The 124,256-nt window shown below is 35.2% G+C and overlaps 4 protein-coding genes and 1 pseudogene across 5 annotated transcripts; 1 reads left to right on the top strand and 4 right to left on the bottom strand.

Moving 5' to 3' along the window:
* Positions 1–2,727: 2,727 nt before the first annotated feature.
* Positions 2,728–17,097, bottom strand: LOC149410878 (protein CDV3 homolog). The gene is made up of 5 exons (XM_089647906.1): positions 16,818–17,097; positions 13,574–13,753; positions 11,333–11,506; positions 7,741–7,947; positions 2,728–5,627 (listed from the first exon to the last, which is right to left on the bottom strand). Exons 1-4 carry the CDS (start codon positions 17,001–17,003, stop codon positions 7,747–7,749), a joined length of 741 nt encoding a protein of 246 aa, XP_089504032.1. The 5' UTR covers positions 17,004–17,097; the 3' UTR covers positions 2,728–5,627; positions 7,741–7,746.
* Positions 17,098–18,082: 985 nt separating this feature from the next.
* On the top strand, positions 18,083–21,371 carry LOC149410879 (cytochrome c oxidase subunit 7C, mitochondrial-like). The gene is made up of 3 exons (XM_089647818.1): positions 18,083–18,276; positions 20,847–20,982; positions 21,197–21,371. Exons 1-2 carry the CDS (start codon positions 18,181–18,183, stop codon positions 20,958–20,960), a joined length of 210 nt encoding a protein of 69 aa, XP_089503944.1. The 5' UTR covers positions 18,083–18,180; the 3' UTR covers positions 20,961–20,982; positions 21,197–21,371.
* Positions 21,372–25,166: 3,795 nt separating this feature from the next.
* On the bottom strand, positions 25,167–51,847 carry Mgat1 (alpha-1,3-mannosyl-glycoprotein 2-beta-N-acetylglucosaminyltransferase). The gene is made up of 9 exons (XM_089648427.1): positions 51,188–51,847; positions 43,356–43,483; positions 39,210–39,423; positions 36,813–36,891; positions 34,389–34,538; positions 34,140–34,230; positions 33,071–33,175; positions 32,498–32,677; positions 25,167–31,066 (listed from the first exon to the last, which is right to left on the bottom strand). Exons 1-9 carry the CDS (start codon positions 51,477–51,479, stop codon positions 30,953–30,955), a joined length of 1,353 nt encoding a protein of 450 aa, XP_089504553.1. The 5' UTR covers positions 51,480–51,847; the 3' UTR covers positions 25,167–30,952.
* A 1,864-nt stretch (positions 51,848–53,711) lies between these two features.
* Positions 53,712–57,660, bottom strand: LOC149410881 (putative 3-hydroxyisobutyrate dehydrogenase, mitochondrial). 2 transcript variants are annotated; one of them, XM_089648388.1, is made up of 9 exons: positions 57,619–57,660; positions 57,085–57,190; positions 56,304–56,506; positions 55,905–56,090; positions 55,666–55,783; positions 55,125–55,335; positions 54,523–54,611; positions 54,149–54,216; positions 53,712–53,974 (listed from the first exon to the last, which is right to left on the bottom strand). In XM_089648388.1, exons 3-9 carry the CDS (start codon positions 56,475–56,477, stop codon positions 53,822–53,824), a joined length of 999 nt encoding a protein of 332 aa, XP_089504514.1. In that variant the 5' UTR covers positions 56,478–56,506; positions 57,085–57,190; positions 57,619–57,660; the 3' UTR covers positions 53,712–53,821. The 2 variants fall into 2 exon arrangements, with proteins under 2 accessions (XP_089504514.1, XP_089504515.1); XM_089648389.1 differs by lacking the exon at positions 57,619–57,660 and adding an exon at positions 57,299–57,425.
* Positions 57,661–89,291: 31,631 nt separating this feature from the next.
* On the bottom strand, positions 89,292–90,906 carry LOC149410882 (uncharacterized; annotated as a pseudogene).
* Between the last annotated feature and the right edge of the window lie 33,350 nt (positions 90,907–124,256).

Below are 124,256 nucleotides of genomic sequence, written 5' to 3' on the forward strand. Positions count from 1 at the left end.
TTAGTTAACCTTGACCGGGTGAACTACGGCGGTTTTCTGTTTTATAGAATTATTTAAAATTATGCAGAAGCGTCTATTTTAAACATTTAAATGCTAAGAGAAAGCTTGGTGTTCTCTCTTTCTAAATCTGTTCATGTATTATGTCTTACCGTAATAGAAATAGAATGAATTTTATGAGGATCTGTCATTTGGTGACAGATCTAGCACTGCTAGTTTTCGATGCTTTGTGAGAAATAAAGCACTAAGTGACCCCAATGGTTAATAATGATTGATTTCATTAAATCATTTATGTTGCTACAACCCTTGACTCTCCTGGCTGTATTTAGCAAAAACTTCCATTCCTGCTGATCTTCTGCTGTCTCCTTCCAATTCCTTATGTCCAAGGATATGGTTTTGGTCTGTTCACTGTCAATATTATGATCAATGATCCCTCTGATGTGTGCGGCCGCACATTTCTTAAAAATTGTCCGCACACATGTTTGCATCTTCCGCACACATATTGAAGAAAAGAATGTATCTTGTTTGAAGGTATTTTTTTATTTTTGTTTTAATTATTTAGCTTTTTTATACATATACGTAATTTATTTTGTGGTATGTTAACTTTATTATACTTAATTTTATCTACGCATGAATGTGCATATATTTGTGCAATTGCCTCTTTCGTTCTTCAATATCTTTCACAGATAAGTTGATGTGCTGCGCACACAGAGTAAAGATTAGAGGGAATGTTGATTAAGACATCCACAATTGGGGATGTTGTGAAATTGAAGGGAATGGGGAGGGAAAGAAGGAAGGGAAGTACCCGACTATTCAGATAGGGTCAATAAACATGGCTGAAGCCATTTCAAGCAATGTTTCGATTGTGAATTGTTCCCTCACCGGGGCAATCGTAAATATTGTATGCGAATCTGTGTGTAATCAATATCTGACAACTATTGGGCAGCTGTGGTTAGTGGGGTGACAGGATAACTCACCAAAATGACAATTCAACGCACCTTTAGAAAGTGATATATAGTTATAAAAAGTGATGAAACAAAAACTAGATTAAATAGGTAAGTTTGTATGTTAGTTTTTTTTCATCGCTAGTAATGACTTTATATAGATGTTAAAAAAAAAAAATTTACATGTCGATGTGATTTATACAGACTTCGAAAAAGCATTTGATAAAGTCGACCATGATATTTTACTAATAAAATTGAGTGACATCGGATTCTCTCAGGATTTTCTCGCTTTCGTAGCTAGCTACTTACACAATCGTCGCCAGTATGTCAGTTACGGACACCAGTTCTCTCACGAATACAAAACTAACTCCGGGATTCCCCAGGGATCGAATCTAGGACCCCCTCCTCTTTCTTTTATTCGATATAGGCAAGACCATTAACCGCTCAAAATATCTCCTCTTTGCTGACGATATCAAACTTTTCAGAGCTATCAAAAGTTGTATCGATTCCATTCTTCTGCAGAATGATCTTGATTCTCTTGTCAAATGGTCGGAATTAAATAAATTACCCTTCAGCATCCAGAAATGCAGTGTAGTTACATTTACAAGATCCAAAGATACATTTCTATTCCCATATCACATTAATAAAAATATATTAACACGCAAAAACGAGATTCGTGACCTTGGGGTGATCTTCGAAGCAAATCTCTCTTTCAAATCCCACATATATGACATTGTCTCCCGCGCCAACAAAATGCTTGGATTTGTTCTTCGTAATGCGAGATCATTTACTAATGGAATTGCAATACGGAGAACATATGAAGCACTTGTCCGCAGCATCCTGGAATACAGCTCCATTATTTGGGCCCCTTCTGAACAAAACCATATCTTAGAAATAAAAGTACAAAAAAGGTTTATGCGTTACCTGTATATGAGGGAATATACATACTATCCATTCCTGTATCCATCCTTGTTCTTAACAGGAATGCTCGATTTCAATACATTAGAAGCCCGCAGAAAAATATTTTTAGGCAAACACTTTTTTAAGTTAATCTCTGGTACAATACATAATCCGCCTATGTTGAAAGAGGTTAACTTTTATGTCCCTAACAATTATACTCGAGGGAGATCCCATGCACTCTTATATGCTCCGAAAGCGAGGACTTCTGCCTATCAGAACGCGCCAATAAACAGAGCGACTCAACTGCTTAACCTGTTAACCGGGCGGGACGTATATATACGTCAAACGTAAACAGTATCAGGTACGGGTAGGACGTATAAATACGTCCTTGAAATATATGTTGCGCCCTGGAACGAGCGGGACGTATATTTCCGAACATATCACACGGAAATTGAGTTTTTAATTTTTACATATTTTAATTTTTTAAAGTCAATGTTTCTCTTTTATCTGTGTGCTTTTATTTATCGATCTGTAATTACATATAACCTTTTTTTGATGCATAAATAAAAAATAAATTAAAATAAAATTAACGTCCACCGGGCGTGACGTATTGATACGTCCTAGTGAAGGAGTTCGCGCCTGTTATATGCTGCGTAACTCAAAACTGAACTCCCCGGTTAACAGGTTAACGATTCTGCATTAGCCATCGACATTTTCAATGTCACCTACAGACAATTCAGTAACTATCTTATAACACATGTCACAAAATAGTAAAACTGCCTCTGTAAACTTTTTAATTTGTAATCTTCTCCATGATATATTGGTGTATAACCGTTTTATGGAGAACATGAAAAAATAAATAAATGTGTCGAGTTATCATGGAACTGGTTAACAGTTAAAATTGGAAAGGGATTCTGACTTACCCCTGGTCTCTTCGATCAATATCGAGGAACACTACTGGTTATCAATGCACAAGCTTCTGTAATAGCCTCGAATTAAACGCACTGAGAGAACACTGCTCAGGTTTTCACAACAGACTGGTAATGTATAATAAATTCTTGCAATGTCACTCATGTAGGTATGCACTGAGGGAACACTTAATGAGCACACTGCACAGGTTTTCATAACAGACCGGTAATGTATAATAAATTGTTGCAATGTCACTCATGTAGGTATTCCACACTGTCAGGTAATTTAGTGGAAGAATGCAGGACCATGCGTTAAAGGGGGAGTAACCCAGGTTAATGGAAATCATATCACAAAATTCCCTTAAATGTGATATGAAGTTAGGAAAGGATAGAATGACAAATAATAATAATTACATTTAGGGATAACTCGCAAAAAAAAAAGTCTCTTGTAAATAATCAATGTTTGTACAAAAACAAAGTTACATTTTATTCTTTAACGATAGTAAAAAAAAAACAAAATTTACTCAGTAAATAGAGCGCATGGAATTCATAGCAATGAGAAAAAGTAATACACTGATATTTAACAATTGATTCCTACACCAACTTTCAAAGCATTTTTTTTCATTTACCAGAATGAAATAATAATACACATCTTTTTTTTAACATAACAATAGTGAAATAATATACAATGGCGTATATGTTTAGTCACAATCTGCTACAAAAAAAAAGATAAATGTTAAAACCTCCGCTGACAAATTCACAAAACTAGTTAAATGCTCAATCCGTGTTACTCAGAATAGATAATACAGAGGAATAGTAACAGCTTAGCAAAAAAACGTTACACATAATCATGCGTACTGAGTATACCGGCCGTAATACCGCAGTATTAGTGGCTGACAGATGTTTAAACCGCCCAACCCCCAGGATAGGGACGTATTGTGGACTTTGTTAACAATCTGGTTGATATGAAAATGTAAAAAGCAGTAATACCCTTTTGCAGCACTAACAGAGGAATATTTTAAATCGATTTACCGAAGCAAATACAGAACGCATAATCAAATTGGCCAAATTTCGAAGCAGACCAGGTCAATGATATCGCAAATGTCATCTGAAGAAACGTGAAGTTAGCAACTAAATGCGAAATGCAAAAATGACCGTGTTTTTGAGTTTGCCAATCTAAAAAATCTTGCATGAATATTATTATGAGTAAAGATTTAAACCTGAGTATACGGCCCTCTTCCTCATATAGCTATACCATCGCTGCAGCGGCGTATTAGGGAATCTTTATAAGTAAGTCTGAACATGTATATATATTGGCTATAGCGGGTGTATAGGTTGACTTAATAGCTCAGTAATTTAGAGCAGTCGCCTGGTTATATGAAACTCAAATCCCATTCAGTCATGGTAAAAACTTAATGCGCACCTACTAAGTAATTTCTGAATAATTATGAAGTAAAAGATTTTTTTTTGGAAAATGCCAAATTGAGGTTTTAACAGTCGAGTGATGAAACAAACCAAACATTTCGATAAATTATTTTTGTACAAAACAAATATACATCAAATCAAAATACAAAATTTCCTTTAAATATTTATCATACACCACAGAACAAAAAATATATAGAGGCGCCATTAGCAAAAAATTATGTCAATTTTTAGAAAATTTCAGATGCGACAAATTGGTGACACTTCTGTGAACTTTGTGTTCTGTGGTGCTTCATTTTTTGATCAATTAACTAAAAAATTAATTTTGATGAAATCAGCTTATTATAAAAAGATATACTCTAACCACCGCAAGTGTGCCGGTGATAGGAGTATAGCCATGTTTTCGCACACGCCTGCAGATACAAAAACAAGTTCAAAAACAAAAAAATATATTGAATAAGAGAAAAAGAGGCCCGTTTAAAATATAACTCTACAAGAGAGTAAGAAAAATACATGATTCGGGTGTGTTAGGAAACAGCAATCATGGCACGATCAAGTAAACCAAATATTTGAGGTTGGCCATGTAAGAGAATATCATAATAATCTAAATCAAGGGGTGTGATAGATCCTTCGATCCGGCCAATGAGGCCGATGTGTGATGTAAATTTTTTTTCATCACATTAATGTTGAAAACCAATGTATTATTATAATTTCCTTGTAAAATACATTATTTTATTACAATGCGTATTAAATGGTTTGAAATACAATAAGAATGATAAAACATAATTAGTATGAAAACTGACTCAATTTAATACTTATCAAACATAAGAAATGTCTTAAAATTCACTTGAATTGTATCATATATTGACGTTATTTTACACTTTACAAACATTGAGATACGTACAAATTATCTTAAATTCAATTGAACATGCGTCAAAGTCTATAGAAGCCGCTAGCACGCACAGAAGTCACATTTAGACTAGAGTTAAAAGTCGGATGGTTTAAATTGCTTTTTACTCCCGATCTGAACGCAGCGACAAACATTGTAAATGTGTAAAAATGCTTTGAAAGTAACGTGGATGGCTTGTCCTCGAGGTGATTCCAATCATTAAAATATTATCATTATAAAATGAAATCATAACATGTAAAAAGAAACTGATGCCGCTTTGCTATTTCTCCAACTTCAATGTTACGTGAAACTGTCCAAAGACACGAAATGTCTGTTTCCTGCGTGCGCACTTACGACTGCTGCAAGATTGACGATGATTGTTTTGTTGATTTGAGGAGATGTACGCACGCGGAAATTTGTAGTTGGTGGTGAGATATAAATATATATTTGTTGTATGTTTGTTTAGTTATATTTCGGTGTTGCACAGTGTGTAGTTTGAAGACCATTCGCGGTCAGACCGCACAGCGTGGCAGGTTAGGGTCGCACCGTTTTGCGACCGATGGATGCCTGAAACAAATATATTATTAGTATATGTACAAGTGGAGGCTGGCTCTTTGGCTCATATGGACATTGTCCCATGAAAATCATAACATTAAGAAGACAATAGTATACAGGATGTATCGGCACGTACCCGACAAACTTTAACCAGCTATTCCTTAGCACATTTGGAGTAAAAAATGTCATGGGCACTTTGCTGTGCGCTAACATTTTTTTTTAATAAAAAAATTACCATTCATATTTTCACCACATGTCACCAATGTTTTATCCTTTGTCAAAGTTTGAAACAATATTTTATTCAAGTTTCGTTGAATAATGTACGTACGTACCTATATTGGCGCGCTTTTACAATCACAACGAAATGGCATGCCACCATTCGTCTCATTTTTAACTATTATTATTTAGTGTGTATGAAAGAGCGAGGACGCTTTTTGACACACTTGCTAATAACAGCTGTTGAACACGAGAAACAATGCTAATGACAGTGACGGAGTGTGGATTTATTTATTTATTTTTTGTTTTTAATTGAAAAAAATGTTACCGAACAGCAAAGTGCCCATAACATTTTTTACTCCAAATGTGCTAAGGAATAGCTGGTTAAAGTTTGTCGGGTATGTGCCGATACACCCTGTATAATTGCATTACTGTTTATTATCAATACCAGACATTCTTGCTAAAATAGGATTCTATGACCAGGATTGAACAACAGTACAACAGAACTTTCTATGATAACTTGTATTGTACGTGCGTATATGGTTCATACTCGGTTTATTATGTTATGTACTATACACTTACTTGTACTCCTGAACATCTTACTCATAAAGATCAGAATAACTTTGTTATTCAACGGCGACCGTTTCACCATTGTTTCCGAGCTTCCGGATAGATAACACTCGAAATAGTCTGGCAACATCGCAAAATGTTTGCAGTTACTCCATCTACTGCCACGCCTGTCATGCGTCACAGTCCGCACACCGCAAAGTGTGCATTTTTTTGGTTATGTTATGTTGATTATCAGGTCATTTTAGATAGATTCGTGTCGAATTAATACATTGTTTCTTATTTTGAACACAATCAAATAATTCAGGATGGATCATACAAGCATTCAAATTCATTCAACAAAATTCGACTCACTTCTCCGCTGTCAAACTCGGAATGTTTTGACGCCATCTTTGATTCGATGAATAGCGCCTAACGTGAGGTTCGAGCACTGATTAGTCAAATCGAACTTTAACCCGAGCGTTAGCGTTATTCAGATATAGTGAAAACGAAAAAATGACTAATCCGCGGATTAGTGCTTAGTCAGAACATAATCAGAGATAGTGAAATACCCCCTTACTAGGTTAATTAAGGGCCTCGCAAGAAATGTGGATATTTTCCAAATGTAGTATTTTTTATCCTTTTAGCTATGTGTACTATGCGAAACCTTTTTTGTCCTAAGTGTTATATATATATTAAACCAAATCATTTTTTTGCAATGTATTTGTTATGTAGGGTAAATTATAGGAAGTTTACATCTCCCGAAAATAATAACAACATTACTTTTACCTACATTCATGTGAGACTGGTATCACTGTAAGACTGCGCGCGAGGTATTGAGCGGGAAATATTTCATTCTCTCTCCAGTGGTCTAGCCGCCGGTTTAGCCCTAAATCTCCTCTAAAGCACGCAATCTGTTTTGTTCATAAAATTATTGTAATGTGAGTTTTGTTAAAATAAAAACTACATTGAAAATAATCAAATTCTCATTATTACACACCGAGAGTAATCACGCAACCTTGGATTCTGCGGATTGGAGAACCACAGAATCATTCAGTCAACAACCCATTTAAATTGGCGGGCCGGTTTGAGACTGTTTGAGGGAGATCTTTTGACCTCCAGCAGAAGTCTCTCAAGCCATCGGCTTGCACCGCAGTGGGAAGGATGGATTCATAGGTCCCGTCACTCCTGGACACACTAACCCCCAGATTCCTACCCACTCCTCATGCCTTATTCCTGAACTTCCTCTAATCCTTAAAAAGACCATCCAAAGATGACATAGGCCCCGAGCGAAATTATTTTCCTCTGGGTCTTCCTAGGGAAGTGATGGTAACGACTGATTAGATAACATGGTGATTGGTACCTGCGGCTAGCTGTCGTTGGTGAGCGAGGTGAAGCGGTTGCCCAGCGAGAGGGGCTGGTTGGTGCGGCTGCCCGCGTTCGTCTTGGTCGGCCCGCCGCCCGCAGCTTCGGTCCAGGCGCCGCTGCCCTTAGATGCGCCCCCCGGCTTCTCAGCCCCGCCCAGAGTTGGGAAGTATTCTTCACTGTGGATATCGGGCAAGTGCATTTTCTGCAAAATGACAACATATTCATTAGTAAAACTACCTAGACACATAAGAGACTCGTATCATATCCAATGACTTAGCATCTGAATTTACCTTACACCAAAAATATGTACTAGAGAAAGTAGAACAACTACAAAAAACTTCAGCGTTTTATGCTGATTCTAGCAAGGTATAACTCATTGGCGCAGTTACTAATAAATAACTTTTATTTTTAATATGAAGATCTTAAAAGGGTTTGAAGTTTAATTTCATTTTACTAGAACTTTTCAAGTTTTGTAGTTTCTTACACGTGTGTGCGAGGTGTTAAACATTTTTACAATTAAAAGGGAAGGTTACATTTAATTTTAAAATGACCAAATATGTTCTGGACCAATTCTTAACCCTTTCAATGACAAATCATTTTTGAATACATCTATTTGAATTTCACTTTTGATTTTGGTAATGAATGAATGCAAATCTTTGAAGCCGAAAATTAACCCACTTTCCGTCATTTGATCGAGCTGAAACTCAGCAGATAGACACGTTGTCAATGACAATGCATTCTACCAACTTTTGGTGATAATCACGCACAAACATGAGGATATATACGCATTTCTCTGAAATCCGATGAAATTACAACAGTTAATATAGGAAATAAATATCGGTTCTGCCGACTGATCGGCATTTGGCAGGATTCTTAGAGTTGTCGACTCTAGTTCCTGGGTAAGAAGGTTCAATCCTCAATAATCAAATAATTTTTTTAAATTTTAAAAGACATTTGAAAATAAATGTATTACAGTAAATATTTTTTTTGTAAATACAAATGTATTTACATAACGATGAGCTAGAATAATATTAAGATACATTATTTTCTTATCTGCTACGAGTATTTAAGGTTGAAAGTATCATAAAATTAAGGCAAGTGCGGTGAGTGCGGATTCGCAGACACACAGCGGGTACAGACGTCACAAATCCACACTGGAGGTTAAAGGTTAACAAATGAACAATTGATTAATTAAGTACAATAACAAAAATTAAACCAAATGACAATTATCGTAAGAAAAACTGGCTGTACCCATTGATGTGTCTCAGACTGTCCATGCAGATAGAGAAACAATAGCGTATGTAGCTTTTACGTCCAACAGATGGCGCTGTTTTAAATAAAAGCATGTTTGTCCAACAGTCAGCGCTGTTGTAAAAAAAGCATGTTTTTACCTGTCACAGGTGACATCTATATAACATGGTTATATAAAAACACATGTGTATTCTAATGCAATGTTGTGTCAAAATTTCAAAGCAATCGGTGAACAATTTTCGGAGACTTAACATTTTCATTTTTAATTATATAGATAGATAATGTAGGATTAACCTCTCAGAAAAGGACTTTTATTTACTTTGTGTTCCTTTGCGAACTGTCAAAACGCGAAAATTTTTGTGTTATTCACGAGTTTTGTTAAAAGCTTCATAACTCACGTTTTGGGAAACGTAGCCTCATTCTAAAAAATGTTTTGGAAAGATTATGAAATTCACTATCGTATTGTTTTGTTATACGTAAATATTTGCGTGTCTAAATATACATTTTCTGAAAACGTCAAAAATATGTAAAAATCGCTGACCATTATTTCAAAGCTGTGAAAAATGTACTTTTTTCTGAGTATCATAAAGAAATAACACTTTATATATTGAAGAAATATAATTAAAAACTATTAGTCACCTCAAAATATTAACCGTCCAAACTAAAATATTTTTAATAAATTATTTAAAAACGCAATAAATTATGAACGAACAAGATGACAGATTCAATCGACTCAGATAATTCACCTCTACATTCCATAGATATTCTTGAATGCAGACGCGTAGCGTTATTAATTATCGATACTCTGTTTTTTAAATCATGGCAATCCGTATACTAGTGATGGAAATAAATCGATTTTTGTAAAATCTCGCGCGTTTACGTGAAAAGACGTACTAATGTCTTGACCGCTATTATCATATTTACGTCTTTTGACGTTCTAATGTTCCGAGTGGTTAAAGACATATTTTAATTGGGATTAATTAATGCGAAATTTACCTATTTGAAATCAGTCGTAACAATTTCTGCAAGAAAAATCAATAAAAATACAAAAATAGAAACATCTGTTAAATACATACATATTATAATGTGGTTCTCAAATACTATAAAAGGTTATGTATTTAGAAATAAGCATCAAGGAAATCTATTTTTAATAATGCCTATTCCAATGTTAATATATTAAGTAAAATCATTTGAAAATAAAGAGGTTTACAAATAAGAGGTAAAAAAAGATCAAAGTAATGTTCTCTCCCCCTCGGAAGACATAAAGCGCATCCTGTACAGTCACAATAGGCGTGCGTATATGATGCACAAATGGGGTCTAAAAGATTCAGAATGGAGTTTCAAACAAAGTTCAAACGGAACTCCTAGAGGAATGTCACCTGCGCTTAACCAAGTGACTTCCCACGACGTCAGCTGACTAAATAACCCCAGCATCCCACTTTGACTTGCACCAACTCTCCGTCACCATACAAAGAAGAATAATGACTGTAAATTATAATACATTTGGTTTCGTCACTAATAAAACATACTACTTTCATAATCCCCAGTACACCGTTACAGGTGTAAATAGGCAATCAAATCTGTTTGTAATTCCGGTTCAATAAACCCTAGAACTTGAATTTTCTTCAATTGGAACGGATAGTGGGAACAACTCAGACAAGCGATAAGGTACCAAAATTATTTTAATTAATTAACCTGTTAACCGGGCGGGACGTATAAATACATCAAACGTAAACAGTATCGGGTACGGGTAGGACTTAAGAATACTTCCTTGAAATATATGTTGCGCCCTGGAACTTGCACACGGAAATTGAGTTTTGAATTTATACATATTTTATTTTTTTAACTCAATGTTTCTATTTTATTTGTGTGCTTTTGTTTATTGTTCTGTAATTATTAATTTTTTTATATTTTTTGGAATCTTTATAATTGTTTGTAAAATTTCTAATTTTTTAATTCGATGTTTCCATTTTTATAATGCATAAATAAAAATAAAAAGAATAGGAAATTACGTCCTCGTAATAAATAAAGAGTTCGCGCCCATTATGTGTGCATAATTCAAAACGGAATGCCCCGGTTAACAGGTTAATAATTGTATATTATATCTAGAGAATGAGAATTGGTCATTGCTCCATTGCATCCCATTTGTTTAAAATCCGGGTCCTAGATAGTCCACTCTGCCAGTGCGGCATGGAAAATGAGACTCTTGATCATGTTTTCTTTAATTGTAAAAATCATTCATCTTTCAAAGGCATTTATCGTTTACTTACACAAATTTTACACAAATATATTTTTCAGTTTCACAAATCCCACAGTCTGCGCTAGTTATCACATACCACATTCCTCTGCCCGGGTCGGGCCCCTCCGTCAGAACCCATGGGACCCTGCGATGGGCGGTTCCGTAGCGAGGGGGGCACGTAGCCCCCAGGCGCGTGCGGGGCCGGGGGTGCCACAGGCGGGGGCAGGCTGCTCTGTACAGGGGGCGGCCGCTCCGACTCTCCGCCCTCTTCCTGCAAACACAACACAACAGGATGTTAGCATTATTTACTGCTGATTAGAAATACAAACATGTTATTGATACAGGTTTCGCATGTCCATATTCATGGAATTGTCGCAAGCAAACCCTCGCATCTTTATTTAGAAGAGGATCTAATGTTTACTCTTAACAGACTTCCCGGAAAAGCGTAGTTCTACTTGAAGGCATTGCTGTCCGATAATTCTATATAAATATTGTATGCCAATCTTTTTGTGCGGGTTCCAACTATAAATATGTAATACAATTATAATATGTTCATTTTGTTAACTTCTTGTCTCTTGTGTGGAAGCATATTTAATTAAAATGAAACTATACTAAAACTGTAGAATAATAATCTCACTATCTGTGAGGTAATAAGCTCACTTATGGGGATGTGGAAAATCTAATTTTTTGTAATGTAATAAAATACATTCATTTTTACGCATAAAACATCACTAAGGGGGTATTTCTCTATGTCGGGCTAAATATCTGACTAGCTATCCGTTGGCTGGCTTTAAAGATCAGAATAACTTCGTTATTAAACGGCGACCGTTTCACCATTGTTGCCGAGCTTCCGGATAGATAACACTCGAAATAGTCTGGCAACATCGCAAAATGTTTGCAGTTACTCCATCTACTGCCACGCCTGTCATGCGTCACAGTCCGCACACCGCAAAGTGTGCATTTTTTTGGTTATGTTATGTTGATTATCAGGTCATTTTTAGATAGATTCGTGTCGAATTAATACATTGTTTCTTATTTTGAACACAATCAAATAATTCAGGATGGATCATACAAGCATTCAAATTCATTCAACAAAATTCGACTCACTTCTCCGCTGTCAAACTCGGAATGTTTTGACGCCATCTTTGATTCGATGAATAGCGCCTAACGTGAGGTTCGAGCACTGATTAGTCAAATCGAACTTTAACCCGAGCGTTAGCGTTATTCAGATATAGTGAAAACGAAAAAATGACTAATCCGCGGATTAGTGCTTAGTCAGAACATAATCAGAGATAGTGAAATACCCCCTAAATGGCTCAAAACCAACTTTAGTTTATGGAGTTCTATTAGAAAGTAGGCTTTAATTTCAGACAGTAATTTTATAGTTGGGGAGTGGTGACTATGTAAAAAAAATAAATTCATTTAAATGTATGTCTTATTTTCGAAGACAACATAGCGATTTAAAGAAAAATCCATTTTATCGAATGGGACCCTATTTTCACCCACTTGAAGTGTGTTAATATCAATAAAACTAAATAAATGTCTCATAAATCAACAATAAGTTAATTTGCAATTTGTGGAACACATACATACTGACTTTGACTGCACTGGATGTGGCTAAGGTATCAGTCTTCCGAAGGAGAGAGAATCCTTAATCAAATATTAGAGCCAGGTCGTGTCAAAAGTAAAATTAGCAGAACATTTATGTATGAAAAGATGAAAACTTGTGAAAGTTGTGCGACAGTAGTGGGGAACCCTCCCCACTCGCTTTTCAGATCTGGTTACCAAACACGGCTAAAGATATTTCAGGCAATGTTTCGATTTTGAATTGTAGTGTGTGATGTATGGTAATAAGTTGAATATTTAAGCGTTAGATGGCGCTTGTCATAAAGCTTACTCCAGAGTCCCGCAGATGTCGCTAGAATGTAACAATTTCCTGTGAGATGTTATTGACAAGCAACAAGCTTCTCGAACCAGAGAATTACCAACCCTCGGGTAATGAACAGTGTAGCTAAATCCAGACCTATTTATTGTAACGTAAATAAGCATAATCATAAGTAGAACCTTTTACTTTTTAACAGTTCCCAATCCTTAAATCTGCTAAGTAAGAAAGATATAACATAGTGTTTCACCAGGACGATACTGAGAGATTCAACGGATCTGATAACAAAAAGATTAAGTAAAGGATGCTTGATGATTTGGTAATGTACAAGGATGAACGTTACAGGAAGACATGGCAGGAATGAGGTATTTAAATATTAGAGCCAGGTGAAGGAACGTATCGATTTTAAATGGTGATCTTTCACCAAAGTATCTCTCACAGTCTGGTTATACTTACATTGCTCTTGTTCCAGGGCCCCTTCTGTCCTAAGCCCTGCTGCTGCCCAGCTCCAGTCCCGCCCTCTCCGTCCTGGCCCCCGCCGCCACCCTCACGCTGCTCCTGCCCCGTCAATGGCTGGATCTTCAGCCCCGTGTAGTCCTTCTTGGCCACCTCATACTCCCGCCACTCGTCCTCATCCTGGAATTCAAAGAAAACAGTTACTATCGGAGACCGAGCGAAAGACACATGCTTCCCACTGGGTCCGGCCTGAAACCAAAAAAGAAAAACTAAATCACATTCGGGTCACCGTTGTTATGTAATGTGTGAATGAAAGTTTGTTCTGTACTCTTTATGCAACCAGCATGAATAGATCCTTCCGTTAGAAAAAAAAATTATGTACAGCGGAAACTTCTCTGGTTAATTAATGCAACTCTTGTTTTTTCAAACAAGAAAGTGCAATAAGAGGAGACAATAGACTAGAAAGGCAATAAAAGCCATCAATAAGCAAGAAAAGACTAAAAGAGCAAGAAGAGGTAAGAAAAGCCACAATGAGCCACAATAAGAAAATGCAAGATAAAAGAGCTAAGAGGCAAGAAGAGCAAAGAAAAAGCCAGACGAAACCATAAAAACCACAAAGAGCCGAGAAAAAGCAAGATAAACCAAGAAGTAAGAATAAAGAGCTAAGAGGTAAGAAGAGCAAAAATAAAACAAGAAGAGACCAGAAAAACCACAAAGAGACTAAAAGCCAAGAAGAGGCAAGATGAATCAAGAAGAAAGAAAATGGAATAAGAGGCAAGAAGAGACCGGAAGAAACACAAAGAGGAAAGAAAAAGCAAGAAGAGACCAGAATTACCACAAAGATACTAAAAGAGACAAGAAAATCCACAATGAGTTAAGAAAAGTCAAGATAAACCAAGAAAAAAGAAAATGCAATAAGAGCAAAGGAGAAGCAAGAAGAGACAAGCTATTATTAGTATATTTTACAGGAATTTCAATGGAGTTTGCTCAAAGAGCTATCATCATTGATCCCCTGTGCACCGATGCTTGTATGTGAAAATAGACGGACACAAGTGGAACATCCGTTCACAGTTGATGTTGGCTTCATGAGAACGGGTCGTTTCGTTCTTCAACTCGTTTTGGTATAAGTCAGCTCGCATGAGGAATAAGCTACCGGCATCTGTTTTTCCTCCATTATATAATCCCTTCGAACAACCTCTACCATAATCCGCCTCACAACGCTGCCCAACCGGGTGGCGATACAGTTCCTCTGTCTTTACACTGTGCCGACAGGGGCGCTTGTGTGAGGTGTCATAAAAAAAAGACCTGAAGAACCACAAAAATACTAAATTTCTCCACAGGGGTGACCAGGGAGAATGGAACGCCATACACTCCTTGCTTCATTCACACACACCCCTCCGCTGTACTGACTCTTGACATGACCCGACTCAAGTGTTTGATTCGCTCAATCCTGCCTCAGACATCGCTCAATATCTCCCTCAGACATCCCTGACTTCTTCAATCATCTACTTTCGCATCATATATTCTCCCGACACACCCCTAGTATTTTATCTACCTCAAAATACCAGTCAAACTCACAATTTACGAATTCAAATACGTCGACCACTTTACAGAAACTGTCAAATATATTATTTACATTTTAGAAAATATTTATAACACACAAAATCATTTTTTCAACACGATACAAAATATATAAGGCGATTTTGTGTAATCTGTGTTTCAAGAAATACACTTCTGTTTAAATGACTCACTGATATTAATTTAGCAAAAGATAAATAAATGCAATCAATAATTTATAACTGTATATATATTATGTACTAGCTGACATGTACCCAGCATTGTTCGGGGTTATAAATGGTTTGAAGTAAAGTTTTGAGGTGCAAATAATATTATGCTAAGAATTGGCATTTTTTTCTTTTTTTTTTAAAGACAAACATTCCTAGTTACGAATAACCTGACAATATTTGAAAATCTCCTACTACCACCACAGTTGCATTCAGAAAATGTGTTTGCTTGTGTTGTGATGGAGGACTTAGTCAGCCGAGGAATTGAACACACAACGCCTGGGCGGGACCCAAATGCGATGTCAACTCAGCCACGAGATCATGCCATGTCTTCCTAGGGTGTACCCCACTTCCACCATTCACAACTATATATCGTATTGTTACTGTTAAAAAAATTACAGTGTATTGTTTATAATTTGGCCACGTAACTCATTCGAATGCAGAAACAATGCGTTATGACTTCCTTCATAAAAAAATTACACTATATCGTCTTCGTATCTCATCCCAGTGAAGAGAAAAAGTAAGTTTCCTCGGGCGTCATCGACTTATTCTACCATTCAAACCTCTCTAAACAGTCCTGACACCAAAAGGAACAATCTTTGAAATTTTCAACGAAATCAGTCCAGTAATTTTCAGGTATGTAGGGTACAAACAAAGAAACATTAATTTTTATATAACGATAATAGTCAGTAAAAGTTGGTAAATTAGAACATATTGTAGTAATAACAATTTATTCCAAATTTTATTTAAATATTTGAAAAAGGGATCAAACACAGCAGTCTGGGCCTGACTGGGTTAAAAGAAATTGCCACTAGGCAATAAGCGTATCTTTATAAAACCAACAATATGCAAGTGTAAAGTGCTAAATAAATAAAGTACATGTTTAGTAATGCAGTCATAATAGTGTATCAGCACGGGTAAAGCACTCAGTGAGACAACATTATCAAATTGTTGGTATTGAAACATACAAAACCTAAAGTTTTGAATACAAAATTTAGATAATTGCAAGCATTGAATGCATGAAAATAACATTTAAGGCCGGACATCACGATTGAATACGAATTTCATTGAAATATACACATGAATGAGGGCTTCAATTAAGTTGACAAAGAAATGTTATCATATTTATTAAATTAACCTTAAAAAAGGCGAAAAATGGTTTCCCCCATCCTTATCAAGAGAAATGTCAAACGCGTCACAACTGCAAGCGAAATAAATAATTATAAATGTTTTGTAAATTTGCATTTGAATGCGTCGAGTTACAAAAATGCTAATTCATCTTGTTCCTTTGGATAATAAATTCAAATGACGTCTAAAGAAAAGAATCGTTTTTTCGTAAATATGGTCACCGCAATACGTGGTCCTGACATTACGAAATGCTTGAATTGAAGATGACTTTTGAACGGACCTGTCGACGTTATTAATGGAGAAATGTTTATATTTAAAAGGTGTGTAATTACCCCTGGCATTGCTGGCGCATCTTCACCTTCTGGAATACCGGGCTGTCGGTCCTTCTTCACTTTTATGTCGTTTTTCACCTTAGTGTCTTCGATTTTCTTCACGATCTCCTCGGCCGTGGAGAACTTTTTGACGGTTTTTCCCTTTTTGCGATCCTTTTTCGCGAAGAAGTCGTCTAAATCCGCCATAACGTATCGACACGGAGAGTTTGACGAGCGGAGAAGTGACAAATACAACACTTGATAAGAAAAATCTTGGAAAGTCGGCCGCTGAGTACTACATGCGACTACATGTGTCTCGGACGGTCCCCACAAAGCCAATCAATCAACTGAAACTTTAAATTTTACACCTGAACAAAAGTGTTACGATACGATTCACCGACTTTTTCCCTTTGACCGAAATATCTATGACAATTTGAGTAGGTGCCTTTATACTCCCATAAAAACTAGTTTGACGTTGCCGGGTCTTTGGCGGGGAGTGCGGTGCGAGTCTAGCGCCACGGATACGAAATAACATATGATTTTGTCTATGGAATCGCAAGTCAAAACCCATAAAAATATTGTTGTAGCAAAAACCGAGGTGCGATGCTATGCGACGCGTAAATATAATTTTATGAACTTAATATTATAATCAATAAACCCGTCATTACACAAATATTGCCTTTACTCTCTTTAACTAGATTCCAGATTTTTTAAGAAAGAATCAGATACTCGAGTCGGGCCATGTCAAGAGTCAGAATAATAGAAGAGTATGTATGAATGTGAATGAGGCAAGAAGTGTGTGCTAAGACCGAGTTGTTTGGCGATCCGTCCTCTCTGCCTACCCCTGCGGGGAAACGGCGTGATGGTTAGTTAGTCTATCTCTTCGATAATGCAAATCTTAATCTTGATAAAATGTCAAAAGTTAATCACGAGAGCACTGCGTTGATTAACTATTCCATTGCATTGATGACGGCTTTTCCTAAGAATTACGCAATAAAAAAATTAACAGAAACTTTTTTTAAAAATAATATTGTTTGTATTGCGATGCAAAGTGAAATAGTGAGGAAATACCTATAAGAATATTTCTGGTTGGAGGACGGTTTTAGGAATTACTAAAGCACTCTTTGTTTATTGACAATATGATAATATATTATTTAATAATATTATACATTACAATGTAACGCCATTGTAAATAATTTGATTTGGTATGAAACTAAGAAAGTACTTGAGAACTCAATAGAAAAGCCATAGATTTCAATCTAGTTTCTGGTATATCCGGAATTCCGTGACATTAGACTTGACTTTTTTTTCATACACAGTATTTGTCAAAGACGGGATACTGTTCGATTGTTTCCGATATTCCGAATTTTAATAATTTTCCAAGATGTTTGCTGTCGTAGCACGCAACGCTAATGCCCTCGCCAAGAAGGTGGGCCCATCAATGATCACCCGCGGCTATCAGGGAGGAGTTCCCGGATCGGTATGCAATATTAAAAAAATAATTACATAACGCAAAATGTCATCTCCGTCCATATAATTGTGAAATGATAAACGTTATAATCTTTGATCGTGAACTGCCTTTAACTTAGTTTATGATTTTTAATGTAAAATATCATTCTATGAATGCGTTTCTATAAGCCGATATTTATTTTTTTACTAAAATAATATCTGCTCAAGACGGAATTGAAAGCGGTTGGATAGGATGAAAAAAGATAACCAAAAAGGATTTAGTGTGGTGTGAAAAAGTTCTCCGTAAGTAAATAACGAGGATTGCACTGAACTGGAGAAGTTTAAGATTCACTGGCAGCTTAGTTCGTGAATTTTAGGTAATTGCCAAATCTTGACGCCAATAAATCGTAGTGTAAAGCAGGTATCAGACGGTTCACTCGGGTGAACGTTCATTTTTATCTCATACGTTCTACACCACATACAAAATGAGCGCCCTTGAGGTTATTTTGCACAAAAACATATACAAATCATCCAAATATTATTATAGAAATGAACATTCATCTATCCTTTCCCACTATGATGCCGTCGAACGAAGTTGTTTGCCTTGGAATTCGTTTGATTGGTGACCATTTGATCAAAGAATTTTACTAAAAAGAAGCAAAGAAAACGTCGACGGTGGTGGGTACGACCATGGATTTTTAGGAAAACTGTGTTGGGATCTTCAAATGCACTATTGACAGAATTAGCGGAAAAAGATCCTGAATCATACTTTAATCATCTTTAAATGGATAAAAGTAAATTTGGAGAACTGCTTCTGCTTGTTGCTCCGTCAATCATGAAAGAAGATACAGTAAAGTTGTCGAATTCCACTTAATACGAAGGCTCAAAAAAAAAAAACTTGATTCCAACATATCTAATGGAGACAACTATTTATGTCGGGGGTTTAAGTAAAAACGCACAAAATAGGTTTTTAGGTTGTTAGTTAGTAACTTTGATTGGAAAAAATTGAACTTTTGCATCTTTTACCATCTCCCCCCACATAAATAGTTGTTTCTTGTAGTAAGTAATTGAAACCAAGTTCTATCTATAATTTTTTTGCATAAGCGTGAAGCGGAATTCAACAAGATATTTTGATGAGAGAGCTTTTGTGAATACCTGCACAAATAAAATTGCAAATTTTACTGAGAGAAATGAAAGAGTGTTCGGACGTTTAATTTTTCTTTCATTCCGAGCGCGAGTGAAAGATGCTGAATGCCGAAATCCAACATTGAAGAATCGATTCGTGAATTCATTCGGCACTTTTCTTTTATTTTGTGTTCAGATGTTTCACTTTGAGTGAAAGAGGCAAAACGAAAGACAGAAACAAACGAAAACTGAACCGTCTGACTCCTCCTTAATTCTTAATCGAACATCTCACTGTGTGCGAGAGGTCACCGTATACTTGTCCGTATCTGATAATGTGACTGTATTATCAATGACTTTGGGTTATCGATAAGTTACGGATTAGATCCTGTATTTTTTAGGTATTCAATTATTTTCAGCTCGTGAAGTATTTCCATTGTGAGTTATGCATTGAAGGTCTAAGTACACACCATGTCAAAAATATGCTGTGTAGATGGTATCAGTTGGAGCAAAGGAGTAGTAGGTACTGGATGCTGACTACAATTGGAAAAAACAATAACTCCACTATCGTTGGCGGTCGACAATAATAATACAACAGTTGGAAAACTGTCGACATTGATGCAAATACTAACAAAAATAATATATATCGATCCTAATGTGTTCTAACTATTGGGTCGTTAAGAATGCTATAATAGCAATATTTGACGAAGTGCTACCTTTCAGAGAGGAATTTTTCACTCAATGCCTGCTAACTTTGCTTCACCATTTGCATTAGGCACCATGTCTAACCACATAGGTAACAACTGGTCTGTTTGAATTAACCTTTACATACCTGAAGGTAAAAATCACATATCATCCGACAGGGGTCACTAGGTCATATATCGCGGAGCGGTCGTGTCTCTTAGTAAACTTTTTGCCCTTTACAGTAACATTCAGATATTGGTTACTATACCTACCGTTTTAACCGTACATCATCCATCTTCGCCCAATATTCAATTATTAGATGATGCAAAATGGTAAAAGAGATAGTTCAAAATCTAGCGTAACTCATATGAATATTATTGCAGCTCTTTCTCGTAAAATACCCACACGTCCACACTGGCGGCTTGTTGGCAATAAGGATTTTTTTTCAAATTAAAATTAACGGGTATTAACGGGTATCAGAAGGAATTAAGAAAGGATAATTTTGTTGGAATCGGAGACATTATTTAATGTATTAAAAATAGTAATGGGATAATTTATTTTAATGCAGATTGATTACTGAAATTTTTTACTGGAATGTGATGTAAAAAAACAACTTAGATATCACACAAAACCCTCATTTGGGGGATGTGTATCACCCCTCTCTGGTGTGGGAGGGTTAGTGAGAAGTTTTGTTCTTTTGCTAAGTATTTTCATCCCCAGTGGTCCCTTGTAGATATGATAGCATCTGCTTCCAGCAACACTCGCCCCTACTAACCTGATGATGTAATATTCCAGAACTTGCCATTCGACATCACCAACCGCTACAAGCTGACGGCCTATTTCTGCGTTTTCATCGGCTCCGGTCTGGGCGCCCCCTTCCTCATCGTCCGCCATCAGCTCCTCAAGTAAACAGCCTTGAGCACCAATCAAGGTAAGACCTAACCTAATATTTAAATACGCATAAGGAGTGTTATTGTTTTTGAAATTCATCTGCTTGTCTCCCCAAATTGTATCACATTGTTTTGGTTGTTTTTTTTAGTTTCGTTTCTATATTGAAATGTGTCGAAAATGTTTAGATTAGCTTTTTTTCTTTGAAAATTAATTATTTTACTGTTTAAGCTAATTTGAATGCATTTATTTTCTAGGTGCTGCTTGAACACCATCTTCAGGCCCGAAGCTCACAGCTGTATAGACAAGTTAATAACTATATTTATTAGAATTTATTCACCATCTGCTATAATATTATGTTGTGCATAATGTTGTAATTTGTAACGTTTCTGTTGTAAATAAAAAACATGCTCTGATGTAGAGCAAAAAATATTCCTTTTATTATTTCACACAATATCCCTTCAGGGCACAGCAGTCGGAATGAATTTACCAACTTGGGCACGGGGGCTCCAGGGTTAGTTAGCCCCTCAGAAGCTGGGCGTAGCAACTGCTGACCCTGTACAAATTGGAAGTGTGCCCCACTGTTGAATTTGGCCGCCACCTCTAGTCTGGAGCCCCAAAATACCTAAAAGAAAGCTTTATCATAGATGCAGAAATGTACAGTCCGTTTGATAGATTCTCCTTTCTTAACAAACATATTGCAGTCTTAGAAGCATAGGTGCACCGGTGCTTTCCTCATAGCATCCCCAAAGATGACAAGAGGGTTGGGACCAAAGATATTAGAAGAACGAGATATGCTATGTTGGCAGCCGGAGTACTACCTAATTAGGGTACTTTGAACGGTATCGGGACGTGTACGCACAGAAATCTGTTCTATGTATTAGTGCGGATACCTTAGCGCAAGCGAAGGTGTGCAGTAGTATTGGTGAACAAAACCGGCGACATTCGGCAAAACAATTCCACTCAGTACGAACTGCTGAGTACATCTCGTTCTTCTAATATCTTTGGTTGGGACTATCAATTCATGACTATCTCTATCCTGAAACTAAAATTTCATTAAATAAAAATGCGTTTTTAATAATGGAGAAAATAAATATAATCAAAAATCTTTAATATTTTTACAGTTAATATTTACATTATAAAACAGTGTTAACACATTTGTTTGCTGAATTATATCAACAAATCCATTACAAAATACTAATTAATTTATATTATTAATTATATAAAATTTCTACTGCATAATTTTAAAGTTTTACATTTTTATCCATAACTTGTGTCCCTGTAGAAAAAATAAGAAATTTAAACAATAAAAAAACTGTCAAACAGTGAAAAATGTTTTTAGATAATAAACATATTTTTTCTGTGGGATTCAAACACTTTGAATCCCACAGTGAAAACTGACAACCTTCCCGGAACAAGTGGAGGGAATGGTCTGTATTTGCTAAAGGATTTATACACTGAACAGAAAATTCCAAGTATGATCTACAGGGTGTTCGGGGGTAAAGTGCACAAACTTTGGGAGGTGATTATTTATACATGTCATGAAGTAAAAATGAAATAATTTTTTTCGAAATTTCCTTGTTTTTTATTCCCTACAAAAATATTTCTCCATACAAACAGTTCAATTTTTGTACCTGATAACTACTTTTTGTTTTTTTCAAATAATTCTGGCTTTCACCCTTCAAAGGTGTTCTAGGCCATTATTTCAAATTATGGAGAGAGGGAAGGTGAAATTATGTATTAATTTTGTTTAAATGGACAAATTTCAAAATTATATGGAAGATTGGAGTAAAATTCAAACATAGAAGAGATAAGATGTTTGTTGAATGGCGGGGAGGAAATTTTAGATACGGCTTGATAGAAGAGAGAATATTTGTTTAGAGAGGGACAACCAAAAAATATGTGGTATAAAGTTCCCGCTTCTAGATCACAAAGTGTACAATCTGAGGAGTCAAGCACGTGAATTTCAAAAAGGAGAGAAGGAACGGAACAATGTCCAATCTTCATTTGAATAAGTGAGGAAATTTCTTTTTTGGAGAAATGGGGGAATTGTTGAAACCATGGATTTGATGGGATAGTCCTTTGTATGTGCAATGTGCCAATACTCCGACTAAACATTGCGGGATCTATATTTGAGGACGGAAAAAATGTCAGAAATGTGGAAAGCTACCTCAAAATGTTGAAATTACGAAAAAAGTCATTCATCTCGTCGAATCACATCCCGAAGTTTGTGCACTTTACCCCCGGACACCATGTATACCACGGATTTGAAAGGAAATGGAGAATTTGATTATCTGTCCATAAAGAATTTGTTTGTTGGAAATGTTTCTATAATAGGCGCACCAACACGCTCAGTGTTTCGGTGAATTCAAACCAAAATATTAATCATCACATTAAAAACAGTTTTTTAACTCGGGACCAAAATAAACTTTATCTATTTTTTTGTACATAAAAATAAGGAAAAAATAACAATAATAATAATAAATATTTTAACCTGCCCAATGTAAAGTCTGCAAATATATTTCTTTAGATAGGAAAACATAGAACATTTTTTTTTAGTTACATCCATAGAATAAAGATGAACACCACTGATTTGATTTGAATGGAAACCAATGTCACCACTGAATTATTACCTTTTGGTTCTAGCCCATTTAGCGCACAAGAGACCCAACTGTCTAGAGCCAGTGATACTATGGCATCCACAATTGGGGTAAGTTGCGAGGCTAAAGGTAGTATGAATGAATAGAATGGTGGTCTTACACCAGGGTGTTACTGAGAGTATCTTCCACTCTGGAAAGTGCCGCAAATATACCTTATATTATTTTAAATGATTTAATCGTGAAATAACACAAATTCATCAAATTAAATTTGCTTACGCACGTCAGGATTTGAACCTGCGACTTCCGGATTGCTAGTCGAGAGCCTTACCCTTCGACCACAGAGGCAGTTGGCTCTGTCTCTCTTACACTCGCCTGATGTTGTAAATCACCATCCCGTTTGAATTTCATAACGATGATGAAACAATGCTTTGCATATTAACCGTTTGAGTGCCAAAAAATTCATACATTTGCTTGTAAAATGCCACCAAAAAAACATTATTTTTTATGAAACTAGGTATATATTTTTTTAAAACCCCATAAATTCTTTGAATTTTCAAGGATTTCGATAAATCAAAATATGATATTGGTTTAGAATCACGCGGAGGAGGATCCCGAAGTCCAGGCGTTTCGAAAAAATGAGAATTTTCGGTAGAAAAATTGGTTGCGGGAGGTACATTTGAAAATGAGTAATTTCCGGTGTTACTCTCCATTTCTTGGTCACGATCCGAAGAATTACTGGAAATTTGCATCCTGCGGTTGGGAAACACAGGTATGACATCACTCTCATCAGAGCTACTCTTACTCGAACTTGAATTAGAGGAGTGGAAATCGTCGCTCCCGCTGTCAGACATTTCAGAGGACGCCCTCGACGTTATATTTTTTCAATAAACTAAAATAAAAAATAAAAATAAATGAATCTGAAATTTAAACGGTTTACTACGATCTTACAACTATTAAGATAATATTAGAATAATATTTCCCAACGCCGCAGCACCACACCCGACGTACGCGCGAATCAGAACACGACTGACGCAATCGACGGAAATCGACGATCGGCAATCTTCGTTAAAACACGAATCGACGAAAGTTGACGATTGGCAATCAAACTGTTAAATTTAAGCAAAGAATGGACAGAGTTTTGGATCAAGCAATACGCCCACGTGGCATTTTCTTTATTCTATGGTTACATCATAAATAATTATCAATTTATTTTTAAACAAACATTCCCGGGTTATAAATAACCTGACAAAACGTATTTTTATTTTCACCACTTAAAGTAAATTGTTGCAGTAATTTTTTTTAACCTCAAAACAAAAAAATTATTCATAAAGAAACAGTTTTGGAGAGAGAATATATATACATTGGGCATGTCGATTTATAAATCAATTGGACCTTCACCCAAATAAAACACTTGCATAAAACAAAAACAAATTAAAGTGTAAATAAACAAAACAATAATCTAACCATCCGTAGAGAATGGTATCACTCGAAATGGGCTTTTGCGTTACAAAAATAACACAACATAAAATAATAAAAGCATTAAAAAAACACACGCACACACATAATGTAGAAAGAAAACAATATTGAATTAAAAATTAAAAAATGACTTTTATTTTGTAAATTGTATAACCTTGGAGCAGATAATACAAAGACGTTTGAGCTATAATACCGATTTGAAAGATGAATGAAGTTGCCAAATTGAATACAACCTTTTAACTCCTAGGCAACGTTCCCTCTAAGGTGTGCAGGTGTGCGGCCGCACATCTGTTAAAAATTGTCCGCACACATATTTGCATCTTCCGCACAAATCTCAAAATCAAAAATCTGTGGCACCAGATTGTTATTTCGCGCAAGTATACACAAAAATGCAAAACAGACCGAATGCTGTAAAATGAGATCCCTTAGGCTGTGTGTGTGGTAAAACCATGTATGATCGTGTGAGGAATGTGGAGATAGAACGAATGGTGAAAGAAGTCGGGGACACCTGAGAAAGACATGGCACCATCAAGTTAATCAGATACTTGAGTCGGGCCATGTCGAGAGTCAGAATTATAGAAGAGTATGTATGAGACGATGTATGAATGTGAATGAGACCGAGTTGTTTGGCGGTCCGTCCTCTCTGCCTACCCCTGCGAGGAAACGGCATGATGGTTAGTTACACAAAAATAATTTATATTTTATGATAGGTTCTCAGGGTTCCCACCATGTTACGTATGTTGAACAAACCTTTATGAATGATCTCTTGTTTGAAGGTTTTTGTGTTATTTTCATTGTTTTGCTTGTGTAGAAGTTAAAACAAAGGTAGGCACTATTTTTACTGTGACTATTTCATTGTTGCATACTAATGTAATAACGCATATCCTTCCGCGGCGATACATAATTTAAAAGAAAATCGTCAGCCTTTAGTTTGTTAGCCTTCCCCGCAACCCTTAAGGGCTGGTAAAGAATCGACATAAACCGGAATAAATAAATCAAATATTATTTAAGTTAAATAGAATAAAAGAATCACCAATTATTAAACATATTGATAGGTGGGTCAAATCTCAGCACTGCAAAGAATGGGAGAGGGCACCTGGAATGAGACAATCCAAAGTACTCATAAAAGGACCAGACCCTAGACGAACCAAGAAACTACTCGATATGGACAGAAACTCGTTGAGGGAACTGGTAGGACTACTAACGGGACACTGCCATCTCAAGAGACACATGCAGATATTGGGAGTGGAAAACACCAATAGATGTAGGAAATGTGAAGAGGATGAAGAGACACCAATTCACCTATGGTGCCAATGTCCTGCCCTGGTGGGAACTAGACTCAGATACCTGGGGAGACATACAGTAGAACCAGAAGACATAGCCACATACCCAATGACAACCCTGGTGAACTTTATTAAAGGGACTGGGTTGTTGTTAAAGGATTGAGGTAAAATGGGAGATGGCACAATGGGCCTATGGCCTAAGTGCTCACAGGAACTACGTGTAAACGTCTCCGCCCTTTTTTTTTAAAAAACAATTAATTATTGAATTTCGGATGAATGAACATTTTCATGTAAGAAAATAGTTTTATTTAATAACCTACGTATTTAAAACATGTAATTTATTATTCTGTGGTAAATTAACTTGATTACTTATGTGCGTATTTGCGCACTAGCTTCCTTTAATATCTTTCATAGATAAGTTGATGGGCTGCACACACAATGAACAAAATTAGAGGGAATGTAAATGTTTCATATATTTCAGCGGATGTAAGGATATTTGAGCCTACTTCTAGCACACCGACACGCCCACAACACACTTCAGTTGTCCTTCCATTTAACCTGTTGTAAGCAGACATCACAGAAGTCGCTTTGCAAGAGACTGTGCCCCCTGCAAACACGATTCAATTAAAAAATTCCGCGTACAGGGGCACCCAGCATCGAGCATGGGTGCCGAACATCAAAACGTGACGCATATAAAGAATTAAGGAATGTTTCCTTTATGAAAATAAGAGAAATTATTTTTACAAACAAAAAAAACTTTAATAATTATTATAACATACCAACTTATTTCTTAAAAATATATAAATTCATTGGAAGAAATTAAAGATTAAAAATAAAATAATAAACTAAAAAATTTTCAATATGAAAAGTTCTTGTACACATATACTGTATGTTACATTCATATAAATACACAGCGTTTAGAAATTCATAGACAAAACTGAAGATAAGTGTAAAAAATTGGTTGGTATAATGTTTTACTATACACCAAAAAAGTAATTTAGTGATTTACTTCTGACTATGAATTTCTGAAAACCATGAAAAGGTGGTTTAGTTCAGTTTAGATACTAATATAAGTAGTGGATATATTGAATCTTTCAGAAAGTTCATTCTGGAATGAAATAAACATTATTTAAAAACTACTTATAGTACACACAGACAATATTATTATTGTCAATCAATTACCAATTATCAATAAATCAAGCGATGTTACTTTTTTTTGAAACACTGCTTTTTTTATATCTGCCGACCGGTTTCGGAACAACCGTTTCTTCCTCAGGGCAAAATATACTAACATTACAAAACAGTGGGTGAAGTGAACATAATGTATTAGGAAGTGTTGAAGTGGGGGTGGGGACATGACTAGGGATTAGTGAAGAGTGGGGGGAGATGGAACGGACGGTGTGAAAGGGAACACGTTGAAATTTTTTATTTAAAAAGTATGATGATTTGCAAAAAATGAAGGGATAAATATTTCTCACATCTTATCTATCTCTGAATAGCATAAGATAAAGTCGCTATCCACTGTCTGTTTGTGCGCTTAGTTCTTCTAAACTACGAAACGGATTTTGATAGTGTTTTCACTAACATTTAGAGAATTTCTTCTGGAAGGTTTACATATATAATACATGCATATTATTTTTATAGAAAGTAGAAAAAAGTCAATGTTTTATAATCAAGTCGTGACAATATGTTTTTGGTTCACCGTCCGTTCTATCTCTTCCCCACTCTCCATAATCCCTATCACGCCTCCACCCCCCTTCAACACTTAGTAATATATTATGTTCACCACTGTTTTGTAATGTTAAATTGTTATATTTTGCCCTGAGGAAGGAACGGTTGTTCCGAAACCGGTAGACCTATGTAAAACAGTGGTTAAAAAAAAGTAACATTGTTCAATTTATTTACAATGGATAACCACCAAGTTATAGCTACATTCAAAATTAATTAAATTATCACTTGAACATTTGAAGGAATTTGCTAAAGTATTGGGAAAAAGCAAGTCTATTGTCTCAAAGTAAACCCTTATAAAATTAATAATAACAACGCATTTAAATATTTTTTTAGCTAAACATAAAACGATTAGAAGTTCTTTACAACAATTTTTTTCATAATATAGAATCACAAATTCTTTTTGATTACATAATATTTAGGTGGATAACGTTTGATGACCATCAAATCAGAGAATAGCGCCATTTTTATTATTTGAAATTCCCTGTTTCTCGGCCCGCTTCAGCCATTGATCAAATTGTGTCAAGCATAACTGTCATGTTGTTTTCCTTGACAGGGGCCCGAGTATCGGGGACGTTATAATGTAAAAAATTTTAAATGGCACTGGACGTCGATTCGATGGTCATCAAAGTGAAAGAGTTTGAAATAACTCAAGCTAAATAAAGAAATTTCATGAACTGCAGTCAGTTAGTTACATTATGTACCAATAAATTTATTTACAATTAATAATAATCAACTTACAAATTCTTAGAGCATTAGTAGTGTTGTTTTTAAGTTTATTTTACATTAGAGCCATGCTAGGAAAATGCAATAATAAATTAAGTATAGGTTTTCCGTCAGATATTCGCAGACTTGCAAAAAGCAAATGAAAAAAAAATTAAGTGCAAACTACATTGAAAATAAATTCGTCAATTTCAGTGAAGTAAGGAAAAATTGAGCCTACTTTGAACAAACGGATATCCACACAACACTTTTCTATCGGTTTATACCTTCAGTGCTTACTTCAAAAAGATTGTTTTTAACCCATTGGCTGCTATGCATGAATTATCCATCGCTCAAATGTTACGCATATTTAAGCGAGCCCATTATTATAAGACAGTGTTAAGGTTATATTAAATCAGTATACAATATTGTTTAAATGGTTAAGGGGAAAATGATCATAAACAAAATGATCGTAATCAAATGATCGTAATCGAATGATCGTAATCAAATGATCATAATCAAATGATGTAATCAAATGATCGTAAGCAAAATGATGGAAGGCAAATAATAAGAAAACGTTAATTTACGAACATTTAGTCAAATGCGCTTACGATCCTTTGCATGCGATCTTTAGATTACGATCAAAACTTCAATTACCTTTTTAAATTAGGCTTTAGGTAGGTAGGTACCTAACAATAAAAAAAAAAAAAAAAATGGACTTAGCAAAGAATATTTGTCATGATTTTGTGAAAACGATAATAATTCTGTTATCATTAATTAAGTGACTTCTAAATGATAAATTTAACCTAAACCACTCGAGTGAAATAGAATCAGTGCAAGCGAGATAGAATGCTTGCAGATATTATATAAAGGTACGAATGCTTGTCTCATCCTCTGCTCAAATCTACCTTCATTTCAATACTTTACATATATCGATACAAATATATTATTCACGGTAAGTAGTTATCAATAAGCGATTTTTATGATTGAACCATATGGATACGGCAGCACTCGAGTGAATAAAATATATATGGATTTGTTGGCGATAAGAAATTTACATGTTAATATTAAGGGGCATGATTTTTGGAATGAGCATGGCGAATCTCTATCGCTAGAGACTTTTTTTTTAAATACGCTATTGCTCGAATTGTTAAGTAATAAATCTGATGAAAACTGGATAAGGAAGATAGATATTATCGAACCTAAATGATACTTAAAAAAAAATAATAATAATCACTCGAACTATACTAAGTATGTATGTATATATCTACAAATATATATTTTTAAAAGGATTAATTTTGGTCTTAAAATTAACTTAACCAATTAATCCTGTTATGTAGTTACTGTAGGGAATTCACTAATTTAAAACAATAACGCATGACTAATTTGTATAGACAAGAGTGGAAAGATGTTTGAAAATACATATTATATTTTATCTAACCAATTTTTTTTCAGCGTTTTGTTTTATTGGCACCGCTGTCATCGACATATATTGCAATTTTGCAACTAAACTGCCACGTCAAAAATCGGGTGTTTTAAATTAAGTACTACATTTGGTAGTATGTACCCTTATAGGTTATCCAGAGTTGACTCAAACACAGTACATACACACATGCATTGCTTGTATACAGCCAAACGTTGTTATTCAGAAAAAAACTTTTCAAATACATGTTCAAAATGTAACAAATTAATTTCGCTAAAAACAATAAGCAGGCGTAAGGAAGACAAGGTTGTTACTCTGAGGTTTTTTGCAAGAACATCACTAACTGTATATGCACCAACACAGACAATCCTCAGTATGTGTTGTTTGTGTCAACTCTAATTGCGTGATCTATAAGAGTTTTTACTACAGATAGCAGAAACAAGGGAGATGGGTCATAAACCGCGTGCGTAATGTGTGTCGCAATATCCTTCATCCATACTGCTGCAATTCGTGCACCTGTGCACAGCGGTGCCACGCCTTTGTTTTTACCCACACAAAATCGCATATTGTTGCATAGTGTGTGCAGTTTGGCCGTAGCTCGGCGACAGTCGGCACGCGTCCATGACATATCTCCCTCTGTTTCCACCGTCTATGGTTTTTACAGTTTCACTGTATTGAAATATGTGATTAAATAAATTGTTTATTATAATACATTGTCGTGTGGGTCGTTTCGATAACGAATTAGACCATGTGAACTGTTTGTTTAGCACGTGTGTCTATTTTGAGTGGGAGCTTGTAATATTAGCTCCAGGCGGGGTCGTATTTCTCAAAGGGGGGCTCGGGCGCGATATACGTCCTGCGGCCTCGGAAGAAACAGGTGACAACCCCCTTGTAAGCCGTCCTGCCGACTCCACTCTGCAACAGAAAAAAGAACAGTCAATTCCATTCAATTTTAGTCATAATATTATCTAATCCTTCAGGCCAATTGGTTCACTTTTGGGAACAAATCACATGTCTCATAGAAATCGTTGTATCTCCCTTGCTGTCTGTCATGGTGAAAAATATGATCTAAACGGTGTTAGAAAGAGAAAACACCACGCTTTGTAGTCAAATCAAAAAAAGTAACCACAGAAGAATTAAAATGTGCACCTTTATTAAACCAAAGGTTCTGAAACCAATATGAATAAAAAAAATTATGAAACTTTGTGTTTTTATTAATTATTTTTATATGAAATTACAAAAGAGTAATAAAATATGTGTGTTTTTATATCAGTAATTTTAGTTACAAAAAACGTAAGGTGAGCCATTTTTTTAATAATAAATTTTTATTTATAATAATAAAATTTGAAAGCGTATTTATCACCTTTCAAAAGCAGTTTTTATTTTCGGATAAATTCAGAAATATTCATTAAATTAAATTTATTTTGGATTTTATTGCAAAGCGGAAATACCCTATGTCAAAATATGTTTGAGGCCTCTGAGGAGTTAACAAAATTAACTAATTTCTTTGTGAAATTGTAAAATCACAGAAAAAATTGTGTATGATCAACTTTTCAACTTATTTAAAAATGATATGTTGAATCGACCATAGAACAGATCACCGATTATGTTCCTAACTCTATGGAGAGTGGAAGCAGGTTGATTTCATTTACACCGATTTATTCTAGACCGGACGGTGGCTGAGTTAACAACGCGTTTGGGTCCCACCCAGGCGTAGTGTGTTCAATTCCTCTGCTGGCTAAGTCCTCCATCATAACACAAGCAATATTTTCCACTTAATGTGGTGGTAGTAGGAGATTTTCAAATATTGTCAAGTTTTTCCTAACCTGAGAATGTTGTCTTTCTTAAAAAAAATTTAAATAAATTCTAAAGTTTTCGATAGGGCGAATACTACTAGGATAGGATAGGACTATACTCTAAATAAACCCTGGAAGATTGGCGTCAGTAGAAATCTTCTAAGATGGTTCTAATCTTGCATTAAAACTAAACATCAGACTGTTTAAAGGATTACATGTCACATACTATAGCCATTTCCTCAGGGAAAGGGGTACCTCAAGGCTCCCAGCTGGGGCCTCAATTATTTATTTTGTATATAAATGACATTAAACATGTTATCAGTCATTCTGCTGATGATATGAAATTTAAAAAAATATATTAACTCTAACAATAAAACAATATTAAAGAATAGTGCTTAATAATTATATCAACATAGACATATGTAATGTTTTAACCTTTACATGGAAAAGACTATCGCCCGGGGTGCTCTAAAGACATAACTAAAGAAATATTTAGGCATAAATGTTCTGTTTGTGTCTCAAAGAAAATAAATAAATAAGTATAACTCACCCTGAAGTCGTCCATGAGTCCGAGCGCCTTGGCGGTGCGCTTGTAGTCCTCCTTGGTGGTGTAAGCCACTCGCACAGCGGGCGCCGGCGTCTCGTTCAGCACGGTCGCCGCACGCAACTCGCGCAGCTCCATCGGTGGCGCCGTGTACACTGCCGCGCCGAACTGCGGGTCGTACTTGTCCTGCAACCCATATTGGAATGATGATTGGTTATCAGCAATAAGTCTTGTTTATTATAGCGCATTTGCGAGATTTTTGGCATTGCATATACACTGCATAAATGGTACAATTATAACGTCTTAGGCTATATTTCCTGTAATTGTTATAAATAAATGTACAAATTATATATAAATAAATGGGTTTTCTTCAAGAAAGTGTTGAAAAACATTAAGGGAACTACAATCTTTTAAATGGTTTTAAATGACAACACCAAGATGGTTCAAAGGAAAATAATGTTACTTTAAAAAAGAACTATGATCCAAGTGACTTTTTTTCACATCAACATCAAAAGGTGTTCAGAAATTACACAATGGCAAGATATTGGAAGGAGTAAATCTGTGATTTGCGTTGTTTACCTTAAGAAGATGTGTCAAGTCCATCTCAGTGAAAGCCACCGACTGCTGGCTGAGTTCTATGAGCTTCAGATGCTTGTCAAAGAACAGCCCGTTGCTCACCCCCACCTGGAAATAATCAAATAACAATTAATATTGTGTGATTAACAGTGAAATCTCAATCGATTGTTTCTCGAATAACAATTTTCCAGCAAGTATTGTTTATTTCATCCAGTGCTGAATTAACTTCTTTGTATCGTTTTACCGCTTTAATCTAAAAGCACATTGTTTTTTATACTATTTTACTTGATCGATTGCTGCTGGCAGCCGCTACTGTCATTAGTTGTCGTTAGACATTCAAACACCGCGGTTTGGCATGCGATTATCTTTTTAAATTCTAGTTTTTCTGCATTTTAACCTTTATAAATGAACTGTCTGATGAAAAAAGTGCATACTCTTCAAGAAAGATAAAATTTTTTCGAAGAATTGGACAAAAATTTTACTGAAAAACGCATTGATTTTGAATTTAAATACACTTATTTACATGTGAAATATATATCTTCTTAAAAATATAAAACATTTAAGTATGACTGAAGCTTTTTTCTATATTTTTTGCATTCATAGTTTATTTCGGCAACCGGGCAATTCAGGACAGTGGCAATTCTACACCCTCTTGAAAAGTGATAATAAAAAGGTTAGTTTTACAGGCCTATTTTCCATCACTTTTAATGACTTTATATCACTTTGTGTTGAGTTGTCAGTATCCTGAGTAGCCATGGAACCGTTTATTTTAATAGGACCCTTAAAAAACGATAGATAAACGTTTTACTATACATGATTGACAAGAGAGAATACTTTATAAAATGTATTTATGCATATTACAGCTGAGTGTAATTCCAGTGGGAAGAAGTCCAGGGTAAGTTGGGAGAAACAATTCTGGAGGCTGTGCGGGCAGAGACTGGGTCTTCTGTGGACGGGGACACGTGGAGGCTCTGTATCGAAGCGATGGCTCCCTGACCCCAAAAGACAATTGGAAGAAGTTGATGCTGATGTCATTACCGCATTAGAATAGTAGTTGTGAAGAGGAACTAACCTTTCCAAATGTCTTAGTCCTGGGCAGCTCGGGGCGGATGCAGGCACGATCCAACCTCTGCTCTGGTTTCCTGATCCAATCATCCCAATATCTGCATACAAATTGTATTCATTAATATTACATATTAATAAAGAAGACAGATAGTTGTAAATAAATTAACCAGACATCCGGGAGGCATGGCTGACTGAATTTGGATTGCTTGTATTGAGGGCCGTTGAATACAGAAAGGTGCGGCGCAGTTAAACTTACGAGGAAGGCCACTTTATCTGCAGCTCCTCCCACAGAGCCTTGGTCAGCATCCAGCCCAGCCCCGGGAAGAAGTCGGAGCGGTGCAGCAGCGAGGAGGCGTTGGGGTCCACCAAACCAGGTTTCCCATTGTCGTTCCAAGCCGACACGCACCTGCAACAACAATTATTATTGTTAACATAAAATCGTGGTTCGAAAATACAGAAAGATGTTTAACCTTATTTTGGGAGATGGGTATGGGTACCACCGCCTCTGGAACCATTCATCAGATAACCAACACCTCTGCCATAATGGACCACTACGTTTGGTGACTTAACAGGGGTGCCTGGGTTCATGGGGTGAGGTGGGCCGGATCGGGAGAGGGAGACCCTTTGATCACTCCAGCTCGACTCTCTCGCACCGCAGTGGTAGGTATGGATTCACACGTCCCTTCTGGACACCCTGATCCTCAGATCCTACCCACTCATTATACCTTTTTCCTTCCCAGAACTACCTCTCCTTCTTTTCCTTAATAAGACTTCCAAAGACGACGTAGGCCCTGAGAATTATTTTCCTCAGAGTCTCCTTTGTGGAACTAAGGTAAAAAAAAGCAAGGTTGTATAATGTCGGCGTGGTTATTCTATTTGTGGGCTTGGGTGCAAATATGATCAATCTGCTAGTATGTTGCCTGTTGTGTGCTGATGATTTGGGGCTGATTTTCTAACAGTGTGGAAGTCTCTCGTGTCTAGAATGAAGAATGAGTCAATGATGAATATAAGTAAGTCTAAAGTCACGATGAAAGGGAGAGGACGAAAACAGTGTGCATTATAGTTGTAAAAGTCGAATACTTGAAGCAGTCGGATGAGTTTATGTTTTTGGGAAGCATGTTTACGAGAGAAGGGAAGGCTGACAGAGATAATGAAAGAAGGGTAAAGGCAGGAAACTTCATTAATGGAGGACTAAACGCGGTTGGCACAAATAAAAAATTGTTCAAAGCAAAGCTAGCAGTCCATAATGGAGTGTTGATACCAGCCCTGATGTATGGCAGAGAGACACGAAACTGGCAGAGGAAACTAGACTGCGGGGAAATGCCGATAGAGACGGTTTACACGTAGTTCTCGTGAGTACTTAGGCCATAGGCCCATGCTATCTCCCATTTATATACCTCAACCCTCTAACAACAACCCAGTCCCTTTAATAAAGTTCACCAGTTGTCATTGGGTATGTGGCTATGTCTTCTGGTTCTACTGTATGTCTCCCCAGGTATCTGAGCCTAGTTCCCAGCAGGGCAGGACATTGGCACCACAGGTGAATTGGAGTCTCTTCATCCTCTTCACATTTCCTACATCTATTGGTGTTTTCCACTCCCAATATCTGCATGTGTCTCCTGAGATGGCAGTGTCCCGTTAGTAGTCCTACCAGTTCCCTCAGTGAGTTTCTGTCCATATCGAGTAGTTTCTTGATTCGTCTAGGGTCTGGTACTTTTATGAGTAATGCCGATAGTTAGTCACTTAATAAAATCGTTAACCATTTAAATACTACGTGTCCGGCAGAAAACTGCAATAATTTCCAGAGATACATGGCTACATGATAGTACAAGTAACAAAGGTAATGCTTATAATTTATTGTCCATTTTGATAGGCAAAATACCTACATTGATAATAATTGGACCAATTTTTGCTGTGCCATTTTTTAGGGCAAAAAAAACTCCTCAAGGGCATTCAGAATGAATAAAAATAAAATAGAAACACAATTTAGAGAAATTTAATACAAACGTAATATAATAGCGCGATTTAATTATCCACTTATAACTATCAAATTGCAAATACAGACTATAAAAAAATGTAATATAATATTTCACTTTATGATGTCATTGTCCCCTCACAGGAAAAAAATCCCATTTAAAATTGAAAGAATCTAATTTATCAAAATTTTTATGTGAATACAGCACAGGAGTCCCAGCTCGCTCATGTTGTTACAAATATGCTGTTTTGCCATTACAACACAGTTGCCGTGCGGGAGTCTGTACTGTTACAGCGTATTGGCCTCAGCTATCTCCACCATGTCCGCGTCGCGTGTTCGCCCAGCTAATGGCAATATGCTGTATTTCCAAAAGGCTGTTTTGAGATAAACGACTTTAAACTTTTTTTTGACATTTTGTTATTTTCCTCGCAAACTAATAGTAGTAACATTTTTTAAATTGGTGGACAAGTTAGATTAATTCTTCATTTAAAATGTTGTTAAAAACAATACAAATATATCGTGATAAATTTGTATTGTTGGCGAAATATCCGAAGCCATGGGTATTTCGCGAGGCTGAGGGGAAGGAGATGGGTAAAAGGAAGGTTAGGAAGTACCAAGCTATTGACATCTGACCACAATTTCTTTCACCAGTGCAATACTGAGAGTATTTACAACTCCGAAGATATAACATATTGTGGAACTTACCAGAGAGTGGGATCTTTGTGGAGGAGCGGATATGTTCCCAGGAAATATTCAAAGAAGTCCGGGGCTATGTCCAAATCATCTGAAAATAAATAACAAATGGTAAATCGTGAGAAATAAATCATTTCTCAATGGTAGGTAATCTGGAATGCTCGAATCAGTCATTGACACATGCAGCGATGAATTTTTTTAATGAATGTTTATTGATAATTTTAATTAAAATGCCGCAATTTTATACTGTGCCATTGTGCTTTTCGAGAACGTCTGGACATTCTTATTTTCAAGCACATGATTTAAGAATAATCACAGATTTGACAGAATTCAGTAATAAGAAATATAGAAATTCTAAGATATTTTTATGGTTGTAGTCATTGACATCAAATTAATAGACGAACCAATCAGGGAAAGGGAAACAAACCAAATTGCGCAGAGCGCGGGAGGTGCCTGTTCCGCCAGAGCTCCAGACGCGCAATCTGTCCCTTGAAGAGTCAGGCGTGACTGTCCCACATTCAGTGATTTGTCAATAAAAGATAAATGATCGCCATTCAGTACTCAAAAATAAAATCTGCTTACGAATTACTAGTCCTTTTTACAATGGCGCGCAAAATTCTGGCTGTGATAAAAACTTAGGACGGGTTGTTTCGGAGAATTTGAACAATTCTTCAAATTTCAAAGTCATTTTTCAAGTTCTGTTATTATTTCAGTTGTGTCAAGTAACTAGCCTATAATGATATAATCAGAGATGTGCAAAATGGGTACCCAAAACCATTTGAAATGCAAAATGGAAATGGGTCAAAACTTTTCCATTTGAAAATGCAAAATGGTTTTTAGAAAAGCATTTCAAATGCAAAATGCAAAATACCTATTTTCAAAATGCATTGAAAATGCAAAATGGTTTCTCAGGTCAAACAATTGAAATAATTATAGAATTTTTAAACAATCTTGTCATTTAATAATGGAAATCAATGTAGAACCAACATATCACATGATGGTAAATCCAAAAACACCATGACTACATATTATGAAACCACAAAAAATTTGCGCGGGACTAATGTTGCCAACGTAAAAACATAGAAACTGTCGTAAATAAACCAATCACGAAACTGCTATCTAACATTTAATATTACAGCGTCATGGCCCTATGTTCAGTATTTGAATCAGTATTTTTTGTAATGGTATCACTCAATTGCCAGGGCTCCTAACAGGGAGCAACTTGACAAATTTAAATTATCTCTCATAGCGAGGTTGAGGACCGACTGATATTTGGGGCTTAAGAAAAAAAGATTAGTGGAGATAGTAGGAAGAATGTTGCAAAAAAGCATTTAAAATGGAAAATGCATTGAGAAAAGCATTTAAAATGCAAAATGCAAAATGGTTTTTAGAAAAGCATTTAAAATGCAAAATGGAAATTACGCATTTTGCATTTCCATTTGAAATGGATTTATTTGAAATAAAGCACATCTCTGGATATAATATAGAATATAGAACTAGAATAGGAAATTCACAGAACTAGCAAATAAACGTTGAAATTTGATGAATTTTTCAAATTCTATGAAACAACCCATCCTTAACTGCATATCCCAAATCGGGTAAACAAAAGTTAGGGCTTGTTTCTAAAATTTAATATTTTTTTACACTATTTAGTCAGACATTTTAACGTCATTCACACATTTAACACATTTTTACCGTCATTCTGCCAGGCAATTTGTTTAAGAACAAACATTCAAACCTTTGCTTTACTTTACTTTTTCGCACATGGTTATTATCTGGTTATTTAAATGCGCTCTTCAGTGATCAATGTACGACTGATGTCGTAGTTTATTTAAAGCATTCTCGAACCCTCCTGGTGCCAAAAATATGGTCACGTGATTTTCCTCCAGCTCATCGAAATTATACCCAGATTTCATGTTAGAGCAAGTCTATTAATTTGATTATCTATGGTATTAAGCTAAAAAACGTATCCTTTGCAATGAATCTAAATAAAAATAGTCATATTTTGTGTTTTATGTAGTAATACTTGTAATACTAGTAATATGTTTGTGATTACTCTATGTTCGCTTCACTCAAATGTAATTTGTTAACCTCAATACAAGCTTAGTCCTTGTGAGGTTGATTTTTATGAGAAAAAACGTGATTTATGTATGGTGAGATGCAATAAATAAATAAATAGTAATATGACATAAACAATACACAAGAAGTCCGTGGCAAGGTCGATGACGTTTCCACTTTGGCTTTGCACTTTTTCACAGATAAAATAAATATATTTGCTAGTGACGAAACGACAAACTATATTTACAATGCATATTTTTTGTCCTGAAGCCAAAACCGTTTCAAGTATATGTATTTAGATGTTGTGAAATGGGCACAAAGTTGTAAAGAATGAAGTTGACAAATTCCCACCTTCCACAATGATGGCGGCATCGTACGTTTCGGTGTTGAAGGTGTAATCCAGCGCAAACTTGTAGTGGCGCGCGATGTGGAAGTAGCCGCGGAACTTCTTCTCCTTGGGCGGCACCGGGATGTCCGACAGGTCAGGCTGCTGAATCAGCGTCACTCCCGAATCGGGGCTCACGTACGACAGGATCACGTCCCGCGTCTGCTCGTGATTGCAGTCCTGGAATATCAAATATAAAAGCAATCAAAAAATATATATGTATGTTGATACCGAGTCACAAATAATAATAATAATGATTTATTGTCTTCTTTTCATTGGTAATATATTTCATTTATAGATATAATGATATCCTCACTGGGATCTCCCGTGCTGAGGATGTCATTTACATATTATAATTTAATTATAAGAAAGTTAATATTACAACAAAGTAACATATGAATTTAATTACAAACATATATCATGTAGTATATTTTTTTTTTTAAATAATTTTAAAATAAGTAAGATAGTGTTTTTTTGTATAGTTCAGTTTAGTAGATTCGGTTTTAGTCTGTGTTTGATATCAGTATATTTTCTATTGCAGATCTCTCTATGTTAAGTATCCAGCTTTTTATTTGAGATTTAAATGTTATAATGTTGAGGTTTTTGAGTGAGAGTGGTATTTTATTGTAGAGTTTAATACTATGATATAAGAAGCTTTTTTGCCCAAAAGTTGTATAAGTAGTTATTTGTTGGATAAGTTTTTGACCATGAGATCTAGTGTTTCTATTGTACATGTTTATTGTTATTTCTTGGGTTTTGTACTTATGAATGTAAATGAGTATAGTTTTAGAATATAGTTGTTTAATTGACATGATGTTAAGATTGTTGAAGATTTCGTCAGTGCTAGTTCTTACAGGAACTTTCAGTATAATTTTCATTATGGCTTTTTGAGTTTTAATTAGTGGATTTAGTTTATTTTTATTTGCACTGCCCCATCCGATAATACCGTATTCTAACAGTGATTGGCAGAGAGCCATGTAGATTTTGATTAAGTCTTTTTTAATTAGCACATTCCTGATAGTTTTGAAAAAATAACTTAGTTTTTTAATTTTATTATTTAAATAGCTAATGTCATTGGTCCATTTTAAATTTAAATCAATTTTTAGACCTAGATACGTTATATGGTCAACGTTTTCTAATGAGGGACAATTACAATGCTCATTTAAGTGATGGGGGCTATGAATTTTCAAGTTAAGGTTTTCTTCAGAGTTTTTTGTATTTTTTATTTTGAAAGTGATGAATTTGGTTTTATTAGCATTATTTTATTAGCAATGCTGCCAATCATCTGGTGCAAGTGAGACTATGGCATCCCCAATTGGGGTATGCTGTGAGGCTGAAGATAGTGGGGAGTATTGGGGAGGGGAAGGAGAGAAAGTATCACTAAAGCCACATTCCAATTATGAATGGCGGCCTTAAACCAGGGCAATACTGAGATTATCTTTCACTCTGGAACGTGTCATAAATATACTTATGTAAAACTTTAAATGAATCAATTGTGAAATAACATGGACGCCCGAGGAAGACATGGCACAACCAAGTGAATCAGATACTTGAGTCGGGCCATGTCAAGAGGTGGAATAACAGAAGAGTATGAATGAGAAGATTTATAAATGTGGATGAAGCAAGGAGTGTGTGCCAAGATCGAGTTGTTTGGCGGTCATTGGTAAATTAATTTGCACACGCCGGGATTTGAACCCGCAACTTATGGATTTCTAATGGAGAGCCTTACCCCTCCTCCCCCGTTTTATTAATAATTTTAAAAGATTTTTAATTTACTGTCCTGTATAAAAAATATCATAATAAATTATTTATAAAAGACTTACATTTATGTATTATGGAATCATTTTTATGGGCCATTGTTTGAAGGCCATGATATTGTTTTCCTGATAAAAATCCAATAATTCATTTAACTTAGTTTTAAATTAAAATGACAGAAATGTTTTCTGTGCAACTCTGATAAAAAACATGATTGCAAAATCGATAAATTAAAATTAACAGGTAAAATATTTATAACTTGCGGACCATGCAATGCTTCGCGATTGCTAATGTCTTTCTCGGGCGTCTCCGAATTCTTCCACTGTTCACTACTGTTTACCATAACGTTACTGTTAAGAAACTACATTACATCGAATTCCACTCCGTATCTCATTCCGATGCAAAGATATTGCATTAAGTATTCCTCAGGCGTCCCCGACTTATTCTATTCAAACCACTTTCTAAACACTCCTGGCATTAATAAGAACAAACCTTTTAAATTTTCAGCGATATCGATCGACTAATTGTCAAGTTTTCCGAGCACAAAGATACGCATGATCAATTTTTATATGTATGTGTATTAAGAAGATTTGAAACTTTAAAAGAAAAAGATTACAGGAAAATACACAAATGATGAATATTTGCGGCAGGTGTATGATTTTGTGTATTTGGGAAGTATGTTTTTTTGTTTTAATTTGGTACAATATATTTAACATTTCAAAGTTTTCCAGTAATGTAGGCCTCACTGGGTGGCTTGCCCGTGCTGAGGCCTTCATTTTATAATATGAAAATAGTGATTTGAATACATTTAAAGAAAAAATAATACATTTAAAATATAATCTTGTGTGTTTATATTGGTTTTGTGTGTTACGTGTGGGTTTTATTTTTATTTTATGCTATGACATTTTGGTAATATTGTCTTTTTTGTTCTTTAATCCATTTTGTAATTTTGTGTGTGAATTTATTTTTACTTTCCTCAATTTTAATTTCAAGTTTTACACTGTTGAAAGCTTTTATAGCATGGTATTGGTAGTTTCTTTGTCCAAAGCTTGAATTTACTGTCGGAGTTTTTATGTTTTCTTTGTACGCTTGTCTAACTGGTCTCTAGTGTTATTTTGTGTATGTTGAAATTTTTTTTTTTTGTCAAAAATGTAGTTTAGTAGTGTTTTAACGTATAATTGGCGTATATCTAGTACATCACAGCTGTTGAATATTTGGTCTGTATCAGTCAGTCTATGTTTTTTTAGTATTACCTTTAAGATCGTTTTCTGTGCGGTTTCTAGGTAATTGATAGCCGAGTTTGTTGCTCCTCCCCAAGCAATAATTGCATATTCTATTATTGATTGGCAGAGTGCAAAATATATTGTTTTCAATTGTTTTATTTTATATATGTTTCTTATGTTTAGGAAAATGTGTATTGTTTTGAGAAGTTTATTTGTGATTTGTTTGATGTGAGGTATCCATCTAAGGTTATGGTCAATTACGATTCCCAGATATTTTATTTGTTCTGTTTTTTCTAGAGGAGGGCAACGCAGATGTTGGTGTTTAAACATTCGTGTATTTTTATTGTTTTTTGGCTGTCCCGTGCTATTTATACTGTATGTTGTGAATTTTGTCTTTGATATGTTTAGTGTAAGTATGTTTGAGTCTAGCCATGTTTTCATTTGCGAGATTCCCAAATTCGCTATGTTATATACATTATTCCAATCCTAAGATTTGAAAAGTAAAACTATGTCGTCAGCATATCTAACTATTTTACCATCTATTTTCATGCTGCAAAGTTCATTTATATAAATAGTAAAAAGAAATTTAAAAAAATTAAATTAGAAATTAAAGTTTACGAGAGATGGAAAGGCTGAAAGATATTGGAAGAATGGTAAATATAGGTAGATCCATTAATTAACTGAATGCGGTAGGCGCTAACAAAAAACTGTCCAAAGAAGCCAAGCCAAGTATCTACTCTGATGTATGGCAGTAGACTGAATGCTGTGGAAATGAGATCCCTGAGGCATATGTATAGTAAAACCATGTGTGATCGTGTGGGAAATGTGAAAAACATTTTGTGCGACGGTCTTGTATTTTGACAAAACGGACCCCCAATGAAAGTAATGACCTAGACAATAAATAAATAAAATTTAAAAAGTATCGAAGAGACTCGTGTTGCAGGAGGGAGGAAATACAGAGGCTGGAAAATTGTTCCATAGCGGAGCTGTTGAACTCTAGAATGAGCTATGATAACAACCCGTTCTCATGAGACAAATTGGTTATAACCTTCTTGTATCTGCATCATGTGCAGTTAAATCAGCAACCTCTGATTATATACTTATTACCCGACTAAACGTTTGTCTGTTTCTCACCTGGCTGACTATGATGGGGAACAGCTCCTTGTCGGGACGGTATTTGATGAGCTGGTCGAGGCACCTCCGGACGGTGACGCGATTGCAGGCTAGCACCAGCACGGGGATGGCAAACTTGGCTGCTTGGCCTGGAATAATCAATTACCACGTTAATATAAAAGAAGGAAGAACGTTTTTGGGGACTGCTGCCTTGACTGATTTTAATTTAACATTCTTTACCACTAAGTCACTCTTTCACGGCGAGTCCTTTCTCCTTTTCCTTGCAACGTATTTCCTCCTTCGTGCAGTGGTCATTCGTACTCATTCGATTACGTACATAATTACACAATTTACACACCATGTATCTAAATAAATTTCAACACAAATGTGTCATTCATTACCAGTACAAATCGAAATCATTGATATGATTAACTATTTTTATCCAATGAATGGTCCTGCTTATTAGTCATACAACTCCAAAAATCACCCATTACATAAAATTAGATTAACCGGTCAGCAACGTAAGCAGATATACACGATAAAATAACGATAGCAGTCAAGTACAATAAGCGTGTTTACACGTCAACGCGTGTGTTTCCACAAAAATCGTCATAACTCCGTTATTCTTCTAGTGACATCCCTAAAACAAAAAGTAGAATATTCGTATTGAATGAAGCTTCACATCTCTATTCAAAGTTATCCATAGAAACCCGTAAAAAGACCTACTCAGTGGAAGCAAATTTTACCCGCCAAATCGTAAAACGACGCCAAGAAAGCCGTTTGACGTGCCGACCCGCCTCGCAAGTTTAATTATTTTTTTTAAAATATATTTTGTATGAAATGGTCAAAAAGTGAAGTGACAGAATTGTTTATTGTACATTTGTACGATGAAATAAGTGTTTTTTTTTTACATTATCCGTGATTTTAGTATCGTTTTTACATAAAACATTACAGGTGAGTCATTTTTACAATTTTTTCATGTTTCCATTCTAAATTTAAATATTTACAAATGTTAATATTTATTTATGATACAACAATTTGAAAGCCTATTTTGTAACCTTTCTAAAACAGTTTTTACTATTCGGCTCCGTTCAGTAATGTTTCATTTATAGAGCTTTGATTGTGAGGCGGTAATAACACAACGTTTTCGTGAAATTGACATTTCGGTAAAGACATCTTAGCTTCAAGTTCGCGAAAAGTCGGAGGGGTTAAAACAAATCAGCTCAGACCTCCACTGTGTAAGGCTCGATTTTGACATTTTTTATTTATCTTTTAAACTTATCTTGTTCTGAAACCTTGCATTTTTATTACAATAATATAAACATGTAAGCTATGAAACCAATCTCACTTTTAAAGTTTGTTATATAAAATTAAACACACAAAACTGAAGCCAGAGAGATATGTGTTTATTAAATAAATGGCGGGACTTTTTTTATGGATTCCCAAATGCTCCCAACCGTCTGGAGCCAGTGAGACTATCTCATCCCCAATTGGGGTGTAAGCAGCCTGGAGAGGAAGGAGATGGGGTAGAGGAAGGTGGGGAAGTACCTGGTTACCAAACACAAGCCAGTTCAACCAACATTTCAATTCTGAATGGTGGTTTCAGGGCTATGCTGAAAGAATCTGTATTTTTATTTATTTTATTTTATTTTATTTAGGAAACAAACAGTCATTTATATATTTGACATAAACAGCAATTGTTTACAATATTATTTATTTATTTTATTTTATTTATTAATCTTAAGTTAGCTCACATCTTCGTGTGTGCTAATAGTTTTATAAACATATAAACATGTACATTGTTTGGCAAACATAATCTTTCTTTAAATATTTCAATAAAGTCACAAAAAAAGAAACATTAATAATTGAGATAGACATATTTTCTTAATTCATTTTTGAACTTATTAATATTTTCTATCACAGCAATTTCCTTCGGGATTTTGTTATAGAGTTGAACGGCCTGGTACATCAGAGATTTTTGGGTGCTTGTTTTTTTTCTTGTTGGCAATCTAATTTGCTTAGAATTTCTCGTTCCGTGTCCGTGTATCTCGTTATTGTAATTTATTTTTCTTTTCAGTTCCTTAGACATCATCCCTAAGTTAATTTTATGTATAAAAATAAGTACATTCAAATACACAGTTTGCTTCACCGTCAAAATATTCAGCTCCTTTAACATGTCTCTTATCCGTGTGTATATGTTGCGCTTAAGTATTATTCGCATTGCTTTATTTTGCAGTATTTGCATTTTTTTCATTTTCTCTTTATTGCAGAGAAAAAGAATACTTGAACAGTAATTAAAGTGTGGTGATATAATTGTATTGTATATTATCTGGCATGTTTCTTTATTTACTTTGTTTCTGATTCTACCAAGAAATGATATTTTTTTTGCAATTTTTTTAATTGTATAGTCTGCATTTTTTGAGAAGTTCAATTTTGAGTCTATAAAAACACCTAGATATTTAATTTCTTCCACTTTTGTTATGATTTCTCCATTTATAGAAACCTTTGGTTCCTCATGTGTATTTGTTCTGCCTATATGCATGTATTTTGTCTTATTTACATTTAGTTTTAATTTATTTAGTTTGAGCCATTTTGACAATGTTTCTAAGTCACTATTTATCTTTTTGATTGCTTTCTCATAATTATCTTCTGCAATATAAATTAGTGCGTTGTCTGCAAACAGTCTTATTTTGCAATGTTTTAATATTTTTACCATATCATTTATGTAGAGTATAAACAATATCGGACCCAATACAGATCCTTGCGGTACACCCAGCTTATTTTCAATCGGATTTGATATATTGTTTCTTATCTTTGTTGTTTGTTGTCTGTTGCTTAAGTAGTTTTTAAACCATTCCAGTTCTTTCCCTTTTATTCTATATTTTTTTAATTTTTTAATAACTCTTTTTCTATCTATTGTTTCAAAAGCTCTCTGAAAATCTAAAAACACCGCAACAATATGCAAGTTTTTATCTATATCTTCCTTCCAATCATCAATTACTAAATTTAACGCTGTTTCACATGAATTATTGTTCCTAAATCCAGATTGTTTGTCACAAAGGATGCTATTATTTTACAAGTATTCTTCAAGTTGAGATTTAATTATGTATTCCATCACTTGCTCATATTTTGGTAACATATTTACAGGTCGAAAGTCTTCACATTTTTTTGTGTTCGAAATCTTTGGAATCGGTATCACCATAGACGTTCTCCATGATTCAGGAAACTTCCCTGTTTCTAACGATTCGTTTATTAAACTAAGAAACTCTTCTCCTATTACAGGTAATGCATGTTCTAATATTTGAATAGTGATCCCATCTTGGCTGGGCTTTGATTTGATTTTGGACAGTATTCTTTGGAGTTTCTGGCCGTCTATTTTCTTAAACTTTAATTCGCAAGTTTTTTCTTCAAAATTGAAAATTTCTTCTTCTTCTATGATTGGGATATTTTTGTTAATTTCTTCTATACTTGTCACAAAATATTTATTAAACTTATCAGCCATGTTGTTTTCGCCAGCCAATTCGGTTGGGAATATGATATCTTTTTCCACATCTTCACATTTATTTTTCATCATTGACTTAAGTGTTTTCCACATTTTCGTTGGATCTCCCCTTTCCCGTTGAATTTTGTTGATGAAATGTTCATTTTTTGTATCCTTTATAAGTTTTGAGTACTTGTTTCGAATTGTTTTAAATCTATTCCATTGTTCGTTATCCTTTGTAATTTTTGCTATTTTATAAGAAGTATCTCGTTCATATTGCATTTGTCTTAGTTTTTTGGAATACCATTTAATAATTGGTTTTAATTACTATACGTTGTTCAGGCATTATTTTATTTATTGCATCAGTCATATTGGTTATTATAGTTTCACCCTTTTTGTGAAAATCTAAGTTATTTACATCTTTCCAATCTTGAATCAATAATTCTTGAATCATTTTACTCTTATCGTATCTTTTCAGGTTTCTTCTTTTAATAACTTTTTTGATATTTTTGAAGTTTTTATTTTTTGCCATCACTATATTAATGATGCTATGATCTGTTATTTTAGGTGTATCTAATATTTTTACATTTAGTTCATAATCATTTGATAAAACAAGATCTATGAGTGTACAGGTTGATTGTGTTATCCTAGTGTATTCTTTGACCAACTGTTTCATTCCTGTAATGTTGATGATGCTTTTCATTTTCTTTGTATAAAAATCTGTTTCGCATTTCATGTTTATATTAAAGTCTCCAATAATTATATTGAGATCAGTTTCTTTTAAAAAATTTGAACACCAGTTTTAAAAATAATTTATAAAGTCACTTTTACTGGCATTTGGGGAGTGATAAATTACGCAGTATACTCCTAGTCTAAATCCTTTCTTAATTTTTATTGCTAAGATCCAGGTACAGTTTTTGTGATTTTCGTTAGAAATTGTTTCAAAATTTATATTATCTTTCAGTAACATTATTACTCCGCCTGTATGCCGACTATTCGAATCACATCTTATTACCTTATAGTTCGTAAATTTTATTTCAACTTCTTCTATTTCTTCTGTGACATGCGTTTCACTGAGCATGATCATTTGAGGTTTTCGTTCTTCGAGTAAAATTTGTAACTCTTCATGGTGTGCAGGCAAGCTTTGTATATTAAGGTACAAGATCTCTTCGGTTTCGAATTTGTTGTTCGAAAATATTTTTATGTTACTGTTTACCTTAGAGCAGGTCTTTAGTGACATAAAAAATCAATTTTCTTTTTTTCCGCTTCAACTTTTCTCACGTGCACTGAACATTCATCACTCCAAGCAAAATGGTCAGTTGGCAGTTGTAATTTTAATCGATCATTCATTTTTTTGCAGTTAATGCATTGGATGTCTCTTTGAGAGCTTTCGTTGTCGTTGTCGTTGTCATGTGTTCCGGAACATCGAGTGCATGCTTTTTCACTTCTGCAGTCTATATTAGACCAATAATGTACCATTAATTCTAGTCGTTGATTCAATATTTGCACCTATACAATATATTTATAAACGAAAAAGAAATATAAAGAATAAACATTATAAGGAATTACAAAATGTTATAAAAACAATTAAAGTCAGATAGTAGTAATACAGTTTTAGCATGATAATAATAAAAACAATAAAATAAACTAAGATGATAGGATTATTTCATAAAATAAAAAATTAAGTTATCAGTTTAGTAAGTTGCATTTTATATATTTTCAAGTTACACTTGAAAATGTCTACATCTCTAGAGGCATTGTGAGTTTTACAGATACGTCCTATTAAAGAGTTTTGAGCAATATTTGGCTTTACAGTGTGGTGTTCTAAAAAATTCGTTCGATCTGGTGTTGTGTTCGGGGCAACGAAATGCAATCTTTTTCTATCAGATATGATGATTCAACAAACTGTTTACGATTTTGTATAAGAATAGGGCATCAGAAATTTTTCTACATTTATATAAAGCGGTAGGGTCAAACCGATGATCGCTAAAGCGATACGATAGGTGTTTAATAAATTTGGAATGGATATTTTCAATACGATCAATGTATGTTTGATATTGAGGATTCCAAATGACTGAGGCAAACTCGAGTTGTGACCTTACATATGATATATATAGCAGAATTAGTGTGTGTGCTATAGTAAAAGGCTTTGGCTTTTTCTAAAATATGTTCAATATGGTCCTTAAATAACATTTTAGAATCTAGCAGTACTCCAAGATCGCTCATTGATTCTACTCGTTGTAGGGGTACATGGTTTAATTTGTAAGTATAATTAGTCGGCTGTTTTTTACGTGTAAATGTAATCACGTTACACTTTTCTGTATTTAGATAAAGTTGATTGATATCGCAATATTGTTTAATTTTGGAGTAAACATATTTCATCAGATGTCATTGGAATAAATAATAAGCCATATTTTAAACCCAGGTTGAGTACCATTTGACCTGTACATTTTTCGAAATTTTGATTTGAATCCTGGGTGCTGCTAGAATTCATAAGTTTGCGTCAGCCGTGCTGTGGGCTTGACTTCCCAAATCACATACAAGTGCGTCAGCCGTGGGTAAAAGTTATAAATCAGTTATTGAATTCTTACATACATTCACATAGTCTGATTAATTCATCAGTTTTAATATAAAGATTATGATAAATAACTGAAACCCAATAAAAAGAAAAAATATTAATATATTTCCATTTATAATATACAATTACTATAAAGGCTAACACAATTACAGAAGTACTTATTATAGGTGGAACGTATTCATGGTTATTTGTAAAAGATTAATTGTACTGATAAAACAGCAAATGGTTAAATATTATCTGATTGTAAATTACAACTAGTTGATGATTGGATTTCCTGTGCCATGGAAAAAACAATACCAGCATATTGTGCTGCAATTTTCCTGTTTTATAGAAATAATGTACCATGAATTATGTAATAATGAATTTATGGAAATGATTTTAAAAAAAGACAGATCTAAATTTACAAAAATAGAATTCCTTAGTAATTTGTCACTCGAAAATATTAGTACATAATACAATATGTTGAGAGCGGCATTTTAAAATGAAGAATGATTTAAAATAGGGGAAATTATGAAATCAGAGTACCTACGATTATATTAGCAAACCCTGATCCCAATCATAGGAAACACTTCCTTGCAAACAAAGTAGTGGACGCACGGAACAAACTTCCAAAAGACGTCATCCATTCTACTAATATTAACCAATTTAAAGTTTCATTGGAATCACTTTATTTTTTAATGTGACTACCGCACAATAAACCCAACTGCTCCCAACCGTCTTGGGCCAATGAGACTATGGCATCCCCAATTGGGGAATGCTGTGAGGCTGAAGGTAGTGGGCAGGGTAAGGAGATGGGGGAGAGGGAGGTGTGGGAGTACCTGGCCATTCACATCTAGTCACTAAACACAGCTAAAGCCATTTAAAGCAATGTTTCAATTCTGAATGGTCGTCTTACACAAGGGCAATACTGAGATCTTCCACGCTGGAACGTGCCGCAAGCGTAATAAATATTATTTTTTGACAAATCCAGTGCCATCTTTTGGACATAAAAACAACACGCGTGATTGTTTCTCTATCTGTACAGACAGACTGAGCCAAGGCAGCGCGTGGCAGGGTATAGTAATAAATATTTTTATAAATAAAATTTTCTACATAACGTAATAATTCTGGTTTACAATGGGTTATTTTGTATCTTATGATTTATAAATACTATTCTTATATTAGAAGCATTTGCTGGTGGATGGAATAGGATCTTGTGATTTATTTCATAGAATCTATGAAGATCGGTAAGAACGGGCTCTTCATGCGATAGTAACCCAAAGTTGAATCCACTTCAAATTTGGTTCCACGAAATAGACCATAGATATAAGACGAGAACCCAGCTATAAACTATGCATCAAGTAGATTCTATCTCACATCATAAATGTAATCTGTGTGGATTTTAATAATGTTTTGTCATTTTATTATCTTATGCATTGTCATAAATATATACAGAATGTATTGCTAACCTTTTGTGATAAAAACAGATAAAAATAAATAAATAATTATCAGTATAACCTGAGTCACATACCGCATTAATAAAGTAAAGAATTTTGACTCACTCTGTCTGAAAACTAAAGTTCACAAACTATTTAATTTCCTTATGCATATTCAACTGAATTATCAAATAACATAAACACAATCTTTTCAAATCCGGACAAATGATTAATTTGGTAACTACCTGCAGTATATTTTACAAGACGATTACTTTTATTCTCTATTTGAAATATGTAATTTAAAAAAAAAAAGTTTTCACTTTGGCAAGTCAAGTTACATCCCATGTTTTTTCAGAGGTGTATAAGATAGACATATTACCTTCATCTGCATTTTCTTTGCTGCTGATAGCCACTTCTTTGACTTCAGGCTTCTCGGATAATCTCTTTTTGATCTCCAGTAGCATGTCCTTGTTGCTCTCCAGTTCTGCATTTAACTCTCTTTCCAGCTTGAGTATTCTGTCTACAACTCCCTTCTCGACGACATCTTTGTAATCATCACCCTCTGTCCTCGCCCCCAGGGGACTATTGGTGAAAGAAACATAGGTAAAGGCCACCCATATCACTAAACACACCACACCGACCACCACAGTTTTTCTCACGTTCAACCTCATTTTAAATGTATTTTCTCACCATAATATAACCTTTTGACGACACTTAGTATTAGAAAACAATTAATTTAAACATAATTATCATTCTATTCCGACCGACGCGCGTTTGTTTCTCCATATTCGGCACATGAATGACTTCGCGACGTGACAATCAAGATAACTTTTGACAGGAACCATTTATAATCATAACCTAAAAGGTATTGACGAACCACTCATTTTACAACAAATAAACTTTACAATAAGGATACAGATAATGCTATCGAACGTAGATTTTATTTTATTTTAGCCGGTTCAACGAGTGGCCATATGGATTTTCTACTAGCAAATGACATCGGCCGTCACGTCAAAATATAAACATATATCGGCCATGTTGAATGTGTTGCCAGTTTATCATTTATATTTATGACGTTTCAATATGGATGCCCTTCGGTCAAAACCGAAATTCATTTTTAATTTTGTAGCGATTGGAATATCCAAAAACACCTGCGTTAAATCAAGCAATCTCCCAGAATAATATAATATTTATACTAATTAAAGAGAATCTAAAATTATCACCATGGGAATAATAAGTTTTCGTATCGCTCTAGAAACGAGTAATTCTCAATTAGGGAGGTGTTAATTTAAAAAAAAAATATTCTACATGAAAGAAAATTACATTTTCACTTATTTAACTAGAAATAACTAATAAATTACACATAAATATATAACACAACGATATTGTTCAGTTTCATTGTTTTGTTGATTGAGCATAAAATTGAACAATTTTTTTTTAAATGTACCTACACTTTTTTCATTTTTAATTTCGTCTGGGAGGCAATTATATATGTTTCTCCTCTCGTAACCAATGGATTGCTTGCCATAATGAGTATTTATGGTGTTTAAATGTATTTTAATGTAAATGTAATAAACTCCCTCCAGAACTAAGATCCATAACAAGTCCAACAGAATTCAGGTCTAAACTAAAAACATACCTTTTTAAGCTGTCATCCCCTTAAATTAAATATACATATCCTGAGGCTAGCTTTAGACTTGTAAGTTTTTTCGTAAATTTACGACTTCTAGCCAATAGGCATATTGCATTTTGAAAATCCAATACGCCCATTGGCTAGAAGTCGTAAATTTACGAAAAAACTTACAAGTCTAAAGCTAGCCTGAGAGAAAGTCCAGTTATATCCAATTATGTCATTATTCCTGTATCTAAATTTCGCTAATAAACAATGAGTTAATGTTAATTAAGTGTTAATCTCAAGTGACCTACCAGGTAAGTATTGTATTGTATATTATCTCCATATATTAGTAATAACATAGATTATTGTAGAAATTTATTTTATACTTACAGCGCCCTTGAGGTGATTTTGGACAAAAACGGCGCTATAAAAACCATCCAAGTGTTATTATTATTTGTCGTGTTGCCGTGTAAAGTGTGTGCGTGCTTGGAACGTTTTAATGAGTTCTGTATTTGTATGTACGACTTTATTATTTATTTGTATATAAGGAGACATGTATTATATTCATATAATTTTCTTAATGTTAATAGTTTTGTTTCCATACATAATTTTTTGTGGATGTTCTAGGCTTGAAATGAAATAGCTTTTTGATTACTTTGTTTTGTGTTACCTGCAATTGATTTATTATGTTTCACATGCATTTCCCCAGATTTCAATCAAGTAGTTTAAATGTAAAAGTACGAGGCTATAATATATACCTTTTTTAATTTTATTTGGTAACAGATATGATATCTGGCTAAATACGTTAATTAAGGGGGTGAATTTACCTTTATTATATTGAATATGCTGTTTAAAAATTTGGTGTTTATCAATGCACAGATAATTTAACAAGACATTTCTCCTGTATCAGGAGAAATATCTTGGGCTAACAGCTTAGAACTTGTTATTTTTTTTGCATTGCTTGTATGTCTTCCATTTTAGTTTTATATTTTTTTTTTTTATATAACCTTATCTTTGATAATTACTTACGGTAACTTCTACTAATGTAAATCTCTTTTTTGTATGAAAATGTAAGAATTGTATTTCCATAAACGAAACGAAAAAACAAAAACCAAAATATATATAATAAGTATTTTTTCAATGCACACCTACAGTATTTTATTTTTTCAAATATTAAGTTTTGGAAAAATCGATAATCGACTTGAATAAAATGCAAAAATATCAATGACCGAAACCAAATAACTCTTTTGCGACTGGTAATAATAACGCAACAATACATTAATTGCACTTTATTTTAACTTTTTGAGAAATTGTAGCTACAATATACGTAACTACCCAAGGAGATAAATTAGTTTGTTTCAAAATATAATTATATAACCCTTTAATTTTTCTCATGGTTTAAGGTTTCTGCTTGAGGAAGTCGTAGATGGCTGAAAAGTCCTTATCTGCATACCCCTTCCCCAACATGGTTGAGTAGAGTTGCTGGGAAAGGGCGCCGAGGGGGATTGGAGTCTGTGATTCAGTAGCAACGTTGATAGCTAATCCAAGATCCTGGAATATATAAACAAATATTGTACTTCATGTGCTTCTGAAATCTTTTACACTTTTCCTGAAATTAAATAGAATCCTTCATGGACTGGTTTCACAATATTTTAATTTGAAAATATTATATTTGAGTGACGAAAAAACAGTGTGCTATAAATGATTAATAGTAGATTGGGTTACCTTCGACATGAGTTTTGATGCAAAACCACCATTGTACTGGTTGCTCGAGGGTACATTTTCCTGAAGGCCTAGAAAAGAAGAAAAGTTGTGATTAAATATTATATTATTTAGCAATTATCTTGGAAAGATGAGGAAGCAGAGATTTTTTTTTTTTTTTTAAAGAAAGACAAACATTCCCGGGTTACGAATAACCCAACAATGTTTGAAAATCTCCTACTACCACCACAGAAAGCCGAAAATGTTGCTTGTGTTGTGATGGAGGACTAGAGATAAACTGTGAATAAGCATCGAATGCAGGTATAGGGACAAGGGCCGCGTTGTACAGGACAATTTTCGATGGAATAATAATTAATGGAAAAATGTAATAATCCCACCTGGAACAGGATTGTACACTTCTGAAGACCAGCATCGTCCAGATGAACTGTTGACAATTCCTAGGAGCACCTTCGGATCAAGACCAAGTCTGCAAAATAATACATAAATGGTTATACAGAGATCAGAAAACATACTATTATTTAAGTTTCAGTATTCCTTGCGAGAGCTAAAGAGTCAATTTTGTAAGGTTTATCGTTTTTTATAAATATGAATCAATCTTTATGTGTACCCTGTAATACAAATTAAATGTAAAAAAATGTGAGTAAGAAACTAGAATTAGAACAATCTTTACTATTAAAACTACTGGCTTATACATGGTCAAGTTCGCACATTCATAATTTAAAAAATCTGAACCACATCCTGATAAAACCCAAGCATAAATAATGCTAATTTATTTTGGTGTTGAATGGAAATTGAACAGCAGGTGGCTCCCTCCCAATCTCCCTTTCAGAAACATGCGTCATTTCTGGGAAAGAGAGAAAGGTTGCAACGAAGTATAATATTATCATTTTTTCTGGTAGTCGCTTTGTAACTAATTATAGATATAAGACTTTAGATCACTGTTTGTAATGTTACTGATTGCTAAAAATAGTCTACCAACCTGATGCCCAAATTCATGCACTCTGCCGTCCCAATCATGGAGATAGCAAGAAGCATGTTGTTGCAGATCTTGGCGGTGAGGCCCGCGCCGACCGCCCCGCAGTGCATGACCTTGCCGCCCATGAGGGCGAGGTAGGGCTCCGCCCTGAGGAAGTCGGCCTGCTCTCCACCCACCATAAAGGTGAGTGTGCCGGCCTTGGCTGCGTTGACACCTGTGTAAAACGAGAATTAATTGTAACAAGAGTGGTAATGTTATTGTTTCAAAACTCGAGGAAATGAATATAAACCGAATTCATTTTAAATGGGTTTTTGACTTAATCACACAATTAGCATCCGAACACGCATTGTATTTATGTTGAACCCCACTATATTCTCTACGGTTCGGGTTGCAGTTGTCTCGATTCAGTGATGTGAGTAAAATAAGAAAAAGCTCATACCCATTGAAACGGCTGACGTGAAAGAGCAAGAGAGTTTATTGGAAGAATTAGAAAGTTTTTTAAACTTTTTTATTTGAAGTAAATCAAGTGACTCATTTTACCTACCACCAGACACTGGGGCGTCCACGAGAGATAAACCTTTCAGTTTGGCTTCCGCGCTTATTTCCCTAGCCACTCCGGGGTCGACAGTACTGGAGTCAATCAACAACGCTCCCTTTTTGGCCTGCAATATAAAATAAAATCACTCAAAAGAATGACGACCACACACATTGAAAGAAAAATGAATCAATTTCAAGGTTACGATTGATTGGAAAAGGGTAAATAAATTCTAGGTTACTGCATACCTTTGAAAGAATTCCGTTATCACCGCAGTAAACATCCAACACTATTTTATTATTCGGCAGCATTGTGACAATACAGTCAGCGCCAGAACTAGCAACACCAGCAGGGGAGTCGTAAGATTTCCCACCCTTTTCTACAATGGCGGACATAGCATTTTTGGAAACGTCGTACACTGATAGTTTTTGACCCTGAAACATGAAAAAAGTTAGGTAGGTCATTCCAAGTGGTTCGCTATGTTTGGTAATTTAGCAGGGGTGCCCGGCTTCATCGGGTGATGTGTGTTCAGGATGCGCCTGCCCACCAGCTGCGTGGGAGTCTGGTTTGGGGAGACCCTTTGACCTCTCCAACTGGTCTCTCGACATATATATATATATATATATAGATATATATATATTTGTTACCTTATTAGCGAGATTCATCGCCATGTGCCCTCCCATGTTTCCAAGTCCGATAAATCCAACATTTTTGGATGCATCAGAGAACTGCCTGCTATGTATGTTTTGTTGCCTTAGCAGAGAACTGACAATAATCCTTCCGCAAGCTGATCTGCCCAGAGCCACAATACTTGGAGTCATGTTCTCAAAGACAAGATTTTTATTTTATCCTAGAAAAATTGCATCATAGTAAATATATATTCCAGAATGTATAAATTTTCAGAGAAAAAGTTTAAAAAGAACCAGAACTGCTTTCTGTAAACCAAAAATAAGACCCATTCCTAAAGTACCGATTTTCAACAAATATCGATCAAATGTTGAACAACCCTAGTTTTTTTTATTGCTGGCAGCACTGATAAAAAACAGCAAAAATAATTAAAAATGTATTTTCAAACTTTCGAACTTTTCAGAATATTAAACTTTCTTGAACGTAAAAATGCCTTTATATCTATGAATTTTAATATTATTATGTTAGCAATACTGTATGCTTTATATCAATTTATAATTATAATCTTGATAACACGCAACGTAACATAGTTCCTCTGATAAGTAAGACAATTGAAAATGCTCTTCAATTACTTTGTAAAATAAATACAGAATTTGATTTTATGTCTTTAATATTTATGTGGAGTTAATTTATTTATGCATTTACGTTTAAAAGGAAACTAATTTAAGCGTAACAGACTTTTTATCACATATTAAAGCATTGAAAACAAGTTTTGGCCAAAAACAGATATAATTTTCTAACCTCGAATGTAAGTCGACTCGGGTTCTCAGTCAAAAATGTCAACTGACTTGAAAAATTAATTCAGGGTCATCGGAGGTCGTTATCAACAAGTCAGTCAGTATTATCGCTGTAATGTGCGAAAACAGAATTAAGTACACAATATGTTATAACAGAAGATAGGGGAATATCATATTAAGCAAAATAGCTAAATATATCACGATTTAAAAAAAAATACCGATAATTTATTTATTTATTAAACGCCATAAAAGGCTTTTACAGTAATGTGATACATTATATTATAAGTTCACAGTGATACATAGGCGAATATTAGTATTAAATTGAAGAACACAACAATATGTATATAAAACGACATTGAATGTGATACAGCTGAAATTTTCTCAAGGCATAGAATGCTACAATAATAGAAAACACTTCATTTAAACAGGATAAAATATACAGAAAAGGTGACTTGCCAACAGATATAATCTAGCAAAGTATTATAGTAGCGAATAAGTTGTAGAATATTTTTGATTTTAAAATAATATAGTAATCTACCTTTCGCATGTAATATTGATTATTTAATTAAGTTTACAATCGAACCAGTCTGTTTACGGGAGGAGACATAGGTACTAATACAATGGAAAGATGTGTTTCTTCCGTCTATATTTACATAGGTAGGTGGTACTACAAGTGAAGGCGAGCGAAATTGAAAATTCGTTTATTCAGTACATATAAACGTAGAAATATAATATTAATAAGTAATATATGAAATTATTATCACTTACTAGTTGATCGGAAATTCCAACGACACTATCTTTTAATAAAATTATAATTTAAGTCCCAGCTTTTAAATGTGCCACGATAAGTTTCGCTTTGAAGTTACGTGTTTTGCGTAGAATATATTTGGCAGGCGCTTTCAGCGATCGCGTAATAAAAAAATGAATTCTTATTTCTTTAGCAGATTTTTGCGTACAGGCTCAAACAATTTTTTCAATCGAATTCCTGCAATTAAATCTTTATAACGGAAAGCCTCGTTCAATGCAGGATGATACATATAAATCTTCAATAATACAATTAATAATTCTATTTACAAGCGATGGAGCCAAATCCTGATGTCATAGATAAAAATATATATATATATTTTTAAAAGATTTTTTCTTTAAAAAAAAAAAAAACTTTAATCTCATTATGTTTTTTTTGCATTACATATTATTAAGGTCTTTTGTTTTCGTTTATTGTGTATGTATTATCTTACAATATTTCTTTATATTTACTTTATATATTATATTCTATGTATAATATGGAGCTCGTGGGATTGCACCACCCTCCCCGAGATCTGGAATAAAAATTAAAAAAAAAAAAAAACGATAAAATTGACGGAAGAAGATTTATGTTAGGCGATGCCATACGTAGTAATGAAAAATCGTGTGTTTTTGGTTTGAAAATTTGGTCGCCTAGAAATGTTTCAGATGCTTTAATTAAATACTGCGAGTAGAATACATCTTGACCGTTGAAAATAATCGAGTATTTTTTAGATAAGTCTTTTTATAAGCCCAGAAAACAATAATGTAAAGGCCTATTAAAACTGCTTTAAAGTTCAAAATCTCCTACTTACGAACCCATTTTCGGTTGTGATTTTATTATATAATGTGGAAAATTAAGTTATTTATAAAATGATCGAAAAAAAAATTAAATATTTATGCCTGAACATCCACAAAATAAAATAAAAGGCACTTTTTGGCCATGTTTTTTCTTGCATAAATCAAAACAGGCGGATGGTGTTAAGCGGGAATTTAAACCTTATCGCCGTCTACGTAAGGGTTGTTATTGATAGCGGCTCAATTTAAAATATTACACGACGTAGTGCATCGCCTTAATGTACAATGCAACATTGGAACTCGGGGAAGCTGTCTGCAGGGTCGGCCCAATGTGGGCGCAATTTGGAGCAGTCTGCTCCTTGCGCCGAATTGATAAAGCGCCAGGGTGCTGCTTGAGATTATTTTTCATAAAAAAGGTGCTTAATTAAGAGAAATAAAACTATTATTGATAACAGCGATCACATCTGAGTGTCACCTGATTTTGACAAGGGGAGCTAAAATTTTACTCGCGCCAAGCGCCATTTGTATGGAGGATCTTTAAGAAAAGGTAGTAGAGAACTTTGGGTTTGAAGATACCCGTGTTGTAGGAGGGATGAAACACAATAGCTGGTAATTCATTCCACTGTCGAGTTGTTTAGTACAAGAACGAGTCGTATAAAAATATTGATACAGTGGTACCTCGACATACGAGTTTAATTCGTTCCGCAACCTTGCTCGTATCTTTAATTAATCGTATATCGATGCAGATTTCCCCATACAAACCAATTAGAGTACCATTAATCCGTTCCAACCCCCAAAATGTCACCCCAGTTATTTTTGTTACGTGGTTTTGAATAATAAAAACGTATTTATAAATGACAAATATTTATTGTTCAAAAACAAAAAAGAGAATGTAAATAAATAAATAAGATATCCTTACTGGTCTTTGCCTTTTTCGCAACATTTTTCTCGCTTTCACCTGTAGGCCGTTTAGAAAAAAACATGTCCAAAGAGGTTTGTTTCTTCCTCCCTCTCAGAATGTTCCGGAAATGAGTTAGGTAAGTGTCATTAAAAAGATCAGATGCACGACCTGTTGCAACTTTTTCTGGGTGTTTCTTTTCCACAAACTGTGAAACTCTCTCCCACATTCCTAAGATCTCCTTTATCTCACTTGTAGAAATAACCTCCTCCTCCTCTGACTCCTCGAAACCAATTTCTTGCATAACATCCGTATGTGTGTCCGTATGTATATCAAAAGCACCTAGATTAGATCACAAATCATGTGACTTGAAGATATTATTAGAAGCACCTAGGTAACAACTACTTACAGATAAGAGATAAGTAAATTAGGTATCTAGTTATTAGGGCAGTGCAAGGAGGGATTAAAGTACTAAAGTATAATATTAATACAGTGGAGCAGAAGTAATCACACGGTTTTGAAGAGGTACCAAAAACTAACAAACTTAGAGACTTAAAACTTTTTTATTATGATCTGTGTATAAACTCATTTTTTCAATAAGTTTTCAATACCACTTCAGTAAGATGGCGGTCTTCAGAAGCATTACACTGATGTAGTCTATTTCTGATGTTTTCGGCTAAAAAAATAGGATTATTTATTTATTTTATGTATTCATTTTCGGGAAATCGACAGTTTACATTTAATCAGTTTGTACATAAGTATTATATAGTAAAATAAAACCAATTAAGGATTTCCTCCTTGTGACTTTAACTGAGACAGCATAATATGGAATAAGTTATTTAAATAAATTATACAAAACAAAGATTATATGTATAAAAAGAAAAATTTACAAAACAATACATTTATAGCCATGGCGAGAGGTTGTAGGTATAAATCAAATCATAATAGAGATATAAACAATAGAGACATAATCAATAAACATTATTCACAAACCATCAGAGAAATATTATTTTATGGACCTCTTGTATTTGGTAAGTTCGGAACTGAAAATATCAACCTTGGATAATACGCTATTGTAATTATTGCACAGTCTGTTCAGGCAAGAATTCTGCTTAGAGTTCGTTTTGCTTTGATCAACCCTGAACAGGACACAAGAGCGTGTTGAACGCGCAGGTACATTGAATGGAATCTTGTTTAGCAACTCTGGGCATTGAATATTATTGTCAACTATTTTATATAGGAATAGTGCATCCTTATGGTTCCTCCGTACACTCAGTGAATCAATTTTAAAGTATGAAGCTGCCTCTGCATAATTATTAAATACAGATCAAATAAAAAAGTTTTAATTTTATAAGTTTATTCGTTCTTTTTTAATACCTCCCCAAAACCGGGTCAATATTCTGCCACAACCTCTACAATTTTTTAATCCTTTTTCACAAGTTCAAAATGTTATACAGGTAACCTAAGAGGTCATTTTTGCTATGCTATTTACAGATGTTTCAAATTTTATCTTTGCTATTTAACATGTTCATAAGTGCTTCATTAGAAATTTGGTTTTTGTCTTTGGTTAAATAGTTACATATATGTGACCTATTTAACCTAGCTTTTGTTCCATCACTTTTCATAACTTTATAGCACTTTTATAGGTGTGTTGAATTGTCATTTTGATGAGTTATCCGGTCACCATCTCATTTTTTTTTTTTTTTTTTTTAAAAAAGACAAACATTCCCAGGTTACGAATAACCCAACAATTTTTGAAAATCTCCTACTACCACCATATATATATCTTAAGTTAGTAACCTATATTTTTATGACATCCCAATATTAGTTTGTTATAATTGCACTTTCAAAGATGGTGGTAATTTAATTATTTAATTAAGAGGAATAAATTTTTTTCCACCCGAACATATGCAATATAAATATGAATAAATAGTTTTGAAATGTTTAAAAAATCAATTTTTTCGAGAATTCAGCCACCTCTGGTCTGAAGCCCGTATGATAGATTCCCCTATCGTAACAAATGGATTGCATTCAGGCGTCAGGTAGGTATGCTGTCCCTGTTCTAGCGGTATTACAATTGAAGATGCTCCAATGAAGAAGAATTGAAGGTGCATAGTAGGGAAACATATGTACACGGTTGACATTTGTCACATGAGAACGGGTCGTTTCTACGATTCGTTCTTGAGTTCAACAACTCGGCTGTGAAACGATTTTCCGGCGTCTGTATTTCCTCCCTCCTACAACAAGACTCATGGCATATCATGTTATTTTTTTCCGCCCTTACGAAAAGTGGAGTGTTATTGTCGCTGTTTATGAGATATGAGATAATGCTGAGTTCACCAACTCTAGCAGAAGTTTCTCTATGAAGTAATCATGAATACACATTATGTAATAATGTAGTGTACCATGTGACTAGCCAAATCTAGCCACGCCAATGCGGCCCTCTGTTAGTTCAAAGCCGGGAGCAAACAACGCAGAGCGGCGGGACTACCGCCAAACATTTCTACTTCAAACAAGACATACACTCTACAGAACCTCTCATTTCAAAATACCGGAGCACGAATTACAAGACACCCTGTAATGCAGTCTGTTTTACCAAATGTATGTTTATTTAACGAGCGTTTAAATGTACGTTTATTTCGATTTAACGAGCTTAATTAATTTGCGTATACCTACTCGTGATACCCGTTTAAATGCTCTATATTTTGTTACCAAATCTGCCAATAATTACTTCGTAAACTCTCCAATTCAAAGGCTTCATACACTTATAGTTATAACAAATATAGTTCAATCGATGTCTATCATTTCCAATCGGTTTCCAAATTTAAAACCAAAATATTAGAACTTTTAAAATAAAACAATAAACATCTAGCTATTGCACCTCTTATTGAATTATTTCCTCAAGATCGACAAAACAGGCTTATACCTACTGTACCGGACGTGTACACCGACTTTATATTAATTTGCATAAATTTGAATTTACGCAGAGGCAGTTTCCTTTACAAACTCACCTCTGCGCGTCTTCGAATTTATGCAACAAACTCTCTCTAAAAATCTGTAATCTTATCTGCACTTGTGTAAAACTATAAATCTTGTCTGCTGATTAATAAATAAAACCACGGGGTCAAGCAGTCATCATTATAGACAAAAAACAAAGGCTTGACCCCCCAACACCCTCTTATAAATTAAATACCTATCATCTGTACAAAACATGGAAGATTTGCATGAAATTTGAAATTGTGCAAACGCAGTTTCCTTTACAAAACTTGCCGTTTGCACAAAATTGAATATTGTGCAAATCTTCCCCTTTTAAATACCAACTCCCTTTAATTAAAATTGCATGAAAATTTGAAATTGTGCAAACGCAGTTTCCTTTACAAAACTTGCCGTTTGCACAAAATTAAATATTGTGCAAAGCTGCCTTGTAAAATATATTTTCTCTCTGTAATATGTGCAAACTCACAAAATGTATCTGAATAAAAATGAGCCGGGCAAAGTGGGTTGAAGAACAGTCAGGGACCTAGTCAAAATCGTCCCCTTCCAAGTTACGCAACAACGGCGCTCTCTCCTGTGACAAATTCCGGGAACCCAAAAATAATTCTCGGAATTTGTCGCTAACAAAGGGAGAGCTAGGCCCGTTGGTCCTTTAAAAGGCGGACAACTTGTGCAATTCGGCAGAGAGCCAGCAACGATCGGACCATCAACATCTCTCCTGGACTGCCCTGACTGCCTTCTTCAAGCCTCTTCTGCCCTGGACCTTCACTGCAACCTGGCCTTCTTCTTTCTCCCGGCTCCCTGGTGTTCATCAAGAAGAAACTGTCACAATAGTCGAAGCGTCCCTAGTCAGGGCGCAGGTTCCCCCCTACCTTCCTCCCCCCTGCCTTATACCTTTCTCCCACATTTTCCCCATTTCTCCCTTTTCCCTATATTTTCCCCATTTTCCCCACATTTTCCCCATTTTTCCCTTTCGTAATTTTTCCCCATTTTTTACCACATTTTTCCCCATTTTTGCATTTTCCCCATATTTTTCCCCATTTTTTCCATTTTTTCAACATTCTCCCTACCTTTTCCCGACCTTCCCTTCCAAGGCGTCGAAGCGGCCAGCCGGCCACTCCCGCTATATCGTCTGTGCGGCCGGCGACTACAGTGCCGTCCCGTACATGGTCCTTCGAGCCGCGATCGCCTCTTCACGCCTTCACTCCTTCACGCCTTGCAGTGACGTCCCAAGATGCCGTCCCTGCGGAGTGGCCGCGAGGCGTCAGCCTCCACCCCAGATTCACAACCCGACGTGGAGCTGGTGACAGGCCCTCACCCCGCCGGCCCTGCCGGCCCTCACCCGACCGGCCCTCACCCTGCCGGCCCTGCCGGCCCTGACCCTGCCGGACCTGCCGCCCCACGCGCTGCCAGCCCTGCTGACACTCACTTTGCCGGCCCTGACAGCGCACCGTCCTCCGATGCAGAGGAGGATTCAACCACAACAGAGGACACGGTCAGGCAGCTCCGGAAGGCGAACCGGACAATGAGCAGGCAGCTCGCTGTGCTACTCGCAGCCTTCCCCACCGCGACGCAGTACCTGCTAGGGATGGACCCCCCTGGCACCCACCTGGGCGCCTACCCTGGTGCGGTCGCTGTGCTGCTCGCACCCCTGCCCACCGCGACGCAGTACCTGCCAGGGGCGGACCCCCCTGGCACCCACCTGGGCGCCTACCATGATGCGGCCCCTGGTGCGCATCCTACCGCCTACCCTGGTGCGGCCCCTGGTGCGCATCCTGCTGCCTACCCTGGTGCGGCCCCTAGCGCCCCTCCTGCCGCCTACCCTGGTGCACCCCCTGGTGCGCACCCTGCCGCCTACCCTGGTGCAGCCCCTGGTGCGCACCCTGCCGCCTACCCTGGCGAGCACCCTGGCGAGCACCCTGGCGCGCCCCCTGGTGCGCCTCCTGCTGCCTACCCTGGTGCGGCCCCTGGCGCCCCTCCTGCCGCCTACCCTGGTGCAGCCCCTGGTGCGCACCCTGCCGCCTACCCTGGTGCAGCCCCTGGTGCGCACCCTGCCGCCTACCCTGGTGCGGTCCCTGGTGCGCACCCTGCCGCCTACCCTGGTGCGCCCCCTGGTGCGCATCCTGCCGCCTACCCTGGCGGGCCCGCTGCTGCGCATCCTGGCGCCTGCCCTGGCGAGCACCCTGGCGCGCCCCCTGGTGCGCATCCCGCCGCCTACCCTGCCGCCTACCGTGGCGGGCCCCCTGCTGCGCCCGCTGCTGCGCCCGCTGCTGCGCATCCTGGCGCCTGCCCTGGCGAGCACCCTGGCGCGCCCCCTGGTACGCATCTCGCCGCCTACCCTGCCGAGCGCCCTGGCGGACCCCCTGCTGCGCCCGCTGCTGCGTATCCTGGCGCCTCTCCTGGCGAGTACCCTGGCGCGCCCCCTGGTGCGCATCCCGCCGCCTACCCTGCCGCCTACCGTGGCGGGCCCCCTGCTGCGCCCGCTGCTGCGCCCGCTGCTGCGCATCCTGGCGCCTGCCCTGGCGAGCACCCTGGCGCGCCCCCTGGTACGCATCTCGCCGCCTACCCTGCCGAGCGCCCTGGCGGACCCCCTGCTGCGCCCGCTGCTGCGTATCCTGGCGCCTCTCCTGGCGAGTACCCTGGCGCGCCCCCTGGTGCGCATCCCGCCGCCTACCCTGCCGCCTACCCTGGTGCGGCTCCTGGTGCGCACCCTGCCGCCTACCCTGGTGCGGCCCCTGGTGCATATCCTGCCGCCTACCCTGGTGCGGCCCCTGGTGCGCACCCTGCCGCCTACCCTGGTGCGGCCCCTGGTGCACACCCTGCCGCCTACCCTAGCGGGCCCCCTGCTGCGCCCGCTGCTGCGCATCCTGGCGCCTACCCTGCTGAGCACCCTTGCGGGCCCCCTGCTGCGCCCGCTGCTGCGCATCCTGGCGCCTGCCCTAGCGAGCACCCCGGCGCGCCCCCTGGTGCGCATCCCGCTGCCTACCCTGCTGAGCGCCCTGGCGGACCCCCTGCTGCGCCCGCTGCTGCACATCCTGGTGCCTGCCCTGGCGAGCTCCCTGGCACGCCCCCTGGTGCTCATCCCGCCGCCTACCCTGCCGTGCACCCTGGCGGGCCCCCTGCTGCGCCCGCTGCTGCGCATCCTGGCGCCTGCCCTGGGGGCGGGCCCCCTGCTGCGCCCGCTGCAGCGCATCCTATTGTCTACCCTGCCGTGCACCCTGGTGGGCCCCCTGCTGCGCCCGCTGCTGCGCATCCTGGCGCCTGCCCTGGCGAGCACCCTGGCGCGCCCCCTGGTGCGCATCCCGCCGCCTACCCTGCTGAGCGCCCTGGCGGACCCCTTGCTGCGCCTGCTGCTGCGCATCCTGGTGCGAGCCTTGGCGAGCACCCTGGCGCGCCCCCTGGTGCTCATCCTGCCGCCTACATTGGTGCGGCCCCGGGTGCGCATCCTGCCGCCTACCCTGGTGGCCCTTTTCACCCTGGCCCAATGCAGGATGCCCAAACCTAATGCAGCCTGGACCATCTGGCCCCGTACCGCCCGCCCCTCTGATAGAACAGAGGCAAGCCGTACGAGCTGGACCTGTACCTCTGGTGGACCAGAGGTACGCATCACATGCGCAGCAAGAGCCAACAGGCCCTGCGCAACCAGCACCCTGGGCCATTCAGGGATGCCCAAACCTGATGCAGCCTGGACCCTCTGGCCCCGTACCGCCCGCCCCTCTGATCGAACAGAGGCAAGCCGTACGCGAAGTGCCAGCTGGACCTGTACCTCTGGTGGACCAGAGGTACGCATCACATACGCAGCAAGAGCCAGCAGGCCCTGCGCAACCAGCACCCTGGACCATTCAGGGATGCCCAGTACTGATGCAGCCTGGACCTCATGGCCCTGTGCTGCCCGTACCTCTGCCCCACCCGGGGTACCCAGCGCCGATGCAGAGATCACCTGCCGGACTGCTGGAGCAGTGGGACATGACATGGAGACAGCCTGGACCATCTGGACCATCTGGACATGTGCCGCCCGTACCACTGCACGAAAAGGAGTATGGCGTGCCGGCACGGCCAGATGGCCAGCCCACAGCCAGTACCAGCTCCATGCCGATATTCCCGCCCCAACCTACGGCGGATGATACGGCCCAACATACCAGAGCCTGGGTTCAGCATGATGGCAGTCACATGCCTCAGCCAACCTCCGCCCTGACAAAAGCCATCAGAGCTTCAAGGGCCCAGGACAGCCCCCGTCCACCAATCAAGGACGATCTACGAACGGTGGCCCTTATTGCCAGACAATCAATGGCCAAGGACCTGCCTCCCTTCTCTGAAGATCCACGGGAGCACACCGAACGCTGGAGGGACTGGATGAGCCTGCTCCAGGAAAGCAGCGTCTCCATCCCACGACGGTCGCTCCGACAGAGGACAAGCAGCGTGACCCTGCACCTCTTCTGCGACACCTCGGAGCACGCTGAACGCTGGAGGGACTGGATGAGCCTGCTCCAAGAAAGCAGCGTCTCCATCCCACGACGGTCGCTCCGACAGAGGACAAGCAGCGTGACCCTGCACCTCTTCTGCGACACCTCGGAGCACGCTGAACGCTGGAGGGACTGGATGAGCCTGCTCCAAGAAAGCAGCGTCTCCATCCCACGACGGTCGCTCCGACAGAGGACTAGCAGCGTGACCCTGCACCTCTTCTGCGACTACTCGGAGCAAGCTTGCTGTGCCATCGCTTGCTTCGTGGAGAAAGTGCAGGGAACCCTAAAAACCACCTTCATCGCCAGCAAAAAACCCCTCAGTCCCCACATGGGGGGAGCCTGGGAAAGGTTGGTGCGCTCGGTAAAACGAGCCCTGAGCGCCACCTTAACGGAGAGGGCGCCAAGGGAGGAAACCCTGCGCACAGCATTGGCAGAGGCTGAGTTTGTGGTCAACAATCGGCCACTGACTCATGTCTCTGTCAGCCCGCGGGACGAAGAGCCCCTCACCCCAAATCGAAGCCATCCCAGCTGCCAACGGCCAAGTGAGGACAGCCCGGGTCCAAACAGCCACAGGGACGTACACCCGCCCGGCTGTAAAACTCGCCCTCATCCTCCCCGCACCTGCACCAGCGCCCGCACCGGCACCAGCACCAGCGCCGCCCTCTACAGCACCCGGACCACGGATGCCGCATGGGAGCCACAACCCCCAGCGGCCCAGGGGAACCGGACGTCGAGGACGCCGCCGACCTACACGTCCGGACCGCTAGGCGCAGCCGTGACTGCACCGGGGGGAGAATTGTACCGGACGTGTACACCGACTTTATATTAATTTGCATAAATTTGAATTTACGCAGAGGCAGTTTCCTTTACAAACTCACCTCTGCGCGTCTTCGAATTTATGCAACAAACTCTCTCTAAAAATCTGTAATCTTATCTGCACTTGTGTAAAACTATAAATCTTGTCTGCTGATTAATAAATAAAACCACGGGGTCAAGCAGTCATCATTATAGACAAAAAACAAAGGCTTGACCCCCCAACACCCTCTTATAAATTAAATACCTATCATCTGTACAAAACATGGAAGATTTGCATGAAATTTGAAATTGTGCAAACGCAGTTTCCTTTACAAAACTTGCCGTTTGCACAAAATTGAATATTGTGCAAATCTTCCCCTTTTAAATACCAACTCCCTTTAATTAAAATTGCATGAAAATTTGAAATTGTGCAAACGCAGTTTCCTTTACAAAACTTGCCGTTTGCACAAAATTAAATATTGTGCAAAGCTGCCTTGTAAAATATATTTTCTCTCTGTAATATGTGCAAACTCACAAAATGTATCTGAATAAAAATGAGCCGGGCAAAGTGGGTTGAAGAACAGTCAGGGACCTAGTCAAAATCGTCCCCTTCCAAGTTACGCAACAACGGCGCTCTCTCCTGTGACAAATTCCGGGAACCCAAAAATAATTCTCGGAATTTGTCGCTAACAAAGGGAGAGCTAGGCCCGTTGGTCCTTTAAAAGGCGGACAACTTGTGCAATTCGGCAGAGAGCCAGCAACGATCGGACCATCAACATCTCTCCTGGACTGCCCTGACTGCCTTCTTCAAGCCTCTTCTGCCCTGGACCTTCACTGCAACCTGGCCTTCTTCTTTCTCCCGGCTCCCTGGTGTTCATCAAGAAGAAACTGTCAATATAGTCGAAGCGTCCCTAGTCAGGGCGCAGGTTCCCCCCTACCTTCCTCCCCCCTGCCTTATACCTTTCTCCCACATTTTCCCCATTTCTCCCTTTTCCCTATATTTTCCCCATTTTTCCCCACATTTTCCCCATTTTTCCCTTTCGTAATTTTTCCCCATTTTTTACCACATTTTCCCCCATTTTTGCATTTTCCCCATATTTTTCCCCATTTTTTCCATTTTTTCAACATTCTCCCTACCTTTTCCCGACCTTCCCTTCCAAGGCGTCGAAGCGGCCAGCCGGCCACTCCCGCTATATCGTCTGTGCGGCCGGCGACTACAGTGCCGTCCCGTACACCTACAAACTATCATGTTTAGATTTGCTTTTTGCTTGGTTTTATATGTCTAATGGTGAATGTTATATTATTGCTTTACTATTCTATATTTATAATCTGCACAATATTTTTTTATATAATCTATGTAAAATGGCTGACCGATCGCCCTCGATTTAGCAGGCCACTACAACCAGTCAAACGCAGTATATTTGTTATTGTTAACAATACTGCCAATAATAATTATTTCGTTGGCTTTCTAACTCAAAGGCCTCATACACTATGTGTCGTATTGTATCATGTTACTGCTGCCACTACCTAGCATTTACATATAAACCTTACATTTCTTATTAACTAATTTAAGTCTGTATTACTTAGGAGTAGGAATATTCTTATTCTTATTTTTGTACTATTTACTTGCTGTTATAATATGTCAAATGGATATGGTTATATGTATTTTTACTATTACTTTTGTGAACTTGCAATCTTCAGAATATTATTTTTTTATTAACTTTGTATGTAAAAGCCCAATGGGCGTATAAATAAATAAATACATACAATTTTAAACAATAACATTGACCGTACCGAACTTCTGTCACTAATTAATTTCAACATATTTTTGACATATACACAACATACAGCGCTATTCCACACGCTTGCAGCATCTAATTCGCCAATTAATCGTGCTATTCAAACTTTAAATGATTTTGGTTTAAGCATCGCCATTTTTTTCGGACTCACGGCCTAAATTTAAAAGGAGCATCATTTCAATGATATAAACTGTTCAATGCACATATATATATACACACACACATTCAAACATATTTACCCACACACCTATATATTACACACATCATCCGGTAATTACTAAATATACAAACTACCTTGCAAGTTACCTTGCGTCAGATCTGCTAGTTCATGTTTCCAACCTCGAACACCGAACGCAATGTCAAAAATAAAAAAAACCACAAAATTTTCTACCTTTCTTCAGTTTTTGGAGATTTTAACCCTGAAGGACTAGTTTTAGATTATGGCCATCTTGTACGTTTTCAAAGTACCTAGACTAAATTTGCTACAATTTGAGCTGTCTCTGTAGACCCAATAGTTTCCAAAATACAGCTTTTCTATTTATTTATTTCGGACATCGTCCAAATTACAAAATAATAACCCAAATACAGTAAAATGAAAAATACAGGAGTAGACAAAGGTACATGAAAGCAAAGACGTAAGGCAGATATAATATAAGAAAATAAAGTGACAAGTCGAATCAAGTCAAGACTACGCTGTGGGTCAGGACCACAGGACACTTATAATATTCCGTCACTTGTTTAGCGACTGGCAAAAACCATTCAGACTTATCCCAAAAAAGTTAAGGATTTGACTTGAGTTGACCAGTCTACACATTCTGGACAATGGTGAATAATATCCATAATTTGTCGAATGATGGTTGAGGAAGAGCAGTTCATTATTTCTGAGTCTGTGCGAGGGGATATTGAAGGGAATGAGTTGCAGTAGAGTAGGTGAAAATACTATATTGATCACTTTTTAGAACTCGGAATTTTTTAGCAATATTTGTGGAGTTGTGTTATAGGAATGGTTGCCGGGGCGGCATGTCGCCAATTTGCATAATTAATTTGAATTGGCGACATTAATGTCGTCTTGTAGTTGTCGCACATCTTTAATGATAATATTCTGTTTGCACTATCTCCACCATTAGCTTGCCAACGATCTCGTTTATAGAGGAAGAGATAACTTATCAGTCCCCGATAAGGAGCCTATCTTTTAAAATAGTAACTAGCTCATTGTGACTAACTTCAATTTTACACTTTTCAATTTAACTCACGATGACTCTTATTAGGAGAATTAACATCATAACACCAACCAGAAACGACTTAATGAAGTCGTTGGAATTATGTTAGGGCAATGTCATTACATTTCATGAGACTTTTGTATGTTTTAGGTTGGAAACATAGATAGTCAATAGACTTGCCCTAACATAATTCCACAATAAATATAATTTAATCATAATTTAACATTAATTCCACAGTTTGTTCTCCAAATTATGAAGTTCATTCACACACCATTGAATCAATAACATTAATTCCACAATTTGGTCTCTAAATTATGAAGTTCATTCACACACCATTGAATCAATAACATTAATTCCACAGTTTGGTCTCCAAATTATGAAGTTCATTCACACACCATTGAATCAATAACATTAATTCCACAGTTTGGTCTCCAAATTATGAAGTTCATTCACACACCATTGAATTAATAACATTAATTCCACAGTTTGTTCTCCAAATTATGAAGTTCATTCAAACACCATTGAATCAATAACATTAATTCCACAGTTTGGTCTCCAAATTATGAAGTTCATTCACACACCATTGAATTAATAACATTAATTCCACAGTTTGTTCTCCAAATTATGAAGTTCATTCAAACACCATTGAATCAATAACATTAATTCCACAGCTTGTTCTCCAAATTATGAATTTTATTCGAACACTATTGAAAGAATCCAAAATAAATTCTTAAGATATGTAAATTTTAGAGTAGGTATTCCTAGCGAATGCCTAATTTACGGCTACCTTTTTTACTCATTAAATTTATAAAAATTATCGGAACCAAAATTGTTTGCGATTTAATGTGTTGGTTTAAAATTATTACTTCTTTATTGAATCCCTGAGTTGTTACATTTAATGTTCCTGGCAGAACAATTACAAGACAGTACCTACCATACTATTTTGTAATTCTTCTACAACGTCTCAGTATTACGAGCCTATGAGACAAATCCTAAATTTGGTAAACATATACTCGGTAATAATATATCTAATGTTGTAGATATATTTAGCTCAACAATGTTCCAATATAAGTTCGCTTTAATACGTTTTATGACTTCCAAATAGAACTGATTCACTTGGTGGAATGTAAACCTTTATAAACCAAACATTAACACTCTGAATGTGCAAAATGAAGTTAGTCGAGGTCGGATAAATTAAAAATATTTCTTTCTATTTTTCTCGTTTATGTGAATGTATAGTATAAAATATACAAATGTAATTGTAAACTTGTTGTACTCCTTTATGCAAATTCTACGACAATGTAACTACAAAATGAACATGCAAAGTATTTATTGTATTTAATGATATTTATTATATTTATTTATTTATATATATATATATACGCCTATAAAGGATTTTACATAAAAGTGATATATGATGCAGTGTACATAGGAGAATATCTGTATTATACAAAAGATACTGATAATAAATAGATGTAATCCATTATAAAGTAGGTACAAAATACACAATTGTAAAATTGTGATAACAAGTATAATGAGAAAATATTAAGAAATAATTTAAAAAAGATATTATAACATTAAATATAAGACAAAACATTAAAACTAATTTACCAATGCTACTCTAATTTGTAGGATTCGACAAAGTGTTGGTATAGATTATGCTTAATTCTATATATGCAGTCAATAAATAAATCAACAGCACCCCCATACTTGTTGCCCAGGTCATGCATCCTATTGGTCAGTGAATGTGTCTGATAGTTGGTCGTGTATGTATTGCAGAAGAATGTTATATTTTGTCTTGTATTCCTAGTCGACACATAATAGTGGCAACGATGGCAGGACTGTCAATTTTTTTTATTTTTTTATTTTTTATATATTTTTTATTTTTTTATTATTTTAATATACATCATATGGGTTACATTAATACATATATATTTTGCAAAATATAATATTAAGGTTCATAATTGGTCATGTATACCTTATCAGAAAAGAGGAGCTCTTGTGCCTGATAAGGGAGCCACGATTCTTACTTAGATTCATAATTCATAATGAGATATAATAATAATAATATAATAATATATATTATAATAATAATATATATATATATATATATATTTATTTTTGTTTAATATAAGTTTTTTTGGAAAAAAAGTTTGATTTTATTTATTTGTTCTTGTTAGTTCGTAATACAGCGCAATTCGGAAGGGAGATTATTGTAGTTTCTTATGGCTTGGTAAATATAATGGTTTTGCATTTGAGTTGTTTTAAAGATTGGCGTAATAAATTGATTTCCATTTCTCATGAGTTTGTAAAATTCTTGATATTCTGTGTTATTTTTTTCTTTACACATTTTTATAATGGAAGTTTGCTTAAATATATCATCAATATTTGGTACTGGAAACAATTTAAAAAGCAATTTTGTTGGGAAAGTAGAGTTTTTTTTAAGTATTACTTTTATAATAATTTTTTGCGAGACTTTAAGGTGTTAATTACTCTGTGTTAATTATTAATTAGGTATTACATTTCGTCATTATTTTATCTGTATTCTGTATTATGTCTGTAAAAAACCAACGGGCGTATAGTAAGTAAAAATGAAATTAAAGAAAAAAAAAAACAAAACGAAATCTTTTTATCATTTTGACGAGCTGGAAAAAACACGTGACATGTTTCGCACCGGGAGGGTTCGAGAATTCTTTGAATGAACTATGACATCCCCGACCCTGCGCAGAAAAGTAAAGTTCGCTAAAGTCAGGCACAGGGTAAAGTCACTGATTGGTAATACGGTTAAAAACGGGATTACAGGCCCTTAACTAATAAATTTATAGGTTTCCTGTTTAACTTTTAGTAAAATGCGCATGTCGAAACACGTGTTATGCATAAAAATGCAAATATTTTCCCATTTCGTCAGTATTATTAAATTATCTAGGTAAATGTAGGTGCATGAACATGTTTTCCGATGTTTAAGAAATTTACTAAAAGCTAATCCACAAATATACGTTATAGAAATATTATTTAATCAATAATAATTATTTACATTGACAAAAGCGGCCGCTACACTACTCGCTTCGGCGCTTCGACGAAGTCCTCGACGAAGTTAGCCGAAGTCCGAAGTGCGTGCCCACACACTCGTGCAACTTCGCGAGTAGCTCAGTCTCTCGGAGTCCGTGCACTAGGCAACATGGACGTTCAAGTGGCAAATAAAGGATGAAAGTAGATTAAATGCTGTTGAAATGAGATCCCTGAGGCGTATAATAATAATAATAATAATAATTGGATAATTTGTAAAGCGCCGTTTTTGTGAAAAATCACCTCAAGGGCGTATATGTGGTAAAACCATGTTTGATCGTGTGAGGAATGTGGAGATCCGCAAAGAGTGCAAGGCTGATGTAAGCGTAATGACTGTAATGAGTAAGATTAAGTAAGGGACGCTTAGATGGTTTGGGCATGTAGAGCGAATGAGCGAAGATAGGAGTGTGACGGCCGGCATAGTCCAGTGGTAACGCATTGGACTGCCATTCCGAAGGTCGCGGGTTCGAACCCGGCGTGCGCAAATAAATTTTATTTGATTAATTTGTGTTATTTCACAATTAATTAATTAAAATAATATATAGTATATTTGCGGCACGTTCCAGAGTGGAAGATACTATCAGTATCGCCCTGGTGTAAGACCACCATTCAGAATTGAAACGTTGCTCCAAATGGCTTTAGCCGTGTTTAGTGACTAGATCTGAATAGCCAGGTACTTCCCCACCTTCCTCTTTCCCTTCCCCACTTACCTTCAGCCTCACAACATCCCCCAATTGGGGATACCATAGTCTCACTGGCTCCAGACGGGAGCAGTTGGGACTCTTGTGAGGTATTCACTATAAAAAAAATATAAAAAAAGGAGGATATATGATGCAAATGTGAATGGTAGCAGAAGTCGGGGACGCCCGAGGAAGACATGGCACGATCAAGTGAATCAGATACTCGAGTCGGGCCATGTCAAGAGTCAGAATAATAGAAGAGTATGTATGAGACGATGTATGAATGTGAATGAGGCAAGGAGTGTGTGCCAAGACCGAGTTGTTTGGCGGTCCGTCCTCTCTGCCTACCCCTGCGGGGAAACGGCGTGATGGTTAGTTAGTTATCTTTATAGTCCCTTTCAATTGGGTCCCAAATAACCGCCTCGGATTGGAGTGTTTCTAGAAACAAAAAAATTAGGTCCTGTGACCACAGTGTAGAAGCCATATTTTATTACGTATAGTCACTATGACTCTGCGCACGCACAACCACCAAACACGACGTCTCGAAGCGAACTGAAGTGAACCGAGTAGTGTGGGCAGACACTTCGTGTTCGAACTTCGAGTCCTTTGACTCGGGCGCATTTACCGACAACAATCGGAAGTCGGGCCAAGCGAAGCGAAGATGCCCGAAGCGAAGCGAAGTTCGTGCCCACACTATCGTATTAGGTCAACTTCGATCAACTTCGCGAGTAGTGTAGCTGGGCTTTAAACGAAACATGAAACAGAACCGGCCTCCGTGGTCGAGGGATAAGGCTCTCGATTAGCGATTCGATGGTCGCGGGCTCAAATCCCGGCGTGCGCAAATAAATTTTATTTGATAAATTTGTGTTATTTCACAATTTATTCCTTTAAAATAATACTAGATGAAGTGTACCTGTCGTTCGACTTTTTTCTACTATCAATAAACATAATAACCATTTATTTTTAAATATATAAAAACCTTCCGGAAGAAATTCTCTAAATGATAGTGAAAACCCCTTGAGTAGTTTAAAAGAACTATGCACACAAACAGACAGACGCGGATAGTGGCTTTGTTTTATACTATTTACAAATGCAGTAAACTTGCGGCACGTTCCAGAGCTGAAGATACTCTACGTAAAATTATCGCTACTAGTGTGAGACCACCAATCAGAATTGAAACGTTGCCTGAAATAGCTTTAACCGTGTTTGGTGACCAGATTTAATAGCCAGGTAATCCCCACCTTCCTCTCCCCCATCTCCTTCACCTCCCCACTACCTTCAGCCACACACCATACCCCTATTGAGGATGCCATAGTCTCACTGGCTCATAAATAAGAACAAGACGCAAGAACAAGTGGGATTCGAACCCAGGATATCTGCCTTACCAACCATTTCCCATATTTTATTCGCTGTTATCTTTTTATGATTACAAAGTTCTGCCTGAATTTATTTGTAGATATAGGTAGGTTTTGAATAGGTACCTTTTTTATTTTCTGTTTCTTTTCTTTTTCATGTTTCGTTTAATTATTAAATATAACAATGATGGTCATAACCTTCCAAAGTTATTCCAATAAATTAATTATTTTTATTTACAACTAGACTTGAACGGTTTGTGGTACAGTTTTGAGGTTGTCTATTATAGTGTACCTGTCAACTGAGTGCATTCTAAAAATGAAAATACTATTATTGTATTATAATATTAATTATTATTTTTTTTGGTAAACTAATGTTTTTAAGACAAGATTTTTTATGCATAGCACAAAGGGTAACAATTATTTTACAAGCAATAATTATTCGCCTGAAACACTCAAGTTAAAAACAATAAAGTTGGTTGTTTTCAGGTGAAAAAATGTAACAAGCAGTAATTGTTGAATGAAACACTAGTATATATTGAATCATTTCGCAGGTAAGAGATAAACCGCCATAGCTCAGTGGTCAGAGCTGTCGACCGGAAATCGAAGGGACACGGGTTCGAGTCCCGTTGGCGTCATGTATCTTTTATCAGGAGATTTTTCAATGTGGATGAGTGTTTCAGGCGAATAATTATTGCTTGTATAATAATTGTTATAATATTAATGTTAGTTTATTTCAGCTGAACAGAGCGGTGAATGCAATACTCTGTCTGCTATTTAAAAACGTACATATAAATAAATAGATAAATTACATGATATTAACTTGAAAATAAAACATATTTCGGTGGCTTGAGGGAAGTTCTCCATCTATGGTGTAAGGGCGCGCCTGCCACTGGCAACGGCCTGGACAAGAGTGTTTTCAAATCTCCGGTAGCGCTGACTCGTCTCGGCTACTGTGACGCATCAAGGCAGCAAACCCTTGCATCCTTTCCTCTGCGAACATCTGTGAGGCGCTGCATCGCCAAGGGAGGCCGAACAGCGACCTGTATGCGTGGTTATACTGTATTTGTTATTATTGTAATAAGTATTTGTTTAACTTGACCGTGCCATGTCTCACACCTCTTTATTCGTTCATCACGTACGCCTCATTTTACCACAAATTATATTTGATTCGTGTCATTTCTACCATTCTCCTCACGTAATATCATGAAATCCACATTTTTACTGTTAAAAAACTACATTATATCAATTAACTTCTATATACCACATTTTTACTGTTAAAAAACTACATTACATCAATTAACTTCTGTATACCACATTTTTAATATTAAAAAACTACATTACATCAATAAACTTCTGTATACCACAGTATTAAAAAACTACATTATTTATTTATTTATTGGTAAAGGTAAGAGACAAACGGCTTATACATAAAATATAATATACATAAAATAAAATATACTACAATGTACATATTCATAATGTTGAAAGAATTCAAAGAAAATTTCTACGCTTCGTCAATTTTAAACTTAACATCCCTTTAGAACACATAAATTACCAGTCATTATTGTATCATTTAAATATTCCGACATTAGAAAACAGAAGAAAAATAAACGACCTAACCTTTTTATTAAAATTATTGAACTCTAAATTCGATTGTTGTGAACTCCTGCATTTAATAAATCTACACATACCTAGACGAACAACTAGGCAAATATCAACATTTTACATACATACATCTCATTCCAACTATAGTTTTCACTCTCCAATACAACGTTTACACAGTCTTGGTAACAAATACTTAAATAATATAAATGTATTTGACAATAATTTGAACTTGGCCAACTTTAAACGGAGTATGTGCGAACTATTTTTACCTAATTTGTAAACTATTGTTATACTTTCTTATTATCATTATGGTTGATTTTGTGGATTTTGGAAGATTTTATATTTTTCGTCTCACTTACTCTATCCATACCTATATTTTTAAAATTCTTATATTTTATGTAACATATTTTGTCAACTCTGATATTTTTTTATGTAACCTGTATTTTGCTAACACTGATTTTTTTATTTTTTTAAAATTTTTTATGTGTAATCTGTACCTATAACTAAAAAATAAAGATGTACATTATTATAGGTAAAAGCCCTATGGGCGTTTAAATACATAAATAAATAAAAATAAATAAATAAATATAAATATATACATGTTAAAAACAGTCAAGCCAAAAAAGTCTCCTATATTAATATTTTTTTTTTTTTTTTTTTTTTTTTTTTTTTTTTTTTTTTTTTTTCTTAGGTTTGTCAACAGTGATTCATATCAAAGCTCTCGAAATTCAATTACACAATTTAAACTTGGTTGATACTATCACTAATTACAGACAAACACAACATTGATGAACACAAAACTATAAGTAAAGAATAATGTACATGTATGCACCTACATGCATACATGTATACACAAATACATACACTTACATATACATTTCATAACAGCAATAGTAATTACTTTATAGATAAACACGATAGGTAGCTTTAAGTCTTGTTTACGTTTGATTTGAAGGTGGCCAGTGATGACATTGACAAATCAATGGGATGACTTTTATATGTCTCGTTAAAATAACGGCACATTCTTGGTAAAGGTGAGTCATACCCCAGCTTAGTTTTATATTTTTTAATATGTAACGGAATATAATGTATGAGTCGGGAACCAATTCTAGGAACGTTGAACATAATTTGATAGAGTAAAAAAGGGCAGTTTATTAGAGCATTAACAATTTTGAAAAGAAAATTTAAATCGATATTTAGTCTTCTCTGTTCAAGGGTGCGTACATTGTAGAAATTTAGTCTATCGGTGTAATGAGGAAGTGATCGAGCTCGCTTATCACAATACGCTAGGTGGTACATAAAATGTTTTTGAACCCGCTCTATTCGCTGAATATGAACTTTGTAGGTTGGACTCCATATAGAACTTGCGTACTCCAACACGTTGCGGGTCAAGGAATTGTATAGCGTTATTTTTGATTTGGGATTCTGAAAATTTTTACTATTTCGTTTGATAAATCCTAGCATTTTTAGGGATCTAGAAATAATGCTGTCGATATGAGGTGTGAAAGTTAGTTTTTTATCGAATATTACGCCTAGGTCCCGAATGGTTGTGACTTCCTGGAGTTTAGTACCGTCGATAAAATATTGAGTTGAGATTGAGTTGCGTTTACGTGTAAAAGTTATGTGGACACATTTTAAAGAATTCAGAAACATTCTATTGTCAGTGCACCACTTAGAAACTCTGTTGATATCATTTTGAAGGAGTATTGAATCAAGTAATGTGTGGATAATTTTAAAAATCTTACAATCATCGGCGAACAATAAAATTTTAGAATCCAAAATAACATCGCACAAGTCATTTATAAAAACAAGGAACAAGATCGGGCCCAAATGGGACCCTTGAGGTACTCCAGACGGCACATCTAATCCTCTTGACTCATAACCATCAAATACTACTCTTTGTTCACGGTCAGTTAGATAGGAGTGAAACCAGTTTAGCAAGGTACCATGAACACCCATGCGTTTTAGTTTATGTATTAATAATCTGTGATTTACCTTATCAAAGGCCTTGCTAAAGTCAGTGTAGATGCTGTCTATCTGTTGACCTTTATCGACAGCTTCGGTTAAGGTAGTGACATAGCAAAGTAAATTGGAGGATGTTGATTTCTGGGAGAGAAATCCATGCTGTTTTGGAGTAATAAGATTTTTGAGATGATAATTCAGACTTGGACAAATTATTTTTTCGAAAATTTTAGCAAATGAACAGAGAATGGAGATGGGTCTATAGTTTGTGACGTCGTGAAGGTCGCCACTTTTAGGTATAGGTACAATATTTGCTTGTTTCCATCTTGTTGGGAAAACGGATGAAGACAACGATTTCCTGTAAATGATAGTCAGAGGGAGTGCGAGACTGTGTGCACACTTTTTAATTAGGATAGGTGGAATTTTGTCGGGACCCGGACCTTTGCTCTGGTCGAGGTTAAGCATTGCTATTTTTACATCGTGCACACTAATATTTACTGTGTGCAGAACGCCGTTTGATTGATCAATTGAAACGGGATGAGGTTGAGTCTCTTCGTTGCCTCTTATGTTATCTTTCTCATATACTGATGAAAAGTGTTGGGCAAATAGTTCACTGCTTTCCTCGCCATTGGATGACTTTTTTTCTCCATACGTCATATTTTGGGGGATAGTACTGTTATTTTTTTTCTTTTGTTTGATAAATCTCCAAAAAGTTTTAACGCTATTATGATTAACCAGACACGATTCGATTTGTTGAATATATTTAAAGTAGCAATTACTAATGAGTTTGGAACAACGGGTGCGTAAGAGTTCGTAAGAATTTCTATCACGAGGATTTTTATATTTTTTATAGAGAATTCGAAATTTATTTTTTTCCTTAATAAGTTTAACTAAGTCTGGTGAGTACCAGTGGGGATACTGCTTATTACAATTTACAATTTTGGTTACGCATTTCTCAATTATACGATTCAGATGAGTGTAAAATATAGAAACCATATTGTCTACCGACATGAATTCAGGTAAGAGTAATGCCCAATCTAGTTCTTGTAATTCCCTATTGAATTGAATGTAATCATTTTTATTAAATATTGATTGGAGATGGAGTTTTATTGCATAAAAAAAAATATATATTTATATTTTAGGTGAGGAGGGGAGGAATAGGAATTTAGGATGAGGATAGGAGATGCTCTAGATACATTCCATACTATAGTATTAATTTTCGATCGTACGAGTTACTTCTAATCGATATTTGTGAAGTGTATTGCTAAAAATATCTATGTTTTGAAATTTAGTATTGGTGGAATTGGTTAATTTTTTCTAAAGTTAGTTCTACATGTAGGTAAATGAAACAAATGGGATTGCCGTGTTGATCTTGTTGGAATATGAGTATTTATTAAATTCATTAGCTCTGGTGAGTCGAGGCCATTGTTAAGAATTTTAAATAATAAAATTTGGTCAAAAACCAAACGTCGTGTATGAAGTGAGTTGAAGTTGTGGTAATTAATAGAATCGGCGTAATTTGAGAAATGTAAGTTTTGTTTATAATTAATGTGTTTAAATTTTTTTTTTTGAATTCTTTCAATGTGGGCTTGGTAAAAAGGAATCCAGATCGGTGTGCAGTGTTCTAGGTGGGGACGGATGAACGCTGTGTAAAGGGAATATAGAGTCTTAAGGTAGCGGAAAGGTTTCGTTAAACGTATTATAAATCCTAGCATTTTGTTGGCTTTGTTGATGATTGCATCAGTGTGTTGAATGAAGTTTAATTTCACATCCAGTATTACCCCAAGGTCTCTGATAGATTCTACTTCTTTGATTTGTGTCCCGTTTAATGTATAATAAAAGGAAATTTTATTTTTGTTACATGTAAATGATAATTTATTGCACTTTGAGGTATTTACTACAAGTTTATTTGATTATTTATACATTATATCAATTAACTTCTATATACCACATTTTTACTATTAAAAAACTACATTACATCAATTAACTTCTGTATACCACATTTTTACTATGAAAAAACTACATTACATCAATAAACTTCTGTATACCACAGTATTAAAAAACTACATTACATCAATTAACTTCTGTATACCACATTTTTACTATTAAAAAACTACATTACATCAATAAACTTCTGTATACCACAGTATTAAAAAACTACATTATATCAATTAACTTCTATATACCACATTTTTACTATTAAAAAACAACATTATATCAAGTAACTTCTATATACCACATTTTTAATATTAAAAAATAACATTATATCAATTAACTTCTATATTACACAGTATTAAAAAACAACATTATATCAATTAACTTCTATATTACACAGTATTAAAAAACAACATTATATCAATTAACTTCTATATATCACATTGTTACTATTAAAATAACTACATTATTTCGACTTGATATCGACTCCGTATATCATTCATCGCATAGATAATGCGTTAAGTCTTCCCCGAGCCTCCTCGACTTATTCTACCATTAAAACTACTCTCTAAACACTCCTGACACTAATGAGAACAAACTTTAAATGTTTCGGCGAAATCGGTCCAGTAATTTTTGAGTGTACAAGGGATGAACAAAGAAACGTTTATTTCTATAAATATTGATTAATTTGACTACATATGTATATCATTGTATTCTTGTTATTTTATCTATTATTTTTATTAATTTATGTTTCTACCATAATACTTACATTTGCCTAGTAGGCTTAGATACCCAGTTGCGAAATTTGTCTTTTCATTTTCTGTGTCCTGTTTTTTTTTCATGTTTCGTTTTATTCGTATTATCTTCTTCAATGATTAAATATTACATTGATGGGTATACCTTTAAAAGTTATTCCAATAAATTAATTATTTAGTTTTTTACAATATGGCGGACTACGAACAGTTTCTGGCTATTTGTACGAGTAGATAAGTACAGTTCCGTAAATTAGGTTTGCAACTGTAGGTAACATTTATGGACACGTTTTTCCGAAGAGATGAGTTTTATGGTTCATTCTGAATTCTGTCGCGAGTCGTGGAATATCAGCTGATTTTAAGCTCGCCTTGGTTGGAATGTAGAGCTTAGCAAGGCTTGGAACATCATCCGTATATAGATCATAAGCAATGGCGGCTCGTGACTTTGGGTTTAGTAGAGTGCTGATATTACAAAAATGGCATTATTGATATTGTTGTAGCTGTCATGAGTCATGAGCCGCCGCTGGTCGTAAGCCGAGATATCTGCAATATTATTCGTATTGTCTATGATTTTAATAAAGGAATGTGTTTCTTTTTTCTTTTTTAAAACCGAGTCCACGTATTGTATTTAATTTTTATTTAATAATATATGTACTATCATCACCGACGGCAGCGTTTACGAGATGATATTTAACAAATTACCAATTTGCGAGGATACTAATTTTAAATTGTAATTGATTTGCTGGAGTCAGTGCACTATTGATGAAATTATGATAGACAAACTGTAATTTTTTTATTGGAGTCAGTGCACTATTGATGAACTTACAATAGACAAATTGTAATTGGTTTGCTGGAGTCAGTGCACTATTGATGAACTTACAATAGACAAATTGTAATTGTTTTGCTGGAGTCAGTGCACTATTGATGAACTTACAATAGACAAATTGTAATTGTTTTGCTGGAGTCAGTGCACTATTGATGAACTTACAATAGACAAATTGTAATTGGTTTGCTGGAGTCAGTGCACTATTGATGAACTTACAATAGACAAATTGTAATTGTTTTGCTGGAGTCAGTGCACTATTGATGAACTTACAATAGACAAATTGTAATTGTTTTGCTGGAGTCAGTGCACTATTGATGAACTTATCATAGACAAAATGCTGAAAACATACTGTTCTGACGTTGAGCAATCCCCCTTCTAATACCTTACCAGACTATTTGTCTATTTTAGATTGATTATCAATTAAAAACATAAATATCCCTCATCGCTTGATCAATATAATAGTCCATACTGATAAAATTGAACAACTAACTAAATAACCAACTAACCATCACGCGGTTTACAGCAGGAGCAACTTGGTCTTGAGATACACTCCTTGCCTCATTCAAATTCACTAATCGTCTCAAACACACTCTTCTAATATTCTGACTCTTGAAATGGCCCGACTCAAGTATCTGATTCACTTGATCGGCTTTAGATCCCGACACTCTGGAAAGCACGCTCACCTAACTTAGTATCTGGTAAACTCTATACTCCTTATTTTCTTTTACATTGTATACTTTCTATATTTCTTTAAATGTCTATATACTTTATATATTCTTTTAATTTCTTCTTTATTCTATATTTCTTTATTTCATACTTTATATATTCTTTTAATATCTCCTATATTTCATACTTCATATATTCTTTTAATTTCTTGTATATTTCATACTGTATATATTCTTTTAATATCTTCCATATTTCATTTTAAGTACTTTAAATATTCTTTTAATTTCTTCTATATTTCATATTTAATACTTTCAATATTCTTTTAATTTCTTCTATATTTAATACTTTCAATATTCTTTTAATTTCTTCTATATTTAATACTTTCAATATTCTTTTAATATCTTCTATATTTCACACTTTATATATTCTTTTAATTTCTTCTATATTTCATACTTTATATATTCTTTTAATATCTTCCATTTTTCATACTTTATAATATATATTCTTTTTATTTCTTCTTTATTTCATATTTAATACTTTAAATATTCTTTTAATTTCTTCTATAACTCATACTTTATATATTCTTTTAATATCTTCTAATTTCATACTTTATATATTCTTTTAATTTCCTGTATATTTCAAACTGTATATATTCTTTTAATTTCTTCTATATTTCATACATTATATATTCTTTTAATATCTTCTATATTTCATACTTTATATATTCTTTTTATTTCTTCTATATTTCATACTTTATATATTATTTTAATATCTTCTATATTTCATACTTTATATATTCTTTTAATTTCTTCTATATTTCAAACTTGATATATTATTTTAATATCTTCTATTTTTCATACTTTATATATTCTTTTATTTCTTCTATATTTCATATTTAATACATTAAATATTCTTTTAATATCTTCTATTTTTCATACTTTATAAATTCTTTTAATTTCTTCTGTATTTCATATTTAATACTTTAAATATTCTTTTAATATCTTCTATATTTCACACTTTATATATTCTTTTAATTTCTTCTATATTTCATACTTTATATATTCTTTTTATTTCTTCTATATTTCATACTCTATATATTATTTTAATATCTTCTATATTTCATACTTTATATATTCTTTTAATTTCTTCTATAACTCATACTTTATATATTCTTTTAATATCTTCTAATTTCATACTTTATATATTCTTTTAATTTCCTGTATATTTCAAACTGTATATATTCTTTTAATTTCTTCTATATTTCATACATTATATATTCTTTTAATATCTTCTATATTTCATACTTTATATATTCTTTTTATTTCTTCTATATTTCATACTTTATATATTATTTTAATATCTTCTATATTTCATACTTTATATATTCTTTTAATTTCTTCTATATTTCAAACTTGATATATTATTTTAATATCTTCTATTTTTCATACTTTATATATTCTTTTATTTCTTCTATATTTCATATTTAATACATTAAATATTCTTTTAATATCTTCTATTTTTCATACTTTATAAATTCTTTTAATTTCTTCTGTATTTCATATTTAATACTTTAAATATTCTTTTAATATCTTCTATATTTCACACTTTATATATTCTTTTAAGTTCTTGTATAAATTCTTTTAATTTCTTCTATATTTCATACTTTATATATTCTTTTAATATCTTCTATTTTTCATACTTTATATATTCTTTTAATTTCTTCTATATTTCATACTTTATATATTATTTTTATTTCTTCTATATTTCATTCTTTATATATTATTTTAATATTTTCTATAATTCATACTTTATATATTCTTTTAATATCTTCTAATTTCATACTTTATATATTCTTTTAATTTCCTGTATATTTCAAACTGTATATATTCTTTTAATTTCTTCTATATTTCATATTTAATACTTCAAATATTGTTTTAATTTCTTCTATATTTCATACATTATATATTCTTTTAATATCTTCTATATTTCACACTTTATATATTCTTTTAAGTTCTTGTATATATTCTTTTAATTTCTTCTATATTTCATACTTTATATATTCTTTTAATATCTTCCATTTTTCATACTTTATAATATATATTCTTTTAATTCCTTCTTTATTTCATATTTAATACTTTAAATATTCTTTTAATATCTTCTATTTTTCATACTTTATATATTCTTTTAATTTCTTCTATATTTCATGTTTAATACTTTAAATATTCTTTTAATATCTTCTATATTTCATACTGTATATATTCTTTTAATATCTTCAATATTTCATTTTTAATACTTTAAATATTCTTTTAATTTCTTCTATATTTCATAATTCGACGGCCGGCATAGTCCAGTGGTAACGCATTGGACTGCCATTCCGAAGGTCGCGGGTTCGAACCCGGCGTGCGCAAATAAATTTTATTTGATTAATTTGTGTTATTTCACAATTAATTAATTAAAATAATATATAGTATATTTGCGGCACGTTCCAGAGTGGAAGATACTACCAGTATCGCCCTGGTGTAAGACCACCATTCAGAATTGAAACGTTGCTCCAAATGGCTTTAGCCGTGTTTAGTGACTAGATCTGAATAGCCAGGTACTTCCCCACCTTCCTCTTTCCCTTCCCCACTTACCTTCAGCCTCACAACATCCCCCAATTGGGGATGCCATAGTCTCACTGGCTCCAGACGGGAGCAGTTGGGACTCTTGTGAGGCATTCACTTTAAAAAAAAAAAAATAATAATTAATACTTTAAATATTCTTTTAATTTCTTCAATATTTCATACTTTATATATTCTTTTAATATCTTCCATATTTCATATTTCACACTTTAAATATTCTTTTAATTTCTTCCATATTTCATATTTCACACTTTAAATATTCTTTTAATTTCTTCCATATTTCATATTTCATACTTTAAATATTCTTTTAATTTCTTCCATATTTCATATTTCACACTTTAAATATTCTTTTAATTTCTTCCATATTTCATATTTCATACTTTAAATATTCTTTTAATTTCTTCCATATTTCATATTTCACACTTTAAATATTCTTTTAATTTCTTCCATATTTCATATTTCATACTTTAAATATTCTTTTAATTTCTTCCATATTTCATACTTTAAATATTCTTTTAATTTCTTCCATATTTCATACTTTAAATATTCTTTTAATTTCTTCCATATTTCATATTTCACACTTTAAATATTCTTTTAATTTCTTCCATATTTCATATTTCATACTTTAAATATTCTTTTAATTTCTTCCATATTTCATATTTCACACTTTAAATATTCTTTTAATTTCTTCCATATTTCATATTTCATACTTTAAATATTCTTTTAATTTCTTCCATATTTCATATTTCACACTTTAAATATTCTTTTAATTTCTTCCATATTTCATATTTCATACTTTAAATATTCTTTTAATTTCTTCCATATTTCATATTTCATACTTTAAATATTCTTTTAATTTCTTCCATATTTCATATTTCATACTTTAAATATTCTTTTAATTTCTTCCATATTTCATATTTCATACTTTAAATATTCTTTTAATTTCTTCCATATTTCATATTTCATACTTTAAATATTCTTTTAATTTCTTCCATATTTCATACTTTAAATATTCTTTTAATTTCTTCCATATTTCATATTTCACACTTTAAATATTCTTTTAATTTCTTCCATATTTCATATTTCATACTTTAAATATTCTTTTAATTTCTTCCATATTTCATACGTGATACATTCTTTTAATGTACTTTATATATAATCAACCCCCACTAACTTAACGCAATCATTTACCAGTTCAATTCCATTGAACGAGTTCAATTCTATTGAATTCTTATGAAACAGGTAGTCACAAACAGTGATAAGATTATTTTAAACAGTGAATTTACTTAACTGCAGCACTGACTTCGTAATTTGGCGGCCTATACCTACTATTGTCAGCCTTGACAAAAAACTTACCCATGGCCTGAAGAAATTTAGTGAGACTTCACCATTGTATAATTGCCAACTTCAAACTACATATTAAAAAAATGATTTCCTACAATTAGTAGCAGCCTATGAATACAATTAGGAGACTAACGCCTCTGATGGCCGCTGTGTACACAAGTTAGTGACTAATATGAACTACTGGCAGCCATTAAGTCAATATTAATTATTATTTACTCATCATGAGTATCACCTTTTACCTGTCATCTGCATGCTCAGGACGAGACTACGGACTACAGGTGCAGGGGAGAGGGCATCTATGTATTTGGGTAGAGCCAGTGGCGGATCAAGTCACACGGAAACAAGCTGCGTTTATTTTGTTATTACATAATGATGAAATGCGAAAATATTAGAATTTTTTTGACCAAGTGTTCCGATATCGCCATAACAAATTCGTATTTTACTGACAATCTATTAGAAAATATGTCAATTCATTCCTTAAAGGCCTGCAGTCCCGTAGTTAACAGGAATATGAATAGTTTGAAGAGATCATAGAAACACAAAAGACTTAGAAAATTTAAAAAAATTTCTGTTGCTTGCTTCCAAAAGGACCAATGTCAGTTTTTAGAATTTCGAGACCTATGTAGTTAACCGCTCTAGTAACTAAGCTAATGGAACCCTATCTCCTTCGGACATATTTAACTGTATCAAACTTGCGCCCCGGCAAGCGAGGGTCCTGGGTTGAAGTCCTAGATGCGACCGTACCTTTTTCTGTTTTAAATTTTCGTTTAAGAATCGGTAATATTGTCTTAAATAATTAAACAAATTATTTTCATTACAAAGTGATTAATTTTTATTAAATTATAATGACGCCACAAAGTGAATGTGCAATTATTGAAGACGTAATTGATTTATTTATCATTGAAACAATACAATATCCTATTTCGCTCTCCCGCTCTTTTTCGCAAGGATCTGGAGGGCAAAATATTCGTTTCTTAAAAATAACTAAATAAGTTTGCAGCAAAGGGTCAAAGCAATGTATTAAATGTGACCTATAGTTTCAAAGTGTGACATCTCCATTTTTACAGTTTTGAGATAATCATGAAAACATATTTAACTATTAATATTGACGATGTTTAACCATTTTTCAACGTATTTCCAATAAACATAGTGAAATATTTAATTTTATGAAGTAAGTTCTTTTTTATAATGCTTATTTTCATTTTTATTTAACTTTTTAGTTTGGATGTGTCACATTTTGAAAATAATGTATGGATTTGTCATACTTTGAAACTCATGATACTGGATTTGTCATACTCTGCAGCCAACTTATGTAGGTCCGCCATTTTTTTGAAGCCATGGGTGTACGTAACAAACTAGCAAAATTATACATATTTTTGTTAAAATAAGTACTTTATTTTCATGAGGTAAACAAAAAATATTCATTATATTTAAAAAAAAATCACAAACACCATTCTCGAAAGAGTGTCAGTACAATCACAAGTTTATTATCTTAATTTTCAATAAACAATTTAAAAATAAAAAAAATTACAATGAAAGCAATGACAGTTTTAAAAATACACTATTATTCAAATGATAAACAAGAAATTAAAATAGACTCGTAAATTGGTAATTGGTGCTTGTACAAAGGATACGTATTTAATTACAAATCATATTATAAGGTCATTAATTTCCACGATAGGTTCACAATCTTCTTCGCTAACTTCCACATTTTCAATATTCTCGGATTCTCTCTGATTTTCTTCATACCTTTCGATAACATTTTTATAATATTGTAAGCAACCAAGAGCTCTCCAGTTGTTGCCATAATGTTTTTTTAAAAGATAATCAACATCCTTAATTTTAGCCATTTTTACATTTGTTCCACAATTTAACTCTTTGGGGTTAATTTGTACTGCGGATAAATTTTTTTTGAAAATTTTCTTTGAAGAACACAAATCTACTCTATAGTGAGCTTCTCCAGCAACTGTTATGACGCCTGATGGTTTTTTGGTTAAAATAAATCTTTTCGAAGGAGCAAATTTAAAATGCCATTTGCCTGGAGGTTTCAAAACCTCCTGAACGGCAGACTTCCAGTCAAAGACTTTCACGTCAGTTCCAAGATTATATACTTTTCCATGTTCCTTAAATATATCGTAATACTCTTCAGGATTGACAATTACTTCTTTCTTCTTTATTTTTTTCTCTATTCCAGCAAAAACTCTGTCAGATGGTAGAAAGGAATGGCCTGGGACGGGAAAAATTATTTCAATTCTTTTTACAACATCACCTCTGTTTTCCAACCACTTCATGCACATTCCTATGAGAACAGAGTTTTTATTTTGTCCTCCGCATCCATCTGCCATTAGTCGAATAGTGTTGATTCCATCAAAATTAATTTTAGAAAGAAGATGGAATAATGAACTTGCGATTTCATTTGATCCTTTTGCGTACTGATCTTCTGTCCAAGCATATATGTGCACGTTAGTGAGTTTAGAATGGGAAGTACCAATAACTGCTGTAAAATTATATGTATATAATTGGCGTGAATAGTAAGCTGCTTGATCGGCAACTTTCGGCAGTGGTTGGTTCTTTTGGCAATCAAAAGAAATTGTTGCCATGCCCTCTTTTTCTTCTTCCAACATTGTAAAGAATGCCTTTGCCCGAATTTTATGCACACGTTTTTCTATTATTAAATTATTTTTCATTGATGCATCTACTTCATACTTAATTTTTTCACCAAGTTCCAAGCATTTGGAGCACTGATCTGTCCGTGGAGTTCCAAAACCAATATTGAACTCAGAATTAAATATTTTTCGGAAATACGAAGCCTTTACGATGCAATTCGATAATGCTTGAGCATTAACCATTTGACTTAATTTGCTGATATTAAGTTCGCAAGATAAATATTACCGTGATTTTGTTTTGCTACGACAGTAATGAATTTCAAGAGGAATAAGTTTTTTAATAAATTCTATTACAGCATTTTTGCGGTCGGCAAATTTTATGTGATTTCTATCACCTCCCCGTTTCTCAATGGGAGGAGTGCCAGAGTTAAAGTATCTTTTAGTGACGCCAATCACACGCATTTTGTTGATATGTAAAATATCCAAAAATGTGTTTCTGCATACGGGTACCGTAGTCATAGTAGTTGTTTTACGTACATTATAGGTTATTGAAAGAGACTTCTTTTTTCTTTTGTTGCTATCTGTTTCGCTGTTTCCTCTTCTCCTAATTACCGATTTCGGTAAACAATATTTTAACAAGTAATTCTCCTGATAAATTTTCTTAGACAACAAATAAAATTTCTTGTGAAATTGTTGTATGTCTACCATTGTCAATGACATGCATTGAAATGCCTTTGAATTGTGTTGGCATTTTGGCGCAAACGGCAATGTTGATGCAGAATATCTTGAACAAAAAGAAAGGGGATATTTTAATTTTACATGAAAAATAAATTTATATTTAATAATTATTTATACCCATACATATTTACTAGAGAGGTATCTAAAATACCTACATTTCACTTATTAATCTGAGTTGCCAATGAAATAGTTGATTAAAGTGAAATTGATGTTTCTAAAGACAGGTATAAAATACATAAAAAAATTCGTGTGTGAAAAATAAAATTAACTCTCTCACGCCCTTTGCAAAACTGCATGAACCATGAGTGATCTTCACAGTTGAGAACAAAACTTACCTTTTTTTCACTTCCCTGGATCTTTTCCACTTTTCTGGCTGTTTTTTTTTCTATTCCTTGCTTTCTCTGGAACAACACGTTCCATTGTTTTTTATCTTAAAACTTTTTAAAACTTACTAAAATACCGAAAAACTGTCAACCGACACTCACAGCTGGACACACAAGACAGAAATGGCAGTTAAATCCCTCAATCACGTGACAAGATGGCGACTCCCTATTGGTTGAAGTGGATCTGTCATTATTTGAAACTAATAAGCGAGGGATATGTCATTTTTTGATAATAACCTCAATTTTTAACTCAAATTATGTAGAAATTTGAAAGGAAAAGTCAGATTCTGTGGCAAAAGCTATAATCAACAATAAAATGGCTACAAAACTGCATCATTATCTCATTTTAGCCAAAAATGGAGATGTCACACTTTGATACTATAGGTCACAAATGATGTGTGACCGATAATCAATTCGTTTTGCTTTTTTATAAATGCGCCAATGATTGCTTGATGCTTGGAATAATTATAACTATTAAAGCAGCTGGGGTATTTCAAATGGAAACAATAATAATAACATCATAATAGGAAAACGTATCATGTCGTAAAAAGGGCTAATCGTTTGGCCGGAATACATTATAGTCACAATTGATTTCATACACTTTATTTTGTCCATTTGACTGCTTAATTTAATTATTTATTTGCTAGTTCAGAGCGGCTCGGTGCGTCGTTCGATCTAATGCAGACGTAGCCATTGACCATAAAGGTATTTAAATTTACGACAAAATGTGAGTAATTTTATAAATTGTTTTTTATTATTTATACAGATTGTGTAGTAGTAGGCACTAGGTACGCCCGTGGGTGACTAGTTGCAAGTTAGTGTGGGTAACGTCTCACTAGTAACACCTCCTCCCGAGTGTTTACCTGCCAAAGCTTCTCAACTTTATTACAAACTTTGCAAATGTTTCACATGAGGCACTTATCTTCCGTGAAAACTCCCACCCTTTGCTGAATGTTTTTATATGATTAACGATCACGTAATGGACAGGGAAAATCAAGAACGTGAAGTTTATTTTGAATGCTAAGCAATATCAAGGAACCTAACCTCACTAACTACATCCCATCATTACTTACTGTAGATTGTTAAACAAATCGTATCTACCTGGACGGAGAAACATGAGTAATGTATGAGTATGAGTATGAGTAAATATCGCTAATTGATAATGCGGTTAAAAACTGAATTGCAGGCCGTTTGCTGATAAACTTTTAGTAAATTCATAACTTAATGTACAAAGACGAAATATTTGAATTTTTATGCGTAAAACAGAAACGTACCCGCCTCAGAACAAAAACTGTACCCGACTCAGAACAGAAATCTTTTAGTTAGGCGGTTTACGTACTTGTTTGTATATGCTTATGTTATTGCAATAAACGCCCGGATTGCCGGCAATTAAAAATGAAAAAAAAAATACGAGTCCGACATCGTGACGATAATACGTTGGAATTTTACTAAGTTTATTCGGAAACCTATTAATTTATTCGTTAAGGGCCTGCAATACATTTTTTAACCGGATTACGATTAATTTGAAGAGGTTCTTATCAAATTAATCTGTAATTTTGACATCTCCGGACTTGTCTACCAATACCAAAACGCAGGCAGCTAAATCCGACTGCTAATAATAATAATAATTTGGGAGGCGGGTATGTGTACTGTCGCCCCGGGAATCATTGATTGGATAACCAACACTTCTGCCATAGGTAACCCTAAGTAATTAGTCTGTGAATTAAGCGGGTGTGCCCGGGTTCTCGGGGTGAGGTTTATCCAGGTCTTGGTGGCGGATACGTTTACCCACCAGCTGCGTGAAGATCCCGATCGGGAGAGACCGGTTGAGGGAGACCCTTTGGCCTCTGCAGCCGAACTATCTAGCCTTGCACCGCAGTGGGAGGAATGGACTCACAAGTCCGTCACTCATACACAAACTACTAACTCCTCAACCCTTTCCTCCTCAGAACTTCCTCTCCTTTCCTTTCCTTAACCCTCCGATGGGCAATGTACTTTTAACCTTTGGATGAGGCAATGTGGCCTGGCCAGGCCATGTAAGAGTTGTGGGCCATCAAACTCATTTGAGATAAAGGCAGCTGTGCAAATAGTTTTGTATGAACTCGTCAAAATGTTGTATATGTGTAAATAACGAGACAAACACCGTGGTTGCGAGTACAGAACCAACGATGACAAGTCCTTTTTCCACCAGAAAAAGATTTCGCAGTACACTATTCGGTAATGCGATACTTGTCAACTAAATCCAATACCACTAGCACCTTGATTCACTTCACGATCAGTATCTGAGGACCTCCGTGGTCGAGGAGGAAGGCTCTCGACTAGCAAGCTGAAGGTTGTGGGTTCAAATTCCACACAAAATTTAATATTTCACACTTTATTGCAGCATGTTCCAGAGTGGAAGATACTTTCAGTATCGCCCTGATGTAAGACGACCATTCGGAATTGAAAAGTTACTTGAAATAGCGCTAACTGTGATTGGTGACCAGATCTGAAAAGCCAGGCACTCGTCCACCTTCCACTTTTTCCCCTTCCCAATATCTTCAGCCTCACAACATAGCCTAATTGGGGATGCCCTAGTTTCACTTGCTCCAGACGATTGTGCGGTATTCATATAAAAAAAAGCTGGTTTACCATTCGCATACCCACCATACCTTGATTTCGTATGCGATGGCCTATACAGACCATGTGGTACTGTCCTTGAAGTTTTTGTCTAAATTTGTTTTGAAATGGAACTATTCGACGCAGTTAGCCGAGTGGTGTAGTATGCCAAAAAGTAAACGGAAAAAAACTCATTTGAAAATAAAAATGGCCTGGTCAAGCCACATTGCTTATCGAAGGGTTAAACATCCCCTCCACACAGCATCTCCAGGGCTTTAGGGCGTGATTTTATGTTTTATTTTTATATATTAACACAAACTTTTAATGTTTTTACACACACTGATGTTTTTAGAGTGTCAATTTCCCTTTAAAAAGTAATTTGATTGATTATGGTGGCGTTATTTAAACGCTCTGTTTAAAGGTAACCTTACTTTGGAGAGACCATTAAATCATTTTAATTTGAATTAGGAATAATATTGATCGTTTTTCCCTTTCTTTGTAGGCAAATTTGAAAAAATGAACTGTGATGAGATTAAATTTTTAAATAAAAGCAGTATTGGGAACCTCCGGTACAAAACAAGCGGCAGGTATTCTCCGATAAGAGCGCCGATAATGCACGCGTGTGACGTCACAGGCCGAGTCTATAAAAGGCCCCGTGGCCTAACCACTACGTGTCATTCTAAGTTCGAATCTCACGGCGACTCTAGTCAGTTAACCCAACCTGCCAACCAACTAAAACTTTTATATTGACGTACGCACGTGACTCGAATACGCCTAAATTCATAAATTGCACTGATAATCATAATTAAATCCTCTGTTTACCCTAAAATTAGGAAAAACAGCAGCAAAAACACCTATTCAAACTTTAATAATAACAAATTATTAAAAATCTCTAACCTAAAACTGTAAAATGCCAAATAATGCTTTAAAATATCGTCCAAATACCGTAATTATTTAATTATTTAATAGTTGTCGAAAGCAGCTATTCAATTTAAATCTTAATTCTCGTTTTAATTTGTTAATAATAATCATTTTAGTGACTTTATTATAATTTCGGAAAAATCCCTTTTGGAGGGGTAATTAAAAAATTCGAACGAGGAAAAGTGTTGTTTGCACATCATTACCATTAAAAGATGGCCGCGACGGAGAAAGCCGAAGTGTGACGAAGACGCCCGAAGCCCCTGCACGTGATTTTTAAATGGAAAAATAGAATTTTCCCGAACACATTTTTAGTTTTCTTTTTATATTTCTACATTTTTGGTGGATCGAATGGCGATATGGGGTGAGTTGTTACGTACTTTAATTAAATAAACATATATTTATTTTTATATGCTGAAATAGCTGCTAATTTAATTGTGATATATTGCTGTTCTCTTTGACTATCTCATTTTGTTTCATTGCTTATAATATCAATTCAAATTTGATAGGGTCCTCTGCCTTAAGAGAACAGAGAGAAATAGAGTCACATATTTCAGCCACGTATTTTAGGGGTTTTGCACGTTAAATTTCTCATTCTTTCAGCATTGGATACGGAGAAATATCAACCATGTTGTCCACGTCTCTTGCATTAATACGAAATTTATTCATATTTAGAGCTATCCACATTCAAACATATATAGTCCTCCCCTAATTGTGGTATCTAACATATAACAATCTTTTGAATACGTGTTTTACCGCCTAAAATCGAATTTTCGTTGAATATTTGATTTGGTTAGACTATATTTTTTCCACGAGGAAGACCACGACTTCTTATAAATTATAAATGTTCCACCGCTTTACATCTGATTGTAGATATTTATACCCCGATATAAATTCTGTCGAATATTTCATAGGGTTCGCAGACAAGACAACAAAGCATCGGGACGTGTTTTCTATGGCATATTATAAAAGTACCTACGTAACACTGTCAGTGGTCACACCTATAGACATAAATCATTATAGTTTATTTTCTACTGATAAGTCTAAAGTGATAAGAATTTGTGCTAGTTTTCCGGTAAGTACCTACTTCACTTTATAAGTATTAGGCGGGTATTTACTGCTACTAAGTAGGTTTCAATTATTATAAATAATTTCTCTAGCTGTTTTCGATTTTAATCGTTAAAACTTATAAAATACCTTTCCAGCAAGCGTTATATTACAATACTACAATAATATATAGTAGGTATAAATGAAAAATGCATCGTAAGCCATTTCGCGCGCATGGTACCTACCGACTTACCTATGTTTGATTCGACTGCTTGAATTATTTAAAACAAATTGAACATTCATAAATCGAACTCATTATTCGACACAATAAAAGAGTTCAGTTCAGAGAGAACGTACGTTCTTCAATTTCTATGTATATTTGATTCAGAATCGACACGTTGCTTGAAATGGCTTTAGTCGAGTTTTGTTACCAGATACTTCCCAATCTACCTTCTTCCCTTCGCCTCTAGCTTCAATCTTCCAACATACCACTATTGGATGCCATTGTCCCGCTGACTCGGAACTGTAGGGATTATTTTGCGGAATTCACACAAAAAAGAACGGATAAGTAATTTTCAATTGCCTTTCTTGAGTCTAGAAGCCAATTTGTTCACCCTAGCAAAACTATTTAATACCTTCGCAAACTTGTAGAGTCAATCTGCAGTGTGTAGTGTGTAGTGTACAGTGTGTAGTGTGTAGTTGCAGTGTGCAACTAGAGACCACCCGATACAATAGGCGGAAGAGTCGTTAAACAAAGGTTACGATGGTTGATGGTGGAAAGTGTCGGGGGCAACCGTAGTCCCAACGCTTTACGAGCCGGGTCATGGAACGCATAAGCGTTACCTTACAATTCAAATAATAATAACAACTATGCGGTTAGTGTACCTAGGTACCTAAACAACGTGTGACAATCTTCCAGTCGTGCAGGGCGACAAACTTATTTGTGCAGACGGCTTAAAGATTTATTTTGTTAAATTATTATTTCAGGCTGGTAGATACTGTCAGTATCGCTCTGTTGAAATGATGATGATGATTCGATGAGATAATAACTTCAACACAAATTATGATTAGTGAAAAAAAGAAAAAATAGTAATGCTGATTTAGTAAGAATCTTTTCAAATTATTCGTGATCCTTAACAAATGATTCGATAGTTTTTCTGATAAAATTTTAGTAAAATACGAATTTATTGTCACCATGTCGGAACACGTGTTCATAAAAATCCTAATATTTTCGAAATTCGCCAATATATTTTATCAAGGCAAATGCATGTGCATGAACACGTGTTTTGATGTATTAGGAATTTACTAAAAGTTTATAAGGACATCGCCTGCAATCCCGAGTTTAACCGAGTTACCAAAAAAATCTAAGAGATTCTTAATAAATTATTAATACTCATTTATCTCCGTGTAGATATTTGGTTCAAATCTTAAAGTTTATACATAGCTTGTGATTCAAAATTGATTCTAGCTTTTTTTTGTAACTTCTTACCCAGGTACTTTCCAACCTTTCTCTTTCCCATCTCCGATACCTCCCCACCCCAAAATTTAAACATCTTTTAAAATATTCTTCGAAGATGCCATTGGCAGTTGAGACCTCGATAGAAAAGCCTACTAAATAAATCCTACCGAAGAATATTAATAGTGGATTCAAACCCTTCATACAGCATCCCCATACATGATCTAGGTTTAGTTATTTTATTGTTGTTAGAACATACTACATGGAGATAAACAATTAACCGAAAAACCATAAACCCCATAAAACTAACTACAGGGTTTTCCAATAAGAGGTGTTATTTTGATATTCAATCGTAAAAGATCAATGGTTTCATTGCTTGTGTTGCACGTAGCGCCGTCTTGTTGAAAGTAAACGTTGTCCAGATCAATACCATCCAATTCCGGCCATTAAAAATCATTAATCATCTCTCGATAGCGCAATCCATTCACCGTAACTGTTGCTCCAGCCTCATTTTCGAAAAAGTAAGGTCCAATGACTCCGCCGGACCATAAACCGCAAAAAACAGTCACATGTTGAGGATAGAGAGGCTTTTTAACAATAACTCTTGGGTTTTCCGAGCCCCAGATGCGACAATTTTGCTTGTTGACGAAGCCACCGAGGTGGAAATGGGCCTCATCACTCAAGATGATTTGCATTTGATTCACTCAAGTGAATTTTAATAATTTAAATGCGTTGTTGAAGCGTGTATCGTTCCATTTTTATTAATGGCGTAGTTTCTACTTGTCAAATGTCAAAAAACGACAGCTTCAAAAGTAACATCTACTGAAATATCGGGCTATTCAAAATAATACCTCTTATTGGAAAACCTGTATTTCTAGGTCATACAGTCAAACATTATAATAAAAAATATATTTAGATAGAAATAACACAAAACTTTCTATTTGCATTTAAAAGTTTGATAAAGAAATTTTCCGTATAATCTCTAAATAGTATAAAATAATATTTATGTTCAAAATTGTAAATGGTAGTATAGACAGTCCTGATTTAATTAACCTCACTGAATTTCATATACCCACGAGAGCTACTCGTTCTAAAATTTTGTTTAAATGCAACAATATCAGGACTGAGTATTCCAAACACTCGCTTGTACCTAGGTTGCATGAAGTTAGTAATAGATACGCAGATGTGGCAGATCTATTTAACTGCACGCAAGGTAGGTACAAGAGGGCTATGCTATCAAATCTTTTCAATCAATATTAATTTAATCTAATTCTACCTTATTTGCACTATAGAAACTTATGTTCTTGTATCTCTTGTTTACTTACTTACTTACTCTCTAATGTCATTTCACAATTACATGCCACATATATTTGTAATTCTTTTTAAAAATATTTCAACGATTTTAATTGTGACATGTTATCATTGTTTATGGTATATTTATATCGTTGATATTAAATAAATTAATTAATAAATAAAACAAAGTCACTATTCCCTGTTTGTTTGTCTTCTGTCTGTTTGTACGCTTAGTTCTTCTAAACTAGGCAAAGAATTTTGATATGGTTTTCATTATCATTTAGAGAATTACTTCCGGAAGGTTTATATATATAATACATGCACATTATGTTTATAGAGAGAAGAGAAAAGTCGTGTTTCGTAATCAAGTCGTAAAAATATATTTTCGGGCGCTTACTTCGCCAACGCAGATACATCAAAATAATACACTACGGAATTATTCGTATCTTAAAAAGGACAACCTCAAAACTTTATCTCAAACCATTTATAAGTCCCCGAGCAACTCCGGGTACCTACACGTCAGATAGTTTTGAATAATTCTTAAAACAGAAAATTGCCAAATGGGTAATTTGCCAATCTACGAGTATATTATTATTACTCTAACGTCTGCTGTTCGCACTCGCTTCACGTACAGCTACAGACAGAAGTGCTGCCATCTAGTTTCTTAAATAATTATTTTTGAAATAAGGCGAAGTAACAGTAAACTTGATGATACGTTTGTCTGATTAATTCATAAATCAAAATAAAATAAAAGTGTCTTTCACGTTTCTTCAAAACAGTATTTAATTTAGTTGTACGTTCAAAAACAGCGTATCTATTTGAAATTAAATGTCAAACGGGAATATTTTGTTGACATTGTTATTATGAAAGTTAATGTCAATGATTACAATATTTTATAACATGATAATTTATAATAACTATTAACTCGGTCTACCGATAGAAACTATAATTTATAACCACATTATTAAAATTATTAAAACTTTCAGATAGAAAACGTTTTTCTGACTTGAATTATAGACAGCCCTGATTTATTGAGCCTAATCACCTTCAACATACCAACTTGAACTACTCGATCAAAAATTATTTTTAACTGTAACAATAATATAAAATGAGTGATTCAGATATTCGCTTATTGCATTAATTCGGCAACACTTACGCAGAAATCTTAAAAAAATGTGTTCAACAGAAATTAGAAAGTTAGAAATGTGTTCAACTGCCCGGAACGTAGTTAAAAGAAGGCTATAATGACATAATTAGTTAAGGTTAGCTTAACACTTTTCTTCTCCATGGGTTCTATGTAATTTTAAAAGAAAATTTTACATGTACAATCAATTATTACTAAGTACATGTTTGTAAAATAATATGTAGTCCTGCGTTATGTGCCAAAACAAACTTTAGCTTTACATTATATCCAAATAAAGCACAAACTTTCAGAGATCGTGATGGTCCAATGAATGCAGTCTCCCGAGCGGCTGAGGTGCTAATGGCTTCACACACAGTGAGGCGAACTGGACATAATTAGAATCAGATGTAGACAGGCTGTTCATAAATACCTGGACACATTCAAAATATTATCTTACAAGGACATAAGAAAACGATTATAATTAATAGCTGTAAGCGAAAAAAAGTAATAGAGCATAACATCTTTAAAATAGAACATACATCTCTCGAAAATGTGTGACACGGTGCATTTTTTCATTCCGTGCTAACTGACAGAACCAGATCGACAAATGTATAAATTATTAAGAGCTCAAAAACTTGGTGCCTAAATAAATTATACTATAATTCGGTAGTAATTTGGAATACTTTGCAAACACCTATGGCAGTTGTGTATTTTCAATATTTGGTAAGCACAACCGCCCCTGAGATTTCCTGGTATATTTATTTTATTTGGTGTATCAGGTATACATTTTTTCCAACCCTGTACAGTTGTACACCTTGTTTAGTTGATTTAGCCTTCTGTGTTGGACAGACTGATTATCCACTCGTTACTAAACGGTGCCACACGACTCCTGTGGTAAACTGCTGAGCACACGGAACTGTGATTTACTTAGAGAGGTGGGAATATTCTTAAAGTGTACCGGCTTCTGTATTTACCCATTCTTCTTCTGTCGTGTAGTCGTGTTTCACCCGCAACCTATAACAATGTTTTCAATCTCTCATCCAACATTCTGATTGTTTCAATTTCTTGTTACCTGATATTAAAACACTCATCAATCAATATTAGAACACTATAGCCTAGCGTTCCAGCGTTCTTCAAGGCACTGATTTTGGTCCCCTTTTAATAAATACATTTTGTATGACCATTACCAACAAATTTATTGTAATTCAGTAGCGGATATTAAACAAAACGTCTTAAGAATTCACAAAGGTCTTATAATTTTTTCAATCTGTTAGCATACATTGCCCAATGAATTAGTATTTCTAATGTTAGAATGTTCTTACCTATTAACAATCAGCATTGGACTAACTAAGAACAGAATAATGTATTATTATAACACGTATAGAGACAAAATAATGGCGTTTGTGAGCTTATTCAAATTCCTGTTGTGCATAGAGCGGGAAAATTGCGCAAAGACGTCACGCCTGCATACTGTACACATATTCTTGTATTGAATATCATTATCAGAATCTGGAGAACAGTTACAACTGTTTTTGCTGAAACAAAGGTGGCAGAGTTTCCGATATGGTGGGACTTAAATGTGCAATATTCTCATTAGTTACGTCTTTAAATTATACTAATGTAGAGAGACGAATATAGTATTGAAAATTTATTTTACAGTTGAATCTTACAACTACATCTCACTGAAATTAAAATTCTACCTTCCTCTTCTTCTGATGCACTCTCCTATTAGAGTTTGGTTATGATCAGGGCTATTTATTCACTCTGCAGGCTGCAGCTCGGAACAACTAAGCGGAGCTGCACTGGCAACTGTTATGAAAATCAGATCTTCCATCAATCTTCCCTGTTTTATCTCTCAATTGGGGAATATTGCATTCGTTAGTTCTCACGATATGTCCAAGATCTCGTTTTATTCTGTAGTAAAATTTCTCAATTTTTGGCAAATCGACCGTCTCTGTTCAGCGAAGTGTTCACGGAGCTAAGGGTATTTTGAGTATAAGCCTATTTGAAATCTTCCGCGTTAATGCTTGGTTTAGTGTCCCTGTTTTCATGCATATCCATGCTTCTTCAACATGTTCAAAATAAATTAACATTTATGCTCGACATTTCCGAAGCTACAATAATCGAGTTGTCACCCATTTGCAAAGCATCTGGTTGCAGCATAAAGTCTGTTTGGTTATTCGTTTAATGTCTCTTGTCATTGTGAATTGTCCCTTGTTGCGACAGCCTGTAGTCCGTATTGTTCTTATTCCCTGTCTTTGTTGTATTTGGTTCCCGGTTTCAATATCGTATGGTACGATTTGTGGTTGTTCCGGTGTTTCTTGTTTCTCGTTACATCAGCGCATAGATTTACCGTTGTTATTGTATCTTTTTTGATAGCCCCTTCAGTGAATTGATCAATTCAAAGGTGTATTTCTGTAATATGCATACTTTTAACAACTGTATAAGAATTAAATGGATTTTTAAAAGCTTCATAGATTATGCACGAAAATGGCTTTGTGAGCAAAAGCATTTGAGTGGACAACAAAGTTGTTCAATTTCTGTAGCTTTTTTATTTTTTCTTTATAAACAAATTTTCTATTTCCGTAAGGTGTTTGCCATACCCCGAGGGCTATCTGTTGTGGCATTCCAATACCAAATCTGAAACACAGCCATGTAACACATTCTCTACAGTTTTTTGACCATTGCATTAGTGCATATTATTGGTAAATAGTTCGTCTATTTAAAAGTCGCGACTAATAGCGACATAAATTATGTTTAAATGCATCTGCGCTACTTAATATTCTTTACAATTTATGTTAATATCCGTAATTACTATTGTCAAAACTGTAAACCTACAAGAGACAGTGGCACGGTCAAGCTATTCCTAGTCGAACTTTCATAAATTATTGTCTCTAAATATTTCAAAATTGGTAGCTAATTCGGAGTAATTATGTCATATTTAGGATGTTTTTAACTGACTTAGTTATCATAATTAACAAAGCTTTTAGGGTGTTCATATGTAGAAGAATAATAGCCCCGGTAGCATTATGGTAAAGGCATGCATTTTACATTGTTGGGATGCTGTGAGTTAAATTTCTCAGCCACGAAAAAAAATCTTAAAAAACATTTCAAAAATATATGTATTAACACAAGAGGCCCTAAGAGAGAGACTTTGTTTCATGGTTGTGTCATCTTATCGTTATGCTGCTTGTTTAATTGACTTTTCTAAAAGTTTTTGTGAAAACCGTTTGACTTGTGTTACAATTCACAGTCTACATGAATATAATCATGTCATAAAATGTAGTGTTTGAACCGTTCGAAATTTATAATTTACATCATTTAAAAAAAGCTGTTCTTAAACAAAGCTTTGTATTGGAGTTAAACGTTGAAGTAAATCAGTAAACATGGCTACTTTATTTAATTTTTCACAGCCCCGATGAAGGCATAACTGTGGCTCTCAACTCTCTCTATCTCTCTATTCTATTTTTTCTCACTCCATAAATATTAATATCTTCATATTTTGTGTTTTCATATTTCTATGATTATCTACTTTAAATAATAATATTGATACGTTTTAAACCAGTAAAGTGTGATAATACCTCCCAGTTTCCTGCACATCTTGCATCCGTTTACTGTGTAATGTGCCACTAATTAGTCCAAACTGAATAAGTTGCTGTGTAATGTGCCCCTAATTAGTCCAAACTGAATAAGTCGCTGTGTAATGTGCCCCTAATTAGTCCAAACTGAATAAGTTGCTGTGTAATGTGCCCCTAATCAGTCCAAACTTAATATGTTGCTGTGAATTGTGCCCCCCATTAGTCCAAACACAGTAACTGTCTAATAATGAAACCAATTTGCAGCAACTGTACTTATAATTAGTATTCCGACATGAATAATTGAACAATTTGCCACTTGTAACAAACTGTTTAATAGTTCGTACAATATTGTAAAGGAAATGTATGGTGATTTATGCTAAAGATATCTATTCTATTTGTGTGGCTCTAAGCCGGGATATGGTGTACCGTATTTTATTCATGATTAAATTGACATATTTTATTTAAACTACTAATTCTGTGAACAGTGAACCTCTTTCTTATTTAATAAATCAATACCAAAAATTCCTCTGCAATCACAAGATTTGTGAATAGGTTCTTAACTGTTATAATTTCATTATGGGCCAGTTGTTTCACTGAACTGAAGTGGTTCTTGAAAATTAACTTTGAAATTTGATTAAAAGGGTATTTTCACTGTTTTTTTTTTTTAATTCTCGAAAAATTACGATAGTGAAGGTTTTTTTTATGTTGACTTTTTAACGATTTAAAATGTGCCATTTTCAATTTGCCTCCAAAACGACATGTTCGTTTTTATGCTTGGACTAGCTGTACCCCGCCACGCGTTGCTGTGGCTCATTCTGTCCGTGCAGATAGAGAAACGATAGCGCGTGTTGCTTTTACGTCCAACAGATGGCGCCGTTTTTAAATTGTTTTTTTTTGTTTTTAAGAATGTTCTTACTCGTCACATGTGACTTCTATATAATATATGTATATAAAAACACACGAATTCGAATGCAAAAATGGTGTCAAAATTTCAAAGCAATGAATGAAAATTTAAGATTCTGAACGAAAGAAAGTTAATATTTTTATTTATGTTTATTCTGCGGCGCTAACGTTACGCGCGAAGTTTGTGACAGCTGTCTTACCAGACAGTGGCGGTTTCTCTGTCATGATTATATTGTGGTCAGTTGGAACCATTTCGGAATGTGCGGTTTTGAAAATCAATAATTATGAATGAATATTTTCAAGTACGCATTTTTAGTACAATGCTCGGAATCATTAAAATAAACTTTTAAATCTTTAACACCTGTTTAATGCTATTCAAATTCTGTGAAACAATTGCCCCTTAATGTTATGTTTCCGACAAAATCCGCAGATTTTTCTAACCGTCACATTATCCCAGTATGCCCATTACATTGAAACAACTAATGACTACAAATACATCTACAAACTTTCTCAAAAAACATATCGTAGCCTGAATAAAAAATCAAGATATTCACTTTATTCAAAAGATTATAATTCCAAACCAAACATAACCAAAATATGATAAATAAAATTAAATATTATACACGTTCTTTAAGAATTATCCAAAAATTACATACACGCACATATATATGTGTGTTTTCATGTTTCAATATGTCTGTGAAAAAAAAAAAAAAAATAACTTTCTACTACAACACATAAATACCTGTCACACTTAATCACAAACACGTAAACACCTCAGCACAGGTTCTCCTAGTGAGGTGTTCACGTAACATACAATATCAACCACACACAGTTTTACCTACATCAACCTATGTTCTTTATTTTTTATACCTATTTTTATGTACTTTTTTCTCTGTACTACAATATAAACCACTGTAAAAAATTGTAAAATGTGTATTCAAGAATAGACATAAATAAATAAATAAATAAATCCCCTCTCTCATATTTATGTCTCATTCTTATCTACTTTGAATGCCATATAATATGTGTTCATATTTCTAAATATAGTTAGTTCATTTTGAACAGCCCTGACGAGGCGTTAGTACGAACAAAATCTGGTCGAGGTCAGTATATTGTTAAATAGTGCTGTTAAAACAAAGTTATTGAATAAACCTGATTAAATAATACGTACTAAACTTTAAAGGGGTATTCCAATGGATATTTCACACATTAAAAAGGTAGTTCAATCTTTACTTCACACAATAAAAAGGTAGTTCAATCGATACTTCACACAATGAAAAGGTAGTTCAATCTATACTTTACACAATAAAAAGGTAGTTCAATCGATACTTCACACAATAAAAAAGATATAATTCAATCAAACAGATACAGACCAATTAAATTAATACTTCAAAATTACATATACAGACTGATGTAAGTAACACTTTACATTTCTATTTAAACAATACTTCGATATAACTTTAACAAATAAAGACTTATGTACATAATTAATACTCAATCAGATAAAGACCGATTTAAATAATACTTCAACTAATAAACAAACTATTTAATTGAATATTTCAACCAGTAAAGTCAATTGAAATAATACTTCAATGAATAAAGACTGATAGAATTAATACGCATTCCATTCAATAAATACTTTGTACTTCACCCAATAAAGTAATATTAAATTAACATTTCATTCAATATATTAAATGAATAGTTCGCTCAATAAATACTGACACAATTAATACTTCACTCCATAAAAACAGCCAACAAAAGTTAAAATAAGTTTTTAAATGTTAAACCTCGAATGAAAAGTGCTTCAACTTTGGTGACTGCTTCAACATCAATATCAACTTCATCCTCGACTTCACGAAGCTGCACGAATACAACCCGTTAATGAAGAGAGCTATCCGTCGACAGTATTGCTTTACAAACACTGTCATGGAGTTGCTCTCTTTATAGACGGGTGTACATCCACAGAACCCGGAGAACTACAGCACCTTTTACACCACCCTGCAAGTCCCATCGGCAGAAGAAAGAAGAAAATGGCTGAAATGTGTTAAAATAATAATCAAAACTAATACAGAATTCGTGACGAGTTTTTTGCACAATTTGAACTAGAATATTCACAGTAAAAGATCAAATACTTTGACGTTGATTTATTTAAAATTCTAATTGTATAATATCTTTACATCACTAGGTGTCACCACCCTCTTTATATCTCATCCACAGGATAATGTATACTAACTCTTGACAGGCCGAGATGCCAAACAAAACGTCTGTAACCAAGTGGGTCTTCATGCATTTTTCTGTCTTATGGGCTTTTAAATTATAGAAATCCCAATTATTCAGTCAATTATTAATGGTAACTTATGTATTTGCGCAGAAATACGTAAAATACTAAAATAGCTAATATAAGAAGGATAGTAATTTTGGGTACCTACTACCTACTCCCCTACTTGGCTGCGGGATATTTAATTAATAAACAAATAAATATGTACTTGCAAAGGTAGAAAACTCGGCTAATTTACTATATAAAGCAACTATTCGTAGGTTCGTGTACCGACCGAATGGTAAAGACGTACTTTATAAATAAATAAATAAATCGTAAATCTTAAAAATTTGTTATCTTATGGATACGCTATCAAAAGGATGGTGAAATATTCCATTAGTATTCAATCAATCGGAGAAAACGTCCTCTGTTTCAATTATTGTAGGATCTCTTCTGAACCAATCACGTACGGGTAGCGTCCATCTTTAATTTCCCATCTGCGTATGCGCAGATCTTTTACAAGACACTTTTCGCAAATCACTGGTACATTTTATGGACATTCATATATGTTGTTTGCTATTTTTCTAATAATGTGATTTTTGTGTGTGTGCAAAACGTAGTAATGAAAAATTATATGTTTTTGGTATGAAAATTTGAACGATTAGAAATATTTTCATTTGAAATAATCGAGTTTTTTAGGCTTTGTAAACACAGAAAAAATGATGTATCGGGCCTGTAAAAACTGCTTTATAGTTTAAAATTTCCTACTTACGAACCAATTTTCGGTTATGGTTTATTGTATTTAGCTGATGTGTACCCGGCGTCCTCGGGGTTATCCTTAGGAGATTAACATATACTAACATATATATTTTTAAGATATACCTACATTTCCGTAGTACATTTTTTGTGTATATCATAAGGCTTAGCCAGTGTTAGCAATGATACCAGAAATACTAGATCATATTTTAGGTTACATGAAAAGTGTAACATGAACAAATCTGAATGAGACTGAAGTGAAGAAGGACGACCTTGTTATATTGTATAATATAATAAACAAAGAAAAATCATCTTTTCAGGGCTCCTTATTATTGTTAAGAAACCTACATAATAAGATTCCTTCAAATAATTCAGGCATTTACCAAACACTTTTTACAGAACACATTATAATAATATCGATTCAGTGGCGGATCCAGGGGGGGGGTCACGGTGGTCATGACCCCCCCCTGGGCCCCAGCCCAGGGGGGGTCATGACTACCTAGTTCCTGGGCCCATCCAGGACCTAGGTGGACCACTAATTAAAATTGTTAAACATAATGTTTTTATATATTTTTTGTCACAATATAAATTTTATTTAAGTACTTTCAATATTTAATTAATTTAATATAATACTTTGTTTGACGGCAAACGCATTATTCGGGAACGAACGCATCGAAAATTCGAATGTTACCGCGTCACCGCGCACCGCCACCGGCGCGCGCTTCGGCCGCCACCTTTCATATTATTATGACACATTTCGTGTAACCACGTGTGACGCTTGCGCGCGCTTTGTTTCGACTAACGTCTAGCGTCTAGCAAAACCTAACCTCAATCGGCGACGACGAAACTTTATTAATGAAGTGTTTACTTTTATTTGTTTACTAAGTTAAAAAAAATAAGTTCCAATATAAGTAATAGTGTTCTTAAAAATTGTTGCTGCAAATTCAATTCATTACAAGAAATGGTAAGTCTAATCAGTTTCTTCATTATGCCAGTGTATGTGTGTTTAAACTCAAATGTTATTTATTAATGTTCTAAGGCTGGGGTTAGACTCGTAAGTTTTTTTAATAAAATCAATTCAAATTTTATAAATATTTACTTTTATTAGCGTTCCCTATAGTTTGAGGATTGTCGATAATATTGACTACGCTGCCGGCTCGGCCGCTGCTGGCAAAATAGAATGGACGGTATTCATCCACCAGGTAACAAGGTATTAACAAGCGTATGGAAGCATCGGCGAACGGAGATCTCGCTGGGCGCTTCTTACGTATTGCAAGCACCGCGTCATGGCAACAATATTTATTTCAAATTACTTGCCTCGTGCAAATCAGGCCAAAATATGACGGTGCAAGGCGCTCGGTTTTAAAATTTATAAAGCACAAGAATCGAAATATTTCCAGCGTTTATATTCCTCTTAAACATGGAAGTACAGTACTTAAATTTATTAATAACATTTGCTGCACACGATTGGTCCTAAAGGAGTTCAAATTTTTAATTCATTCGGCCTCACTATTGAGAAGAGCACGCTGGAAGGCATTATTCTACTCTTCGATAGACTGGATAGACACTTCATACCTACAGTGAATATTACAGTGGAACGATTCAAATTCTTTACCAGGAAGCAAAGAAATAACGGTCAACAAGCTGTTATTATTTGTCTATTTTGTCGTGACAAGCAAAGTGTTACAATAATAATGTCGAGTCAAATTCTGCAAATGCAGAATGCTACGGATATGGTTGGCGAGTGGAAACGTTTTAAGCAATCATTTCTTTTATATATGATGGCGAATAACTACAACGAGGAAAAGGAAATTCAAAAAGTTGCAAGATTCCTACACACAATACTATGTTGAAGACACACCTGACACCATGTTATATTGTGGTGAAATAAGAACACGATTAATAATTGTAATCTGTACTGTATTGGTTGACAATTGACATTACACGAGCCTACGCCGCCCGGGCTTGCGGAGCAAAAGACAATCTTAATGATATACCTAGTGTTACCATATCCAACAATACCTACTTTTTACTTGTATATATTATTATCAAAATTAAATTATAACTTCTTGTAACTGTAACTGACCGGACCTAAGTCCTCCATCACAACACAAGCAAGCATTTTCGGCTTTCTGTGGTGGTGGTAGGAGTTATTGTTGGGTTATTCGTAACCCGGGAATGTTTGTCTTTCTATAAAAAATAAAAAAAACTTGACCACGACTACGTGACCCCCCCCTGGCGCCAAAGCTGGATCCGCCCTTGTATCGATTGGCAAGTGACTTAATTTTTTTTATTTTTTGAATAATTTGGGTAAAACCTCAAATTGTCATATTTACTCATTGAAGACAATATTAGCGAATCTGGTACCTACACTTATGTATGGAACTGGCAGAGAAAGGGATGAAAGTAGACTGAATGCTGTAGAAATGAGATCCCTGAGGCGTATGTGTGGTAAAACCACGTGAGAGAAATGTGGAGATCCGCAAAGAGTGCAAGGCTGATGTAAGCGTAATGAGTGATATCAAGAAAGGGACGCTTAGATGGTTTGGGCATGTAGAGCGAATGAGCAAAGAAAGGAGTGTAAGGAGGAAATGTGATAGCAGAAATCGGGGACGCCCGAAAAAGACATGGCACGACCAAGTGAATCAGATATTTGAGTCGGGCGTCAGAATAAAAGAAGAGTATGTATGAGACGATGTATAAATGTGAATGAGGCAAGAAGTGCGTGCCAAGACCGAGTTGTTTGGCGGTCCGTCCTCTCTGCCTACTCTTGCGGGGAAACGGCGTGATAGTTAGTTACTATTATCAATAGGAATTGAACCCGACCTCAGCCAGGTTTGGTGTATTAGTCCCTTGCTCCAAGTCTTTAATATTATTGACTTTAATAATAAATAAATATTTAAATTTGAGGTTTTACTCATTAAGTTTTTCCAATAATAAAAAAAAATCATCATAACTTGTAGAACAGTCAATAGATGTCGCACATTAAAATAAAATGGATATATTTATCCAAGACACTAGTAGATTGCATTTAGTACGGGAAGAATCTTAGATACAATCAGACCATAAAAATAAATGCTAAGAAAATGATGTTTGTAGTTCTTAGTCGATGTATTATACAGTTAAACATAACCGAAAGGGATAGGGTCGGATTAGCTCAGTGGCAGAGCAAAGCCCCGGCAAGGCTGAGGTCCTGGGTTCAATTCTTAGATGCCACCGACTTTTTTATGATTTTTCTATTTGAATCGCTAATATCGCTAATATATATATATTCTAAGGCTACCTATTATTACAGACTCGAATCTAATTTTTAATATTATGAATGTATTCGATGTTCGGCAGCTATATGCAAAAACCATTCTTACTCATCTATACTCAAATATAAATAATTACTACATAAAAAGTTCAAATACACGATGTACTCGAAGCAATAACAAAATCTTATTACAAATTCCGAAAACACATACTACGTTTGGTCAACGAAATTTTAAATACTTTGCGACAAGACTCTACAACATTCTTCCAGACAGCATAAAACAATGTGATTCACAAAAAAATTTCAAAGATAATGTAAAAATTTGGATTAAAAATAAGAATAGGGCCTTTACCGGTGCATTCACCCAAATTTGCAGTTATTGAAGTCACCACATTACCACCACATTATTGAGCGAATACTTCTTAATACAAGTATAGGTATGTTCAATGGTATTAGGAACTAACACAAATAATTCTGCCTCAACACAGGCTAGCCTAGTGAGGCGGTATTTGAGAAACCACAACTGTGCTTTTATTTTCTATTTACCTTCAAAATATTATGTTTGTATTAATAGTTCTTCATTTTGTTTAAATTTATAACCTTAAATATAAAAGTTACAAATTAATGTACACCATAATATGTATTTATAGTTGTAATGTGTAAACTTTCTTAAATAAAGATATTATTATTATTATTATTATTATTGTCTTCATTGATTATAGATTTTAATAATATTATATAGTATATTAATGTCTTATAGAACAATCATGAAAAACTCTAAGGTTAAATGCGACGCTCGTTATAATCTAAGTATTCATAGATGGCGTTAATTAATTAATTTTATTAAAATACGCTTTTTGAAAGGTATTACTTTACAATATTAAGACAACTTATTTGTTTTTCCCCGTCCATACACAATATGAACATGAATAACTAGTTTCTTTTCGGACAAAGCAATACCTTGCAAAAAGTGTACTTTAGTAAAATAAATTAATTAACGCCGTCTATGAACACGTAGATTATAACGATCGTCGTGAGATGTGCCTTGCTCAATTGATTTATTAAGTAAAGCGGTTTTTAGCAAAAATATTATTAAACCATTTTAAACATCGTGCAAATAAAAATGGAGTAGGGTAAATAACATCGTACAAATAAGTGAAATAAGTTGTCTCAACTTGGCACAATCAATGATTGATGATGGCCCTGAACGACGAAACAACTGTCACAATAAAAATAACTAGAACTGCAGAACTTAATAATAACTTTATTGTTCGCCCCATTATTGACCTCTGGTCTGGAGTCCCAAAATACCAGAAAAAACCCTTGACTCTGGTATGTTTTCCTTGTTCTAATGGTATTTCAATGAAAGATGCTCCGAGGAACTAGCGTCATTGATCCCTTCGGCCACGGTACATAATGTATAACTATGATTTAGAGAATTTCTTCCGGAAGTTGGGGAAAGGTTGGGTTGTGAATAGGGTTGCCAGATGGTATCCAAAGGGAGGACATGTCCTTCTTTTCCATGTTTTGTCCTCCCGTCCTCCCTTACCTACTGTAAGTCCTCCTTTTTGCTAAACAACGGGCGGGACTGGCGGGAGGCGATAAAGGGGGCCGTGCGGCTGAGCGGTGAGTCACCGCTCACGCCTCAATCAATTTTGTAACTTGATTTCATTTCTTAAATCAAAATCAGATGAAAATGAAGCATATTATGATTTGAAGTTGCACGAGCTGTGGAAAATCTACTTCAATAGTGTTAAAAACATTGAATTTTTATCAGAACTGCTCAAGATCTGCGAGTTTTATTTTTGTATAAGCGCACATAACGCAAATGTGGAAAGAGTTTTTTCACTGATTAATACTCAGTGGAGCAAAGAGAGGAATAGGCTAGGACGGGTTGTTTCGGAGAATCTGAACAATTCATCTAATTTCAACGTTCATTTTCAAGTTCTGTGAAAGATTTTTTCAAGTTCTGTTTTTATTTCAGTTTTGTCAAGCAACTAGCCTATAATGATATAATAACAGAACTTGAATAAGTCTTTCACAGAACCCGAAAATGAACGTTGAAATTTGATGAATTGTTCAAATTCTCCGAAACAACCCGTCCTAAGTGTTCAGTCAGTTAAATCTTTAATTCTTACTCAATACAATTTCAAAAACATGACATGTGAAGATTTTTATAATTATTTGTTAAAAAACCAAGAACTTCTTTCTAAAATTGGCAGCTCAGCTAAATATGATTACAATAAAGTAAAATAATATTTAAAAAATCGTTTAATTTCAGAATGTCCTCCTTTTTTACAGAAAATTCTCCTTTTTAGACCCATCTGCCCTCCTTTATCAAATTATCATCTGACAACCCTAGTTGTGAATGATTTGGAGTAAAGTTTTGATGTTGTGAATTCTATGATAAAGATAGACTTTTCTTCACTTTCTATAAATAAAATATGCATGTATGTAAAAATCACGTATCACTGTGTTCGTACACGCTAATCTCCAAAACCACCCAACCGATTTCAATGAAATTTTTAGGATAGTTTTGTACCCGATAGGTAGCGCTGTTGTCGAGATCAAAATTTTTTTAACGGTTTATTTTTCAGCTTCATAGCCATTAGTTTTCCCCGCAGGGGTAGGCAGAGAGGACGGACCGCCAAACAACTCGGTCTTGGCACACACTTCTTGCCTCATTCACATTCATACATCGTCTCATACATAATCTTCTATTATTCTGACATGGCCCGACTCGAGTATGTGATTCACTTGATCGTGCCATTTTTCGCTGACTTCTGCTACCATTTGCATTCGCATCATATATTCTCCTTACACTCCATTCTTCGTTCATTCGCTCTACATGCCCAAACCATCTAAGTGTCCCTTTCTTAATCTTACTCAATACGCTTAAATCAGCCTTGCACTCTTTGCGGATCTCCACATTTCTCACACGATCATACATGGTTTTACCACACATACGCGAGGGCAAAAGACGGATTTAAAAAAATATATTTATTACACTTGAAAAATGAAAAATTTTTTTTTATCGAAAGTGTTTTCTATGGATCGTATTCGTACGGCAATCTGTCACACTGTGAAAGACATACTTCAAGGCAGTTTTATAGTATAGAGCGGTACCAATAGCATTTTTACTTATTTTCTATCGTACCTACTGAACAATAATCAAACGTCAAAATCATTTCTACGGTGGGTGTGACTTAACGCATGAATTCAATGTGTGTCAAATGTATAAAATCATTTCTACGGTGGGTGTGACTTAACGCATGAATTCAATGTGTGTCAAATGTATAAAATATCTGACGACAGCGAAAACAGATAAAAAGCAGTCTACATAAAATAATGTCTATACAAAATGCGGTCTACATAGAAGGCGGTCTGTGGCAGGACGACGTCTGCCCGGTCTCACTTTATATAAATATATAAACCTTCCAGAATAAATCCTATCAAAGTGATAGTGACAACCAGAACTAAGCGCACAAACAGACAGACGTAGGACTTTATTTTAGTATAATATAGATAGAAATACGCCCATTCGAGGTTTTACAAACACGTGATATACGGGATATAATTTTGCCATTAAGATCATATAGAACCCGTAAAGAATTATACTAACCTTAATTATTATTATTATTATTATTATGGTACGTTACTATATATCTACAGTCTCCCGTATTTAGGATGAACGAAGTATGTATGAAGAATGAGTTAATGATGAATGTAAGCAAGTCTAAAGTCACGGTGTTTGAAAGAGAGAGTACGAAAACAGTGTGCAATATAGTAGTGAATGAGGAATACTTGGAGCAGGTTGATGAGTTTGTCTATTTGGGAAGTATGTTTAAAAGAGATGGTAAGGCTGACAGAGGTATTGAAATAAGGGTAAATACAGGTAACTCCATTAATGGAGGACTGAACGCGGTTGACGCTAATGAAAAAATGTCCAAAGAAGCGAAGCTAGCAGTCCATAATGGAGTACTAGTACCCAGGCATGGAACTGACAGAGGTACGATTAAAGTAGACTGAATGCTGTATAAATGAGATCCTGTTTGTTCGTGTCAGAAATGTGAGGATCCGCAAAGAATACAGGGCTGGTGAAAGCGTAATGAGTAAGATTAAGAAAGGGACGCTTATATGGTTTGGGCATGTAGAGCGATTGAACGAAGAGCGTAAGAATATATGACGCAAATGTTTGTTTGTTTGTTTTTGAATCTTTATTTAGATGTACGCAAATTTTTTCATACATCTAGTAGGAAAATATAAAAAATACAAAAAAATAACAATTGAAAAAGTTAAATTGAAACAAGAGAAAAAGATAAATACACAAAATTATATTATATAAGATATCTAGGGGACTAAAATAATATTGGTGAGTATGTTCAACAATCAAAAAATATTTTTTACATAATATAAAGCACATGTCCTACGAAAAGTGCTAAGGCTTGGGGCTTCGTTTATGACATTTGGTAGGTTATTATAAAGTTTTTGCCCTTTATAAAACGCGCTGTTTTGTGTGCATGAAAGTTTAGTTTTGGGAAGCCTAAAATCTCTGCGTCTTCTCGTAGGATAATTGTGAACATTTTCATGGTACATAATATTTCTTTGCAGATAATTTGGGAGCATATTATTTTGAAGCTAATACAATAAATGTGAGTGGTACCAGAGGTCGGGGACGCCCTAGGAATACATGGCACGATCAAACGAATCAGATACTTGTGTCAGGCCATGTCAAAAGTCAATATAATTTTGCATATTTATATATATAGCAAATTCAAAATCAAATAGGCAAGGGAGGCCATAAAATTTTGTTTTTGGGGGTTTTACAAATTTAAATGGTTTTTGTTTTTCCGTCATTTTATTGTTTGTTATAGATACGTAACACATTGATCCCTATTTATATATGAAAGTTTTCGCTTTTGTGATTATTACGTGTTTGACGAATTTAGAGAAAATATTCAAGCGCGCTTTCATTACGAAAATTCAACACGGTTATTGAGTAAAACGTATTTTTATTAAAATTTCACGCGCAAATTCTAGGAATGTGATTCAAATACTATAAAATCATAATATGTATTTATTTTGACTCTAATGAATTACTGATGTGAAATATTTTTTCAAATCTACCTAACACAATATTTAATTTAATCATTTTCACGCGGAACGACGAAAAATCTCATAAAGTTTTTTTTCTTGTGCTTTATTTAAGTCTTCAAAACTTTGACCATTAAACTGCTTCATTAACAGATAGGCTTGAGTTAAGCAAAACCAATTTGTACTAATATCAGGATATTAATTATTTCATCCATGGTTGAAAAATTAAAATATATTTCTGAAATAATAATTATTTATGAAATTTTCAATCGTAATTATTTTCATCGACCAAATATTGCCCCGCGATAGAACAGTTAGGAATAAAGCACTCAACGCAGCCCTTGACGCTTACAATAAAAGGATTTTATGCAATAATTACAATAGCGTATTATCTAAGGTTGATATTTTCAGTTGCGAACTTACCAAATACAAGAGGTCTATAAAAGAATATTTCGCATGTATGATGTGACCGTATCCTTTTCTGATTTTTCTGTTTCAGATTTTCGTTTAGAAATCGCTAATATTGTCTTCAATAATTAAATATTACATTTTGAGGTTTTACTCAATAAAGTTATTCCGAAATATAAATATTCATTATAGACTTGCAGAAAAGTCAATAGATGTCGCACATTAAAAATAAAAAATAAGATGTTTATCTTAATTATCTTTAATATATGTTTATGTTTATGAAGAGGTTTATCTAAAAAGACGCTGTCTAGATTGCATTTAGTTCGGTTTGAATCTTGCGACCATACATAAAGATAGTTGCCAATACAAATGTGCGGTGAAAAAATGAAGACAATGTTGGTAGTTCTTATTCGAAGTAACATACAGTTAAAAGTGACCGAGGGGGGTAGGGTCCCATTAGCTCAGTGGTAGAGGGGTGTCCCGGCAAGACAAAGGTCCTGGGTTCGAGTCCTAGATTTGGCCGTATCCTTTTCTGATATTTCTGTTTCAGATTTTCGTTTATAAATCGCTAATATTGTCTTCAATAATTAAGGAAATAATTTACGAAAGAACTTAACTTACTGACTTATTAAAATCTTCCTTATGATCTTTTATAGAGTTTAAAATCTTTGTAAAGTGAATTGAATTATCTGCAAAGTGTTATTCTCCTTCTAATATCTGCTTTCTTCTCTACATCACGAATTACTTTCCTTCTAAACTAATCCTGTGAAATTTTTATTTTTAAGCAATTTCTACTGATTTATAACAAGTTTCTCATCAACTCTTTAAGTTTTTAAGGTTCAAAAAAAAAGTTATTTTTGAAGACAATATCTAAGGATTTGTTATGCGGAAACCTTAATTTTATGAAATAGCCTCGAGAGCAAAACACCGCAAAGTAAGCTCCGAAAATTATTAAAAACACATTTGGTTCTGTTATTTAATATGTTATAGGCATGAAAAAAATCACAGTGTATCTTTAGATACAACTAAAGCATTTGACGGGAGATTTTTACTCAATTTAAAACGAGTCGTGTTTTTGAATATTAGAGCGATACCTCTTACATTCGTATTTACACATCAATCTCCCTTTCAAAAGAAATACAATACATAGATGATGTTCTGTGCCTGTCTCGTTAGGAAATACCTTATTAAGAGCAGTAGGTAAACACAGTATTAAAATCAAAAGTAAAAAGAAAATCATAACACAATCGCAGTTTACAATATTGTTACAATGAAAGTAAAAACCTACCAAAATCAGTAAAAAATTGGTTTAAAAAATAATTGATGTTTGATCTGTATTGGCTGGTGATCCAAGTTGTTCTGTCTTGTGAACCAGTGGAAGTGCATTCTACCATTTTTTTTTCATGTGACACCTCACAAGAGCGCCCCTGAGACTACAGTGTAAAGGCAGGGGCTCAGCTATGTTGCCAACCGGTTGGTCAGCGTTGTGAGGCGGGTTAAGTTGGGGGATATAGGTAGGGATTTATTAATGCAGGTCTTGAACAAGCCCAGATTATATGAAGGAGGAAAAACAGATCCCGATAATCGCTCGTATACGTCGAGTTTCACGCACGTGCACCGGTGCACCGGGGATCAATGTAGCTAGCTTCCTAAAGCAGGCTCCATTAAAATACCTTAGAACAGACTCAGCATGCCTATATTGCGTCTGTGCATTGGTGATGGTAATCGGTCTGTTAACAATGGATTGCCCTCTTTTCACAGAATCAATGTTTTTGCAATCAATCAATTTGTTGCAAAGTATCTAAAATTCTTTGGCCAAACGTTGTTTTGGCAAAAAGGATAGGTACAAGATCATGCTCTTTCGATCTGAAATTGTCAAATGGAGTTCTGTGTTCTCTATCTGTTGTCGAACTGATTTTTTTTCAGAAAAGTTCATAAAGAGATCTCATATACCAGAGAAATAGCTTTTAAAGTCCTAAATGAGAGTGACAGTCCATCATTTCTGCCTACCTCTGCGGGGAAATGGCCCGATTGTTAGTTAGTTAATTAGTTAGTCTTGTAAGCCTTCTAAACACACCATCCGTCCTTCCTCCGGAAATCTATTGTCCAACTGATTTCACAATCTGTACCACATGTGTCGTTTTGAAGAAATTCTTGGCGAGGTCTCAAATAAGCAAGAAATCGCTTTTACCAACCAACCGGCTGGAACCACCTCCGTCTCATCCATCGCCACCCAAATACATGAATAATCAGTTTAATTTATTATCAAAGGAGCCATTTGGTTAAACAACATATTTGGGCCCCGGTTGAAGACGACACTTGTGCAAGCAGTTGGCTTGGTGGCATGTTGACGAAACTTGATGCATTTCTGAATAAGTTGTTTGAGTCCATGTTCGTGAAGGAGGTAAGTATTTTATCGCTTTTGATAAATCTGGGCTATATCAAATATTATAAGCCGTGGCGTAGCTATAGCATTCGCAGGGGGTTCGACCCTGGTGGGGGTACAAGGCAAAATGGGGGTTGGAGAATTTATTAGAAATTTTTTTGGAACCTCCACTTTTCTTTTAATGCAAATCTTAAAAGCGGAATTTGACACACTTCCCGACATCCGATTGAGCTGATACTTTGCAAATAAACTCATTGTTGATGACAACAGATTATATCAAATTTTGGTGTCAATCACATACACACACGTGGATATATATGCATTTCTCTGTAATAGGATAACATTACAGCACTATTACTAACAGAAGGCATTTGACAAGGTTGGTAGCGATGTTGACTCTGTTCCCTGGGAAGGAAGATTGAATCGTCAGTCAAACCAATTTTTTAAAAGTTTTTAATTAAATTTTAAAGTAGATGTATTACTTAAAGTAAAAAAAATGTTTTTTACAGGTTGATCTTTATCTTGTCGAACTTTTACATTAGATGGATAAAAATTGTACAAACATATTTTTTAAAACATTTAAAATGGGATACCATAAACCACCAATATTAATATCGCAAGTAAAAACAATTACGTGTTTTGTAACGCATTTATCCAGATTACACACTTTGTAAATAGATGTTTTATAGGACTTATTTCATATAGAATGGATAAAAATCGTAAATTAATATTAATTTTGTTTCTTTTTAAGTAACCTGGAGTGTCCTGATAAATTGAATTTTCAAATTGTACTTAAGAGGAAGCTACAAGCTAAAAATGTGTATATTCTTGGTAAACCTTATATCGTGGGTATTAAAATCGCCTGACAAACGGAGTCTAGAAACGTTCGATTTCAATCACAAAACTGGTTTTTATTTATTTTGTAAATAATTTTTATAAAAAGCAAAAAAGTTAATCAAGTGAAACTGTCACAGATATAATACTGCATTTTTAAAAAGTTGTTTCCTTTATGCGTTTATACATTTCTATTGAAATTTTTTTTTTTTTTGTTGTTTAGATTTATATTTTTTATTGAGTAATTTATTTTTTTATTTGTATTCTACTCAAGCGAAACGATAGGAAAACCTTTAATTTATCTAAAACATATTTTTTGGTATTCATATTGTACACCAAATCGTTACAAAGATTAATCAAAATATTGATTTGGCATTAAGCTTCGCCTTAACCACAGCACTCTTTATTAGTGCAGGCCCTGCTGTAGAAAATGAACCGATAGTTAAAGATACCGGTTTTCTCTGCACTGGGTTTAGCAGGGTTATATAATCATCCCTGCTCCACACAGTTGCTCTGAAGAAAAAAATCCCTCAGGGCCTATGTCATCTTTTTAGAGAAAGAAAGGAGAGGAAGATACGGGAAGGAAAATGTGTGAGGGGCGAGTAGGAATCTGGGATCAATGTGTCTAGGAGAGCGGGGTAAGGTTATGGATCGAGAGAGTCCCTCAGGAGGAGTCAAAAAGTCTCCCTCAACCAGTGTCTTCCGATCCGGCCCGCCACCGCCAAGACCTAGACAAACCTCACCCCATGAACCCGGGCAACCCTGCGTAGCAAACCACTTGGGGTATCCTATGACAAGGGTGTTGGTTTTCCAATAAATGATTCCCCGGGCGGTGGTACCCGTACCCGCCTCCCAAATTAATATTTTTGCTTTACATCTGAAAATTAACCTGGATTAATCCTGGATTATAAATAGAATTTTCAATTCGCACTTGTGTGCGCTAGGCCATAGATATTTGTCGAAAAATTAAAATAAAATTTTAATTTCTAACCTGCAACAAAGTGGGAACAATTCCCTTACACAAGCTTGTGTATTTAACTTGTCTCGCGGGCTTTAGACGCGTGATAAAATGAATTTGTTTAATTAAATACACAATGATTCCAGTGTCCACAGGTAAATGAGTATAGCAGTGGGCGCACACACGGAGCCTTGTTCCTTATCGCGGGTTATATGGTCGATCTGCCTTAGAACCAACACCGAGACTCCGATAAGAAGGCGAACAGCGCACTACTTTACTACACCTCTGGAAAGATAAGGCCAGGAACGAGTCATTTCATATTTACAGAGCTACAGGTTGGCGCGACGGGAAACTTACTCTATTTTACAGACTATTAACATAGATGTACATATATTATGTACAATGGGGCAAGCTGAACGTCACCTACATTATCGTATTTGTTCCTGGTGTCCTGGGAAGACCCAAAACGCAAATTACGCTGGCAATCGAAATCCACAAAAAACCCACAATAATATGAATAGAGACGACAACCGGCTACATCAAAACTAAACGCCAAAAACCACAATATTTTTTTTCTGGCTTTCTCCCTTCTAGGGTCATCTTGGCCATCATTTCTAATTATGGAGAGAGGAAAGGTGAATTTATAATTTTTTTTTTTTTTTTTTACAGTGAATGCCTCACAAGAGTCCCAACTGCTCCCGTCTGGAGCCAGTGAGACTATGGCATCCCCAATTGGGGGATGTTGTGAGGCTGAAGGTAAGTGGGGAAGGGAAAGAGGAAGGTGGGGAAGTACCTGGCTATTCAGATCTAGTCACTAAACACGGCTAAAGCCATTTGGAGCAACGTTTCAATTCTGAATGGTGGTCTTACACCAGGGCGATACTGGTAGTATCTTCCACTCTGGAACGTGCCGCAAATATACTATATATTATTTTAATTAATTAATTGTGAAATAACACAAATTAATCAAATAAAATTTATTTGCGCACGCCGGGTTCGAACCCGCGACCTTCGGAATGGCAGTCCAATGCGTTACCACTGGACTATGCCGGCCGTCAAAATAAATAAATATATTTTTTTTAATTTCAAAAATATATGGGAGATTGGAGTGGAGTTCAGACTAGAAGAGATGAGATGTTGAATGGTGGAGATGCAATTTTAGATAAGGCTTGATAGAAGAGAAGATATTTGATAGAGGGACAATAAAAAAAAAAGTGGGTGTGTCAAGCCTACGCAAGACAGAAGTGAAACTTCTTTTGTTAAACCGTATGAACCACAATCAATTACGTATTTCACTCGTATTACACTCACGACGCAGTATACTAACCAAGCAGCTGATGCTTGGCGTGGCGCAGTTCGCTGGTGTCTGAGAGAGAGGAAAGAAGAGAAGAGAGAGAACGTTCGTGAGCGGCTCCCCCACCTCAACAAGCGCATATGGTGAGAGAGGGACAGTGAACGGTGAGCGGTGGTGGGGGTACCCGCATTTTCGTGTCGATCCTGACTCGGTTTTACTCCGTCCATCGAAAATCCATTACGCGCCTAAAGAAGTTTCACTTCAATATGTGATCTAAAGTTCGCACTTCTAGACCACAGAATGAATGAATTAAATGGCAAATTATTATACTGCAATACTGGCGATTGAGGCGCGCAATACGATATCGCTTCTACATACATACATAAACACACTTCTCCTCAATCTAAACATCTGCCCTGATGATGGATGCACGGATGTAGTCCAAAACGTTGGCTAAAAAAGGGGACAGGGCTTCATGGTATGGTAACCCAAAAATGAATCACAATAAAATCTCAAATCAGGCCAACTTTTCCGCCTACCGAGATAATGCAGCGCTACGGAAATGTTCCTGGAGGGACGAGTGTACTCTTTCAGAGCAAGCTTTTGACGCAGACTACGCCAATCGAAGGGCGTAAAGTCTACATCTGTTATACATCTGTCTACCAGCATAATGGTGAAATATTATAAAAGTTTGACAAACTTGCTATCGAAATATGTAATATTTGATTATTACTTATCAATAGATAATAATACTTAGATAAGAGTATTATGCTTCAAGATGTGTACCTATATTCATTACCATTAGCTGTTTGCAATAAAAAAATCACCTAGAACAGTCATTCCCAAAGTTGTCCCTATCGACCCACAGTAATCGAATTCGACCTGAAATGAAAAAAAATAAGGGTGCATGATTACTTACGTAATACTTTTTTATAGTGTACTTATTATAACGTTAATAGATTTGTATTTCGTTTTATTTAATAATTTAGTATAAAAGAACATATATTTTAACTATTTTTTATTTTTACCCTATTAAAGTGTCAGTCTCAAAAACACATTTAAGATGGGACAGTGCCTAAAAAAACGACGTAAGTGAATAAGCCGTATACAACAATATGCCCTAATGTATTGGAAAGACATACGGTTGAATTTGCCTTAACAAATCTCTAAAATAAAGTGGTGAAATTGATCTTTCCGTAGGGTTTATTTAAATTAGTTCTGATGAACGTATTAATAAAATCTGAGATATTTCTAGAAGAATGCCTCGGGAAGTTACTAATTCATCATCTAGAAAAATGTAATCTAATGCTCACAGCGAATTTTATAGGTTTTTAGTTTCAACCCGTTTTATATAAAATTTATTTAATGGTAAGGTACTGTGTTTATTAATTTTAAATCTAAATAACTTACATCCGTATCGAGGTTATCGGTTTAAAACATATTTATAATAATCGTTGAGAATTTGTCGGACTTAATTAAAACGTGAACAATGTCAAGTTTGTTTTCGTTGCCCAAATGAATAAGTTGTTGATATAATCTTGAAGAATATTACAATGGTAAATATATTTTGAACAATTCTAAAAATTTTGAGGTCTCCTGCAAAAAGTAAGGTAAGTCATCGTGAATTTTATTTGTAATAATATTTATAAACAAGATTGGATCAAGGTGCGAACCCTGTGGGACTCCACTTGACGCATATTTTTTTCAACAGGGAGGATTTTATTTACTAGTAAGAATTTTATGGGATATTATTTTATGCCGAGAAATGAGAAAAGTACACAATATATACACAATGTACGTCGAAGTTGTTTTTTTTATAGGAAAAAAACTTTCAATTATTTACTAAAATACTACTTACTATATGTTTCAAAGAATATGTCGAAATCCCCCAGGTTTCGATTTTGTGCACCTTTACAGATGCATACTGTGGGATAATAACGTTGAGTGATGTTTAGTGAGGAGCGAGATATATAGTAAAAAAGCCCATGTATTAGGTTCATCTCTCTCTCTCTCTCACATCCCCGCTCGCAATTAGTAAGTACGCATCCGTAATCTTTACACTCGGTTAACAATAAAGTAAGTATTCAACCTCGGAGTATCATTTTATGAATCCCAGAACATTATAATAATAGTGGGACAGCCAACACAAACATATTATAATATACACTGAAGAGTATTTTGTGGTCAGCACAAACATCCTCATATAACCCGTTTCCCAAAAAAACAGTGTCAAGCGGGGCGTGAGTGCATTTCTTTGTCTGGGATTATTACAAACAGTTAGTTTACGCCAAAGAAATTTGAAACTTAGCGGAATTACAAACAAAATTGAGACAGGCAGAAGAAACAATAAAAACCAACAGAGTGGCGTTCATGCGACTGAAAAAAAACTTTAAAAGTAGTAGGGTTTGCACGAAGGTCGACATTTTGAAAACTATTTGTGATTCAATAAAAAACAATTAATGACAATTATTATTAATTTAGTTTCATTTACCTCACCCTTTCCAATTATTTTTTTTGAACTTATGCTTTCGAAAAAAATTAAGTATCTCGCCTTAAAGATGGCTCAATGAAATTTACAGGTTAAACAGATGATGAAATCGAGTTTTTTAAATGTTTTTTGTGTGACTTTAAAATTAATTATCCTCATATATTTTTAAAGTTTAGAATATCTACTAACTGTGGGATTTAACATATTTATATGGCGCAATGGTATCAGTATCTGTATCTC

Source organism: Hesperophylax consimilis, chromosome 27 (genome assembly GCF_061612785.1).
Source record: "Hesperophylax consimilis isolate HC1 chromosome 27, BYU_Hcon_1.0, whole genome shotgun sequence".
NCBI lineage: Eukaryota > Metazoa > Arthropoda > Insecta > Trichoptera > Limnephilidae > Hesperophylax > Hesperophylax consimilis.

What these genes read in the sequence shown, in the direction of transcription:
- LOC149410878 (XM_089647906.1), bottom strand. Translation starts at nt 17,003, where the DNA reads ATGGCGGATTTAGACGACTTCTTCGCGAAAAAGGATCGCAAAAAGGGA. An exon ending in GGCCCTGGAACAAGAGCAAT is followed by an intron (nt 11,507 to 13,573) that starts GTAAGTATAACC and finishes TTGTGTTTGCAG; the next exon opens with GAAGAGGGCGGAGAGTCGGA. An exon ending in GACCCGGGCAGAGGAATGTG is followed by an intron (nt 7,948 to 11,332) that starts GTATGTGATAAC and finishes GTCATTTTGCAG; the next exon opens with AAAATGCACTTGCCCGATAT.
- LOC149410879 (XM_089647818.1), top strand. Translation starts at nt 18,181, where the DNA reads ATGTTTGCTGTCGTAGCACGCAACGCTAATGCCCTCGCCAAGAAGGTG. An exon ending in AGGGAGGAGTTCCCGGATCG is followed by an intron (nt 18,277 to 20,846) that starts GTATGCAATATT and finishes GTAATATTCCAG; the next exon opens with AACTTGCCATTCGACATCAC.
- Mgat1 (XM_089648427.1), bottom strand. Translation starts at nt 51,479, where the DNA reads ATGAGGTTGAACGTGAGAAAAACTGTGGTGGTCGGTGTGGTGTGTTTA. An exon ending in CACAAAGATCCCACTCTCTG is followed by an intron (nt 34,539 to 36,812) that starts GTAAGTTCCACA and finishes TTGTTGTTGCAG; the next exon opens with GTGCGTGTCGGCTTGGAACG. An exon ending in ACTTGACACATCTTCTTAAG is followed by an intron (nt 32,678 to 33,070) that starts GTAAACAACGCA and finishes TATGGGTTGCAG; the next exon opens with GACAAGTACGACCCGCAGTT.
- LOC149410881 (XM_089648388.1), bottom strand. Translation starts at nt 56,477, where the DNA reads ATGACTCCAAGTATTGTGGCTCTGGGCAGATCAGCTTGCGGAAGGATT. An exon ending in GGACGCCCCAGTGTCTGGTG is followed by an intron (nt 55,336 to 55,665) that starts GTAGGTAAAATG and finishes CGTTTTACACAG; the next exon opens with GTGTCAACGCAGCCAAGGCC. An exon ending in AGTGTACAATCCTGTTCCAG is followed by an intron (nt 54,217 to 54,522) that starts GTGGGATTATTA and finishes CTTCTTTTCTAG; the next exon opens with GCCTTCAGGAAAATGTACCC.